We start from the raw sequence: 120,173 nt of genomic DNA on the forward strand, positions 1-120,173 counted from the left end.
ACATAATAAAAATACAAGATCAAAATTTTAAGCATATTCAACCATTCTTTGATCCTGACTTCTGATGCCATATTGGGTCTGTGTTTTCAGTAGGGTCATGACCACTTTTGCTGCCACATGTTATTATATAGTTGCCAGAAAGTCAAGTGCAGAAGAGGGATTAGCTCCAGAATTCCAAAGGTCCTTAAGCCATCTAGGTCCATTTGAAGCACTTCATCATGTGCCCTCAGATTTTTGAATGACACCACCTGGTTGCACATCTCAGTGGTCTCAAAGCCTCTGAGCAAAAAAAAATCTAGAAGACTCATGGTTCTCAAGGATATCTGGCTATTAGTTAGTTGATAAAGAAAGTTAATACTCCCTTTTGCTAAGTGAATTATATTTTCTCTCCTCAAATATCCACCTGTGATAGAGGTTTAACCAGTGGTTCAGGTAGAGTATCCGTGGCTGATCCCAGCATCACATTTTCATCCACATTTCTTATATGATTTCCTTGTGTTCTTATTACCTTCCTATTTGCTAGGCACAGGATAATAGAAAAATGGAGATAATAAAGGATACAAAAACATTCATTCTGTCATGGATGGATATTTGATTTTGGTAATGAACAACCAAGGCTCTAATATAATTGGCAGACTTACTTGCCTGTGCGTGGGCACTTAAACAGAGAGGGTATTTTGACAGCCCAGCATTGATTAAATTGGTCTTTAATTGAAGTAACCAAGTCTTAGCAATGCTGTAAATACTACATTAATTTCAAAACAGTGTTAATTGCAAAACATTTATTAATGAAAATAATTCAACATTATTTTCATAATTGCTGATTAAGAAATTGTTTTGGTCTTAAACTGTAATTACATAGCAATTATATTTTGTTTCGTTATAAATATACTACAAGTATGCTACAGTTACCACTGTGTGCTACATGAGACACAGTCTTTCCCTCCGCAGTGGTGGCTGCTTAATTAAAATATTAATGTTGTCCTCATATTCACAATACTTCCCATACTTTATACGTCGACATGCAATGTAGTGCATAGTGTGTCAGACACACTTCAGTTAATTTCTAGAAAAATAAAATAACATGCAAGCAAAGTAACTACCACAGTGGTGTTTTTCTCTCTGCCCAGGCAATGTCAGATTAGTGATGGAGCTGGCATCACACGGCGCTTATGGAAGAATATAGGGTTACAGAGAATGGATAGTCCTTGTCCTGTTCTAACTTGGCGCAAGGTTCCCAGGGGCAGCCAGGCTAAAGAAGAGGCACTTACTGGAATGGCAGGATCAAGTCCAGAAAAGAAGAATGAAGTCCAATGGTCAGGTAGGCTATGCTGGATCACAACCAGCAAGGGAAGGGAAGGTCTGTAAGGACCCAGGAGAGGTCACTGTGGCAAGGGCTAACTGGAAGTCACCGAAAGAGAGCTGTTGACTCAGCAGCATGCTGAACTCTTCTGAAGACTAGTTGGTTAGCCGGCTGTTAACTTCATCCACTCTGAGCTGCAATCTGTTTCTTAAAGGGCCATTGCTTGATTTGGTAGCCTCTAGATCCTATGCCATGGGAGCAATGAGAACTTCATCAAGGGTGTGCCCTCTGAATCTGAAAAAAAAAAATCAGGCAAAACAATGCCCTTTGACTTGAATGGTCCTGGACCAGGGGGTGATTCCTGCCTAGGCAATTCCTTCTTCCCTTCCCTGAATCTTCCTCTGAGCCAGAAGGGCACTGAGGCCAGACAGCATTGTGATTGTCTTCAGTTATGTGATTGTGCCTTGGATACACGCCAAAACTCCACATGGTTCAAATGCAGGCAATGAGTTCCATGAAAACGGAAGTGCCCTGAGCTCTTCATACAAGAGGACATGCACAACACCAGTGTGCCTGCAAAGCATTCCAGAAACTAAAGAGACAAAGAGAGTCCAGTGTGCATATTGGAGTCCCAGCATATATCTCCTAGCTATCAGACTGGTTTAGGTCTGACCTGAAGTCTATATATGTGTTGAGGAAGGGGATTATTTTGATGTTTGCTCAGGGGTCTGTGATTTTTCTCAGCACACCAAAACATAATGGTATATTTCAAGGGAGAAAGTGTACTTCGTGGAGAAGCAAAGAGAAAACAACATGTCATGTAACTTGTCTACCCATCACCTCAAAATGGGAATCCAGTGTTTGATTTTGTTATTAAATGAAGTGCAAAAGCATGGCTAGGGGTGCAGGAGTGACATGTTTGCTCTGAAATCAAATCTAGAGGGTGTATTCTAGTCCCAATTTTGCCCAATGTTTACTTGATTTCTTACATTCCAGATTCAGGGATGGAATCTTCATGGGCTTTTAACATAGGATTGTGTCTATGAGATTATAAAAGCTAGACTGTATAAACCAGGTACAGCTTTAATTAAAGAGAGGCTAACCATCCTCTCTCACCCCCAGAAAGCATCTTCATAATGAATAGATGAAATGCCCCACTGATAACTTCTACTATGGATTCATTCCTCCATTCCCTTTTTTCTTTATCCCTTCAATTTCCAATCTACAACTGAAACTTCTACAATGTTTTATTGAACTGGATATCAGAAGACATCAATTTGCGACAGCCTCATAAAAAATAAAATAAAACTGTGATACAGAAGAGAAACCGCTGTATCAGACACACTTCAGTTCCCTTCTACCCCTACCTCAGTGCTCCCGTCAGAAATATCATCAGCCACTGAGGCTGGAAAACAAAATCTCAACTCAAATGCTATTAATACAATAGTCTGAAACTTTCAATACATCCTATGCCTGTTCTAAAATTAAATATTCATTGGTAGCAAGCTTATGTAAAAGGGTGCCAGAGTTCAAAACAGGAATGCGTATAGGAGATAAAGAGGCAGACGGAAGGGGAAAGAAAGCAGTAGAAACGAAGACTGTGGCCAGACTGTTCTGACTCTGATTGCCGTGGATGTTACCAATTTGAACGCATGTTAGGGATACATAGCTGAGCAAAATCCGTGTAAATTGGGGATCACAAGTCATATGCTTTAATTAAAAAAAAAATACAGGGAGCTTTTATGGTCATGAAATGGGATTTCTAGTTCTTTCTTTCAACCTTCTTATCACACATGTATTACGTGCATTTTGTCAGGCATTGCCAGAGAGGTGCAGGATGATCAGCTTGCATAGCAACTGAATTATGCCCATAATTAGGCCTAGAGTCAGTAGCTTGATGTTGGGCAGTAAATTGTATATGTCTCCTTTTTTTGGTTCTTCACTTAATAGACCTTTGGCGATAGCTTATTGTAGCTTATTGTAACAGACAATGGATCAACATTGAAGTGTTTATCTTGTGATAATTACACTGCTTTTTAAAAAATAAAATAAAATGAGAGTATATTATCAAACGGATTTGCAGCAGGTACTACAGTGGAAGCTCTGGATTGGATACTGGTTTCTGCAACTTGAAGCCATTTGCTTCAGCTCCAAAAAAAGAAAAAGCCTTTAAAATGCCACCCAAAGAAATAGATGAAACCTTGCCCTTACCAGAGTATTGCAATGGCCCCAGTTGGCCCTTTAGGAGCCAGGAGTGGGGAGAGCAAGGGCACTGCTATTGGCAATGACCCCATTACCTCAGTTAGAACAGACACCAGAGCATGTGTTGTCCCCTTTCATCAGCACTTGGCCTGCAATGCAGCACTTCAAAGGGTTGGACCATATGACAAATCTAATCTAATCTGGGTTGTGCTTTAGTCTTATGATTTGCAGATGTTCAGATCCTCTCCACATTCATTTTCAAGAGAAGAACTGTTCTCCTTCATATATACAGTATTGCTTATGGTTCATGCTGGGTGCCAACCTTATCACCTGATTGGCTTTGTGTCTGAGATACCTTTTGGATAGACCATTAGGTCGAAGAGAAAGAATAAAACAGCCAATTAAACATTCGTGCTCTTAAATGTATCCCGTGTAACTTAATAATACCCACTTTTTCTCCCCTTCCCCACCCTTTTACATGCTGCATTTTAAGAACTCTGTCCAAGAATATCACTAGATGGGGGGAAATGCGTGCACACACACACACACGCCACATCATCTCAAAATTATTAAAATCTCTGTGGGAATTCATGATTAATTTTAAGGCCTGACAGATTAAAATACATTATTATGTACACTCTAGTGCATCCTTTCAGATATTTTCAGAATCTGATTTTGCTCTCTTGATACACACCAATGATTCTACATGTATCTAGTAGATTGCAAGGAATAGATTAGCATTAAAGAGGCAGTATTGTGTTGTTAGGTTGTTATGTGTAACTTGTGCTTATACATTAAGAAAAATGTACCTGGCATTCCCTTGGACATGACCAGACCCCATAAAAAAGAAAGCATTATTAATAGTTGGTTGTAATGCATTTGTGGCAGCGCATCTGAAATTCTGACCTTTAGCATGTTAACTGGCTCTTTTTATCTGGTTCTCTGGCTGACTAAGTCACAACAGTAGCCTGATTAAATGTAGGGAACCAAAGGTTTGTTATCTATACTTCTTAAACAGAATCCTAACTTTTCTTTCCCCATATGACCTAGAAGACATTTGCAAAGGAAATATGAAGCTGTAAAATGAAAATAGCAATGATCAGTGTTTCATATGGGATAATTTAATTATCTATTTGATAATCTGTTTGATAATGTGATGTGTTTTCATATGGGGCAATTTAATTATCTGTGAGTAGAACAGGGACCTCTGCTCTCTAGTTTAACCTGGGTTGGTACAAATCCTTTTTGCCAGGATGTAAGTAATTGCACACAACCCACCTAAGCAAGAGAGTGGAGATTTCAGGTCACTAAATAGTTTGACCTTGGACTAATCACATACCAATAACCTGTGAAAGGTGTTTCTTTTAAAATAAAATAAAATCCTGTATTAAAAAATTGATATCCCACTTTGGTTTCCCAAAGCAAATCCATACTATCTAGCAATAAATAAACACTCATAAAAACATACTGTTACATGCCACCCCAATCTCTACAAATGGTGCAAGATTTTGGGGGTTGAAGGTGCACTTCCCATGATCTGTGGTCTTTTGGGACAATGAGGCATAGTGAAGATGGTAGTGTCTTTATGTTATATGCTTTTATTTACTCATATATACAACCTGCACCTAGATGGACAGATTGCAGAGCATTCACAGCCTATGAGGTTCTGGCTCCCCCCAGCATTGGATTCAAAGGACAGCAAAAACCCATTCTCTATGTCTCTCAGCCTGTCATCCCCAGCTCACCCCCACCTTCTCATGATCATGATCATGGAGTGAGACAGTATCATATTGAGTGCTGGAACAAAGTCATCCCAATAAGAATGGCAACTATCCTGAATTTCCAAACGTCATATTAATATATACACATGGGTTTCATGATTCGAAACAGAGCAGCATACCTTGCCGTGGTCATTGGTGGTGAGTACTTCTTTGCCTAGTACAACAGCATGTATGTTGTTTGTACTGTAATGTGAGAAGTTTAGCATCTGTTTTTGAATGTTATGGGTCACAAGAATTTGCAGGTGCAACAAGAATGGATGGTGACTTGCACAAGCTGCTCAGTTGTTTGACAGCAGGGCCTGGCATGGTGGGGTCATGGTAGAGCAGTTCTAGGGTAAAGTATGACAAAAACCTTTACAAATAATAATATTCCACCCTCCTAGTCTGCCAGACTTTTATCTGGTCAGATTCCTATGTATTTGAGGGAAGACAATACCTGCATTTAAGTGTGGTTCTACTAAATACTGTGAGATTTCATGGCTCAATAGTAGAACACATTGTTGTTGGACTCCAGCTCCCATCAGCTTCAGCCAGTATGGCCAAGACTCAGGGATAATGGGCACTGTGGTCCAGCAACATCTGGAGACTGTCTGTGGATGAGGGTGGAGATTCTGTTCCTTCGGGCTGCGCCACTTTTTCCCCTATACCATTCTAATTCCCACCCTCTCCCTCACACACACTGCGGCGACGCCTCCTCCCTCCCTTCTCCTGGCTTCTCCCCGCCCTGCCTAGAGGAGGAAGGGGGCTGGGCTGAGCTGGCTGAGTGCCATTTTAAGCAGCCCCTCTTTGGAGCCAGCCCTTTTGTGCCACTCATCTTCTCTCCACCGCCACCGTCCTGGTTCTCCTGTGGGCCAGAGAGCAGTGGCGGTGGTGGTGGCAACAGCCCCAGGGAAGGTAAGCACAGCAACTGGGGCTGGGGGTGGGGGGTAGGGAGGAGGACTACTTGCCCCCCTTGCCTCTTCTTCCAGCTTCCCCCCTCCCAGTGCCAATTCTCCGACCTGCCACAAGGTCTGAGGGACAGTGGACCAGCCAGCGGCCAAAAATTTTTACCGACCCTGGGATTGTGTTATTCAAAGCAGTCCCATCAGGAGGTGCTGGACTATAAGTGATGGGAATACATGAAAGGTCTTTGCGACTAAGGGTGTGTTCACATTACCAGCTTAAAATGAATTGGGGGTTATCCACCCCACCCCCCGCATTTCAATCACATTTACAGGTCATTGTACACATTAGTAAGGTTGGATATGTTTTCTGTTTGGCCGCTGTCTGTCCACACCAGTGAGCAAAGAGGGGAATGAATGTCTTCATGTGGTTTGTTTTCAAATTGGATCAGATCTGGTTTGGGGAAAATGCATCAAAATGCAGTATTTCTCAAGAAACTACAGGATAGAAATGGATTGTGGCTAAGGTTGTGTGTACATGGCTTCACTAACCACCAGTGGAAGCATACTGGATGCAGAGTAAATGCATCCTGAGACAACTGAGCTGCAATAGGTTGCGGTCATTTTCATTTGGCAGGTGATGGCTACAGTCAAAGAGAAGTAATAGAAATAGATTCTAATGTTCTGCCACTCAGGTGGCCACTCAGCAAGTTTGCGCATTCTGAGTACCACATCACTCACCACAGCACTGAAAATTGGCACACTCATCAGAAGCCATAGTGAAAGAGACCAAAGCAGCACCATTAGTTCTAGTCATGGGGATGAATGAAACAAGAATATTATTATACATATGAGTTCAAGCCAAACATTGGGAACTACACTCCTCAGAACTTGCTAGGTATGATTACATTAATCTCTATCATTCCACTCCCTAAATGGAAACAGCAAAGCAGTTATCCCCACTGAAAAATAGCAGAACATATTTTCCAGTAAGAAGTTAATAAAACATGTCTATGGTACATTGTAGAAGGCTTCCAATGAATAGGCCTCACTCTTGAGCCAGACTCCGGTGGAAACAAGTGCCAAAAGACAATGAGGCAGATGAGCATTATATGTGTATTAGTGCTGAAATGAAAAATTGCACCAATTCAGAATCTGACAAGTTTCATGCATTCACAATTGACAAATTTGGATTTGAACATACAAATGGATATGGAACCAGGGTTTCAGGCACAAAATGGGAGTGCGGCCAAACATATGTTTCACCAAATAAAAACTTGTCAGGGGGCCTGGCTTTGTGGCAAAAGACAAACTTCACATTTGCAAAAGCTGCAAATGGATTTTTGTGACCTTTTGCAGCATGCAGTGAATTTATTTTAGAATTTATATCCCACTTCTCCACATATTATTTAACCCAGCTGTTCAGAGCATTTGTGAATTTTAGTGTGAATGTATTGTCATTCATATTAATGGCATTACAGATGTTTGCCTCTTAGAAAGGACAGTGTGTGGGAAAAAGTTCACTCAAGTGTCATAAGGCAAGACCCAGCCCTGGATTCATGTTTCTGCTATGACCAAATATAAAACACCACAAAACAATATTTGCAACAACCAATATATGCAGTGCTGCACAGTGATACTTGAGAAAATGAAACTGGTGTCACGACCTCTATCTGGGCAGCAACTTAGAGTCATGAGATGAGGAGAGCACAGCCAGAACAGAAGGAATAGCCAGGGAGACCATGTAAAAGCAAGGCCCTGACACAAGCCATGAAACCCAGCCAAGAGTATGTACACCAAGAGACTCCTGAGCAGGAACCCCCAGAAACCACAATCTCTGAGCCTGAGGTCCCCACCTGGCAATGGGTAGACAATGAGCTCGGAGGAAATTCATGAGAGGCAATGAGTGCTAGGTCCCAGGCCAGGAGACTGCTCTAAGCTCTCCAGGAAAGAAACAGGGCCTGAGAGCGGGTAGTCTGAGAAGAGTAAATGGCCTCATTTAGGTCTTTCCCCAGGAAAACCTGAATTGCTGTTCGCTTCAATTCACGGAAAGCAGTAGGAGAAGAGGAAGTGTGTATAAGCCCTCAGTTGGAAATGTTGCTCTCCTGGAGTTCTCCAGGGTCCTGTAACTCCAGCTTTACCTGCTTGCTTGCTAGACTGCTTTATTTTAAGACACTCTGGTATCTGCCCCCTGGGTTATTGCTTTTGGTCAGGACAGAACAACTGACCATAAGTGCCCCACACATTTTGTTTGGGATCTGCCGTAGTAGAAGAAGCTGGCTTGACTGTTGACATCACAGGTTCTACAGAAGTACCTGGTCAATATTTCAGCATTGAAATATTGGTTGATATGGCCAAATGTGAAGTATTAGCTTTCTAGGAATCATAGGCAATTAAGCATACTCCAAAGGTTTCAGAGGAGTAGTGTTAGTCTGTTGCGGTATTCTGGCCATAGTGTTCTGGACAACTGCAGTTTCCAAACTGCCTTCAAAGGCACTCCTATGTAAAGGGCACCCAACCTAGAAGTGACCAAACCATAGATAACTGTGGCTAGATTATTTCTGTACAGGAGAGGTTGCAAAAACAGTGTGCCAGTCTCAACCAACAAAAGGTCCTTTATGCTGCTGAGCCTACTTGAGCCTAAGGTGATAAAGACCAATCTAACAGCCTTCCCATATTGTACATCTGATCTTTTAGATGAGTACAACCCCAGCATCTTCGGGTAGGGCCAGGGAGAGAGACCTGGTTGACATCCTGGAGAATTACTGCCTTTTAGCTGGACAGACCAATGGTCTGACTCAGTATAAGGCTGTCTCATATGTTTTTAGTTTGGCAATAAGCTTTAGAACATTCTTGCCTGTTACCATTACCTCAGCTCTGCAAACTCCATTCCTGAAAATGTCGAGGCATGAGTGTCTGCCCAGAGTATCTCTGTTTGGTTTCTTGACCTCTCTGGTTGTTCCATGACCAGCTGTTCTTCCTTCCCTGTTCCCATCTTCTCTGCACCTTTATGGGCCTTGCTTTCACTCAGGAAGGCCCAGTCTTTGACATGGCATCCTAATGTTTCTTCTCCAGCTGTTTTTATGTTAACCAACAAGTAACTTTTCTTCAGAAAGATCATCAGCTCATTTGCCTGCCTTGGTGCAGCCTGATCAACAGCAAGAACGAAGAGTCCTTCATGAGGGAAATATAATTAAGTCCCAACCTTATATATCACCAGGATATTGCTGGAACATGAAATTGATTTCTCCGAAAGTCAAAGCAGAGTTAGCATGTTGTTCTGACAGAAGAGCAACTGGAACATGTTTACTTCATGACTCCCTCAGATGGTGTTGGAATACTAGCTCTTACCACACAAGGAAAACCCCATCTTCTTTACTGTTCAACCTACATCTTCCCCATCCCACCCCCCGCCACATACACTTTTCTAAGGTGATAAACTCAAGGGCAAGAGAGAACAAGCAATAAGGTGATCTTGTCATGCAGCTCAAGATTTTTAAAGCACATTAACTGTAATTTTTAGTTAGTCATAATTTAGTGAACCATTAAAAGTGACCCAGTTCACTGAACTGAACTGAACTGAACAGATGGAATTCCACCCTCAGTCTGCTTGACTGGTTTTTTGAACAATGCAAACTCTTCTTTCAAAATCCCCTCCTAAGAGCTTCATGCAACATTTGGTGGATGCTCTGGTCTCTCTCTCTCTCCTCTTTGGCTCTGCAGTATTATGTAACAAAGAAGACGGCAGATATTATTCACACCCTAAGACGCTGCTTGCTTTTTCATTTCCTTCTTTTTCTTTCTTTTTTTTTAAAAACTAGCTCATTTTCTCATGCTATGACTTTACAGTTATAAATTAAATAATTAATTAAACAGAAAATGGGCTGCCAGATTCCAGCCCTTTACAAACTACAGCTCTTTTACTATGTTAATGAGACTTCCTTATGCCCATGCATATAAATGTACTCCAAGGAAGATTTGTCATCCTCCTCACCCTCACACAAGACCCGCCCCCCCTCCCCTCAGACTGGGCAAAAGGGCTGAATTTCTAACCTAGGGCTGTGTGGCTGTCTTCTCAGTTCCTGTCCATCATTATGCCAGTGCCTCTTTCCAACAAATGATGTCGCAACTTCCAGATATTTCATTAGAGTGTGAATGTGTGCCAGTGCGATAAACAAAGGGATAAATATTAATCTCCTGCAAAAAGATGCATGCTGCTATTTTCAAGTCGTCTAAAGTATACCAGGGTCTCTTGATAAGGCACACTGTGTAAGTAGCTAACAAAAATATTGACTTCACTGGTTTGGCTCTTTTTCATACATTTTTCATACAGTTGATACAAGTTACAGTCCAAGCAAAGTACATGGCAGTGACTGACAGAACCAAAGTGTTTTGCAGTCAAATTTAAAAATAAAAATCTTAGAATATGTGGAGATCATGGGACATGAGTCTGGAAAGACTAGTTGTGGGACTTTTAAGACATCTACTTTTGTAGTTTTCTACTCTTTTTCCTGTAAAAGTTAACATTCCTGTCAGGTATCCAAAACTGCTATTGCTGTCTATATACATGTTTTATGTGCTAATGGCAATGTGAATTGTTAATAATAAAAGTAAATGGTGTTTTCATTTCAGGGTCAAAAGCATCTCTGGTAGACTCAGAGTGTTCTTGTTCACCAGAATGCCAATTATGGGTTTCCAGTGTGTCTTCAGGGGAAGATGTGAACATACGGTGGCATGAAAAAGTAAGGCATTATTTGTGCATGTGTGTAACTACACTTTATGACACACATTTAATTAATTAATTAATTACAAAATAGTTCAGCCATTTCAAGAACATCTCCCCTCCCCAAGTTATATGAAAAACATAAATTCAATTTAGTGGAAATGTTTTTGAAATATACCAAAAATTTATACGTTTGTGATAGTGTATTATGAAGTATATTCCTTACTGTTTGCATGACAGCAACTGAGAGGAAAAGAAGGTGTGTGAGGGCCACATTATATATGATTTCTATTTCATGAGAGTTCTTGAGAAAACATACTGCTTTCCATAAGTCTCAACAAATCAACAATTACTGTACTGTATATGCTGTTCCACTAGTAGTTAGGATTAGGTAGCAACAGCCATACTATCTACCATTGAAGGAAATGAAATATGGGAGAGAGTCTCTTCTCTGAAAAAGCAGGGTAGCCAGTATCCCTTCAGTTCCCATCACTCTCAGCTGCAGAATACAGACAGACATTTTTAGGTGTGTCTATACAACCAGCAAGCATAGTTCCCAGACTGAGGCAGGAGAAACAGGCAAAGTGGCACCAATACCACTACACACATCAAGTAGATGATAGTATCAAGAAATCTCTGGTGTTTGTACTAATCTTCTATGCAGAACCCATAATGTGGCTAAGCACTGGAATATACTGAAAGGGTAACTTATAGAAAAGCCCCCTGTGGGGGCTAGTGGCTGATGCAAATAAAGATTCTTCTGATCTGATTCCACTGAACTCAGTGGCACTTATTTTTTTAGTATGCACATTTAGGATTGTGCTGTTAAGCTATATTTTTAACTGTGCTTGGATAAGTCAAGTCTCGGGCTTTACAAGTAACAAGTAACCCCTGTCAAGAACTATACTTTAGTTGTACTTTAACATACAGTAATTGATACACTATCAAAAAGCGCCAAGGAGCTTGATATTAGGATTGGAAACACAATATTCTGTCAAAACAATTGTGATGATTTGCAAACTGCCAGTCAATTTGCACAATTATCACCTTCATTCCAGTAAAATGGAAAAAGGTCTACAGAAGTGGGTTCCAGTTATTGTTTTTTTGGATTCCTAGGGGTCCACACAACCCACCCAAGGAGTCCACGGCACCATTCACAAAATAAAAACTATCATAGAGATATCAAAAGTTTCAAAAGTAGGAGGTCCATGGCTTGGCTTTTTGAAGAATATGGGGTCCAGTGGCGTAGCGTGGGGGTGCAGGGGGGGCCGGCTGCACCGGGCGCAACATCTGGGGGTTAGGGTTAGGGGCGCAAATCCACAGGTTAGGGGGCGCAAATTACTTGCCTTGCCCCGGGTGCTGACAACCCACGCTACGCAACTGATGGGGTCTGCAGTACTTGGCTAATTGGGAACCACTGGTCTTCAGCAAAGTGGGTCTACTGTTGAGTATCAGGCTGCCAGGTTCCTTTCTTAGCACAGCAGTTAAATCCCTCTCTCATTTAATAAAATATTGGCTCAGTAGACCCAGAGAATTCCCTAAGAACTTCCTACAAATTATAAAGCACCATCCTACTTTGCATATAGCATGTGATTTCCCTAGCATCTCACCATTCAAAACAAAACAAGAGACACTCCTTCATCCCAGAAGGAAGCAGCTGTATTCCAGTCAGAAAGCTGTTCCACATGTTACATAACAGCATACCCAATTTGCTACCACAAGTACACTCAGTGGGGAGTCACAGCCAATCATGGCTGTTTGATTGGTGTACCTGCATGATACATGTGTTTACTCCATTCACACTTTCTGTTTTGTAGAAACGCTTCACATGTCACTTTTAAAATCTCCACCTGAGACTTAGGTGAACAATTAAAATGTAATGTGATGTGTGTCCCTAAGCAGATTTGGTGCAGTTGGCCTCCCATTCAAGTGAATCTTAAAACTCCCCAAGATATTGTCTCTGGAGTGACCCCAACACACCATGCTTAGGGACTAGCAGAATCCTCAGCCCACTCTATCAGTTCCATCATCAGATTGTGCCCTGCTAATGCACAGACAACCCATTCTTTGCCTCTCCAATTCAGTTTCATTAGGATAAATTTAACAGAATAAAAATAGGCAAAAACCAAACAATAATATTAGGATTTGGAGAAGTCACATAAAACCAACCCAGTAAGGCTTTTAATAAGCACAACAATTATATAGCACTAATTAATACTGGAAGAGACTACACCCTATTAATATTATTATTGTTATTTTATTTATTAGGTCTGCTTTAAAAGAGATGAATATAAATCTTTGCAATATAAAATTCCTTGTTTTACTAAGAGGAGTTTTAATCAGATGAATGGACTTGTATGTACTAGTTAACTTTGCTGGAGTTTAGTCGTTGTATTTAAAGCAGATTTTATCCTAGAGTGATATTAATTTGATAGGATCCCTGATCTGTAAACCATTGGTTATCTTGGTCTCTCCTGATAAGAAAAAAAAGTGCTGAGGATTTCCAGTTGGTGAGCACATTTGGGCAGAATCTTTCACACGTCACAAATTGCAGATGGGAGGCAGTGATCTCGAACATGCAGTCACATTGCGTGACCATCTGACACCTTCCATTTAGAAAAATAATACTTTCCTCACAGCATACGCTCCCTGCTGCAACCAGCACCAAAAATTATGCCTGGGAGAGCTGTTCTTCCTCCACTAAGGTCTTAAATATTTCTTAGACTGCTTTTAAAAGATTCATAGTGCAGCAGCACCTAGATCACATCTTCCCACCCTACTGAAAACCCTGAAATTCTCTGCAAGACACCATTAAGCACAAAAGGAGTGAAAGGGGGTGCGGGAGGAACCTGAAACTGCACACTTACACTACAGGGGCAAACAGAGCAAATTTTATTTATTAATCAGTATTTTATTTCTTAAATGCAAAACTCAGATGAACAACTGGATAGTACCTTGCTTTTTTAGGAAGGTCCACTTAAGGAATGCTTCCACATGTGAATTTTCACATGTGGCTATAACCAGTGGATAGGGAATAACATATAATCTTTTCTTTTGCTGCCACATGTGATTAATACACATGTACCTATTTTGCCCTTTGAAAATATAGTAAGTGGCCTTGCATTTTTATGTTGTGCACAGAAAGCAAAAAGGGGACATGTGATAGGACGTATGTGGGGTTCATACCATTTCTTATATGGAAGTTAGATCCATGTATGTTCAAAGTAGCACATGTGCTAAGACCTGTGGTTTTTTGAATCGCCTATAACAGTCCTGCATTAACTCACATCATCAATACATGTATGACAAAAAATGATTGAAGGGTGGTTTTTAAAAAGCAGGTAATATAAATCATAATGCACAATAAACAGAAGCATTAAAACAAAACAGAAACAATAAAATAATTCACATAAGGCACATAATTAACAACAAAATGACATTTGTATACAGAACTACAAAATACTGTACCCATTATCTTTTCTCTTTAGTAGCTTGAAGAAGCTTAGTTAATTTAGTTTAGTTTAAAGTGATTTACAAAAAATAATAAAAAATGCAAAATTACATAGTAAAATACCCATAAAACAATACAAAAGTGTTCTTGCAAAATCACCTAAAACAAGAATGTCTGCCTCCAACCAACACAAAATTAGCAAATTATTGTCTTTTGTTCATAAGATTGTTTATTCTGAAATTCATGGTATATTCAGGATAAAGGGCAGGGGGTGCACTTTGCCAAGAGCTGTCTTCAAAGCTGGGGTAGATGTTTTTGCAGCTGTCTGCAGAGCCAGTGTGCCCAACAGTCAAGCCAGCCAACCACTTAATTTCAACAGAGTGTCTTCCTTAAAGTGTCACAAAGGCATTTCAGAACAGGCTGTGGGCTCTTGTGGAAATAGCAGGTGCAGTATTCTGAGCCTGAATGTTTATGTTCTGGAGAAAGCATAACAGACAGTTTTTGTGACACATATAAAGGTGGGTACAAAGTGCACTACTTAGTCTCACTAACTAAGCTGTCTAAGATAAACTGTTGCTTTGCCTGCAAACCTTGGGGCTAATTCAAATGGCCAAAGGCCGGTGACAGATTATTTCCCCCCCAGATATTTAAGCAGGTAAAAGCTGCTTGTTGTGTGTATTTCTATCCCACTTTTGTTACTGGTGAACAGATTTTGCTAGTTTGTGCTGTGCTGGAAAACATGGAAAGCCTGTTAGAACCAGAGGAAATGCCCCTGGCCAGTCTCTCGCAACTACTATGGCAGCCTCTCCCAACCTGATGCCCTTCAGATGTTTTGCACTGCAACTTCCATCAGCCCCAGCCACCATGGGCAATGGCCAGGAATTATTGGAGCCACAGTCCAACAATATCTGGACAGCAGTTTGTGGGAGATTTTCCTATGCAGTAGTATCTTTGACATCAGCCAGCCCCTGAGTCATCTGCAGCTCCTTCAGCCCTTTCTTTCTGGAAAGAAGAGTCTAGAACATGACTCTATCATCAACTCCTAAGGACTAGAAGACTCAAGGGTAGGGAAGCCCATACCCCGAAGACATATGTGGCCCTCCGGGCCTTTCTTGTAAGCCCTTGGCAATTTCCCCAGGCCATGTTTCCTCTCCCTAGACTACCCCTTCCACCAGCCCTGGCTTGGTGGAGAATAGAGGAGAGAGGTGGGGTGTGCAGAAACCTCTGGTTTTATATGGCTGGAGTGAACCCTACTGTACAAAAGTGAGGGCTTAGCCACACTTAAATTTCCTTTGCTCATTCCAGGCATGTTCTGCTTGCATGTCTGAACACTCTTTTTTTATTTGCCCTGGAGCTTTCCCCATGAAAACCTGCTCTTTTGCACTCAATAGGAACAAATGTCAACCTGTGGAAAACTCAGATTTTCTGCTAAAAACCCAAGGAGCCGGTTTTTGGAGGGAAAACTCTGGGGCAGGAAGGAAGCACGCACAGACCTAAAGCTTTGAAGCACAAGCCTGTGCCTGGAAACAGCGGGACAAAAGGTAAGTGTGGATAAGCCCTAAGAGCCCGCATATTTTTGCTTCTGGCCACACCTGTCATCACTTGCAGTCACTTTGCAGTCATTGAGGAAATGTGGGCAGCATTGCAAGCTGACTTGGTCCAATATCCTGTCTGTCCCGTGCACTTAATATACAGAGCAATTCCTCTACTGCAAAGTCCACAAACATATTAGCAATGTACATGCTGCAGTCTTTGTTTTCTACTTGCCTTCCAGTTTTAAAAAAGGAATCTAATCTTGAAACCTTTACTCGCCCTTTAGTTTCATGTGCCTATTATCCCCGCCTACTTGTATCTAATTTTCTGGTTTTTCCTGGAGCGTTGTGAAAGTCATTATGACATGTAATCAGTGATTGAGTTGCTCTTCTTCAGGAAACCAAGTGTTGCTGAGCATTACAATCTACATTATTATTTTTGTTATTATAACTGGGATAGATGTATCTGAAGTCTATATTCCCAAGAATTATGCTGTTGGTCATTTTTCAGCTTGGCTAAAATGTTATTACTGCAACAAAAGACCAAAATTGCATGTGCATTTAACCCACAAAATCATGTTGTGTTCTGTCTGATTGCTGGGGTGGGGTGGCTATCACTATGGGCTTGCCTTGAAGCAATCCTGATCACAAAGCAATCCTGATCGACAAAGAAACTCTCTTCACTGAGGATGAGTTGTGGATGTTTCCTCAATGGGATTTATGGTTAGGAATTAGCCAGACTCTCTCAAGTGTTTGGAATGGGAGAGCCATTAGACCTTGAGAAAACTCATATTTTCTGCAGTCAAAGAGGGATTGTAGTTCGGGGACAAGGCAGATTAAGGGCGAAAGAACTGAGTTTTGAGTCACTAACTGGAGGCAACTTGGGGTGTAGGTCTTTTGCTCTCTGAAGATCTCGTGCAGGACTGCTGAACTACTGCTTTTGCTGATTCCTTCATTTTTGTGCTACTTGTAAACAATTCAAATATTACAAAAACACGTAACAACCTCAGTGATCTCCCCTTCCAAAGGACATCAGACTCAAGTAGTGCTGTACTAGAACGTCTTATTCCTCAGGAAAGTGGGGAACATGTGACAGTACCTTGTCCTTATGTATGCATGATGCTCTGCTCCACACCTTGCATACATAAATTTACATTCATAGAATTTAGTGTGTTAAATGTGCACATCAAGTCTACTCGACCTGCACATAATTATTTATTCTGTGTCTTACCATCTGAATAACTTTCTAAACTGAAGAACCTTTTGTACATCAGGGTATGTCTCCACTGCATAATTCCCTACTCATATTGTTGATTTCAGCATGTATTTGTGAGAACAGAAACTTTTCCTTGTGAGAAAACCCTGTTCTGATAATTTCACTATTGCACAGTATGGTTGCTTAACTTGTTGGCAACTGGATTGCATTTGCAAGAAAAAATCCTAACCAGTGGAAGTTAGGCTCACCCAGCTATGAGCATCACATAACTTCTAGGATTAATATATTATTATATCTGTAGGCAGAGGCTTTGCTGCTATTATACAGTAAAGGGAAAAGTAAAGGGATCCCTGACCATTAGGTCCAGTCATGACCAACTCTGGAGTTGCGGCGCTCATTTCACTTTATTGGCCAAGGGAGCCAGTGTACAGCTTCCGGGTCATGTGGCCAGCATGACTAAGCCGCTTCTGGCGAACCAGAGCAGCACACGGAAACGCTGTTTATTTTCCTGCCGGAGCGGTACCTATTTATCTACTTGCACTTTGATGTGCTTTCGAACTGCTAGGTTGGCAGGAGCAGGGACAGAGCAACAGGAGCTCAACACATTGCGGGGATTCAAACCGCCAACCTTCTGATCGGCAAGCCCTAGTCTCTGTGGTTTAACCTACAGTGGTGAGGGGCAATTTCATCTTTCTGCGGTCTTGGACAGTTTTGAATGCAGTAACTCAGTGGCTACTGCAGTTTCTAAATGTGTTTTCTTGAAATGCCATGTGTAAAATGGGCATTAAGTTCAGAGCTATAGTGAAGTTCAGATAGAACAGATTCCCATTTTACATATGCTGACCCACGCTCATGGGATGCTTTCCAATGAAACCAATCACACATGTAATGAATGTGTGGAGGTAGAAGCAAGAACCAAGAAGGTACCCACTCCACCATGTCCTCCTGTGCCTGCCGGCTACACCCCTGCAGTTCCGCATTCAGCATTGGTGAGAAAGGTACCTTACACACTGACAGCTGTACACACCTAGGACTTTGCCCAGTTAGAACCTCATATCGGATAGTGGAGACTCCCACTGAGAGCAAATATGAGAGACAATCCATACAGAACTTGAAGGGATGATATGAGAAATAAATTGGGCGATGTTGAAATAGAAGGGCATTTCCATTTGGAAGAAAATATGGCTCATAATTCAAGAAGGAAATACATTGCCCATGGAAAGCTTTTAAGGTGTGACATTTGTTGTGTTTTAGTATATTCTGTTGGAAGCAGCCAAGAGTGGTTGGGGCAACCCAGTCAGATGGGCAGACTATAAAAACACGTTGTTGTTGTTGTTGTTGTTAATTTGCTTTTGAATGAGTCTGAGGATGAAAATGGGATGTAACAGAATGTTATATATTTGTGTAATGTTTTCCTGCGACTTTGACAGAAAGTCTTTAGAAGGGAAATTGAATCCCTACCCCACTCTGTGTACTTGTACACCTCTGATGGTTTGAATCCAGCCAGTAGTTACTAATAGCAACACTCACTACCTCTATATTTAAGCGACAAGGAAGCAATTTTATTTAATTTCCTGCCATAAAACCTTTGCAAGTGTTATAAAACCAATATAGTATTTAAAGATGACACAACAATGGGATAGGGGCAGTAATAATGCTGTTGATTCACTGCCTACTCTCTTCAAAACGCAGCCATGTGAAGAATCTCGGGGGGGGGGGGAGAGAATTTGGACTTAGGATGTGGTGAGCTGCCTTCCTTACCACACAACCAGAGGTCCACACAGCAAGGAAAACATGCAGATACATTTGAACAGTCTGCTGGGAGAACAAAGCAATTGGCAACACATGGTCTGGCTTTCTGTCAGGTTGTCTTGGCCATGGTGATGACTGAAGAACAGATCTTTTGGGTGGGCAAAGCCAATAGGCAGGAGCAGCCAATAAATTAGAGCACTAAGATGACATACATGACATTGTTGTCTTCAGTGAGTCAAAGAAGGCATGTGTTATTTGTAAGCAGCTGCATGCAATATTATTCATCATCATTGTCTATTTGTATGCTGCCTTTCCACCATTAAACCATGCCCAAGGCTGTTTACAACATGAAATTTTTTACATAATTACAAAAATAGAACAAAAGTACAGTAGTCATAAGCAATAAACAAAAAAAAAATAAGTATCCAATAAAATTAAACAGTCCCCACATAAGTCATAGTAAGTTCTAACAATAAAGATACAGTACAAGAAATACTAATAACAGTGAAAATTAAGCATCTCCAAAATTAAATATTTTCTCCAACAAAGAACAAACCCTGAACAGTATTCTACCCCAAGAGTCTCTAGGCATCCTGAACAGAATACACAGCAAAGGTGGTCTCTGGCCTCTTCAGCAGCCTCAGCTTTTGTAGCTGGAGTCAGTCAGTCAGGACCCTTCACTGCCAGGCCAGGTGGAAAGAGACTAACAAGGTAGAGAGCAGGTCTTGCAAGACTCACAGCAATAATCAAAAGGTATGAGGGCACTGCATGGGGTTTGACTAGATGACCCTTGGGATCCCTTCCAAGTCTACAATTCTATGATTATATTATTACAATGTTGTCTCAATGTCAGTGAAGGGAGAGGAACAGGAGAAATGCTCAAAAAGTTTGCAGAAGCCCTTGGCGCCAAGAAGAAAGGGTAGCACATCAGTGATAGATCTCTGTCCTTATTTTGTATGCCTCATGATGCCCTAGGCATGGTCTGGCACTGCTGAAATTGCACTGGCTTGCTATACCATGTGACACACCATCAAAAGTACTCCACATATTTAACCAGTTAATGGTTCACTAAGTAGTGTGACTTTCAAGGGCAGAACCAGGAATTTGTGATTTGTTAAGCATCTCTCCACTGACACCTCCCTACATAAAAAGTGACAGGTGACAACTGGCTTTCTTGCTGGTTAGTTTACAGGTGTATGTTCATTGGTGGGTAGGCAGTGTCCAGATGTTCTCTTACTGACAGATATTTTCCATGGTAAGAATGCACTTCATGTTTTTAAATGCCCTTGATACTGGGTGAAAAGCAAGTCCTAATTCCCGAAGCCTTGGGATCTGTAAATTGTTCTGTTTTAGTCACCAATTGTTCTTGTCATTGCCCTTTCAGAGAAGACCTTTGTATGTCATCATGTTGCAATGTAAGGTAAGGCAAAGCAGTTGCCCTAGATTCTGGTCTCTTGAGTGCTGTGGCTTAACTTTCATCTGCTAATGTGCTTTCACTCTCACTGTTTCTGCCCTTTTAACTTTTCCCTTCTTCAGTAAATATAGAGGGATGTGCTCGCAGAAAGCCTCTTAGAATAGCATTTTCTGCAGCAAAATGTATTCTTTTCTTACTTTTTCTTTTTGTGCATCATTATCTTCCCAGTCTCCAGTCTGTTAAGCATGTAGACAACATTATTTTCAAAGGTAGAAAAATACAAGTAAAAACAAACAAACAAAGTTGGTAGGGGCATCTTAAAGAATTATCTACTCACTGCAATGCAAGCTTTGCAAGCAAGGGTCTGCTTTATCAAGTGGACAATGAAGGTGCTTGTATGTGTGCATATACTGTATAAGGTGAAGACCAGTGCTGTGTTCCACTTATGGCATGGCTCTTCATCCGGCAAAGAGGTCTGAAGGGCAGGTGATCTGTGCTGATTCCCCCTGCAGCACCCAGTAGTGGCCAATATGGTGGGGTGCCACTGCTCACCTGATCTCCAGTCGGTCATATTTCTACTGAAAATGCACCTGAGAGCCAATCCAATGTTCCTGCCAGTGCATTTCCACTGCACCAACCTCCTTACCATCTCTTCCCTGCCCCTCTACCTCCCGGTAAGCTGCAGGGCAATATGACATACTAGAGGTTAGGTAAGCAGTGGCATCTTATCACACCATCTCCTACTAGCAGCATCCACACAACATTCTACATTGTTTTGTAGGGTCCTCCTACATCCTGGAAGAGATTTTTCTACCACAAGCCAGAAGGAAGAATCAGCACAGGGCACTGCTGAAATTTGAAAGCCCAAAAGACACCACTCCCAGGCACATGGTCATTCAACCACTAATAAAAAGCTAACTGATGTTCACTTAAGTGTTTTCATGCCTTTCCCTACTATCTTAATATCGTGGGGTGGGTCCAGGAAGGGGTTGAAGTAAGGACACACCTGCAATGGTTGCCTATACAAGACAAACAGAAGAAGCAAAAAAGATTGTGTGCTAGGCTTGGAGATTGCAAACAAAGGATTATCAAAGTCAAGAGGACTACCAGAATTAAAATATAGGGCAGCATATATCACATTTCAATCACAGCTTTTTTAAAAAACTAATTGTGGCAAAACAGTTTAGTCCATTGTTCTGAGTGCTGCACCTTTCGTACAAAAAAAATCAAAATGATTCAAGAACACTGGTAGTCTAATTTAGGTGGTCACAGCACAGTGAAACATTAAAAGGAATACAGTTCACTGGACTGAATCGGACTGAAAGAGTGGAATTCAACCCTCCATATGCTTGAGCAGTCTGCATCATGCCAAACTTTCTATTACCATTCCTCTCAAATGCCTGTGTCTCAGAGTTGAAGGGAAACTACAGACCCATTACTGAGCTCCCAACAGCATGATCATACAATGCAAGAAGCACTTTAATGAGTGGGGAAAAAAGAGTGAAATGTCTTTTTTGCAAAGTTTTTGCTAATGCTGTTTGGGATCATTGAGGCTTGTGCAGTAAATATTAATCTTGCTAGAAGCCGATACCATTTGTGACCCTAGCAAAGAAGAAACTGTTAAAGAGCAAGTGTATAGTCTGCATTAATGATTATTAGAATAATGAACTTTTAGGGACAACATTTCATTTGGGCCTGTAACTGGTTCATACTTGTACCCACTTCATTCTCTTTCTTTGACCTTTTGTAAGAGCAACAGCTTTTTGTGGACTGCATAAGCTGTGAACTCATTTGCAAAATGTTATATGCATCTAACAGCTAGTTATATAAAGCTAGGGTTTTTTTAAAACCCAGTGCTATTTTTCTAGAAAAATAGCCACAAACACCTCCCTTGCTCTCTTATAATGGCAATGGCACCCACCTGAGAGATGCCGGAACTGTGTTCCAGCTCAAAAAAAGCCCTGTTTATATCCATTAGAGGCTCTGATGCCATATCAACTTTAGCTACAACGGCAAAAACAGGGCAGTCTTTCAGACAGAGGCTTGCTAGTGATAAGGAAAACCACAGCCATAGAAGACAAAGTTGGTGTCTCTGGATGAACATTCTGGTGGTGTCATTAAAAATACTTTATTCTTAAGAATTGTCATCATGACTAGAAATGGAGAAAAGTTGGGAGAAGTTAAACAAGCAAATTCTGTTGAGGGACAGGGAGCTGTTTTTCCATTATTCCTAATGAGAAAACTAATGCTCAGTTTTTGCAACATATCCCTTCATGTAGCTTCTGAGGTCGAACATGTTCTACTAAATTCCCTTATCCCTCCTCTGCTATCATTTTTAAAACATCCACTGGAGGAATCAGGATTGAGACAATGGTTGTTTTAACCCTTTCTGCCTGTGTGATGGTCCCAACAAAAATCCATGCAAATATTTATCTTCCCATAGAGGGAAGCTGCTTTTTACTCTTTTCAGAAGCTGTAATACATCTGATAGTAATAGTCAGGCAGGTGGAAGGTGACAGAGGTGTATAACATATGCATGTACTTTTAAGAGAATAGGGTGGTATTCAACTAAGTTTCACAGTAGACCGATTGAAAGGAATGAATACGGCTAAGTTAAGTCCATTAATTTCAATGGGTCAGCTTTGTGTTGAATCGTAGAGTTGGTCATCTAGTCCAACCCCCTGCAATGTAGGAATCTTTTTGCCCAACATGAGGTTGAAACCCATGACCCTGGAAGTAAGAGTTTCATGCTCTACTGACTATGCTTTCCCAGCAGATCAGGAGTTAGCTGAATACCGACCCATTGTATTGAAACTCTGTCAAGAAAGGTCAAAGATGGGGTAGTGGTTCCGTAGAAATCAGATCAAAAGAAAAGGATCTCTCTTTTATGCCAGGGATCCCGTGACTCAGAAACAGAATAGCTAAGCTTACCAGCAGCATGCTTGTTGAACTGAGACAAATGGGATGAGCAGGTCAGTCTGACGAGCTAATCAGTACTCTTCTGATTATGCTTCTAGGACATATGCCACATACTGAAAAAAGTTCATGGATGAGTGCCAACACAGAGAGACCAAGGATGTCCTGTCCTTTCCAGACTATTGAACAGAATCTTTAAAAGTACAAGTCACTGCTCCAGTCTTATTTCTGTTTTCCCCTACGCACAGAGTTTTGGAGACAATCACCCAATGCATCTCACTTCTGAGAAGCATATGAGAAAGAGCAGCTACTCATTGTTGATTTACCACTGGGCTTCAACCTTGTTTCATCCCCTAGTGATATAATGCTGGCTGCAAATGGGTAGCATATTTTTTTATTCTTTGCTCTTATACTTTGTTCCTACTTCAGCCAGGTGCTCTTGTGGGAAACTGGTTTTCTAGATCCATTTCAATGGGGGTTTAGGCCTGGTTTGGGCACAAAATTTGCTTTGGTTGCCCTGTATGATGACCTCTGTTGGGAAAGAGACAGACAAATTGTATCCCTATTAATTCTCCTCAAACTCTCAGTGGTTTTCAATACCATCAGCCATGGTATCATTTTGGAGCAGTTGTCTGAGTTCGAGATTAGTGGCACCACTTTGCAATGCTTCCAATCCTACTTGGATGGTTGTTTCCAGAGGATGATGCTTGGGGAGTGATCTTTGTCCCATGTAGAGTGTTTCTAGTTGCCAAGCCATGGTCTAGGCATTACATTGCAGCTGAGCCAGTCAGAAGCTTTACTCAGCTACCCAGCAAGTCCACATCCAATCTGGTATGGTACCTGGTGTAGAAAAAAGCTGTAGATGGAGGAGATGTGGCAGAAATCACCAGTCCTCCAACATGAATGGAGGAGCAAGTTGGGATCCAAACCAATACAGTGGGACCTTGGTTTACAAACTTAATTCGTTTCGAAAGTCTGTTCTTAAACCAAAGCGTTCTGAAACCAAGGAGTTGCTTTCCCATAGCAGCGGAGGACTCAATTTACAAATGGAACACACTCAACAGGAAGAGAAACATGTTCTGCTTCCAAGGCAAACCAAAAAACCTATTTCTGGGTTTGCAGCGTTCTTAATCCAAGTTGTTCATAAACTAAGCTGTTCTTAAACCAAGGTACCACTGTACATGAAGTGGTATGTTTCAGTTCATCCATCATCACTGGCTGTGCTAGTCCTCTATAGGAATCAAATGAACGATCTTGAAGATAATGGAGTTTAGGCACCAAGGGAAGACTTCATCTCTGATCACATGCCTAGCTGAAGAGAGAAAGACTTCTTTGGAAACCAAACAGAGAAATATAATATCTATCACCCCCTTCCAGCATAATATCAGGAATATACAAATTAATATTACTTATATCACTGCATAGGTATGACTGATTTTCACACAATATGTTTAGGACTCACCTGTTTGTGGCAAGTAGCAATGATGTGATTTCTTTAGGGCTGCCATATGTCCGGACATTACAGGGATTTCAAATTTGGAATGCACGTCCGGGAGGAATTTTCAAAAGGTGACGCTCAACCAGAAAGCTCAACAATCTAAGATTTCTTAGATTAGCATGAAAGAGCCTCCCAAAGAACCTCAAGACAAGGAAGCTTTTGTAAGCTGCAGATGAGCTGATTCTTTTTGTTTCTTTCAAAGAATCAATGTGTTGCAAATGACCTCTGTTGATAGGTGTTGGCTGCTGGGCTAGTAAAAATATTGATGGGAGGTAGCTGTGGGTGTATTTTGCAAGGCTGTTTTACAAGCCATTTTCCAGCAGTATGTGTGCTTTTTATGGATCTTTAACTGTGATGTCACTAGCCATGATAAGACACAGAATTCTGTTTTCTAAGGGTTACATATGAATATCAGAAGCTTATTAACCCTGCTGAGATGCAAACTTAAGGTTAACCCTCCAGTCATGCACAGCATTGATAAGGTCCAATGTCTGCATTTCAGTTAATAATTTTTTGTGCAAATCTTCAGTAACTTTGGTGGGACTTCCTTTTTGTTAAAAAGTTAATGGTTACAACTCTCCTTCCTACATAAAAGCATCAGCCACTTGCACAATACTTTCAAGGAATGAGTATAATAATAATAATAATTCCTTATTTATACCCCACCCATCCGGCTGGGTTTCCCCTGTACCTTCACTAAGAAGAGGAATGGGATAGGAAAACATGATGGTAATATTGCTTCCACCACCACATTTACCAGATACTGTTGTTACATTTATTATACAGGTAGCGACCATTTTGGGTGCATTCAATATGTGCATGACTGCACACACATGCATCATGCCAAACCTGAAAGTGACCTGAAAACGTCACTAAAAGGGGTGGAACATGGTGGGGGCAGAAGAGAGTATTTGCAGGCTTTCTCAACAGTGTTTCAAATATATGTGATTTCACTTAAACGCACAGTGCTTTGGAACATAACCCCACATAATTTGGGAATTGCCTGTATACCAGATCTACTCCCTGGTCCAACAACAAAGATCTCTGTGTGGAAACATGCTTCCACAGGCTCCACCACTGTGGATATGTACATGCATGTCCGGTTGATAATTCTCCAGCATCGGGATGCTTATCGAGTCTCCATTTACCTGGTTATATGTGGCAGTATTACTTTTTGTAACATTTTATGCAGATGGCATATTCATCTGTGGCTCACTAGTTGTTCTCTGAGGCCAGCTGCTTGAGCTGGTTCAAAGTTTTGACATTAGTAGTTGTAACTAGAGGTAACTGCTACATTTCCTCAAAAAGGAGTGTACCGTTAAGCCAAGAATGGGACAACTATGGCCCTAGAGATATTGTTGGACTCCATCCCCTATCAGCTGCAGCCAGCATGGCCAACAGTGAAGAGTGGTGGGAGCTCTACATGACATCTGGAGGGCCATTTGTACCCCATCCTGGCTTTAAGCAATGGTTAGTGTTCAATTATTAGAACAGAGGTGTGGAACATGTGTCGATCCAGATGTTGCTACATTACATCTCCCATCGTTCCTGACTTTTGGCCAAACTGGCTAGGGCTGCTGGAGCCCAACAAGATCTGGGGATCCACACATTTCCCACCCCTACATTGCAGCTAAGGAACATGCACAAAGAAGAGCTGTATCGGAGAGCACATACAGTAACAGTTACATTGGTGAATGCATTGGAAACATGGATGCACGTGGGCACAGTGGTTTTCTAAGTTTTCTCATCCTTAGTGCATCAGCAGAAACCAGGTCTTCAAAAAGGCATTGGGGGATTTAGTTTTGGGTCCAAGATGCAAGATTTCAGCAAAAGGGATTCTCCCAGCCAGAACATGGGGGGAATGCTTATTTCTGCTTTCTGCCGTACCCTTCTGTTTGGAGCTTGCTTTCGAGAGACAGTTGTTTCATGAGAACCAGGAAGAAGCTTGGAATTGGTGTCATGCTGGCTGTCATGAGGCAAAGAATTGCATGCATGCTGTTTATTATTACCTCTGCTCTAGGACTTATGAATCTTGGAAAACAAAGCAGTTATGCTTATAAATTATCTTCAGGCTCTGCTTCATTTACTTCTCTTCCACTAGGAAATTGACCTATAAAACAGAGCCATGCATCCTGACCTGAGAAAGATGGGACCTGGTGAGCATATTCAAACTCAGCCTCCCAAGCATGCTGAAGGATGTCCGATAATCTCACAGGCCTTTCCTGCTGAATTGGCAACCTCTCTCCTGTTGGTTACCTTCAGAGGCCATCTAAGAGAGGGAAAAGAGGAGTGCTTCTTGGAAGTGACTAACTCTGTTATGTGAGTGGACTCCCTCTTTTCAGAACATGCATTGTAAATGAATGGCTGCAGAAAATGCGCTTGGAGCATCAAAACATTTGATAATCATTACTCAGCAGCTTGCCTAAAGTCTAGCTCCTGCACCTGGCTCCTCCCTTTCTGCCCTTGGATAGTGAGAAGACTTGTGGCAAAGCGCATACTGCTAGGCAAGCCCACCTCCCTAACAATTCATAGCACTCAGAGATGCCAATAAATGTGAGCAGGGAGAACTCTATTTACCTAATCATAAATTGGACTTTGGGAGGAATATGCTATCCCAGAGTAACGCCAGGTGTCAGACAGGGTAGAAGTCAGTGCTTTTTTTCTAGAAAAATAGGTGCTTGTACTCACCATGGAGTTGTTACAGTAAGTGTCATACTTTTTAACAACAACAAAAAAGAGAGTTGCCGGTACTGTGTGCCCTTGAGTACCCCCAAAAAAGAAAAGAAACGCACTGGTAGAAGCATATGGGATGGAGGGATAGATAGACAGAGACTTGATATGGTAGCACAAACTATAATAAGTGTGCGTTTTGTGCTGTGAATCCCACATTTTGTGCCATGGCCAATTTTAGCTGTCGACACAGCAAACCGAGGTTACAAGTTAACACCCCCAAATCCAACATTGTCTGATCCCCTCCAAACCGATGCCGAAGTTTTGTGCTCATATGGTGCCATTCTGTTCCAGGAACCCCACATTTTGTGGTGCCCCCCCCAAATAAGTAGTTGATACTCAAACCCTCCCAAACCTCCCAAGCATTGTTTGATTCACTCCAAAACAGAGCCAAATTTTTGGAGTACTGTAGTTTTGTACCGTTTTGTGCCATGAGCCCTGCATTTTGTTCCACCATCCAAATTGAGTAATTGATACAGCAAACTGGGGTTAGAAATGAACACCCCCAAAAACCAACATTGTCTGATCCCACAGCACAAAAGAAAAGTTTGGCATCTGTTTGGAGGTGATCCAAAATTTCGGGAGTTAGACGTTAATGAAGCTTAGTAGGACCAGTAAGTCACATCAAATTGCCAGGGGAAAGCCCTCTACACCAAAGAAACTTCATTTTCACTCTCTACTCTGATCTCTCTGATAGACCCATTTGCAGGAATCAGCAGTAAACAATGGTCCCTCTCATATGAGCATCCATTCTCATTTGTTTGCACAGTTTGTGAGGAGTTAAATGGCATTGGCTATATACTGAGCATTCTTTTCTCTTTTTTTGTGGGAAGGTTAGATAACATTACATCAGATAAGTGCATTTTCCCATCACTTTTCTTGTAGCAAAAAGTGGGGCAGGGACAGAGTTGGTGTGCAAAAGTGCCAAATCAACTTCTGCTGCACAGCCGAAATTTGCCAGTAAGTGACTGAATCTCAACCAAAAATAGAGACAATCTGGAAGTGCTCTAAGTCAAATTCCACTGAAAATGCGCAGGATTAATTTGACCTAATGTGATTAGGGCTGGAATAGTAATAAACATTTGATCAACATGGCATTTCACTTTTTTTTTCCTTTGCAAAAAAGAAAGATCCACACTGCTGGAAATTCTGAGCTGCATCCTTTCCAGTCTCTTTCTCATTGTCATGCTTTGTGTAACTAGCTTAGCTGATTTGACACCCACTGCACAAAAGGTTGTCCCTTCTGTTCTATCTATCTTGGATGGTATCAAGAAGAGAGTGAAAAAGCAGCACAGCTGGTAAGACAGTGATCCCAAAAATATACAAAGGCGTACCAGAGGGAATAGTCATCAACATAAAGTGAACAAGCACCCAGACTATTGATTACATGCTGCTCACAGAACACTGGGCATTTCTGCCAACTTCTTTCCACTCGTACACTGCGCTACAGACAGCATGTTGTACTTTGCATCATCAGTTTTGATGAATAATGCACTGATAAACACTGCAGCCAATATTCTGTTTGAGCTGAGAAGCCAGATGTCATCTGGACCTCCAATAGTTTTAACCCTGGGCCAGAGACAGACAGTGAAATAAACACTAGACTGCTCTGCAGAATGGGTAATTCCTAAATGCAAGATTATGTACAATATTATTGTGGACTAGAAAGCATATGGGAAATTAAGATCCATTGTAACTTGTTTCCCTATAAATGAGTAAAGAGAGGCAGATAGGCTGCTGGAACATAAATCTACCTAAATAGATGGCTAAGTCTGATCCTCATTACTATCCCTCCCCCGCCCCATCGAATTTTGACAGGGTAAGAATGCATTTTAAATATTTTAATTTTATGAGAATTAATATGTGGGATAAGAAAGGAGGCCTCGCTTAAGCCTAAACGATGGGATTCAAACTCTAAAGAATGGAAGTGTAAGACACCTCAGTGTAAACCAGCATCTCTATCCCTTCAGATGTTTTGGACTGCAACTGTCATCAGCCTCAGCAAGCATGACCAGTAGTCAAGGATGATGGGAATTGTATTCCAAAACATTTGGACACCATCAGGTTGGGGAAAGCTAAGATATAATACTGATGGACCATCTCCTCTAGCCTTCTGCAATTCCCTCTGTACTTGATGTACCTCTCCGACTTGAATTTCAAAGCATAGGGAAATATCTCTGAATTTAGGGAGGAGAAAGTATGGAGCAGCAGTAGTTGAAGGAGAATGCCACTTGGCTAAGGGGAAATTAAAAGAGGCACAAAGGGATCACAATCCACATTCAGAACATATGGGTCCTAGGCTGGAAAGTGGTAAATAATAGGGGTGGGGGCCATCTGTAGCAGGATAAAAGCAACAACATAATCTTGGTACTCCTTCGTAGTGCTTATCAGGAAAAAAGACCCCTGCCAGATAGAAAAGAAGCTTAAATTGTTTAAATCATAAGCAAACAAAAAGACTCCAGTACGCTCAGTCAAGGGACTTTGGTACTCTCAGTCAAGAGATTCCATGACAAATTAGAATTCCAAACATTGTTCTAGGAAGGTTTCTTAAATTTAAAAGGCCCAGTGACCCTACTGAAGTCTACAGTACTTGGGTCTAATAAATCAAAGAAATTGCTCAGAAATGGTTAACCTGCATGAAAATATGACCCCCTGAATGCTGCAAAGAGCAGTGAGCTCCCTTATGGTTTGCTCAGCCAGTATAGTATGTGAAATTTAAAAGAGAACATGTTAGCTGAAAATTATGACATTTCAAAAGTGAAATGTGTAGAAAAGCTATCTTCCTCTTGAAGGACAATTCCACTTTGCATTTTAATGATGGACCAAATTAACTGATGAGTCCACTCAGTACTAAAGATGCCCAAACTTCACACACTAGTCCCTGATTGTATGATTGCATTCACTTTAGGGAATGATGCTGCCCTGAACCTGGCCATATCATAGAAAGTGCAACACTATAGTTCCTCTGACCCAGGTTTACAAAATGTAGTTACCATCAATGGAAGTAAAAGAAGTACTAAGGTCCTGGGAATCACACACAAACTGTTTTCCAGATATGTCCAGTTTGCATACTTTTATCCCTTTGTCTATACAAAGGTGTACTCCCTACTGAAATCAATGAGACAGCCTTAGCAGATGAAGGAATTCTACATGTGTGTTGGAACCTAGGCTGCACAGGATATTATAGGATCCGTGCTCTTGTTTGCTTGCCAAAAAAGGGGGAAAGAAGAAAAGGCACCAGTGCAAAGTCAAAGAGAGAGGAAACTGCAAACTTTCACCAAGAGTAATGAATTGTCCCAACACCTTTCAAGTCATATAACCTTTTCTGGGGTAACATGTTTTAACAGTGTCCAAGGAAGTCTTATAAACTGTGTCATGGTCGTTCATTTATTTCTTTGGCCAAATTTTGGAAGTAAGCAAATGTGACATCCCTCTTTCCAGATGGGAAAGCGAGTCACAATGTAATTAGGTATGCCCCACATCATGGCTGTTTCATCCATACAATCAGAGGAACACGTTTGCTCCTTGTTATTATCAGAGGAGGGATGGGCTTCTGGAGGAACTGATGAATTAAGACTTGTGGCCTTTAAGCCCTAATTGCTCTCCTAAATTCAGAGAGAAAGAGAACAGACAAGTGGAATGGGAGCTCAAGCAAAACATCCAAGGTCATTCAGGTAATCTGTCACGAAGCAAGGAAGCTTAGCATGCAAAAGTCAGAATCAGACTTATCCTCTGCTGCATTTGAGGGGAGCTCCTCCTCATTAAACCCTCCTTTCCCAATGTCCTATTGGTCCTGGCTGCCATGCTTTGCTTAGCTGAGCAGTATCTTCAAATGTGCTTCCACTGTGAAACTAACAGTGGGGAAACAAGCAGCAAGTAACTCAAGGTTCATAACATTGCTCCTGCATTTGATTAACCGAAAAACCAATAAAAGCAGAGCACGGGAGCAGAGCACCCTTTAAAATGGCGTAAAACAATTAGGGAGAAAATGGCATAGGCCAGGGAATGCCGAAGACAAAATGGTAGGTGAAAAAACCCCACCAACTTATATAAATAAGGAATAAGCTGTGAAGAGATACAGGAGCAGTGACTATAGTGGAATTTCAATTACCCTGACACTGATGGGTATAGCAGCAATAGAGTCATTAGAAACTGGATGCATGTTCCTAAATGTAATACAGGGCTATTTCTTCTGTTTGAAGAGCAATCAACAGGACCAGGGGCTATTCTGGACTTAGTCCAAGGAAATGAAAGTAGGTGAAATGAATAGCATGACGCTAATAAACCCTTAGGGCTATGTTATCATAATATCACCAGATTGGAAACACTTCTGAGAATATTTGTGTGAGAGTGGTTATCAAAGTACAACACTGCAAGTGGAATGAGTTGGGGGAAAGTTGATTGGAATCAACTGTTTGTGGACCATAATGGGGGGAGGGAATGTTTGCATTAGTTAAAAAAATGGAGAGCCTGACACTTCTATTTTCTTTTGCTTTAATCAAAGCTGAAATGATCAGAAAGAGAAACCAGTGCCGTCCCAGAAAGACGTGATAAAGGTATCAAAACATTTTCCTTATTCAAAAGGACAAATGCCCTCGAGACACACAAACAGAGAGAGATTTGGCAGGCTTAAAAATGAATAAGGGAACATTATGAGAATACCAGCAGAGAACAATATGCACTGAATATTCCAATCAAAACTGATGCCAAGTTCTAAGGTATATGTGTGCAGTGTAAAAGGCAGGGAGAGGCAGAAAGGAAGCAAATTGTGAAAAAGACATAAACAGTACAAAGAAAATGATTCTCTTCACAAATTAATGGGGCAGCTATCAAGCCTTTAATCATACCAATAGTCCCAATGAATTCACTGGGCTAGAGCAATGAATACTCATCTCACCAAAAGGCTGAGGTACTTTAAGAAACAGAAAAGGAAAAAAAGGAGGGGAGGGTCACAGATTGATGCACAATGCCATGGAGGGGGGAAAGTTTCCATGCTGCTCCAATGATTTTGGTTTAATGATCAGACTTCTTAAACTTTAAGTTGTTCAGGAAAAGGGAAAGAGAAAAGTTGCTTCTCCACATCAGACAAAGGGATGGCTGCCAAGACAGGGCATCTTGTGGTGGACAGAAAGGCTATGATGTAGACAGCGGGACTTTGCTGCTGTTTCAGGAAGGAGTCATATGCCTTGGCTGATATTTGCTGCCAACTTCAACACACTCACTAACCAAAAGGCTGGGGGAGGGGTGAAGGAAAGCTAAGCATGCTTGACTAACCAGTAGATCATAACCGCCCCCCTCAGCAATGTGCTATCTAGCTGGAAGGCTTGCAATGCTCTGCTGAGTATTAGGAAGAAAATTGTGTCCTGTTGTATGTTTGTGTTTCCTCAGCTTCTTCACTGAGCAGCTTATGGCTTCAGCAGTGAAATCTGGGTCCAGACTTTCCCAATAGTTCACAAAATGTTTGACATCCCACTAAAAACTATTAGTTACATGTGCTGGCCTCATAATTCAGAATCAACTTCTAAATATCCCCAGGAGCTAAATCAATAATTTGCTTGAGAAAGAAGGGCTGATTCTGGCTTAACATAGTATACTTTTCTCTCAGGGCCTGATTCTCCAAAGGTTACATGGGCATTGAATTCTGATATAATGTTTCCATGTATATGGACTTGACGTTTATCCTGTGAACAGAAACCAATGTGGTATCAGGAGAGGTAAGACTTCATTTTCACATTTTGATTCAGATACGAAAAGGCCTCTATTTATTTTTTTGAGACCAGACCTTACTGTGGTTTTTTTTGTTTTAGTTTTTAAACATTGTTCAGTTTCCAAAAATGTGTATAGCAAAAGAATTCCTATAGACTTCCACACAAACTTCAAGAAACATTCCATGCACCTACAGTGTAAATGATATGGATTCTACTGCATTGACTGAGGCTGATTCATCATGATTACGGATAGAGGCCCATGCATTTCCAATGTGGCCTTCTGCTTTCACTTTTTTTGCTTTTTAAACTGCAATCCCCTCAGCTGACACGACCTATAGCCAGGTATGGTCAGAGATGTAGTCCAATATCCAGAGGGCTATGTGTTTGCTACCCTGGACTACTTACTAAAGGGTCAAATCACATTGGTGCAGGAGATGTGTGATTACAGATGTTACAAGAAATAATAAAAATAATGCTTGAATATGGAGTTAGGACTAGAAATAAATTCTGCTTCTTAACCTCTGGGGCCAACTTGGCCATTTTAGTCTATCATGCTAACCTCTATCTTTCTATATGGCCATCAGTGTCTGTGGGATAGCAGCAAAGGGAATACTATGCATAAGGAATGGGTGCAGGCATGGAAGAAAGCTGCATCAGAATTTCACAGCCTTCTGGCAAGGTTCATGCTGTTTTGCAGAAGCAATCAAGCAAAGCAAGCTAACAAAAACTAGTCAGTTGCTGGGGGAGATCTGTGTGGTGATAACCGCAGCTTCAGGGTGGATATGACATTGTATTGCCAACCGCAGTGAGTGAGCTGAACATTTAGACTAGAAACTTTTTGTTTGTTTATTGCATTTATTCATTGCTTTTCTACAAAAAAAAGTCCTTCAGTGACTTACAAATATATGAAATACCAAAGAGCTTGTGAATCTTTTAAAATCAAATACATAATAAAACAAATATTTTTAAAGGTGTTCATCCAAATAAAAGGGACAAATCCTACCCCACCCTACTCAAAGATGAACAGAACAAACAAACCATAATGCATACTGCACTGTGATCTGAGTTAAAGCCTGGGCAAACAGGAATGTTTTAGGGTATGTTCATGTTACCACATAGTCTGCATCTAATGCACGCCCACTGACCATTTTTGAAGCTATATTCACCTGAGTGTGTTAACCACAGTGCATATTTTCTCAAAGGAGATTCAGTCCAACTAGAAAACTTAAACTGCATTCACTTTGTACTTAAGAATAGTCTCAAAAAACCTTTGAGACAGCCATCGTGCATGTGCAGATGAGTGTGCCTGCACAGGTGTCAACTTCATGAGTAGGAGTTTGATTGTTTGCTTGTTTGTTTGCTTGTTTGTTTTTATTAACTTTTCAATTTTACATCTCAAAATAGACAGCTTACATAATACCATACATTCAATGGCTTCCCTCCTTCCCTTTCCATGGATCATTTAATTTATCTACCATTACTGCATATTGTACTATAACCATTTTATTCAGTTCTTCTAACTTACATCACTCAAGTGTTTATTATACTGTTGAATTTACCTTAATGCTGCCAGCATTTTCAACTGTGCACAATTATTTTCTATATACTCAGCAAAAGTTTTCCACTCTTCTTTAAATACATGTTCTTCTTGCTCTCTTATTCTATACGTTAGACCAGCTAGTTCCGCATATTCTATCATCTTAAATTGCCAGTCCTCCTTACCTGGGACCTCCCTCACTTTCCATTTTTGGGCTACCAAAACTCAGGACATCGTTATTGCATACATAAATAAGTTTTTCTGGCACCTGGGAACTTCTGTCTGAACTATTCCTAACAAAAATGCCTCTGGTCTTTTTGGGAAAGTTGGTTTTTTTAAAAAAAATTATCTCATGATAAATCATTTCCCAATATTCTTTAAGCTTTTTACAGATTAAAAAGTTCAATTCATTTATTTACATTTTCAACACAAATCTGATTCTACTTTATACATCTTAGCCAGTCTACTCGGGCTAAAATATCATCTATGAATTATTTTCATGTAGCATGTGTGTAGTATGCAGTAAATTTCAAGTCATTCTTCCAAAGTTTCTCCCAAAGGTAAACCTATGTTATGTTTTATGTCCTTTGCCCAGTGTGTCATTGAAGCTTTAGCCAGCTCATCCTTTGTTTCCCATTCCAATAATAATTTATACATTTTAGACAGTAAAACTGTGAGCTTTGGTCTGAAACCCCATTTTTCTTATCTAATTTAAACGTATCATGTAACTGGTGATACTGTAACCAATTCCTAACTTCCATTGGTTTCAGTCTGGGTTCACTCCCTGAAAGGTCCAGCAAGTCTCTATAGGTCGCCCACTGTCGATCCATATTAATTCTCTTAATTGTGGTTGCTTCAGTAGAGGATAGCCATAGAGGTGTTTTACTTTCCAGCAAATGTTTGTATTTCTTCCAGACTCTATACAAATTTCTCCTAATAATGTGGTTCATAAAACTCATAAATTTTATCTTTCCCATACCAAAGACATGCATCCCAACCAAATTTTATGTTGTGGCCTTCCAGATCTAAAATGTGTGCATTTTCCAATACAATCCATTCCTTTAGCCAGCACAGACAAGCTGCCTCATAGTACAATTGCAGGTCTGGCAGGACAAAGCCTCCTCTTTCTTTTGTATCTATCCAAATGTTATGTTTAATTCCAGACTTTTTCCCCTGCCAGACAAATTTAGAGATATCTTGTTTCCATTCTTTGAGGCAACTTAAATTATTAACCATTGGGATTGATTGGAATAAAAGCAACATCTTAGGAAGCACATTCATTTTAATGGCTGAAATTCTACCTAGTAGAGAAAGCTTCATCCTTCCCCATATTGCCAGCTTTTTAAAAATATCTTTCCACAGTTGAATATAATTACCTTGAAATAAACTGAGATTTCTCACTGTCAGCCAAATCACCAAGTATTTAACTTTCTTACCTATTTTTAAGCCATTCACCATTTCTAAAGCCTTTTTCAACTGCTCATGTTTTTAACCAACATTTTGGTATTTTCTGTGTTTATTTTAAAACCTGCCACTTCTCCAAAGTTTTTATTTTTTTCTGGTTCCTTGGGGAGACTTACAATAGGTTGTTCCAAAGTTAACACCACATCATTCGCAAATGCTTTCATTCGACTTAATGCTATCTGCAGTTCCTACGTTGATATGGGTGCATTTAAAGTTCTCAAGTTTTCTTTAGATGCTTTAGGTATGTTGCAGTCTTTAAATAAGATTCCATTTTCTCAAGATCTTCCTTCTCACACTGATAAAATGCTGTATAAAATTTTACCAATGCTTTCCTTATCTCTTTCGGGCTTGTCAAATGTTTCTCCTCATCAAAAATATTATTTATTATCTTATTTTTCCTTTCTTTTTTCATGAGTAGAAGTTTGGTGGGGAAGCATTCTGCAATGGCAGTGAGACCAAAAAGGTCATGTGTGTTGAGTGAAGACATCCCCACTCCTTCTCTGATGTGAACTACACTGTGAGAATGCAACTTGAAATGCAACCTTGCTCCATTTGAAGCCTCTAATGTGAACATTGCCTGGCACCGAAAAACTAACAACATTAGTGCCATGCTTGTTTCGCTGGGGTGAAAATTCCAAAAACTGGGAACCACCACTGAAAAAGCTTGTTCCCTCATTGCCACCCTCCACACCTTCCTTGGAAGAGGCACACTGGGAAGGGCCCATTAGATTATTGAAGGGTCTTATGAAAAGGTTCATAAGGAGAGAGGCTGTTGTTGCCATATTGGGTCCTGAGGCCTACAATAGCTCAAAACCAGCACCTTGAATTTAGCCTGGAAATGAGTTGGTAGCCATTTGGACCAGAATCATTGTTATGTGGTACCAGTCAGCAATCAGGCCACTGAATTCTATACTAGGTGCAGTTTCCAAACCACCTTGAAAGGCAGCCCTACATGTGCTGCACTGTAGTAATCTAACCTAGACGTGACTTGAGCATGAACGATAGAAGCTAGGTTATCCCCATCCAAATTGGATTGCAGCTGGACCATTCCATGCCACAGAGACCACTTGTGCTTCCAGTGTCTGTAGTGGAGCCAGACCAGAACCCCATCTAGAACAGGTCCATGAAGCCATGTCACCATTTCCTAAAGAAGCCTGAAGGCTGGTTACAGGTTTTCATTCCTTCCAACTGCTAAGGCAAGTTGCTAATCCTTTGAGATGCTGCATAGACAATTTATCTGGCCTCTTGGAGCTTAGACACTCCTTAGCTGGCCTTACTGCAAAAGGACTCGAGGAGTTAGCTTTCACTGTGTCCACAGAATCATGAAACCCTGTGGAAATTGCAGCCTTGTGATAACGATCCAAATTTCCATGAAGCTGAACTCAAAAACAGCTTTGAAAATGTGTGTTCTTGGTTGGAGGAGTTGGAGGGCGGAGGGAAGAAGCAAGATCATGCATACCTGTACAGTATTATGCACTTACTATGCACTGTGTGGGAGAAGAGAATTTAAAGGCACGAGCTCAAATGTAGCAGCATTGCCTCGGCCACATTTGGGTTTCAAAACTGCAGAGGCAGAACATCTGCTCTCAGCTACACCCTTTGCTTGAGCTTGTGTGTGTGTTACTGGAAATCTCTAGAAAACTAGATTGTGCATTAGTATAAAAAAAAAACCTGGGCACCTACAATCCTCTTGTCCATCCTTCAATGTTCTGTTTTATGATATTGGAACAACAGCTATAAAAATAACTCAAATAAGGTATTTTTTGTTTTGTTTTGTTGCAAACTAAGAGCTGCAGCACAACCTGTATCAGATTGAAGGATTTGCTGCTGGCTTTATGACTTCAGAGTAAACTACGTATTTGTTCTAAGTAGCAAGCTCCGAGGAGAGGTTTAAAAGACTTTGCATTGTTCATAGAATCTCTCAAGCATACTGAGGGTGGAATTCCATCTGTTCAATCCAGTTCAGTTCAGTGAACTGGTTCAGTTTCAGTGGTTCATTGGGCTGTGACACTTTGCAGAAATTAGGCTAAATTAGAAAAAAAGGCTTTACATTATCTTTTAAGAGGCTGCATGGCAAGATAACTCAAAAGTGTCATTGCCTCAGTTCCCCCACCCACCTGCCTGTATGGTAAAGACAATTTAACATGTACCATTAAGGACATGTTAGACATGCCCATTTGTCCGCTGCCTTAAACCTCGATCCTTAAACATGTTTTGTGAAACAACGTCCCATTGAAATGAATAGGATACGCTTCAATGTAATATGCTTAAAAGTGAGGTGTTAAGTTTGATATTTCTCTCGCACACAAGCACACAACGCATGCAGCTCTCAACCTGCACACCCCTGACTCGCTTCTCCACACAGTATGAGAGATTTAGCAGCAAAACAACCCTTTTGGCAACTTGAATAGGAAGTACGCTGTCTAGCTGATTGACTAGAATTCCACTTTGTTTGACTGAATGCCTTTTTTAATCAAGCAAGTCAGAGTAATCCAAATTATTTGCCTAACACAGCACTTAAAAAAAAAAGAACCAAAAGCCAAATGTGAGAAGTACATATTTTCTAATTAAAAACATTATATTGTAACAATTCAGTCCTAGACATATTTGCATGAATGTAGGTCCTATTAACAATGAGGATTGTTATACGCATGGGAATTAGTAAAATACAATAATTTTAGCCCTTTATTGTTTAAACCAGAGTCCCACAAGAGTTTTACAGTTGGTGGTGTACACCTGTATTGGGGAGATTTAATAGATTATGCACACCTTTACTGTGAGAGCTGTTCCATGGTTCTCATAATTTTCTGGCTCACATGAGCAGGATTTAAAATGCAGAAATGAGAACTGTAACAGTAAAGCATCAGCAGCTATCACTGGGCCGTGTTTTATTTATGAAATCAACTATTTTGTCCACCTGTTTTGGCCCATGGGCATACTGGGATTTCTGAATGAGTGCTTGGGCACCACCACATCTGTTCACTTCTCCCCCTCCTTCATTGGATGATGCTTCCTACTCCTTGAGACAGAAAGAGAAAAAGCATACCCACAGAGACCACTTTTCCAATGGGGCTGGGTGAAAGCCGTTTACAGTACAATTAATCTGAGATTTGGAAAGGGCAAATAATTTAAAGAGGAAGTGGGAAAGAGTGTCACTTCTCCAACTTCCTCCTTCAGCAAGAGAAAAGGCAAACGCGCTTATCACCTCAAGACCAAGGGCACAATGGTGTAGGCTCATAAGCTTTGTGGACACCAGGGAAAGCCATCAACTGCAGCACTTTGCCTATAGGTGCTGTTTAGCAACCCCTGAATTAGACAGTACAGTTTCAAGCAGGAAATGAACATCTGACTCCAAGTGGCCATTGCATGGAAGGAAGGAGAGCAGCAGCGTACATTCCTGTTCTGCAGGTCCAGGTTTTTCTTGGTTGGGGGTGGCGGACAAGTGGTTGACACCCCAGCACAGTCCTTATCATCGCCTTTGGCTGAATTGCTTTTCCACTCTGAACTTTCAATATAAAGTTTCACCAAAGAGATACCTAGGGTTAGAGCAGCACCCTGCATTCACAGAACTTTATGGCCAGTGGTTCTTTTCAGCTGGTAAACAAAGTTCAAGCTGTGTGTGATACTAGAATTAATATCTCTGTGGGCAGGACTGGGCAGACTATTGTTTTATAGAAAGCTCTTCACATTTTGATTGGAGGCCAGAAATAATTACAGCTGTAAGAACAGAGGAAGACCTATGAGTATTAGTATTTGAACCAAATGCTTTGTTCCTTTTTAAGGAGAAACAAGAATTATATCCCTGCATTTTAGCATCTCTTGGTGCATCCTTCTCCATTCATCCAGGGTGATTTTATGTCTTTTTATTTTTCTCAGCCTGCACTTGCTGCTAAATCCTTTCAGATGATAGTTGTCCTTGTGTTTCAAGGCAAGTGGCCACAGGACTTGTCCTTTGTTTCAGCTGTTCCTGATTTTCTTCCTGCTGCTTCTTTCTTCCCTATTTTTCAGTAGTTTGTCATCTCAACTTTTCCTCAACTTTTTCATACCCACTTGAAATGTTATGTGTCCTCCATTATTTTCCACCGAAGCCTCTTAATGCCTAAGTGAATGTTTCAAATTAATTCCCAGTCTAGAACATTATGACTACAGATTAAATCTATTAGCAGAGATCTCTGTCTCTCCTTGGATTTTGTTGTCTTCAAACGCAGTAGAATGCTAACCATACTCCTATTCCACTCTTCTCAAACATGGTACCCTACAAATGCTGTTGGACAAAATACATGGGATAGAACAGAATAACTCTTTGTATTTTGCACATCTCCATTTATTTATTTATTTTTGGTACAGTTATTGGCTCAAAAAAATAGACAAAATACATTTAGAAAATGCACACATTAAGAGGAAATATTTTAAAAATATTATCATTTGACAAAAGTTGAGACAGCTCAGTTGGTAGAACATGAAACTCTTAACCTTGGGGTCATGGGTTCAAACCTCATGTTGGGCAAAAGATTCCTGCATTGCAGGGGATTGGACTAGATACCTTTCATGATCCCTTCCAGTGCTTCAATTCTATGATTCTGTGAAGTGTATACTTAAATATGAATGTTCCACAAATTAATGTGGCAATAATTGTATACATGTCTGTAGGTGAAGAAGCTGTTGTGAACTGGAAGTTTGTCCTTCCCCTGCCCACTTCTTTTTTGCCATCATATGCTATAGGTTTATAGTTACTAAGACATTATTTATAGCTCCTAGTTACTATGTCCTAAGTTTGTCGTTGTGGTAGCAGGGCAGGTTTTGGAATTTAGGGTGGGCTAGCTAAACAGAAAAGACAACAACCAACCATCACCCCTCAATACTGGTAGCTTTTGGGCAAATAGCCTTGGACATTATGCTGCCTAAGGCAAATGATAGCATAGGACTTCTCCCATTCCCTGTAGAAAAGACAAGCTGACTAACAGTTGTGTCTTACTTTAACACTGTAAATGGGTGGGTCATTGTGCTCAGCTTCATCTGAGGGCAGCAGGCTAGTCTGAGGCAAGGTATGTGGCACACAGTACTCTGGCCTCCAACACTACCCCATTGGTCCCCATCCTTCAGCCTCTTCTGTGGACACCTTGCTCTGCCTTAGTGGTAGGACTGTCCCTGTCTTCAGTGTTTCTCCAATCAATGATAAATCAAGTTTACTGCTGGGAAGCTCATCGGAGCTGTCTCTTGCCCCATTTTTCTGCATATTGCTGCCACACTGGGGATTCTCAAAGCTGAAGCTGAATGAACAAAACCTCTAGACAGGAAGGTGGGTTTTCACTTTCCACTGGCTGCAATAACTGCAGACTCTCCTATTCTTCCCACAACTTCAAATCTTTTAACAAGTATCGTTTTAAAAACACAAATTGTTGTCAAGAGCTGTGAATAAATATTGAGGCAGAGCAAGACATCATCTCATGTTCTGGGTTATTCCAGAGATGGTGAGTTTTGATCCAAGATTACACACCAGTTTTAGGAATTGTTCCAAAAGTATATCCCCCAAGCCCTGATTAGTTTGGGATGTTGGGATAATGTCCTGTGGGACCAGAATTGATTATAATTGTTTGTAACAGCTGCCAATAACTGCAATTCTACATGACGGTTACAAAAGTAATCTCTCTCATGGGAAGATGGTTTACAAAATGAAAATAATTTACAGAAAGAGAAAGGATTATTGCCATAATAAAACTGATCACTAAATTATGACAGAGTTACCACAAACTCCTTCTTACGCAAATAATAACAGCGTGTGGGAAGGTATGCAAAAATAAACATTCCCTCCAGTAAAGGATTATGGGAACTCCATAAATTATAAGTCAAACGATTTGTTATATTTTTTTTCTCAATACAGTACACTATCCAGTGAAAGACATTATACAAAGTTGGATCACTGGTTTATCTTGCTCTATATGATCTGCACTGACTGGCAGCTGCACTCCAGAATTTCACTCCAGAACTTGAGACCTCCGGCGTGAAAAACTTGCACTGTACTATTAACTACAGCAACGTCCCTTGGAGCCAAAGAATTTGGATTTAAGTGAATTTAATACTGCTGTGCCATCAAGCTTTCTTTGCAAAGACCGTTAGCAAACTGTGTGTGTGTGTGCAGCACAGCATATCTCTCTCTTTATCTAAGATACTCCTGGCATGTCTTGAAGTACAGCCTCAACATAGCTATCCCGATCGATGCCACACACTACCACCTTCAGACCACATGACTCCTCTCATCCACACCAGGAGGTTTCTAAATAGGCACATTGGCTAGAAGCCAAAGTTCCATGAAACTTACTCCATGAGCCGAAATGCTTTAGACTTATTTTCGTCAAGTAGCAGCAGCCCACCACTTTTGAAATGCAGAGATGTTTCAAAAGCAGTTTGTGATCTAGAACAGGGACCAGCAGCTCAAAGGACAAAATAAATAAATAAATCCCAATCTACCACAAGCCCTTTGCATGAGCCTAAGCAACTAATTAGATCCTGAACACAGACAACTGAATTCCATTGTGCTTTTGGACAGAGTGACTGTCAATCAGTGGCGTAGCGTGGGTTGTCAGCACCCGGGGCAAGGCAAGTAATTTGCACCCCCTAACCCGTGGATTTGCACCCCCTAACCCGTGGATTTGTGCCCCCTAACCCTAACCCCCAGATGTTGCGCCCGGTGCGGCTGCCCCCCCTGCACCCCCCACGCTACGCCACTGCCCTCAGTGGTTGTATATTCCACACATTCTGTGGATCTTTGTGTGAGAGGGGAGTATTGTATCTGGCACAAAGTTTGATATCGTAACAAAAAAAAGTATCACATGTTTTCATTTTTCATGCCAAGTAACAGAACTTTGGAGAGGGGGTTAAAGAAGCATGCATATCTACATAAGATACATAAACTTTTAGAGTGGTATTCAACTAAGTCTTACTCAGAGCGATGCGAGTGAGATGATTGTCAATACAGGGGTAACTTGAAAAATATTTTACCTGCCCATTGATGTTGGAGCAGGGGCTTCTTTTAACAGATCTGGGGGTGGTGTAAAGTTCTGCCATTGACAGGGGTGTAGCTGTGAATTGAAGGAGCATCCCTGCATACATCATCAATGGGTTCCACCCCTGCACCACCCACATTCTGCCCACTTCACTGTTTCAGCCATTCCACCAGTGTCTGTTTTGTGGTGGCAGCACATATTGTATTGCACCAGGATAGTAAGACTTCCACTAAATCCTAAGGCTCCTCAGCCAGCAGATCTGAATATAGGATTGCACCCTACGAGACTGCTAATGACTCTAGTCAAACAGAGGCAGTCTCAAAAATCTTCACAGTGAGAAAGCCATCATTCACTCATATTCCACAGCTTATAAGGGGAAAAGAAAGGTTTGCATTTTAAGGTTTGCATTGCTCTTTTTAGCTAAATGGCAGTGCACCTGGAAAAAAGGCATGCTAACCAGATATCTTTGAGTGTGACAAGATAATTCATTTAATTTATTTTGCATAAAAATGAATAAGGATCTGATTACAGTAATAAGCCTAAGATATGATTAATAGCTAAAGTGTGCTGCTGCCATTTTATTTCCTATCTCCTGCTCCGACTCCTCTTTAACACTCAGGTAACTGTCAAAAACGGACCTAGCTATTATGGATGACAAGGGGTAAATGCCTTCATGTTGTCCTCCAAAGGTTAAAGTTTACCAGCCTCAGTTGGAAGCCACAATCTCCAATAACCATTAATCCACTAAACTCCAGTAGGAGTGAACATATTTATTGCTGCAGTCACTAAAGGGTGAAATAAAGATTAGTTTTTAGTTAGGAACGCAAAGCTTTTTAGATCAATACAGGCCTACTGCTGGAATCAATCTAAACTTTGGAGATTTTTAGGTAAAGATTTACAGGGCTCTCTTTTGCACAGTTAATATTCCAAAACTCGGGGGTGGGGTGGGGGTGGGGGGAGTTGTCTGTGCTACATTACATAGTAATCAAATTGAGTAAACACTAGTCACTTCATAAACTGACCTCGGCTGTGCACATAGCAAATGAGTGTACAGTGATAAAAACACCCATAATGTGGATTGTAAATTTGCCAATAAACAGGTAAAGCCAAAATGCGTACATAGGCTAACATGATAAAATGTTAGAAGTTACATTTGTCTATTTGAAAACATAAATAATCAATAGACATTAATAATGAAATTGTTGTTGCATTTCTTTATTACTGTGCATATTAAGCGTCTCAATTATTTCTACTTAGTTTGATAGATAAATGTATACACTCATTTTATGCAAGCCTTTGAAGAGGTTATAGAATTGCTTTTCAAAACAGAAGCTACTCTTTAGACGAAAGAGCAAGTGGACTGGAAATACACAGCTTGTTATACCCCTCTGCTGTTCATGTTTGATGCATGTATACAATTTATTATGCAATTTCGTCAGATTTGACAAAGTAATTGCCTGGCAAGCCACACAAAAGGTCTGAAGGTGGAGTAGAAAACGACTTAATAGATCAGTGTCTATAAATGATATTAATAGGCATTATATATGTGTGGCAGACACCTAAATTGTTTTCTGCATTGTCACATGATTATATTATGACATTCCATGTATTAAATTCATTTTCATCAACATGGCCAAGACAAAAGTATTCTGGTATAGTAAACTGTAACTTCTCAAAATCACGAGTCATTCCTAAAACCTAATATTTAATACATCTCACAAGATCATGTGTGTTTTAATGCACTTGAGAGAGAAAGAACAACAAATTTTAACTGGATAGTAGGCAGTATCTTTCACTCTCTTTATCATATCCTTACATTACAGATAGCAACCTACACTTTACAACTTATATAAAACAGTATATGGTAACTATTTCTTCTAAATCAGTGTTTCCCAACTAGTGGGCCATGACCTGCAGAGGGTTGTGAAATCTTTGCAGGTAAGTCTTGAGCTTTAAAAGCAAACTCAAAATAATTGTTGTTTGTAATCCTTAACTGGTAGAATGAACGCCTTGTACATTTTTGTTTTTTGTTTGTTTTTGGTAAGTTATAATGCTCTGTTGGCCCTTGTAACTGAATGTCAGAAAGGCTTGAGTCTTGCATTTTAGCACTTGGGAACTAATTCCTGTTGGCTGGTGGCAGATAAGACATAAGGTCCAAAATTCAGGTGACCATAAATTGATGGGTCACCATAAATTTGGACTTGTTAGTAATGATAATGATGATAGTATTAGTGGTGGTAATAATAATAATATCTATATCACAGACCCTCTTGATATTGCTGGACCCCAGGTCCCATCAGCCTGATTCAGCATGGGCAATGGTCAGGGATGATGCAGAGTTCAGCAACATTTTGCTACAGGTATCCCATCCTTATGCTAAATGGCAATGATTAAACGTAACATACCTCTTATATCACATTAACACAACCAATGGAAAGAGAAGCACTCTTATCTTTCTATCTATGGTCCCAGAGTATGTTCTGAAGTCATATTTTAATGTATGTGTTATTTATTTGTGGCTGTAAATCACTCCAAGTTACATTTGTAAGTAAAAAAGACTAGTAAGTAGTGGTGGTGGTAGTAACAATAATAGAGTGCAATAGCAACAATGCTGAAGCTAAGTAAGCCTATGTCTAGTCAGTTCCTGGAACCCCTGTGTATGTCTCCTTAATGTTTCATGATGGAAGAACATAAGATATAAGATTTAAATAAATTAAAATGAAATAAATGCATATTTTCATTGTGCATTTATTATGCAACAGCAGAAATCCAACATTTTTTATTATTTCAGATATATTTTGCACATTCATATACCTAAATAACAGCCATTTTAAAAAGAAAGACAGGAAGGAAGGAAGGAAGTAGGGAAGGAAGGAAGGAAGGAAGGAAGGAAGGAAGGAAGGAAGGAAGGAAGGAAGGAAGGAAGGAAGGAATTTCACAGCAGATGGATCTTGTTTTCTACACCCTGTCCTTTTGTTATATTATCAGCATAAGGTTCATCAATGGGTCAAATTTACTGGTGGTGAATTAATCCACCTCCCACAAAGATTGCTCATATCCTTTATATTCCATTACAAAATGCATACAAACCACCCATTTCTGCTTACATCTGTCTTGCATGGTTAATATGTGTGGACTTTGTCCCAGTGTCAGTTCTCAGTTCTTTAACATGCTTAATTTAATGTTGAATTTTAGCAACAAGATGGTATTAGAGACTGAAAGATGTGATGTGCTTAAGAAAACTACCAAATTAATAATAGCATGCCTTAATGCTGACTTTTCTTAATCATAGCAGTTAGCAATCCTGAAGATTGACATTCTTCATTACTCTTTTAGAAGGACGTAATCAAGATGAAGATATTAACCATGATCCCCTCACCTCCATTATAAGCCGTGTAAACATTATGGTGGAAATGTTTTTATTATACTTATTTTAGACCAAGGAACTTATTGCCACAGGGTATCACCAAGCCATGAAACTTTAAAACAGGTCTGCAGAAATTGAGGCCCAGCAATCCAACCACAGTCTAACAACCATGGTCTTTTAGACACTTGACATACCCTGTTTTTGCAGTACCACAAAAGCAGCAAAAACAGGCTTTTGGAGCCCCCGGTAAGCTACGATAGCTGACTCTTGGTCTGTGTTTCACTTGATGAATTAAAATTTGTTTTAAATTAATTTACCCGCTCCATAAATGACAGTGATACTTGTTGCCTTGACGGTAGTTGAGCAATGTGGCCCTGCCTTCACCACCTCACTGTTACAGGCCTTACCTCAAGTGGGAGGGCATTCCATGGGAATTTGGTGTGGTGGTTTGCAACATTTCAGTCTGACATCTTCATTCAAAATTGCATCTGATGGTGTCCAAATGTGGGTGAAAACTGTCTCCACCTTGAGAACAATGATGCCAGATTGGGTGACAATATCTCTAGAAGCATTTGAAAGCACAGAGAATGGACAGACAGACAAACCATTTTCCAAAATATATAGTGGATAAGTAAGTGGTTCCTCAGTTTGGAATGGCAAGTGGACATCAACTATTAGTACAAATTACAGTAGTGGTTTGTTTTGAAGTTGTCTTTGTAATGTGAAGTACAGCTATTGAAGCCACCAATTCATCACATCCAAGCTCACAGCTGCCATAGGACGGTAATTATTTTCAGTCTCTTCTGACCTAAGTCCGATTTCAACTGATGATTGGAACATGAAAGGTTCCATAAACCATTATCAACTGCCTAAGGCGTTTAGTTCCCCCACAGTTTCTTTATGTAATTTAGCTTTTTAAAGAATCCCATGAAAGTCGAGTGCTTCAGCATAAAAAAAGAAGATAACTTCCTCTCTGCTTGTGTGATTTCCTTCAATGGTAAGAACTAGGGGGAAAACCCTCCATAAAGCAAACATTTTATTTTCCTTGGCAATTTGGGGTGGGGGAAAAACTCCAAGAGGGGTCAAATCAAGATAGTGCAAAGGAATAAACCATACATAAGTGCAGATACGTTTTGAATTTTTTAAAACACCCTACCCCCATGTAGAGCTATTGGAATCTTGTGATATGTGTGATTAAGATTGGATAAATGAAGAAGGGATCAATTTTGAACTCCCTGAACCTGTTTTTTACAAAAAAATTAATGACACAATGCAAGACAATTTCATCATGAACCTGCTGCATCATGCATGGCTTGGCCCTGAGTAAGTAGTATCTAGCTCAGAATGCTGTTGCCGTCTTTTATTCGAAACAAAGAAATTAATAGATTTCAGGTGTTTGTAAATGGCGGAACTTGTGGAAGGAATATGTGTGCACAATTTCAAGGGATTTCCAAGCATTGCCACTGAGGTAGAGGACATTGTGCTGATGGCCAGGCAAGTGGGTGGTGATGGCTTTGTTGATCTCATCCAGAAAGAAGTGGAAGAGTTAATTGAGGGCCACTGACTGTGAATACAGCTTTCCAAGGCTTCAAACAGGAGCCTTTCCCAGCAATACCTGGATAAACATAGATATAGCATATGTAATCTTCTGAATGTAAAGTATACACTCTACTCTACTCTTGGTCAACAGCTCTCATAAATATGATACTGCCTGTAGTAAAACAGAAGGGAATAATTCCTTTAATTTCTACTGAACCCATTTGATATCTGGTTATTTGCACTGGTGGTCAGGAAAATGCTAGGATCTAGAAGTCAAAAGGAAAAATTTGTCTTAACTCATACAAACTATTTGATGGACAGTTCTGAGAACCCTATTTGTATTTCGGTATTATGTTTATATATAACACATTTACACATTCCCCATGCTGAATGCTACTTGTTATACTTTGTCTTCCACCTAAAATGTAAAAGCAGCAGAGATTAAAACTGCTGATAGTGCTCAGTTGAATAGACCAAACACAGGAGCAAATTTCTGCACCCTGAACAAATTGTGCTAAAATTAATCTACTGCTATCTTTCTATTTGAAGACAAATTTGGGGTGATCCAATAGAGGTGTCCTCTAATGTACAAGATTGTGTTCCAATTCCACTTTGCCCCTGCAGCCCTCTGTTCCACTTTATTGCTGTTATGGTTGGTCTCCCAGCCCTCTGAGCCAGGATTTTCTAGGACACATGGGCTGCAGTGGGAAGAAAGAAATGGAGAAAACCAACCATTCTCCTGTTAGGAGGTTTTAGGCAAAGTTTGGGGTTACAGAAACTTGTGAACCAATTTTTCTGCCTGGTACTCATATGTAAAATAGACATCTTTATGCAACCTGTTTGGCATGATATTAGATTTATGATGTTTCACTAGAATCATGTTATTATTTATTAAATGTGTACCTCACCATATAGACCTGCCATAACTCCCAGATTGCTAAACATGTAAGATAGAGAGCTCACGAACCTGTAGCTCTGTTTTGCACAAAGTATCTCATGGTTTGGTTTGGTTTTTTAAAAAGTGGAAGGGTGAAATTCATTGTTGATGTTCCACTTATGAAATTGCTATATTGGGGTGGGGGGCTACTCTACAGCTGAAAGCAAACAGACAAGTAGTAAGTGTGGAGAACCTATACATATGAGTGAGGGGCTCTATCGGTTCTGAAACCCTACTTGATAGTATGTTTCCGAGCACAATTCAAAGGGTTGGTGCTGATATTTAAAGCCCTGAACAGCCTCGGCCAGTATACCTGAAGGAGCATCTCCACCCCCATCATCCAACCCAGACACTGAGGTCCAGTGCCGAGGACCTTCTGGTGGTTCCCTCACTGTGAGAAGCGAAGTTGCAGGGAACCAGGCAGAGGGCCTTCTCGGTTGTGGCGCCTGCCCTGTGGAACGCCCTTCCATCAGATGTCAAAGAAATAAACAACTATATGACATTTAGAAGACATCTGAAAGCAGCCCTGTTTAGGGAAGTTTTTAATGACTGATGTTTTAATGTATTTTTAACCTTCTGTTGGAAGCCGCCCAGAGTGGCTGGGGAAATCCAGCCAGATGGGCAGGGTAGAAATAATCAATTATTATTATATTATTATTTATATCAAGTCCATAAATAAAACTCCATGGGATTTTAATGAACCCACACTGGTTGCTTCATATAATACTGCCCCCAAAAGGAACAATGGTGACCAAAGTGTGGAGGGTAAACTTTGCACTTCAGACCACCTTGTGTTTACTTTTGGAATGACACTGAACACACATCATTCGTAGGCATATGGACATAAAACCTAACTTTGGGGATCAATCTGGATAGCAAACAAAACAACTATTTTCCATTAATGAATAGGGAACTCTCATTTCTCAGCACCAAGAATGCAATGAAAAATTGCTACGAATGACAGAACTTCCAGAAAGACCTCTTCACAACTTAAGGCAGTATAGGATTATGTGACACATAATTTGTTATTTAATTATTTAATGTAATATAATGTAAAATGGCCTTCAGGGGTTATTTACAGCTATAAAAGAAAGTAATACAGTAAAGTTCAACAGCAATGGAATGACAGAAAAACTGCTATTCCCAAGGGCCTTAGTAACATTCCACAGCTGTTGCTATTGATGTGTATGTGTGTGTAAACGAGCATTCTGTGCTCCTGTTTTGGCACATCTTTAGCACACACCAAACATTCAGTAACACAAAACTGATTGTTTTGCATGGGGTTATCTCCATCTTTCTGCTAGCTGCGCTCTTCTATAAAGGTCTCTGGTGTATCAGTGTGGGGTCACTAGGTGGTTTGTGGGGACAGGGTGCACTGAATACTCCCCCGTCCAATGCAGACTATGCCCTTAGCCTGTCAATGCAATATGCCAAGACACGGAATGCTACATTAAAAAAATGTACTCTTGTATAAATTACATTGCAAAAAGTGTAAATTAATCTGCATCATTTGGCACCTTCATTTTCTTTATGATATCAGTTGCTTCACTGTGATGTGGGTCTCCCCATTTCCTGTAAAATTTGATTTCCAGCTGGTTTTCTTCCATCAGCACATGTTTTTGCATTCTTTTGTAAACTAAGAAGGAAGAAAATAAGGGCTAGTGTTCCAGATAAACCCCCTGGCATGCATTTTAATTACAAGAGCCTTATTAGTTGGGAATCTTAAGATTTTATCCCAGCTCCAACTTTCTGTGAAGTGCTTCTCTTCAAGTCTCCTTTAATGGGATTTTTATTCAAGGTCACATATTCCTTTTTGGGCATTTGGAGATTTGACAACAGAAGAACAGAGCTATAAAAGTGAGGATGTAATATATCACAGGATCAAGTGTGGACAATTTGTCCACTACTCCAGTGCCTGTTGGTGGGAGGAATACACCAAAATTTCTTCAAAGACCTATGACTCAATTCAATAAAGCATCCACAAAACCTGCACCAAGCCACCACCACCTCCTACCTCGCCCTAGGAAATGAGTGGTGCAAGTTCATAAGTAGCTCTAGATCAGGCAAAAAGTTGAAAGGCTCTGCTTGCTAAAGAGTAGTTGGTTTCCTGCGGTTTGGGTCAGGCTTTTGCACTGCAAAGTCTCTAAACTGGAAGGCGAATCTGGCAATATGCTAATCTGACAATAAAAAGTGACTTCTGAACCTTTTCTCTGCTGAGGAGCTGACAGTGAAGCACAGAGACAGTTGTCTAACCAGACAAAATGACAGAGAAAATATGCTTCCAAACAAGAGCATAAATTGTAGGTGGTGCAGTTGAATCAAAGAAAAAGCAACAGCTATAGTACTAATATTATGCACTAGCCTCACTTTACCTCTGCTTCTTCATCTCTCTCCTTCACATATGCATGAATGGAGGGTGTACCCTGTCAAACTAATAACAGAGGGTTGGGGGGGTGACAATATCTCTTGTACTGAGACCAGACATTTCCATCACATGGGGCAGCTAGGGAGGGGAGGGGAGACAGAAAACAAATATAGTGCAGTATGAATCCAACACCATTCTGTGCAGACACAAAAGTTTGCATATTGCACTGGGCGCTTGAAGATCATAAATCTATGCATGAGAAAGATGTAGTGGAAATTTTTTGGGGGGGATTAGAGTTTATTTTTGTCATCTCTGTGAGACAGCTACTCATTCATCCAGATCACAGCTAAGAAAAAAAGCTGGTCACAGAAATTAGCAGTTTCAGCTCAGCAGCAAAGTCGCCAGCCTGTGAAGGCAGAGAGAAATTGACTAATTAGCAATGCGCACTAAAACTTGACGGTTCTTTATAGAGAGAGAGAGACGAGAGAGAGGAGAGAGAGAGAGAGGCAGAGGAGGGGGTCGCTTTCTCCCCTTCTTTCTTCCAAAGATGTTTGAAATCGCAGTCATTTACGCTCGACAATTTTTACAATAGCCTTGAGCCATAATTTTGCGAGTCTCTCCAGCATCCATCCCCCTGTATGGTCTCTCTCCACCGGCCATGCACGACCGTTTCTCTCCCCAACCGTGGATTTCCTATTACTCTCGTTACGACTCACTGAGCCCCAGGCCCAAGGATAATGATGTGTTGTTTCTTGGTAGCATAATTTGTCACACGTACATTTTTTCTTCTTCTTCTCTTGCAGAAAGCTCTGCGCGCGCTCTCTCTCTCTCTTTCTCTCTCTCCCCTTCTCCCTCTCGTACATTTTCTTGCTGTTGCTAATTCATGGTGATCAAATGATGTACGACAAAATAAATTGTAAAGAGTGACTGCTTGGAGTTGGGCACCAGAAGGTTTTTTTGTTTTGTTTTTTTTGTTTTTGTTTTTGGAAGGAGCGATCAAACCTTTAAAAAGGAAGGACAATTGATTTTTTTTTTTAGGGGGGGAGCTTAAGTGAACCTTTACTTTGGCAGCTGGTTGTGGAGCAGGTAAGTTTCTGGCCTTCGGTCTATCCGTCTTGAGTATTTTCTCTCTCTCGTGGCTTGTTTATTGTCGTGAAAGCGGGGCGTGTGTGTGTGTGTGTGTGTGTGTGTGGTTTCCGTGGGCTTAGAAGTATGTGGCGATCGGGGGGGGGTGCACTTGTGTTACACGCACGTCTTTGGAGAATAAACTCCGATTGCAAGAAATGGTCAAAGGAGGAAGAAAGAAGGGGAGGGCGGATGAGAGGTGTGTGTGAAGGGGGGGGAGAGGAATGACCGGGTCCACTTAAAGGGAGAGGCTCTTGGAGATTTCTGAAACCCCGACTGTTGGGAGGCAAGGGAAGTGACCGGGGAAGGGGACCTCCCTGCCACCTGGCCACAGGCGAAGACTGCAAGCGCTGCCCACCAGAAGGGGAAGCTACAATGGAAGTAGCAGCCCTCGCCGGGATCCCGCAGAGAAGCCGTGGCGGCGGCGGCGGCGCTGGCTGTTGCCGCGGAGGGCTCGGCTCTGCCGGAGGCGGGCGACGGCCAGCGCGGGTCTCTTTCCCCTCAGCGCGAGCAGGTGCAACTCCCAGGTTAAGGCTCGGTGTATTGATTCCCCTCAGCCGCCGCCGCCTCAGAGTCCAGGCGACTTTGGCTTGGGGAGCTCCGGCTCCTGGCGGCGCAGGGGCACTTTTCCGCGCCCGCCCGCCCGCCTCTTCCTTCTCCTTCCCTCATGCCCCCCAATCTCTCTCTTTCCCCCCTTCACATCCACCCACCTCCCCACTCGAACTTCCCAGAGTTGCCGGAGTTAAAGCGGCGCCGCCTTCCGCCCACAGGAAAAGCAACCCGCGCAGAATCAACGCCAGATTCTGGCGGGGGACTCGGCTCGGCCTGCCTCTCTCCCCGCTTTGCCCAATGCAGTGCAGCACGCGCAGCGAGAGGCGGCCGGAGTTGGGTGCACACCGCTGCCCCCTCTCCTCTCCTCCTCTCCCACAGACGAGGACGTTCCTTCCTCTCCCCCCCCCCCCCGCCCTCGCGGTGCTGCTTCAAGGCGAAGCGTCTGGCGGTTCTGCAGACGCCGTCCCTCGCAAAGGCGGGAAAGGCGCAGTTTGGGGAAGGGGAGGGGCATCCGACAGGGGCATCTTCAGGCAGGCTGTCTGAAATAGCGGCCTGGCCGCCCTCGACTTTGGCAAGGGCTGCGTGGTTTTTCCACCCGCCCTCTCTTTCGTCTCGATAGTTTCTCTGAGAGTTTTGCCGTACAAGCCCAAACTCTACCCCACCTTCCTTTCCCGCCTCCTGCGAAGGGAGCAGCAGCAGTGTGGCGCGCAAGTGGCGCGCGCGCCTCCTCCGCTCCTCCCGGGTTGAAAGAAAGTAGTTGCCCACGAGCCGTGTCCCACCCCCACCCCCACCCCCCGCCATTTCGGGAGGGAAGCAGCAGCAGCAGCGCTTGCTGGAGATGAAAGCCCAAGCCCCATGGCGGGGGGAGAGCAGCACACCGAGAGTTTTCAGCAGCCCCAAGCCCGCCGTGGCGGCGGCGGGGGCGGCTGAGCAGGACGCGTCTCGCTGCTTGCGATAAGGATGGACACGCCAGGCCTGTGAAAGCTCCGCGTTTGTTCTTGTGTGCCCCCTCCACCCCCAGCCTCTCAACCACTCGTTTCCTCACCCCACCCCACCCCGCCTTGCCCCCTCTTTGCCCAGGTCGGAGGAGGCTTTCCAGTCAGGTGCGCTGAGGTTGCCCGCCATGTCCAGGTCCGGGGACCGAACGTCTACCTTCGACCCCAGCCATAGCGACAACCTGCTCCACGGCCTCAACCTGCTGTGGAGGAAGCAGCTCTTCTGCGACGTGACCCTGACGGCGCAAGGCCAGCAGTTCCATTGCCACAAGGCCGTGCTGGCCTCGTGCTCGCAGTACTTCCGATCGCTCTTCTCCAGCACCGCCGGAGGAGGAGGAGGCGGAGGCGGAGGAGGCGGCGGCGGCGGGGGGAGCGGGCACCACCACCACCACCCGCTGGGCGTCGGACCAGGTGCTCAGGACGGCCTACCCTCCAAAGAGCAGCAGCAGCAGCAGCAGGAAGAGTCCGGCACGCCCTCCTCGTCCCCGGAGGACAAGCTGCTGGCCAGCCCGCGGGCCATCAACAACCTGGTGCTGCAGGGCTGCTCGTCGATCGGGCTGCGCCTGGTGCTCGAGTACCTGTACACGGCCAACGTGACCCTGTCCCTGGACACGGTGGAGGAGGTGCTGTCGGTCAGCAAGATCCTGCACATCCCGCAGGTCACCAAGCTGTGCGTGCAGTTCCTCAACGACCAGATCTCGGTGCAGAACTACAAGCAGGTGTGCAAGATCGCCGCCTTGCACGGCCTCGAGGAGACCAAGAAGCTGGCCAACAAGTACCTGGTGGAGGACGTGCTGCTGCTCAACTTCGAGGAGATGCGCGCCCTGCTGGACTCGCTGCCTCCCCCCGTGGAGTCGGAGCTGGCGCTCTTCCAGATGTCCGTGCTGTGGCTGGAGCACGACCGAGAGACCCGCATGCAGTACGCGCCGGACCTCATGAAGCGCCTGCGCTTCGCCCTCATCCCGGCCCCGGAGCTCGTCGAGCGGGTCCAGTCGGTGGATTTCATGCGGACCGACCCCGTCTGCCAGAAGCTGCTTCTGGACGCCATGAACTACCACCTGATGCCCTTCAGGCAGCACTGCAGGCAGAGCCTGGCCAGCAGGTAAGTAAGAGAAGGCGAAGCGGGCGGGCGGGGGGGGGGGTCCCATTCAGACAAAGCTTCATACTTAGCATCGGATTAGCTGCGTGGGTAAATGGAACTTGAGGTTCAAAAGTTGACTTCAGCACTACAGAGCTGTGAGCAAAACAGGGACAGCGCCTGGCTGAGGCGGTGGGTTGAACACACCCTCCCATAGGCACTGGATGAAAATAGAGAGGAAATATATATGGGGGGGGGGACACACTATAGCAACAGCCACAGGAATATCATGGCTCAAAAAGGAGCCATGGCTTAGATATTTGGGGCCCTTTAAAGATGCTGCAGCTGTTTTGGATAGTCACTTCCTACTGCATCAATAACACGTGCAGAAAGTTTGCAGACAACTGAAGCTGGACCCTTATGTGGAAGGAAGTCACATGGGGACTTATTACTCAGTAGACCTGTATAGGATTGTGCTGTGGATTTCTGCTTGTGCTCTTGTGGGTGAGCTTGTGATAAAGGATACAGGTCAGTTCCTTGTGTAATGCACTTGGATGAAAGTTCGGGTTGCAGGGAAAGTTCGAGCCCTGTCAAAATGCATGAGGAATTGCACCCACACTTTTCTGGAAGATGCTTTGTTGATACAGCCCATGGTGAGGTGTTTTGAAGAAAGCAAAGTACTTTTTAAATTTATTTAAATTTGTTTGATTTAGGGGAGGGCAAAAGGAGAATACAGTTTTGAAAAAGGAAAGGAAAACTTCAGTAACAGGTTGTGATGTTCTCCTTAAGTGTTAAGCTGCCCAGTCACTGAACTACAGTACTTGTTAGAGGTGCAGTGCACAGCAAGCAAGACTGGTGTCAAGGGAAAGTGGAATGTGCTGGATAATTTAGGAGATGTCTCTTAAAATACAATATGGGGAGAAAATTGGATGGGCAAACAGCCATGGCTTAGTAGCATCAGTTTTAAATCCCATTATGATCTCCTTGGGCCCTTTCTACAGGGATGGTATCTTGCCAGCTCCTCATCTTTCTACTGTGGAAGTTACCATAATTCTTTCTGATATAATGCTCTGTTCCCCTGATACTACAATGCAATGTACAAGTTATATTTAACAGCAAAAAGTACAACTTAAAATGTGTTAATCATTAACATGCTTCACATTATTCCCAGTTTAATGTTTCACCTGTTTTATAAAACAATCCAAATACAGTGCAGATGTCTGGGTTTACATCTAGCTCTTAAAGTACTTTCTATGCTCACTTATAATACTGCCGTTGATAAAATGCAGGTATTGCCCATGAAAAGTTATGATGTCATACTGTTTGTGACATCATATATATTTTCCTGTTAAATGAGTGAATGAAAATCCACGATAAAAATCTTTTAAATTGCTACTATGGGGAATGAAAGAGATGGGAAGTGTTTAATATTATATTTTTGTGTGTAGCTATGCCTCTTTTTTGTTGTATGTATTAATATCAAACTGTCTGAAAGTCTAGACATGTCACAAAACTTTTATTTTGTCTTTTTTAATATATGGTTAACAGTGAATTGTTATTAAAGTGGCATGATCGGGAAGAGCGTTGTGAGATCCATAGTGTTTTGCATATTATGGTGTTTTATTTACCTGTGCAGAACTTAACAAAAACTCCATGTTTAACTTAAACATTTAACAGAGCTTTAACAATGTCTCTAGAGAGGCATTGTAAAATATCTAGCTACACTGTAGTGTATCTTAGTGCCAAGTATTAGGAAAAATTGTAACAGGAGCACTAAGAAATATAAAAGCACATTTGAGGCCTTAACAGTAACATGTCTGGCAACTGTCTCTAGGATAATATTTTGGCTTTCAAAATACAGACTACATTACCTACTTCAGCCTCAATTCTGCACACCACCTGGGACATGATGGGGTTTGTGTTGTGGTGGATTGCTGAGATACCAGGCTGTTTGGTTCAGTGCAGATACCTTCCAGCTTCACTGGTCCATATCATTTGAAGGATATGTAGTGGTGTTCTGACCACTGAATGTTTACAGGTGTCAGGGATGCTGATACTTCTGCAGCTGGAAGCTATCTTTTTCCTTTAAGCAAAAAATGCACAGAACGGACATAGTCTGACCTTATTCTGTAGTCATTAAAGCTGCAATCCTACACCTGCTTACCTGGGAGTAAACCCCACTGAACTAAATGGGGCTTCCTACTGAGTAGATATGTATGGGCTTGCAGTGTTATGGAACTATGGATTGAATCCATCTATGCTATATTCAAAGTAGACCCAAAGTAGGCCTAAGTTAGTCAAGCCCATTAATTTCAATGGGTCAACACTGAATAGGACTAACATTGGATACAACCCAGTATTTTTCACTTTTGTACTCAAATGTGGATACTGATTTAACTTGTTTGTTGCACATATAACATTGTACGGACATATTGAGAGTATGAAAACAAATTAACCTCTGTAGTCATATTAAAACTTTACTCTAGATATTATCATTGATATCCATTAATTATCTACTCTTCTATCTTGATAGTTTAACTTTCTTTAATATTCCATAATTATTCCACGATACTGTCTAGCATATACACAAAAAGATAAATAAATCAAAGAAGTTCATAAGCAAAGCAAATTTTATATGCACCCGATTAAGGTTTTTTAACTGTCCCATATGACTTAATTAAAACTGAAGAAATTAAATATAAAATTTTAAACTAAACAAATGATGATCCTTGAAAGCTTAACATTAAATGAAAGACATTATTTAAAAGGCATGGGAACATTATTTGGAATTATTTGGGGGAAAGCATATTTAAAACTTATTGAATAAAGTAATCTGATAGATAGAAATGAATATAGAGAATGATTTCCAGACATGATTATTGGTTTCCAGGGAGCAATAATGGCATAGGTAAATTAGAACTACATGAAATGTTTTATGAGATGTTGATAAGGGATACTTATGAATATGGTTCTTTTTAAAAGAGACTAGCTTCTTTCTGAGAGGTAAATAGTTAAGTGGCATAGACATCTGCTTAGTACTCTATAATGAAGAAACATAGAATTAACACACCTGCTCTTAAAGACTGATTAACATCCTGCTGCAGACTCCCATTTACTTTAATGGGGGCTGTATCAGGCCTTTAGCATAATTTGATAACTGTCTTCCTGATTTGCTTAAAATTACACTTTTGTTCCTAATGCACTACTTAAAACTATTGCATGCAGATGCTTTGGGATTTGCCCTATTTGCAAACTTTAAACTCCTAAAGAGAAAGGGTAAAAAGCCAAAAGCCTGAATTATGATTCTCAAATTGCTCTCTGGAAGTAGTAATTTTATGTATCTTTTGTATTGCAGTCCTAAAATAAGATAATACTGTTATCACTGCTGCAAAACAAGTGCACATATTTGAAACTATAATACCTTTGATGATGGTCTGTCTCAAAATGAAATCCTTCAATGGATGCAAGACCATAGCCAACATTTATTACATTTCAAATGCATTATATAGATCATACCAATATGCTAGTTCTAGAGAATCAGTAGTAAAGTAAGATATACTTTTCACCCATAAAATGTAAATGTTTGTTCTAAAAACTATGGAAAATGTATTTTTCCATAAGTAAGAAATCATAAAATTTCAGAGTTTAGTGGAACTTAATCCTAAGAATTGTATAAAGAACTACAGCTTTATACCCTGTAAAGTGCTGAATATAACATGCATGATTTGCCCCCCTCCCGTCTCTGCTTTACACACAAGGGGAGGAGATTTAAAGTTTCCATTTGCAGTTTGTAACAAGCAGCAGTTTCCTGTTTTGTCTGAATATGAGAAACTGTGGTTCATTCAAACCACAATTTGTTAACAAACCAAGGTAGCAGACTATGCTTTGTTTCAATATCCTGATTTGTTAGCTAATTATGATTTCTACAAACAAGAGTCTCTTGTGTTCAGATGAAATAGGAAATCGCTGTTAGTTACAAACTGTGAATCAAAGCTAAATCTTGTTACCCACAAAGGAGTAAGAGATAAAGTACAGTCATGAGGATCATGCATGTATTGACAAACCATGATTTTGTTACTTCTGAATTGGACTTCTGCATTAACTCTCAGTTGCTGAATGAAGAGGCAAATGCTAAGATGCATATATGGAGATTGTAATGTTTATATGGCTTGCTCGAGGTAATAATAAAGCATCAACTTCAGCTTTCCCCCTTATTTGACTAGCAACCAGTCATCAGTGTCCTGGTGGCAGAAACTCTTCCTTGCATTACAGCTTATGGTTTTCTTGGTGACTGGTTCTAAAGATGATAATTTCCTTTGCATTTTCAATTACATTTTAGAGCTCTGAATTGAAAGAATTGGAATAAAAGATGGAGAGTTTACTTTGTTCCCACACTTTCCCCATAAACTGAAAAAAATGAAATAGCTCTCTCCAGGCAAGTGGTATCACCTTTTCCTCTCAGCAAATAGGAGAAGTTGGATGTTTGAAAGGGCTCTTTAGGTTTTTCTACTAATCTTGGTTCACTAGGAAGTCTTAGTAAGAAAGGACCATGATACCTCTTCCTTCCACCTGTTTTTGCAGCTCACTACCATTTGCCTGGGTGCATGAGCTTTTTTTTAATGTTTCATATATTGATAGTTACAGTGACTGTGCAATGGAAATCAGGCTGGATACTTCAAGACAATGGTTTACACGTTTACCCAGAACTCTGTAATTCTTTGCCTCTTTCACCACTGAGCAGAACTTAGTTGTCTAAAAGTGTCCATCACACAATGGACTTCACTAGAGTGCTTTTTAATATTTTTTTTAAAGCTAGATATTGATACTTGTCAAGTTAGACTTACTGCAAAGTCTGTTGCATGAAGGCGTATAATTGTCAATGACCGATAAAGCAATTTTTATCATTTTTATCATTCTGAAGTTCAATCGGGTTTTGCCACTCTGTTTTCCAAGGGGCAGACTTTGTTTATCTGTGTGTAGTTATGGGATATAAGTATGGTTGAAATCCTAGTTGCAGTCTGTGTATGCTCACTGCTCTTTGTAGGCATCATAATCAAATATTAACTAAAGAAGGGGAGCGCCTGGCACTTGCTTAAGATGAGGGGCTTTGGAGACCCATTCTCCTGTTTGGTTTGGGTGCAAGTGTGAGGAGAGAGGGAATTGGGTTTGAAGCTGCATGTTCTTGCAAGCCAGTTGTATTTCCCCCACAACACATGCAGAAAGGGTCCTCTTCTCAGTTTAAAGATTCCCGTTGGAAGGAAATTGGTCTTGGAGGCAATAGCTGATAAGATATACCATGCAAGCCTACTGGTGGAGGTTTGGGCCTGAATGCTGCTCCCATGCTGGCAACATTCAGTGGCAGTAAGCAGGCAACATGCATGTCCAGACCAGGGGCTCTGCTAGAGTTGGGTTCATGGGGCTTGAGCTCCAAATCTTTTTCTAAGTACCCACCTGTGTGGGTAACGAATTTGGGGGAAATGGAATTGTGAAGGGTCGATTTGGGTAGGATATTAATTTGGAAGAATAAATGTGTTTAGAGAGATAATTTGAGGGTAATTTGAATGGGAATTTAACTGATTTGGATAAAGATATGCTGGGAAATGAATTGGGAGTAAAAGAATTGAAGGGGCACTGATTTTAGGTGCTCTGGGTAGGGTGCAAATTAATTGAATAATTTACACAGGGCAATTTGGATGGGAAATAGGCTGAGTTGCCTTCTCTGACATTTAAATTCTGAATTTGCATCTATACATATTAGCATATGGTGTTCTTATGCAAATTTGTGTCAAGGGGTCCATGCCCTCCAAACCTTTAAGTACCTAAATATTCCCCTGGTACAGACCTCAGCCCTATTGGGTTTGGAGACTGTTGAGCTTGCTTTAAAAAGAAAAAGAAAAGGCAAGTTTCTCACAGTTCAGTTGGTAGATCATTTAAGTAGAGTATGACTTTCTTAATTTTAGGGTTATTGGTTCGAGGCCCATGTTGGGCAAAATATTCTTGCATTTCAGGCAATTGGACTAGATGATCCTTGTGGTCCCTTCCAACTCTCCAATTCTATGATTCTACAATTCCTATATATATTTAGAGGTTTCTTTAACCTCTAAGGACCCACTTGAATGCTCCCACTTCCCCATTTTGCCACCCTGCTCATCCCTATGCAGAATACTTATGCTTGTTGCCTTCCATCTCACAAGGCAAAACTCTGAAATAGAGGCCTGCTGTTCAACTGAAGAGGGGGGATAAAACAAACAAGCCAAAAAGAACACACTAAGCACATTCAGATCCTTCAGCTTACCTTAGTTTGCTGCCAGTATCCCTTGTTATTGAACTATAACACTCTGTATCAAATGAATGGCCTTCTGCCAAACGTATTAATTTGAAGCTGCTTTTCTGTGTAGAGAAAGAACCATGTGAGACAACATCTGCCTTCTGAGGTCAAGTATTACTAATATTTCATAATAAGTCAAGTAGTAAGGTGATTATTGTGGGACCGAAAGTGGGAGATGAGACCGGCAAGCTATCACAAGCATTTTGACACAGTTCTTGTATATATGAAATACCTCACTATGATCATCCACTGAACCCACCTGGATTATCTGCTTCTCCTATTTTGTACTCTTTGTGTGAGCTGTGCAGTGTTTAGAGATGTCTCTCTACCTAGTAGACCAAAAAACATGGAGATAAATTTTATCTATGAATCATATATGTATCTTGTATTTTTTCCTGAGGAGCTCAGAGCTACAACCCAGTTCCCAGATTTTGTTTTTCCTCTGTTCCATTACTGCTAATCCCAATTCCTGACACTGGGTTTCATATATTCAGCTTTCTTGTTCTTGAGCAGACTCTTGTATTCCAGTCTAAGTTTGATCAAATTTTCCATGGATTCCTCTGATGGATTCTTATGTGAATCCCTAATTGCCTTAGCCGCTTTGCATTGACCATCAAACCAGCCCAGGTGTGCTGATTGTGTTGATTATTAATTGTATAAGTTATCAAATTGGGCCTGAGTTCTGTGGAAAATTTGCTGGAAAACATCAATGATATTTGGAAATTTGCTCATAAAAAGTTGGTGCAAACTGGTCAGATGATCACTATATATTGGCATCTGTCTGTCTCAAGAGACAATGGAATGTGCCTCCAGTGATGAAGTCAAACTGCTGTGTTAGCAGCACCTCTCCTGGGTGCAAGCCTGCTCAGTATGTATAGAGGTCCTGGGCTGCCCAGACAACAACCCCTCCCTCGGCCTCACTAATGTGGTCCAAAGGAAAGCAGACCCATACGTTTGGCACCAGCTTGGCTGCAAGAGCTGCTGGAAGGAGGTGTACAAGGTGCCATCCAACTGTCTTGGACTTAATAAATTAAATATTGTCCTCTGGCCACCATATATCCACATCGCCTAGAATAGATAAATTCAGATTCAAAATAACAGCCCCAACCCTGAAGCTTTCCCCCAAACAACCAGTGCCCTTTGGCAATAGTAACTGGAGGTCATCAGGAGAAACGGCAGTCACAGTGGCATAATAAATCCCTAACTTCAAAATAGCACCACAGATTATGGTTGGCACAATCCATGCAGAGTAATCAAATATCAAAAGTAATCAAATATGCAAAAACATAGCGGAAACGCCCCATAGAAATGCTGTCAGCTGCTCAATAAATAATAATAATCTCTGTCACTGGTTCTTAAAACTAGGAGTCATTTTAAAGAACAAAAAAGTTTTTCTTGGCATTGGATTTGCAGCTAAGTTATTTGTTACCCTGGAACATTTTCAGGAAGATGGCTCCAAATATTTCTAGTAGCATATATCTCTTGCTGTGTCATTGGAAGGGAGATAACTGATTTAGCTCAAATAAACCCTGCCAAGATTAACAGAAGCTGACTGATCAGGGGGAGGCTGGAGGGGGAGGCTGGAGAAAGTAATGGCTGAGACAGCAGACTTCTTTTTTTTCTTTTTCCTTTTTCTTTTTTCTTTTTTCTTTTTTTTTTTTTTTTTTGAAGCCTCAGAGGGAAATGGATAACCAGCCATAACAAAGGAACAAACATTACTTTTAGAATTCCTATGAGACTTTGATAAACTTAAAATGGGATTTGGGATGCAATATATGCAGTGTTTCAATAGAGCAAATTAAGGAGATAAATCAGGACTGCATAATTTCTGATCACGTACCAGCTTGCTCCCTTCACAGATAGGGAGGAGAGAAGCATTCATGTTCTTTAAAGCACAGCTCTCCATGATGTCAGACCTCAGACACTACGATCAAAGACAGTGTTTTCTCCAGGACACTGTGATGTGAATTTTCTGTACAAACCTGAAGTAATGGTGAGACAGTACAATCAGCAAGAATCTGACTAATAGGGAAAGTGAAAACTTGTATATCCAGTTCACGAGAGGGTTTTTAAAAACAAAACAAAACAAAAACCCTATTAAACTGCCTAAAAGGAAAATGTACAGCAGACAACTTGCCAATAAATTTTTGAATTGTTCATCACTGTAAATAGTGTTAGTATAATACATCCTACCTGTCCGACTCATATGTAGGTACAAGAGCATAGCCTCAGGGCACGTAGTTCGGTCACCTTGCTAAAGCTAAAGCATTTCCAGGTCTGGGTTTGGTCAGCTCCTGGATGGGAGGCTGTCTGGAAACCCCCATTTATGCCACCTGGAATTCCATGTTGGAAGAAAGGCAGGATAAATAAATATAGAAATGAAATGAATAGTAAATAACACGTTGAGGGGCCAGAAAACTTCTGTGAGTTGGCATTTGTTACCAGCATCACCCAATCTCTGATTTCACTCCCTCCTGGAACTCAGAGTTCATCACTAACTGCCAGGAACCAGAGGAGACAGCCCCTACCACACCAACATATCAGTAATAATATGGTAGCAAAAATCCATAGTAAAAATCCTTACTGTGGATTTTAGTCATAGGGCACTTTAGGAACCAATCCTAGCTAAATAGCTATAACAAATAAAAATAGTGTATTGCAATACAATGAATAAATGCAGCCTGTTATATGTCTGTGAAGTTGGGCACACTCTTCCAAGTCTAGCTAGCAGTATATAGAGTTGGGGAGTGGGCCCAGCTCTGCCATCGCATCTGTGTCAGCCCCTCACACTGCTGCTGCCCATTCCCTGGGAGGGCACATCTGTTGTGAGGAGCCAGCTCTGTGTGTCTAGGCTCTCTCCATGACATGGTTCCCTGATTGCACAAGGTTCCACATCATGACAAGCAGAGTTCGAAACTCCCATTGTTCTCAGCACATTTTGCGACAGGGAAATTCATTAGCGTGAGCAGTTTCTGAACTCTGGGCATGGTACTGTACCTAAGATTTCAGAATAAAACTGCAGGATGGAAGGAAAGGAGGACATTTTTCTGCCTCCCCACTTCCAGCTGCTTTCTGAAGACTGGAGAAGAGACCCCGTTAGGAGTATTGGGGGGTGGGCAGAGGAAGAACTAGACCATGTGAAAAACGAACATAATATTTTAGCTGCAGTTCATTCACTTTTAGTTTTGAATTCTTGTTATGAAAAAGTGTGCCTAGACATTCCGTTCTTGCGCCCATAACCTAGGTTTAAGGTGCTGTTTAGCTCCTAGCTTTCATATCTCAGTTTCTAACACTAATGAACAAGGGATGGATAACTCTTTGGAAGCCTGCCTCTCCTCTACAGTTATGCCCCTCAGTGTGTGTGCCTGTGATAGAGCAGCCACAGCCTCACACTAGCTTCATGTAATTGTAATGACATGAGTTTGAATGTCCAACCAGTGCTGGAGTTTTGTATACTCCTCTGTGCCTAGAGCTGCAATTTCCAAATAGAGGATTACCAAAGCTTTCTGAGTAGGTCACCATGCTGCCTGGGGTAAACCCTGAATGAAATGTGATACACTGAGCCTGTGGAGGCCAAGAAAATGAAACTGGCTCCAGTATTTGTGTGAGAGATTCATTTGAAAGGGTTCAAGAAATGAAATTCACCTACCTACTTGTGCAGTCCCACAGGAAAGAAAGAAAGAAAGAAAGAAAGAAAGAAAGAAAGAAAGAAAGAAAGAAAGAAAGAAAGAAAGAAAGAAAGAAAGAAGCATCTATTAATGTTTGTCTAAACAAAATATTTAATGATAAATCAAGATTACATGCTACAAATTTTCTGTTGGCGACTTTCTGGTGACTCAGAAAGACAGTGAAGAAAAGACATGGTTGATGGTTCTTTTCCCCAAAAACATTTTTTTAAAGGTAATGGCAATCATAAGGGTGCAACCTCCAGGTCTGCAAGAACAAGTTTCCAGATCATATTTCTAAGAGAACCTTGCTAAGGAAATCATTTCTATGGATGATTTGATGGCGGCTGTGGGTGGGGTAGGACCGGGGTGTGCACTGTCAATGGACAAAGGGCTAAGCAAGGTTTTATTGTTTCTGTGTTCTGTGTTCAGAATTGCAGCCTCCTGAGGCTGCTTTTGCTTTAAAACAAGCACAAATGTTGGTGCATTGTTTGTATCAGTAATCTGAAACAGGGATACAGCAACGTGAAAGGAAAATACTTTAAAATGTTGCAAAAGCACTTAGGATCCAGTTAAGTGACTTAACAAGGATAGCATAATTAAACCAATAGGTGAAATCAGTTGTGTTGGCCTGGCTATTTCATGTTCATAAAAGAAAAGAAAGGTGAATGAAAAATGTAGCGTGGCTACCAAGGAAGTGGCTGCACAAAGTGAAAGAAGAAATAATTTTAAGACACAAGTATCAACTTTTGAAAAAGAAACAAGTGAGGAAAGGACACTGTAGTTACATATATAAAAGAAAAATCAAGAAGAATTGGGAACAAGATACACATTATTCCTATTTGTTTCCTTTCCCATTTTTGTAAGATTTCCACTTTAGCATTGAATACTGCCTTTAATTTGTCTGCTGTTAGAATCCTCACATAAACCTCCAACTGGGGCAAAAAACTTGAAGAAAAACCAAAATAATAGGACTTCTTTTATAAGCAGAACTCCAGCTCTGTACTTTGTGACCTGCACATCAGCTGTCTTCTTTCTCTTGCAGATTGCCCCTTCTCTCTGTTTTGTTTCATTAATCCAATCCCTTCTTTACAAGTTCTTCACATAACAGGTGAACATAGAAGCCAAGCCCCCACAAACAAACAAAAAATACAGTTGGGCAGGTATTAAAATTGACTGGAACAAATATTTATGTTATGCTGATGAATTTTTTCCATCTCCAGAATTTGGAAATATTTAATTCAAGAGCCCCCATGTCTCTGGAGCATTTCACATATTACATAGAGGCAAACCCAGTTTTGCTTATGAATGTGCATTGAATAGGGAGCTGTAGATAATGATGGATCCCAGACACTTGTACCTATATTATGTTCATATTTGTAAACATGTTTGTGACATTCATATTTTATAACTTTAGGGGTACACTTGAAAAGTCTTAGGTGTAGATAGACCTAAAATATAATAGCTTGATTCATATTTCACTAACTCAAACACTGGTTTAGTGTAAAAGTGTGGGCTAATGGAGAGGATCTGGAGCCACTTATTTTGCTTCTGTGTGGAGTTATGAGAAGGTTTGGCTTAGCAAGTCATCTGAATCCAGGCTCATGGTTAAGTTAGAGTTGCCATATTTCAAAAAGTAAAATTCCTGATACCCGTCGCAATGTTGTTGAGCTTTTTGGGGGGAACAAACCCAAATGGTTGAGTTTTTGGAGCTGTTTCTGCTGCTTTTTCTTTCCATCGCATTGACATACATCCAGGTTTTCCTTGACAATTTGCTGATTTGGCAAAATTCCCCCCTGACGCCATTTTTACACTCAAAAACCAGGACATGTTGAGAATTTTCCTGACGTATGGCAAGCCTAGGTTAAGCACTGTCCAGACTAAACACGAGCTCCAACCAAGGTTTGTTATTGGCTGCAGCTTGTGGTTAGTCTCAAGAGAGCTTAATTACAAGCATGGTTTAGACATTTCTAGGAGTCCACATATTCACACAGTCTTGCTAAACAATGTTTTGGCTTAGTCTGACTTATTAATAAGATGTGAAGTGGGCCTAAATTTTGAAATCATCAGAGGTTTCAGCATGGATGCTATATCACTCCTATGCTGTTTAGAACTGCTGAGGTATATATGACTAGTTTGCACATAATACTAATCCATGGTTAATAGCTTATCAGGGTCAAGCAGCATGGTAGTTCATACTATCTGATTGCTTTGACTTCACCCCTACCCTGCTGTGAGTGGGAGCAGCAAGTCATGAAGCCTTGTCTTGTAATTATGTCCAAACTGGAATGTAGTTTGTTCCACCTTACCAAGCCATGGATCCATGTTGGCTAGTGACCATAGTTTGTTAGGAAGAAGCTATTGGTACAAGGGGAAAAAACTAGGTATAAAAGGAGAATTCTTGGATGCCAAGATTCACTTTGGGGACAAGTAGTGAGAAAATCCCAGCAGATGTTTAAAATCACAAAATACAGTATGCAGCAAAGTACAGCATGGAAATATAGGCTGTTAGACCTTTAAAATATGCCCTTCCAAGTTCCTTCCAAAGTTTCCCTTTCAAAGGTTGGATTCATGTGATTTTCCATACAGCATTCAGAAAAAAAGTTTGTTTGTTTTTCTTTTGCAGCTTGGGCTGTTTTACTATGTAATCAGCTTAAGTCTACTGAATTCAGCGGGTCTACTCTGAATGTGACTTAGTTGGATATCATCCTCAAGTTATAATTTCTATAGCACTTTTGGTGTCCAACTATCTTCTATTTCTTTTTTGTTGTAGGGGAGGTATCAGCAATTTCCTTCTCTGTTATGATGCCCCACAAACTGCAGAAAACCTTCCATAAATAGTTGATAGGATTTAACTGTGGATTGCTTTTAATAATGCTGCATTTTTACTGATTTCTGTTACTCATTTTTCATTTTTTTAAATCTCAGGATATTGTTTTTTTTGGGGGGTGCAAAACATGTACAGAAGTAGGCTTCTGCATGCATCTTTAAAGGGATTCTATGCTGGATGTGCGATTCCTCAGTCCAGCAGTATCTGTGCATGTGTAGAATCCTCAAATAAGCTGAAAATCACACCAAATCAGTTTTTTGGCAGTGGAAACTGAGGTCTGTCTCAACAACCCACCTTCTCTTTTCCCCACTGAACAGGTGACTGGCACAACTTGCAGTTTGGTTTGTTGGTTTGTTTGTTTGTTTGTTTGTTTGTTTGTTTGTTTTTGAGAGGGCTACACATGCACAGCTCTGGTTGTACATGTTCACATTGTACAATTTGGGCCCAAGTATACATTACCTGTTACCACTATTTGGTAATTCATATCAGAGTGTCGCCTGCACCTCAGACAAGACAACTTTTACTATTTTTTGTTTCTTCATAGTGCTATGAGGCTTGAAGATGGTTTTTTAGATGAATGTGAAATGCAAAAACTAATAAAAAATTGAAATAAGCTTCTTTATTGGCCAAACTTGCAATGGTTTTCAGAATTTTAAAGTACAAGTGAAGTTGATTGTGATAGAAATAGAACATGCTACACAAGGCGGTTGGAATAAACAATTTACTCTCTCATTAAGGATGACCATGCTTAGGTGACTTATGGCTTAACGTTGCTCAGTCTCTTGTTATGTGTTCAGCCATCCTTAACTCAAATTAAAACATGGTTTATTCTACTCCCCCTTTGGAGAGATTGGGTAGAATGAAGCGTTATTGAAATTTTCATCTATCAGGCATGAATCGGAAGGTAGTCCATGCTGACAGTGACTGTGGAACTGATTCTGATCTCATGGGTCAAAGGGATCTCAAATTTAAATTTACTAACTTTGTTACTGCCTGCTAGCTATTCTGTGTCTGATTTCTTTTAAAGCAGGTAATAACTATCTTTTACTATAAGAGGCAGTCTTGGCATGATGGCTAAATATAAATTGGCAAATAAACTAACACCAAGCCCTATTTCTAGATTCATGTGCACATGCACTTAAGCAGCAAGCTCCTTCATATTCAATGCTACTCCTTTTGTAAATGAAATGTTTCCCTTCCTTGAATAATGTACTATCCAGAGGCCCACCTGCGGCACAAATGTCACAAATAGTGATTGTTTGATGTATAATGGTTTTTGCTACATACTGTCATGTTATATTAATAAAATTTTGAAAATGAGGGAGGGGGACAAAAACAAGTAGTGATCGTTCCAAGCATTATCGGAGCACAGTTTAGAACAGATACGTGATACTGTTCAATGCGAAGCAAGCATTACAACCCTAAAAGTTCTGTAACTTGGGTAAAATTCTGAGCCAGAAAGTAAGTTAAGCTTTTCTCCCACTCTTTCTTCCCACTCACCCACACCTCCAAGTCTCCTCCCATTCCCTTTCCTTTGTTGTTGCTTTGCTGAGGCACCAAGAGCATGGGAAGCGAGCCCTTTCTTCCCTGCTCTCCTCACTGATGCCTGGCATGCAGCTATGCCTGTGTACTAGAGACAAGAAGTGCTGCAAAATGTCATTTCCCATGTCAGTAGTGCTGGAAAACCACATTCCTGTGTGTCTGGCACTGAGCCTTAAGTAACATGCAAAGTATTAGAGAAGGGAAGAAAGAGCTCCCACCTTTCCCCTGCCATCGCTGCTGTCACTAGAGCAACATAAAAGGCAAATGTGAGGGATGAAGCTGGTGTGTAAATGCAGAGCCATCTTTCCCATAGGGCTTAGTGGTGTGTCGCGCCACGGTGCCGGCCTCTCAGGGATGCCTCAGCAAGTGGAGGAGCTGTGTGGCTTTGCCAGCAGCCTCCCCTTTCTCTGCACACCCGCCAGCTGTGCCCCGCCAGCCATAAGGCTGGTGGGCATGCAGCTTCCCTCCCAAGCCTCCTCGGTAGGAGAGCGATCCTCACAGAGGCTTGGGAGCGAAGTTGTGCCCCTCCCAAGCCTCTGTGGGAGGAGAGCGCAGCTTCACTCCCAAGCCTCCTCAGGAGGAGAGTGATCCCTGCAGAGGCTTAGGATGGAAACTGAGCCCCACCAACCATATGGCTGACAGGCGCACAGCTTCCTTCCCAAGCCTCTGTGGGGATTGCTCTCCCACAGCGGCATGGGGGAGAATTGCCCCCCCAATGGCTGGCAGTGCGCAGCTACAGCCACCCCAACACTATCCGTGATAATTTGGGGGTGCTGGGCAGATATTTGCACCCCGGTGCCACATCTGCTAAAGACAGCCCTGTGTAAATGGATCACATCCTGCCATGCTCCAGCATCATCATCAGGGTGCAGCCAAGTCCAAAACAAACTCAGAACTGGGTTGGAAAGAACCAAGCTATTTTCTGAGTTTGAGAGAAACTTGGGGTGTTTTTTAAGAGCCCAATTCTGACCAAGAGGAGTTTGCCCACCGCTAGTCACAAGTAGCACAGGCAGCCTGAACAAGAACTGGAGGTCCTGTGGGCTTAGCTTTGGCATAACATCTGGCCTATGACTTCCACATTGTGTGGCCATCTGCTTCTGATTTGCTAGGTTAGAGATAAAACCCAAGCACAGGAGGTGATCTGTATATGTTCTGTAATGTGCACATTAGAATAGCACTGAATTGTGGTGTTATAATAAAGAGTTGTATAATCTTATGGAGGAGGGTGCAAGTAAGTGCATTTAGGATTACAGCCTTAGTTTGTTGTAATTGTAAACTTTGTGGTCTAATCCTATACACCAAGTGTGTAGTACCTTTGGGCCTCCAGAAGTTGTTGAACTACAATTCCCACCAGCAAGCATGGCCAATTTCAGCAAGATTTGGAGTGCAACAGGTTCCTTACATCTGCTGTACACACACATCTGAATAGGATTGCACCTTCAATATCTTAATTAAGATAATAAGGCTATACAGACAGAATTCCAAACTCACTTGAGTTCATTTTCTACGAATGTTTCCATTAGAGCACCATGCTAATATAATTAGTTGGTCAAACATATGCAGGCTTTAGTAGTAGTAGTAGTAGTAGTAGTAGTTGTTGCTGTTGTTGTAAGAATGCAGTGTGTGGACATTAGTGATAAAGCTCCCTTTACTGAAGTACTTTTTTATTAACAGAGTATCTCAGCATCAGAAGTGTTGCCCTCTTTTTTAATGTACCTAAAATGGTTCAGTAATAATTCAAACCGGTTAATGGAAACAAGTCCTGTTTTGCTTTCCAGAACCATTGATTAATGCAATAAAGATTGCAGGGTAACCAAGTAGGTCAGCAACCCTGCAGTGAGACGTTGCATCAGGCACATAACATACGTCCATAGCATGTGCATATAGTTAAAATTTCACATCACAGTAGAATGAATTGCCTTACCATGGTTCCCTATTTAGAATTTTATCACTTTTCCAGGCTTCTGTAACTGATAGATGTTCAATTATATGTAAAGTGACTATTAAAGCATCAGTACTCATCTAGGGGTCTAGGTCTCCTCTCCCCTTTTCTCTTGAAATTGTGTTAAAGCCATTAGTGTTACAAAGAAACGTGCATTCATCAGGTATAGCGATGGAGGCCAGGGTGCATATTACAGCTTTTACTGCATATGAGACGTTGCAGTCCTGTTCTTAAGAACTGCCAGGCAGATTGGGAATCACGGTCACGGTTAATAGCAGCGAATTGCCAGCTCTTGATGGGTGGGTAGTCACTCTTTTCAGTGGCTGCCCCCTGGGGGAGAAGGTAGAAAAACAGAGGGAGGGAATTAGAGTGACTTTGCACACTTGAGCAGGTTCATGCCGCTGGATCAGTGGCAAGCATTGGCAGGGCTCCACTCTGGGGAGGCTCACAACAACATCACAGTCTCATTTTACCAATTGGTGTTGCTATAGCCAGTGGTGCTCAGAGGGAGAGCAGAGAAAGGAGGGGCTGTGGAGGGGGAGGAGGCAATGTAGGGCTAAATTAAAGAAAACAAAAAAAAAAGGGTTTTGTAAGTAAGTAGAGTTCAGCCTGTACCTGTTAGCACAGTGCTACTAATTGTGCCAGAAGTGTTGGAATCTAAGTTTCAGTGTGTGATTAAAGAATTGGTTCAGAATCTCTCTGCATAGCCTTAATTTTTTTTCAAGGTTCTTTGGGTGCAGAATGGCTTTATAATAATGATTTTGACTAATACGATTTTTGACATGCAACTTTAATGTTTAACCTTAGTACAACTCCAGAGCATTTCATGTGTATTCAACTGTAAAGAGTGATGATTTAAAGGGATAATATGAGAAAAAGGTCATTCTAGAATAAACCTTTAACAAATTGCATAAAGGAAACTTATTATCCCACAAGTAGAGGGCTATGCAGCTTTTCTTATTTTTTTTTTCTGCTTGATTCAAAAAGTTGTTGAGACATGATAGGGAAAGGAAACAAAAAAAAAGTGAATAGAAAACTACAAGCAGTGAACATTCCTATGATGGTTATGAATTTGTTGCTACTAAAAATATTCTCCAATAATGTGGTTATTCATCTTCTCTCTCTTTTGGGTGAAGAATTCGCTCCAACAAGAAAATGCTTTTGTTGGTTGGTGGACTGCCCCCTGGACCTGACCGGTTACCCAGCAATTTGGTTCAGTATTATGATGATGAAAAGAAGACATGGAAAATACTGACAAGTAAGCAGTTTACTTTACGTTGAATTACCTTGATGAATTTTAAAACATGGTTAATCAAATTAGACACTTTATTGATTTGCTTCCCTACAGAGATTTATTTATATATTACACAGGTTTCACAATGGAAGAGTAAATTGAGATTGTAGGAGATAGTACCTGTACAACAGAACAAGCCTAAATTAATTCTGTCTTAAAATCATTTTAGTATGCTTATAGTGAAAACTGGCAAGGCTTTCTTAAATAAACCTGCCTCCTCCTCTAGGTACCTTTGCCTTTTATTACAATGTATATTATATGCTGTGGACACAATCCAGCCAGTTAAGACCAAGTGCCACTAATTTAAGTAGGAAAGTTCAAAACATGCCTAGATCACTCACACGGAAACTGATGCGACTTGGAAATTCCTAGCTTTCTAATTGGATTGTGTCCTATTTATATTAGACTTTAGAGCTCATGGCATATTGCATTGTACTGCATACCCTTTTACACCACTCATGTCATAGAGAATTTCCCCTTCCCTCCCATTGCGGTCTTCCACAGCTCTTACTGACACAGCCAGGTATCAGTGGTACGGGTCAGCTTCGGTAAACTGTACTGGCAGGTTTTCTATCCAGATCTGTCACCTTCTTTCTCAACGGCAACTATGTTTTACAGCAAGCATTTTGTCTTAAGCTTTGGAACTTATTGTTATAGTGGTTACAATTTCCAATCTAACGTGGTCATGGAATCAAATAATAGTGTTTTTTCCTGGTGCAGTAGGCTGTGTACTTACTGGTCCCCTTGTGGGCAGACTAGCTGCACTGGTCAATAAAACTACATTTTTAACTGTCAGAATTGCCTAAAGCTGTTCAGATAAAATTATAAACGAGCAATTCTGATCCATAAATCAAAGCCATACTTTAAAGGCCGGACAACTTGTGAAACTTAGATTTTATAACAGAAATGCTGTTTCCCAGGCAGCCTGATCCTATGAGGCCACTTTACCTGCAGTGGAGCAAGCACAAGTTTGGCATGTATGGGGGGAGAGAGATATATATACTACGCAGGGAACAGCACTGGTACAATAGCTCCAGCTACTGCCAGTGCTCAAAGGTCCTAATTGTGCCCATGACACCTTAGTGACCCATCTCATGTTCCTTAGTATCTTAGAAAATTATATCACTTTTCTCAGGACTCAAGTGTAGTTTCAAACTGCAACACTGGACACAGCTGTATATGTGTGTATACATATATTACTACTGGCTTCCATTTTTTTGTTTCCCCTTGGGATGACCAGATTCAAAGATTTCTCATAGTACTGAAGAGGGCATTTTTGGCAGATGCAGGTTCTCATAGAGTGAAAATGTGCATTTAGCAAAATATATTGTTCTACACCACTATTATCCTCATTTGTATGTGTTTATACTTTCCTTCCTTCCTTCCCTCCGTAGTTGTTTAAAAAAAGAGATTTAAACAACAACCAAATAAGGTGTCATAGCTTTCAGGTTTACAGGAATTGCTGTGTTTCACTTACACAAGATGTACCACCAATTGAATTTCATCTGTAAAAAGAAAGTATATCAGAGTATACATAGTATGTTTACATTGGAAGATCTTTCTTTTTAAAAAAGAAAAATTAATTATACACAGTAAAATATTAGTCTGAAAAAAGACTCAGTTTGCTTCTGAGATTGCGCTTCTGAGATTGATTGTACAGTAGAGTTGTTCTCAGGCAGGAGCAAATGAAAGAGAACTCACTGTGGAATATGTACATCAGGAATCTCACTTGCAGTGCAGCACCAGATGAAATATTTATCAAATGCATACTTACTGCTTTTAAAGACTTGACTGTCACTTTTAATTCACTGGTCTCATACAATGTAGGAAAAGTATTTGGTGCTTTCATACTGGAGTCTCCCAAAACCACTCAACTGTTGTTTCCCCTCTATAGATGCTATATGAAGAATTATAACTGACTAGGCAGGTGTGTTGGTGGCTAGCACTGGGTATGCACAATCAAAGGAAAATAAAGCACCAAACCAGAATATTGATCTAATATCTTTAGCAAAACTTACGGCTTTGGTCACCTCTGACACTAGTAGCCTCTGGTGTTGGTTGCAGGACTCTTCACCAAGGTGGCTCTGAGTGGCAAATAAGAAAGACTAAACATAGCCTGGAAGTTGCTGTTAAGAGCATTTTGGAAGTGGGGAGATAAGGTTGCCACAGAATCAATCAATGTTCTGTAAGCTTTCTGCAGCTTGTATATTGGATGGAAGTTGAGACGGCTTCACTTAGACACAGCCAGAGAAAACTTTGATAATCAGTTTTTAAAACCCTTTCTCCCCACCCCCAGATATGCGCTAAAGGACTTCTTAAATCACACTGTAATAATCCAGCTCAGTAACATTAGGTAGAAGAAAAATATAAAAAGCAGCTGAAGAAAAACATACAATAAAATATTTAAACTAATTCACTTTTAATTAATGTACTTACTCTAAAAGATGATGTTTTCTCATGACACCAAAGGGAAGAACACACAGGTGATGTGATTTTCACCACACGAATAGGTTGCTAACATGCTTTCTGAGGCCATTGTTTTAGAACCCATTATAAAGTTACTTTTGTAACTGTATCCTAGGAAACGGTGCTAATGGATACAGAACATGCCACTACAGAGGCTACAGTTTGTGGAGCACCTCTGAAATCATTCTGTCTGTAGGGATGTTTTGAGGTCTCCAGGATCCAGGCCTCCTGGAAGTTATCTATAGTGTCTCTATCAGATCATTATCGGTGTCATTGTGGCAAGCAAGTGAACACATAAATTCTGGGGCATCAAGAAGCAGCTCGCTGGGTGGAGCAGAGCCACTACACTATGTAGCTTCCTAGCAGACGGGTCATGGTTGCCTACTGTGACAGAGAGGGCAAAGGGGCAGAGTGGTCTGCATAGTGCAAATGCACCATTGAAGCCAGATACCATGCCAACCTCACCACCACTGACTCGCCCCTTCCCTCCTGGTAAGCAACAGTAGCCCACTTGCCAGGAAGCAACTGTAGCGCCTTTGGCCCACCCAGCGAATTGCTTCCAGAGGGATCCCTTTGCATCTGGGATCCCTTCTGCGGCACTTGTGGGCACTGTAGTCTCCTAAACACCCCCAGTGGTGCCCACCATGCCTGCTCCACCACTCCTGATTTTTATTTATATTTCCACAGAATGTATCCAGCCTCAAGTGAGCCCAAAGGCATTCTTCCTAGGAAGGGAAAGAAAGAGGCTGGGGCTACTGGAAGCCCTTTTGTCCTTGGGGCATGTAGGTGTTTGGCCTGTGTGAACATTCCCAGCTTTTCTTCAGTGCTATGGGTATTGGTGCCTGTGAGAGTTTCCTAGATTTCCATATCTTCTTTATGCTGCTTCATCTTGGCATCTGTAGAACTGGACAGTAGTGACAGAGAAGCCATAAGCACAATTGGATGAATGCTTTGATGTTCTCATAGGTCTAAGGAAAATGTTATATTGGAACTATGGATCTTGGAGACACGATCAAATAAAGAATCAGATGTGAGATTTTGGATGAGTGGGGAGGTGCATCCTTCATATATCTTTTTTCCCATTTCTAAGAGGAAAAGCAATATCTGGCTGCATCAGTTGATTTATTTCGTAGAATAGTTAAACAAATCATAAATGCTGGTCTCCATAAGAAATGGCCTAGCCAGAACTATGAGGACAGCTGCAGGCTTAGTGTGTATGTTGTGCATGGTAGCTCTGCAAGGAAAAGTTATTGCTTTGCCTGGTTTGATTTTTTAATATATGCTAACCAAGGTTATTGTTATCGTCTATACTTACTGTTGGCTACACAACATCCCTCAAGTATTTCTATTAATAGAAATAATTGCACTTTTCTTAGAACAGCAGTACTCAGTGTGGTCGTCCACAGACTGGTGCTGGTCCATGAGCCATAGGATGCAGTCCCCTGCAGCTCCACCACAGCCCAGGTTGGCTAGGATACTTCAGGAACTAAATATGGTACCTTGACTTAGAACATTGGGGGGTGGGGTATGCAGTTCCACCATATCAGCTAGCTTGAGAAGCACTGTCTTAGAAGTACGGAGCACATATAGAAACATAAGAAGCCAGGTGATTAGTCAATTTAGCTCTGTACTGTCTTCTGCAACACACAGTGGTTCTCCAGGGTTTCAGACAGCAATCTTACACCTACCTGTAGAGGCCAGTGACTGAACTTAGGACCTTCTGCAATCAAACCTACTGAGATACGGTCCCTCCCAATCTTAGTCATGGAACCAGAGGAAGAAGCATGGGGTTGCTTACAGCTTTAAATGACATATTGGAAGGGGAGAAAGATTCACAGGAATTGAGATTTTTGTGTGCAATACAACATCACATGCACATGCATGGTACTTTCAAATGATAGTATTTTTCATAGGATATCTGGAAACAAAGGAAAAGGAGACTGAACGGTGCAAACAAATATATCTTATTTTGAACAAGTGTTTTTATCTCATTTGTGTTCTGCAAGTTAAGTGAAAATGCTAAATGCAGAAAAAAGCTTCTTTGCTGACTCACCCATTGTTCTCAAACACAGGGCCTGCACAAAACATGCATTTAAAATAAATGAGTATTATCTGCGACATATAGCAAAATTGGGTGGTTCAGAGTAGCAGCAAAAGCTTTGCATTGTTGACTGTGACTTTATCACTATAAATACTCTCATTATACTTTAAATTGAGTTTGGAATCTGCTTAACACTGGAGTTTTTACACATCAGTCAAATGAAAAGCAGAGACTTCTGTTTATATTGTAGTCGGATTATGTAATATTTATGACAATGTTTTTGTTCAGTCCTTTTAAAAAAATATTAGGCTGAATTTTAATGAACAGTATTGCTTCACTTGTTAGAAATAAACCTGCAAGAGATAAAGAATATATAGATTTCGTATATTTCTGGTTGTGGAGTTCTTCCAAAAAATTCCTTAACACTAAGGCAATGATGTATTACTTTTACTTGCATTATATGTTTTTAATCAGAGCGAGACTTCACCCTAGACAAAGCGATGCTTTCTGCATGGTCTCACTTGTTTTTGCTAAAATCTTTTGACATGATTAATTTTACTTTAATGCTTTTGTCTTGTTGTACTGGTTAAGAAGATGAGGATGAACCAGGGCTAAAACACATGCTGTTCTATCCTGATATCGTTGAGTTTTAAAAAAAAAAATCTTAGTGGGCTTAAAAAAATGAATCCAATTGGAATTAGATTTCTTGCTAGTATGCAATTTATTGCATACTATTGAAAAGAAGATGTCATTACTGGTTGTTAGTTTTATTACTGGTGTTTCTTTAATAATATCACCTGTATAATATAATTAGTGGCTACAAAGGAGATTGAATTTTACACCAAGACTCTAGCCACATTTGCCAAGGAATGAACTAAGCCAATATTCTCATTCATCAAGCTCCCAGTCACCCAGGTTTTCCCTCATACTGCCATCATCCCACAGGCAAAAGGATATTGCCACATCCTTGCTGGTGCAATGTCATGCTTCCCTAATGCAAGATTGGGGAGCAATCTAATTCTGTGCAGTGGGGGGAAATGGACTCTTGCTAGTTTTATCCCAAGCAGCGTAGATTCTTTTGAAGTGCATGTTGAGATTGCATGGAGACACCTGAATAGAGTTTAGAAGGTGTTGTTTATCAAATCAGTTAATCTTTTGTTAATTTATTGGGAGGAAGATAGCCACCGAATGCTTGAAGCAGGGTTTTGAGCTCTAAGGCCAACTCTAAGGCAAGTTTCTGCTCTATAACCAACCCTTAGCACTTGTTTTCATCCTCTCTTCCATTTTTCTTCTTAAATCCTTTTAGTGCTTCATTTTGTTGTTTTAATTTATTGTTTTATCTCATTGTTTTATTGTTCTAACTCCCCTAAACTGTGAGGCTGCATGAAGCTGGGCTGGACTGAACACTTTGCTAGGCGGTGCCAAACGCAAGGTCGAGCCAAAGCTTACAAGATACTATTATTAAATTAAGGAAGAGAAACATCTTGATTAAAGATTTACAGGCAATCCCCCATTTACACGGGTTTGAGACATGTGCATTGCCATCAATCTGGAAGTGGCACTTAAAGGGGCAAAAATGCCCTCCCAAAAAAAAAAGAGCGAACGTGGCATGAAAACAGCATCTAACAATCCCACAAGCTTTTGCAACTGCAATCCCAGGACTGCTGCTGATTTTTTAAAAGGGTTTTTCAAGAGTTTCCAGAAGTTTATAGGGTTCAGTGGTGGTCCCAATATACATGATTTCACATAAATGTGTGATGCCTCACAATGTAACCCCCTGCATGCATGAGGAGTAGCCTATACATTTCTTGCCCATCCCCCAGAGGGATAGTTTGCATTATAGCATATATGGAAACATCATGTAAATTTATACATTTAAAATTACACATTATAAAATAGGCAAGGATTACATGAATTATATAAACCCAACACCGCTCCCTCATTTCCTTTCAGTCATCTAGATGAGACAAGGGTTTAAAATACGCATTTATTTTTTAAATAATAAATGCATAAATGCATTATACAGTGGTACCTCGGGTTACATACACTTCAGGTTACATACACTTCAGATCACAGACTCCACTAACCCAGAAATATTACCTCGGATTAAGAACTTTGCTTCAGGATAAGAACAGAAATCGTGCTCCGGTGGCACAGCAGCAGCAGGAGGCCCCATTAGCTAAAGTAGTGCTTCAGGTTAAGAACGGTTTCAGGTTAAGAACGGACCTCCGGAACAAATTAAGTACTTAACCCGAGGTACCACTGTAATGCTACCTCTTTAAAGAGAGTATTTAAATTGGGGTTGCTGGTTTGCCGCTCCTTGCCGCTTTTCTGTCATGCGGGTGCGTTTTTCAGCTCCTGAATACTTTGCCATTTCTGTTCCTGAACATGAGACAGAGCCAATGAATCCTTTAGGCATTTGCTCAAAATTAGTGTTAAAAAGGCACAGCAAATTGCTTTGATTAGTCATAGAATAATAGGGACAAAGGAGGAAATTGGGGTGAATAATCTCTTGATATGTCCCCATTATACTGTTTGAAGATTGACAGTTTTCATTTATCATAGTTGTGCACAAACTATACACATTTTGACACCCAAATTTAATTTGATGAACAATTCTCAGTGGCCCCAATAAATTCTCTGCATCTCACTTTATTCACTCAGCAGTTGCAAGCACCAGGGCTTCTGATTCAGTGCTGTGTTAAGGTTGGTCTCAGCCCTGCATTGTAAAGCTTGAGCAAGCACTGGCACATTACTAAAGCAGCAGCCTCAACACTGTGTGCTAGACAGCTTTAATGAAGGCTTTGGATATCTGAAGAACTAATGACTCCCCTAGAACATGCAATTGTTGTACTTAGAAATGCAGTATTTACATCAGTCTGTCTTTGTGTAACTGTTGTTTTTAAAAGCTTATCCACCATGTCTGCCTCAGAAAGTATCAAAAACAGCTCACATCATAATAAAAATGTGCAGACAATGGCAAAACAAATAGGAACTTAGACAGCTGCTTGTTACCAGGGCCATTGGTTTCCTTTAATATTTGTACAACACTTTTCCAGCAACAAAGTTTAGCTCAAAGCAGTTCATAACAATAACAAACCATTAACAAATGAAAGCAACAAAATAATATCAAAAAAGACACAATAGCATATCGTGGCCAGCAATAATAATACTAAACCTAGTATGGTTTCAAATTGGATGGGAGACCGCGTGTTGAGATTCTTGCATTGCAGGGGGTTGGACTAGAGGACCCTCGGGGTCCCTTCAACCTCTGCAGTTCTATGATTCCATGGCTCATTGTGCAGAAACACACAATTCAGTAAAAAAATGATGAGGTCTAATACAAGCCCTTTCTAATTGAAAAATAACAAAAATGCCTATTGAGCACCAGCCCAGAGCCAGTTGACATAATCCCCCCGTAAAGAGGCAGCTTCTTTTGAAGTTTCAGGCATTGACCTAAATGGGCATAATGTCCATCTAGCTCAGTATTGTCCACACTGGCTGACAGCAGCTCTCCAGGGTTTCAGACAGTGGATATTCCCAGCCTTACCTAGACATGTCAGACATCAAACCTATGAGCTTATGGGCGGGAAATATGTGCCCTACTGCTGAGCTATGGCCTCTCCCTGGAATAAAATATCGATAAAATAAATAAAAGTACAAAAAAGAGACAGAAGCATAGAGCCTGATTAGCCCCCATTCTTTCTCACCATCCTTTATTGAGGACGCCAAGTCTGCCTTGCGTTCCTTTTAACCTGGTCCAGCAAACCAGAAAGCCAAAAGATAAATATAGCTAAAATTAGATGAAGGGATCAAATTATAATAAAAGTGCAAATGTAAGATTAATTAGGAAATCAAGCCAATTTTCAAAAACTCATGGGCTTACATTTCACATAAAAATGGCAGGGGATGTTTCTGAAAGAAAAGAGGGCACCAAGAGCGTGTGTGTTATGGTAGAGTTTAGTTATACAATGCCTGTGGCAAGCATGATGTATGGCTGCATTCCTATTAATGATGCATGGCTGCATATCTAAGAATGAGAGAGAAAAGTTCTAAGGAAGAATGGAAATCCAGCAGATTGTCACTACATCAGTGGCATTTGTGATTGAAATTTTATGTTTCCCATTTGAAATATCTTTCAATAACAATCAGAGCTTTCCCTAAATGTGTTTCGTTAGATGATAATATTATTGGATGCTGTTTTTATACCTCTGTTATTTAGCTGAACATGTTTTAATATCTTGGATTGGGGTTTCATCATGTTCTGATTTTCTTTCACGAACAAAACTTCCAAGATATAAGCGCTCTGTTATTTTTTTGTGACCATTTCCTCTCATTGCTTTTTTCAGGAAAGGAAGAGGCAAACTGTCTTTCCTTGTTTGGAAAACTCTGTTCATTTGCAGTACACGCAACAAAACAATTACTAGAGTAATGGAATGCCTATGCTGCTAGGTCAAATTGCAGGCTAGTGTGCTTATTTATGAGCAAATTCATTGGCAGGGACTGAATGGGGAAGTGGAACCAGGTGTCCTTCTTGGAGAGCATTGCAAGATGGTAGCAGAGAGTTGGGAGACACATGGTTGCTAGATAGGTAAGACATGATGTCAGCAGCACTGTTCTACTCCCAGTTACTCCCTGGATATATCAAAGAGCAGATGAAGATACTCCAAACACAAACTAATGCAGTTTTTGTTATGGGCTGTTTCACTTGTTCAATATATTCTGTGTACCCTGTTATAGTGCCCTGTGTACCCTGTTAGGGACACAGGTGGCGCTGTGGGTAAAAGCCTCAGTGCCTAGGACTTGCCGATCGAAAGGTCGGCAGTTCGAATCCCTGCGGCGGGGTGCGCTCCCGCTGCTTGGTCCCAGCGCCTGCCAACCTAGCAGTTCGAAAGCACCTCCGGGTGCAAGTAGATAAATAGGGACCGCTTACCAGCAGGAAGGTAAACGGCGTTTCCGTGTGCGGCTCTGGCTCGCCAGATGCAGCTTTTGTCAGCATCGCCCTTGAGCCAGTGTACCAACTGGACTCATGCACTACAGCCCCGACTGGGCTAGGCGAGCTGGGTAGCACTGCCAGAGTCCTCCTTTGACACAGGAACAGGTGACAGTGCTGCGGACTCACAGCTTAGAGCTGAGAGCACCGGATTTACTTTCTCTGTAATGCAGTCGTTGCGCAGCAGCGTTTTGCAGAGTCTTGCAGAGTATAAACCACTCGGAGAGCAGCTCTGTAAAATATCTTCCTTCTTTATTCTATTACTACAGCTATCATACAAACTATATACAGAGCTAAATATTCTGAGTGCCTGCAGCAGCAATCTTATCTCTAAATAATATCTCTTGCACTCTCTCTCCGGCTCACTGACTGACTCTCTCTCACACATTGAGATTCACTCACATGACCAATTAAGTAGAGAGCAATACATTGCTCCTCCTCTCTGTAGAGTCAGCAAAGACCTCAGGAGATGGTCAGGAGATTCTTGGGTATGGGAGGGGTGAAATCTCCTCATCCTCCCCCATTTCATCCGACCATTCAAGAATCTTTAACATAACTGCAATTTGCAGGTATCTCTCTCCCCCCTTATCTAAGACACTTTATCACATCATTAAACAGTTACTATAACCTCTCTGTGTCTATTAGGAAAAGAGTTAAAGCATAAATCTCAACCTGTAGTTCACACAAAATACACATTGTGAACACACAAATGAATAAGCAGCTTCTGGAAAAAATCTTCATACACATTTCTTCCTCAAATACAAATTGACATTGCTAATTAGGCAGATTTGAACAAACCATTTTCAGTACTTAAACACATGCTTTCCTTCAAATATCAGGTAAGGAAATAAATGCAGCGTTTTGTGTCACTACTCTCAGCACACTTCATGCTAGGTTTAAAAACCCCACCAGAGTTGCATGTGACCGCAGCCTTTGCAAACTCTTCAGAAAACCTTTTCGGTGGTACCCCCTTGGTTGTTCTCTCAGATCTGCGCAAAACTCTCTGATCCTCTTGTTCTGGTGCTTCCTCTTCTTTGGGAGAATGGGGAGCTAAAGTATATGAAGCTGCTAAGTCTGCATCAGCGTCAGACTCACCTGAGGCTTTTGGGCTCTGATAATCTGTGCCATCATTTGGATCTACATTGGCATCAGAATCATCAATCACATCAGAACTTGCCTCCCTTTTAACTTTCTTTGCCCCTCTTGCACCATCATCACAAATGGGATGGCACTGAAAAACGCCAACTCTGTCCCATTGTGGATTGTAGTCAATACTCCTGGTCAGCCTTATGGTTTTCGTGTCTGTGATCAGGACACGATAAGACCCTTTCTCATATCCCAGGAAAACACCATGTTCTCCACGCTTACTCAGTTTGTCACCCTGCGAGGTGTGCACCCAAACCTCCGAACCAAAAATTTTAAAGTGCTTCACACACGGCTTCCTTCTGTGAAGCATCTCATATGGGGTGCAATTTATACTAGACTGGTACCTCCTGTTATACACGTGACAGAAAAACGAAAGAGCTTCGGCCCAAAAAGGATTGGGCAGCCCCGAATCATGTAACAGTGTTCTAATTCCTTGTTGCAGGGTCTGGTTCAATCTCTCACACAAACCATTCTGCCAGGGCGACCTGGGCGTGGCGGTCCTATGCTCAATGCCCTGTTCAGAAAGAAAAGCCTCAAACTCTTCTGAACAAAACTCTCCACCCCTGTCAGTGAAAAAACAATGTACATTCTCATTATGTACATTCCTGAGCCATTTACAAAACTGACGAAACTTAGTAAAGGCTTCAGACTTTTTCTGCAGCATATAGACCCATGCATATTTAGAGTACGAGTCTATCAAAACCATGAAAAACCTTGAATTGCCTCTAGAGAGCGCTAGAGGCCCCACTAAGTCTGCATGAATGACTTCATATGGTTTCTTGGCCTCTCTCCCAGACTCTGTACCTTTGGGAGCTTGCCTTGCCTTACTTTGAGCACAAGAAACACATTTCATGTGGTAGGGACATTCTTTCAGCTTCATACCCTGAACCATATCAGGCATTTTTGCCACAGCCTGGAAATTCAAATGACCATAAAGACGGTGGTAATAATGAATACATTGGTCATGCAACTTCTCATTCTTAGCAACAGACAAATTGCAACACTCTTTCTCAGTTGCTTCTGCAGTACCTGTACCTGAAACAAAAGGCAATTGATACAGACCATTTACACATTTTGCATATAGAATGAGCTTGCCATCTCGACGAATTTCACAGCGAGATTTAGCAAACACCACCTTAAAACCCTGATGATCAAGCTGGGAAACGCTCAATAAATTGTCCTGAATTTCAGGCGCATACAGGACATTCCTAATTGTTGTATTCAGGCTCTTTAAGAACACAGTTCCCTTAGCCTCACTTGTGAGAACTGTCCCATCTGCTTGATGAATTACTTTCTCTTGCTTCTCAAGCTGAACAAAGAGATCCTTATCTTTGGCTACGTGGTTGGTACAGCCAGAGTCAATCACGAAGAAACTCCGCCCACGTTGACTGCAGCAGCGAGAGAGCAAAACCTTTGAAGTAGCAGGTGCTTGGGGATTTCGTCCTCCTCCCCCTCTGCCTCTGAAGTTTCCCTTTTTCTTTGAAGATTTCTTGCAGCACTGGAAACTCAAATGGCCTTGTGCTCCACATGAAAAGCACCGCTTCAACTTTAGTGCTTTAACAGCAGCAGTTTCACTTTCACTTTCCCCTGCTGAAGACTCAGGCACACTTTCAGGCACATTTTTAGCAGCAGAACAATCCCGGCTTTCTTTAACAGCCTGTCTGCGATCCCACTCATTCAAGAGCACGCTAGACACATAATCCTCTGTTAGCCGGTCAGAAGGCAGTGTAGAAATCTGGGCAGCTACTCCATCATAAGACTCATCTAGGCTATTTATCATCAGCATTGCAAACACAGCCTCTGAAATAGCCAGGTCTCGCTCAACAAGGTCCTGTCTGAGACGCTTTAACTGGGATAGATGGCTAGGCAAATCACCACCTTTCTGCAACTGTAACCTGCACAGCTTCTTGAAGAAAATCACGCTGGAACCAGCATTTTGTCTCAGATGCATATCTCTCAACTTATGCCAAACAGCTTGTGCAGTCTCTTGACCCTCTAAGTTCACCAGCAAGTGGTCTGAAACACTCAAAACAATTGTCCCTCGGGCTTTCATATCTGCAGCATGCCACTCAGCCCAATCATGATCATCTTTATCTGGAGGGTCATCTTCTATGGTGTGAAATAGCCTTTCCCTCTGTAAAAGCGCTTTCATCTTAACTTGCCAAACTGCATAGTTTTCAGGCGTGAGGAGGGGAAAGGACAGAGCCATCTGGCCAGAATGTGCACAGGCCATGTCTGCTATTACTTAGAGCAAGACACTTCCCTCGTGCAAACACAGATAAAGCCTTGGACTTCTTCAGCCACTCTCTCCCCCACTCAGAGCACAATTAACAGGCAAACAGGGATGCTATCTTCTTTCCTTTTTGCAGTCAGCAACATACCTCAAGCAGCAGCAACAGCAACAGCGGCAGCTTGAGAACTCTGCTCCAACACAGCTCTGCTTCTAGGCACCACAAATCAGTCCAGCATGCAGCCTCCGTTCCGCCATCCAGCGATCAGCAACAGACACCTCTGGCGACTGGGACGACTGGGATGACTGGAACAACGACTGGTCAGACGTCTGGGCCCATAACCGATGTCAGCATCGCCCTTGAGCCAGTGTACCAACTGGACTCATGCACTACAGCCCCGACTGGGCTAGGCGAGCTGGGTAGCACTGCCAGAGTCCTCCTTTGACACAGGAACAGGTGACAGTGCTGCGGACTCACAGCTTAGAGCTGAGAGCACCGGATTTACTTTCTCTGTAATGCAGTCGTTGCGCAGCAGCATTTTGCAGAGTCTTGCAGAGTATAAACCACTCGGAGAGCAGCTCTGTAAAATATCTTCCTTCTTTATTCTATTACTACAGCTATCATACAAACTATATACAGAGCTAAATATTCTGAGCTAAATTTGTCACGCTGGCCACGTGACCCGGAAGTGTCTCCGGACAGCGCTGGCCCCTGGCCTCTTGAGTGAGATGGGCACACAACCCCAGAGTCTGTCAAGACTGGCCCGTACGGGCAGGGGTACCTTTACCTTTACCTTTATTTAGCACTTACGTCATAATGCTCAGCCTTTGGTCATCTTGTAGCTTCATTTCTTTATGATTTTCCCAGTTTCCTGTGTTCCTTAAGAGAATCTCTGCATGATTTCTAGCACATGGAAATAAAAGTCACCTTTACACCTCAAAAACTCTAAAATTCAAGATATTCTTAAAAAAATGCTCTTCGTGAAATCAGGAAACTGCACATTTTCTGTGGATAGATTCAACATTTTAGTATTCCAGGTGTGGAATACCAAGGTAGAATAGGGTGGTACAGAATAGAATGATACAGTGGTACCTCGGGTTACATAAGGTTCAGGTTACAGACTCCGCTAACCCAGAAATAGTACCTCGGGTTAAGAACTTTGCTTCAGGATGAGAACAGAAATTGTGCTCCGGCGGCGCGGCGGCAGCAGGAGGCCCCATTAGCTAAAATGGTGCTTCAGGTTAAAAACAGTTTCAGGTTAAGAACATACCTCCGGAATGAATTAAGTACTTAACCTGAAGTACCACTGTACAGAGATTTAACACGTCTTGGTAATTACAGTTGTTTCTTCCTTATAATACCATATCTGAAATCTCTGTAGGGACTCCTCTACATAAAGGGAATCCTGATTGTCTGAGGATTTCTCTTTATATGAAGAAGTCCTATACATGTTCACCCTACATGCATTGGGGCTGTTCTCACTGAAGCTGAGCATACACCACCAGAATCCTGGCTTACTGGCATGATCTCACTCAACTCTTATGTGTTCAGTGAACATGTGTTGGGAATAATGTAGAATAAAGCTTCATACAGACCAAACGAATGAAACACTTATCTGCTGCTGTCTAGTTTTACCTTTAAAGATTGTGGCCAGGATCATGGTGGAGAAAAGACCAAGAGTGAGTCAAAGCCAGTGAAGAAATCTAGTACAGTATAATGTAAGAAAATGAGTCAGTGATTCAGTGCTGGGAAGGCAAGTTAAACTGCTGAAAGGATTGATGCAAGCAAGACAGGGTCAAAACTAGGTGATATCCTAGCTGCAAATGGGCTGATAAAGCTACGCATATAGAGGGGTATATCCGGAGGAGTAGTTAGTAGTAGTATAACAACTATATTTTGCTGTTTCCTGTTGAGGAATTTCCAGCATAATGTAAATACCATAGCAGCCACCTGGGATTGCTATCTTTTTCTGGCAGGGCTCTTGAGTCTTTAATAGCTGCATGACAGGGAAAAATTGTACCAGAGAAACATTTCAGAGCATGGAAGTGCAATGAAGCGGAAATTGTCACCTGTTGAATTTCTGCTTGTCATACTGCTGTTAAAGGAAGGAATTCCTGCCATAAATAAACTTGGGAACCATATTCTTTTGAGTAGCAAACTGCACAGGATGCAGGATTGGAAATACATTATGTATGGGGTAGCATTTTTGTAAGTCATCACTATCTCACTTTTTAAAAAATCCAGAAGGATAGCATGCCAATCTCTTGCAGTAAAAACAATCAATGTGTCTTGTGGCACCTTAAATTTATGTTGTTAAATGCATTATAACATACATTTTCGAGGAACCAAACCCAAGTTGTTAGATGTGTGAAGTGAATTCTTAATAGGCAGGTATATACAGTACAGTGGTACCTTGGGTTACATACGCTTCAGGTTACACACTCCGCTAACCCAGAAACAGTTCTTCGGTTAAGAGCTTTGCTTCAGGATAAGAATAGAAATCGTGTTCCAGCGGGAGGCCCCATTAGCTAAAGTGGTGCTTCAGGTTAAGTATCTGGAGCAACAAAGAAAATTACCAAAGAAGGACCAATGAACTTAAAGTACATTGCTGTACTGAAGACATCCTCCACATTTACCGGTAATTGATTGCTGCAACACATCCATGTAATCTGGGGAAACTCTAATCCATGAAAGTGAGGAGTCAATCAACAAAGTAATACATATTCAGTTTTTGGTAGATTTCCATTCAGCATCTGGTAATCAGAGAGTGATCACTGGAAGGACAGATCCTGAAGCTGAGGCTCCAATACTTTGGTCACCTAATGAGAAGAGAAGACTCCCTGGTAAAGACCCTGATGTTGGGAAAGATTGAGGACACAAGGAGAAGGGGATGACAGAGGACGAGATGGCTGGACAGTGTTCTCGAAGCTACAAATGTGTGTTTGACCAAGCTGCAGGAGGCAATGGAAGACAGGAGTGCCTGGCGTGTTCTGGTCCATGCGGTCATGAGGAGTCGGACATGACTAAATGACTAAACAACAACAACCAGAGACAGATACCCAGTGTTAGCAAATTCTGAATGCTTTGCCAGACCAAAGACCAAGTCTATTGATTTAGCATTCCACCAGCCTCCAAATCTACACAGGCTATTAGAGCTGTACTTAAGCTACCATTCAGCAATCCTGTATCACATCCTGTTGAATCCAAATACTGTATCACCTGCTTTTATCTCATGAACAGTTGCTTTCAAAAGCACTATGGTGGCAGAAGCTCCTACAGTGTGGAGAACCTATATTGTTGTGCGGTAAACTAAACATGTTTTAACAATTTAAACACTTATTGGGTTGTAAATGGCTAACTGTCAGGAAGTATTGTCTCTAACTGCTGGCTAGAAGCAGAGAGAATATACAAAGTTATACAAGGTCTGTTAGTCAATTGACATTTAAACTGTCACAGCTGCTTCCTATTGCTGGCTGTGTTTCACCTTTTATGCTAACAGCAATGGCATTCAGAACTGATTGGTTTATGATTGGTCAGTTAGTGGATATTGCATTCAAATCTCTTTGTCCTTATTTATAGGCAAATGGGCTTTGTAATTCCATCAGAAACAAATTGATTGGCTTGAGGATCATGACCAAAGAAAGTATAAGACTAGGTTTAGCTCTGTTTGGACAAGTTTTGGTAGGCTGAAGAGGATTGTCAAGGATCTAAAAAGTGGCCCTGAAGACAGAAGGAAGCATAGAGAGAGCAAGAAGCAGAGTATGGCAACTGATGAAGAATATATACCTACCTGGAAGCACAAATCATTTGACATGAGAGCTAAGAAGGTCTGAAACAGGGAGTGGGAGGCTCCAGCAGCTGCCCTGGGGAGAGCTGAGGCCAGAATGACAATGGAGGGAAGATTGGCTCCTCAAAGAGATTTTAAATAACTGCATAGGCTTGTTGGCATAAAGTATTCAAGAGATGCTTGAAAGTCAAAAAGTGAGGAAAACTCTGCTGGAAGAGTGTCTCACAGTAACACTAAATGCCTGACTTCTGGTTGAGGCTAGTTGAGTCTCTGTAGCATGGAGCACAACTATGAGAAAACAGCTTTCAAACTTTACAGGAAAAAAATGTGGCCAACCCATGGTGGAACTACAGAGACACAGCCACAAAGCAGCCATGAAACAATAAACAGAAGCAATTATTTTACCAGGACTGAAGTATGGAGTAGGAAACTGTATTTTGGACTGCCAATGGAATCATGGACTGCTCCTCATTCGGTTTGGATTTGGGGAACTGAGACAAGAAAACACAAGGCACATTTTGTGCCAAATCTGTCACAATCAGTGAGAGTTGTAGGAACTCAGCACTTGTCAGGATTAGCACCAAATGCATTTGTTTTCTGTACACAACATTTGATTTATTTCCTTTGAACTGGATACACAAACAGAAGTTAACTACTGGAGAGAAAACTAGCTATGCTATTCATGTTACATTTCACTTCTTTGTTTGTGGTTGGCTGCAAATTCTGATTAATATAATAATTCAAAGCATCTTGAGGTGGGGCACAGAAGGGCAGGCAGCTATGAACACCATCTAGTGACTCCATCTAGAATTGTAAAGGATGAGTATGTGACTGGTTTTTAAAAAGAGACAGATACTGCTGTCATCATTGCTAACCTGACAGACTGAAGTTGCAATCTTATACCCACATACCTGGTAGTAAGTCCCATTGAACACAGGAAACCTTACTTACAAGTATTTATTTCTTTATATCAATTTGTCACTTTTTCACAAAATTGTCTAAAGGAGACTTACAAAGTAAAAAACAACAACATTAAAAATTTATAGAAGATAGGTATTGGATTGGTTGATACAGTTTTTAAATAACCCTGTACAGTATGCTTGTCTCCATTAGAACTTAACACCTATGTGTAACATTACTGTTGAATTGCTCCAAGTGATTTCTGTCTCTGTGACTGTATCTCTGGCAGAGTAGACCTCACAAGCATTTTAAAAATCAAGTAGATTTTCAGTTCATCCAGTAACACAAAAGTATTCATTGTCCACTTATCTTCATTTGGTGCTCTTCCATCTGAAGCACTTCTCTCCAACCCAGATATTTGTGACCAGAAATCTACTGTATTTTGGGTAGTTAGTAATTCATTACAAATAATGAATACGTTTGCATTCAAAGTGAACGTCTCCCAGACAGCTGTTATGCTGAAATTTATTGGCAAGTGCTAATTTTTGAATAATTATGAGCAGATTTGAGGAAGGGGTTATAGAATTATTTTAAAACAGTGGAAGGCTTTTTTAGTGCCTGCACAGCCCCTCCTGGTGATACATTGCTGACTTAGATCTGCCTCAAACTTTATGTGTGGTTTCGGTTTGCTGAGGTATGTATGATGTGAAGGAAAGATGGGCACCCATAAACATTTGAGAAACTGGAGTCCTGGCTTGTGCCCACTGTTTGTTTAGAAATATATACCTGCCATTCAGACCTATGGAACCTGTTGTGTTTTCAAGATGTTTTCTGGGACCTGTGTGTTTTCTGGTTGGTGGAAACACGCTAGTTAAGACCAATGACACAATCTTACAAGACACAGCACCAGACGAAGAAAAGGAATTCAAATATTGTGCAAGCATAGTAAAGTGTGGGGACAGATGTGGTGAAGGGCAGAACTGGAAGTGAATGGGTGTGCACAGTGAGAGAGAAGATATCACTCATTCTCTGTCAGGAAAGGGGGAAGTCTCTCTTTGCTTTTGCCTTGCCTGAGTTTGGCAAAATAAATCCTTTCCCAAACTGGTTGCTGATGATGCACAACCAAATACTTGTACAAGTTCAATCCAAACAATCTACATACTAGAATGCAGAAACACAGATACTGAAGGAAACGAACTCCCCCCCCCCGCGCCCCACTGAGAATAGGGTTCTGCTCCACAAATTAAGTGGACCAGATTTCTTTTGAAATTTTAAAGAAGTGATCTGTACTACAACTCTGCTTTCTCATCATCTTGGGACCTTAATATCTGGGGGAGAAGGTAGGCCAGAAGAGAAGCTGTTGGTTTGTCCATGTCCTCTCTGATATGTCTATATAGGTGCAGTTTATTTCTAGGACCTTGGGTCTTGCACATGTTTTTCAGATGTCAATTTTTTCCTCTTATTTATTGGTGTTTTCTCCTTTCATTTAACTCCACTAGTTTGTTTAATAAAGCTGAGAGTTCTTGCAGAGAGCTTTATAAACACATGTTATTAGATTTTTAAACCTCTTTTGAAAGTGCCTCTATCCTACTTCCTCCTAGTAAAGTGACCTTTTTAAATGGAGGGAAGTGGGTTTAGATGACAGTCATGATAAATGCGGTCATGTTCACTCAATAAAATAAGGCCCAGTGCATTTGAGGATAAATCAGTGAAATGTACAACCCCACCTGTCTGTCTCCATCATTCATTTCCACTGTCACTTTCACAGTGGCTGATGGATCACAGTTGCTGTAAAATTAGACAGCCTTTAATCTCATTTCATCCTGATTAGCTTCTCTTTACCCTTTCCCTCTAACTCACTGACTGACACGCTAAAAACTCACACTGGGCTGTGTTTGAGCGTGGCGTACAAACTTCTTTTCCAATACCTTTTTTGGAGGGGAAGAGAGGTACTCACCTGAGATGAAATGAAATGTAAAGATGAGGGAATCTGAGACTCATATTAAAATAAATCAGCAAAGCAGAGGACAGTGTGCAATTAATAAGAGCAGCTGTCTGCATCAGTGGACTACACATTGGCCCATGCTTTGCATTATTTACACCCATGAATTCTTAGTGAATGTAATAAATTGGTCTAAAAGGCATCCTGGGGCAGGGGGGATGAGGGGCAATGTAAAAAGTGTGGTTGCTTCCTTCAGAATGCAGAAATGTGTCATATCTTACAGAAAGTTACTGTAGGTGTGCCCAAGGGCTCACATGTGCCTAGTGGAACCTTTAAATTTTGGGGGACGGTGGCAGCTTCTGTCTGAAAAATACATACTCCCAACAGAGCCAGTAATGTAGTTCTCTGAATTGTAACATGCTCTTTTATAAGTCACATTTTGGAACCGGAGTGTTGTTGTTGTTTTAACCTGAGTGACATTTTAGAACTTTTATTTCTGCTTATTCCATTGCAACTTTCATTTGTGTCATTGGAGTGATCATAATACCAGTAATTTTACAAGTCAGATATTCTACCCTTTTTACACATGGCATCAAACTGAGTACTATTGGCCATATTTGTTGCCACTTAGCTCTGAAAATCATGTTTAAAGAAGTTTTGCAGCCTTAGTACATTACATGCTAAGAAGCATGCCCAATGGCAAGGAAATCATTTCTACATGATTCAGATGCATTCTGCATGGGGTGCGCATGCAACCTGCCTTAATCCATCCAGGAAGTGCTTATTTGAAGAGCAGTATAAATAAAATAACATAAGAACATGGGCGGGGGTGATCCCATGAATATTTCACATGGAACTGGCAACCTGTGGGGAAGCAAACAATTATTCATGTCACCACCCTGCCCAACTTCTACAATTTGGCATCGCTGTACTATGAAGTGGTTCCCCCATGCTTCTGGGTATGCAATTGAAAGGTGCTGCAATGTAAAAGGAAAGGAGCCTCAGATCTGCTCCTAGTATCTTTGGAGTAAATATGAAGGGTCTCCAGATCTATTTTGAGTGAGTATTTTGTCATGAGTTAAAAAAGAGGCAGAACTTGCTTTTCATGATTTCATGTGATCTGAAGGATTCCACAACTTGTGAGGCGGAAAACAAGCACAGATCACCACCTGTGTATTGTGGCCTTGTTTCTAGTGGACTGCTCACAAGTTGCTCAGGCCTCCTCTTAAGGGAGAGGGTTTTAGTGATGCATGGAATGATGGCATTACATTTAACTTGCAGAAGAAAGCTTACCTGTGGGTTCAAATCTCAGACTTGCCCCTGAGTTATAAATTAACATACTGAGTGTTGTGAACTAATACAAATATAAATCTACACATGACATTAAGCCATTCTACCTATTAATACATTTTCCAAAGCTATAGTTCTTAAGCTTCATCTTCCAAAATATCTCATTGACTTACATTGAACAACTGTGTAAGTAATTTGAAAATTAACAGTGTCTATGTCTGGCTGCTTAATGGCTGTATAAGATCTACCAGCAATAAGTAACATTAATTAATGCATTTTCACTAGCCTAGCTGCCTAACAATTGCTTTTGCTTAGGCAGCTGTACAACCACAGACTATGAAAATGATGTTTGACCTTTACTGGAAGCTAAATTTGCACCTTGCTTATTCACCATTGCATAGGCAAAATAAATAAAATAAAATAAAAATCAGTAAGAAGCTTAAACGAGACTACTTGATCTTTAAGAAAATGTGTCTTCAACAAGAAAGCTGCACATATTTCTTATTGTTATTTGCATATGCTATACGGCTTTGAGTGCATTGAGAAAAATAAAAGATAATAAAACAAATGAAATGAGAGATATATCACCCAAAATAATCCAAGTGTGAGATAGGCTGCCTCTTTTTTTGGCACTGGCAAAAGAGCACAAAGTAAAAGCTGGCCCTGAGTCATATTGATTTCCCACTGCACTGGTTTCCTAAGTGCTCTGTTGATCCGTTTCAAGCAATAAGTTCCCTGCCTGTACATGCACATCACCTCCCCATTTGTCCTCACCTAGATTTAAGGTGCCCATATGATGAGCTGAACAAGGACATTATTTTTCCTACTGGTGACACCGGGCCAGAACTACTGCATGTAGTATGATAGCTAAACCTGTGTAAGTATGCATTTCAACATACGATTTTTGATAGTGTTGCATTCCACAGAGCAATACATATTATGGCATTAAAATTGCATATTTTTGTTTTACAGCTCTAGCCTTGGGAATGGGAGGGGAATGAAACAGGAAAAAAAGATTTCCTGCGTGCCTCTCCCCTCCCATCCCCTCAAAATAATCCCATCCCCCCCCCAAAAAAAGGATGTTGCAACTATGGTAAAACAGTTTTGATCTTTCAACAAAGGGCTCCCTGATTAGATGGATGGAAAATGTCTGATTGTGCTGCTAATGACATTGTACAGGAAATTAAGCGTATACATTTGGAGAGGGCATTAAATCAGCAGGACCTTAATTTAAAAACTTAAAACTGTATGGAAATGCAGCTTGCTCATTGCTGTGTAAGAGAAAGCTGCTGAATACTTTGACTCTTCTTATGGAAATGTTGCCAACAGAACTAAGCTTGTGGAGGGTGTTTTCTTTGTTTTTTGCAGTGCTGCTTTTATTTAATCCTCTTGCTATTTACATGGTACTTGCAGAACACAGTTGACAATTGCAGGTTTAGCCATGGCGCTTTCATTTTTAAAAAAGTTGCAAACCTGCTACAAAGTATATTATTGGCCCCTTCAACTACAGCATACCTGGGGTCTTGAAGACTACTCAGCCCACAGGTTGTGCAATAGCTGACGACACAACTGTGTCAGGCTTGTGAAGTCACATTCGGCGCCCCCTCAGGAACTGCAAGCCTGGAGGAGCTGTTATGACAGCTTCTGTGTATCATAAATCACACTAGCAGCTGTTAAAACAGACCCTGGGCTGTGTAGTCTTAAGATCCCATGTATACCTGTGTTTGCTGGGATTCAGCTTACAAGTGTTGATGCTGAAGAGATCAGCACATCATAGCCCAGTTCGGGATAGTGCGCCTGGAGCACCAAAACATGACAGCAAGCAGATACAAGGGAAAGAAATTGGTGGTGATTTACTCTGGCTATTTTTCCAGTTTCTCCAAAAGGGATATCATAAAGATGGGATACCAGCAACTTTTAGTTTACTTGACATATGTACTAAAACTGAAGCATACTTATATTATGTCTGCATTTATGGTTTGGAGCTTTCCTGAAGTAAATGTCTCAAAGCAGCCATTGTATGAAATGGAGCTTGATAAAGAATACCTGTTTTGTTCACAGTTATGCCGTATAATAGTGCCCACCATTGTGTTGTGGAAGTAGAAAATTTCTTGTTCGTATTGGGAGGAGAAGACCAGTGGAATCCTAATGGTATGTACATAATAACTAATGGAACTATAAGAATATGTGAATAGTACAGAAGTACAAAATATCCATTTGCAGATGTACCTCAAGTTATTTGTCTTCGGTCATATGACTGCAGCCATAGATCTTATATACCCACAGTCAGCTGCCCTTCCGGTGAGATGCTGTTTAAAGGGATTTGTGAATTGCAGTTTCATATCTCTTTTTATGTATGCAAACACAATAATATTCTGTATCTGCAAAAAAAGTGCAGTATGCGAATCAACCCATTAGGCTGTGACCCTAAATTCACTTGCAGCAATAGAACCTCTGGATGATGTGGACTGCCAAACAGCTCATAATGACACATTCGGACATTATGTTAAACCATAATTGAACATTATGAGAGTGAGCCACAAACCTGGACTAATATATTCATACCTCCTCTGGCGGGTCCCCACGGAGTTCAGAAAGTGGTTAAGGCTAACAGTGGTTTGTTTTCAATAAGCCAGCTTAATAATCCATGATTTGAAGTTGGCTTGTTTCAAACAAACTATTGTTAGCATTAGCCACAGTTCATTGGTTGATGCTAACAATAGTAGTTATAGAATATTAGTAATAGTAATAGAATATTCTGTATCTGCAGCTTGTTCTTGTTATGTTAAACTATGGTTTTAGTGTGATAAATAATAAAAAATAAAACTGGTCAAAGCAGTTTTGTTTTGGCAAAGTTCCATTAAAACTCTAAGGCCACAGTTCTAGAGAGCTATGTCATGCAGAAGAAATACACAGCCTCATGTACACAGTCAGGTATTTTTAAGGTCTTGCTGAAGCCATTTGTATACTATACTTAAGGCCAATTTTATGTTTAGAGGCCACTTCAAGCTGAAAAGTGAAAATTTTGAAACACAGAAATGAAGGCCCTATGCTTCAAAAGCTAACTATGTTCTTTCTCAAGCTAACACGGTAAATGGGCTTGGGAACTGAGTGTTACCCAAAAACCCAAAAAAGCTTGAGGATGCTGTCAACAGCATTCTGTGACATATCAAGCCCTTCACCTGCAGCAGAGAAACTCCACATATAGGTGGGAGAATATTCCACAGGAGCAATGAATGCTTTCATGTGAGGAAATAGGAACTCTGGGTACACGTTCTAGTTCCTCTCCATGGGCAGCCAAAGTGCTGATTTGAGGCTTTGGTACCTTTGTCATTCAAGCTACCACATCTTCTTTATATGTGTAGAGAGTGTTTTCCAGACTAAGGCATTTCATGGCAGCTGTTAGGAGTTTTAACCAGCATTTCATGCTTTTATATTATTTTATTTAGATTTTTTCTACCCTGCTCTTGAGCTGAAAAAAATCCTGGTTTACAGATCAATACAAACAAATCAGACCCTGCCCTCAGCCTTGCAGTCTAAAAGACATGACACAAAAGGAAAATAGATTAGGAGGGAGGAAGAAAAAGCACACTGAAGTAGCGGTTCTTAGTTACAAGCTCTTCTGAGGACCAGCTGGTAGGGAGACAGTTCAAAGAGAATAAGAGCCAAATGTGCTGGTCTCAGCTGTGCTGATGAAATGGTCCTGCATCCCTTTTCTTCCATCCTGTACCACAGCCTGATGGAAGGAGGACCCTGGCTTCTCAACACTCTGTGTATTTCTTACTACAGTAAAGCAATGTTTTACAGACAGTGTTTTTCTTCCAGTTCCAGGCCAGTCCCTTCCAGGTAAAATGTTATGTATGCAGTATCAAAAAACTCCTGATTGTTCCACTACACATTTATTTCTAATCTTGTGCAAGGGATTCACATAGAGATTATCTAGTAGTATGTGTTCCTTATTTGATTACTTCATAAATTTTCTGCAGAGAGAAATTAAACAATTTAACAGACTTCTGAACAAAGCAAAAGAGAACAGTATGTCTTGCAAAATTTAAAATATTGTCAAGACATTGTTGAAGAGCTTGCACATGAGGACAGAGTTGCAGTTGTAGCAGTCTGTGTAACAGAGATAATTATGACTGGCAAACTATAAAACAGCTTGCAGGTACACATTTTCACTTCAAAATGCCAGAAGATCCAGCTGAAATTACATATACTGCATATATTTTATTGTGAAAGACCCATTTCAGCATCTGCACTAAACCAAATTATATCGAAGCGTTACATCTGTTCCTTTCCTTGAAAACTGAGATAAACTAGTCCATTCCATGAGCCTGTATCCAGTAGGTTTTTTACAAAAAATATTTAAATCAATGTTTTGGAAGAATAGCTTTTCTACTTTATTCCTGAAATGCTACTGCACAAAAGGTTGCAAATAATTACTTCTAGAACTGTAACCTATAGAACTAATTTGAAGACTTCTGTTGCAACTCCCCAAGCCTTCTCCCACATTAAAATACCCTTGACTCCCCTCCAAAAAAAATTAGATGGCACTCTTAGCAGAACCAGTGGCATGGATGGGGTATCTCCCCAGCCTTAGAATTCACACTTGAGTTCCCTCTGATTTTTCATGATGGCTAGAGTAGAGCTACCGGTATGTGGAGCACTGACCTGCAAAGGGAAGCATTGTACAGGAACACCTAACTGCTGGGCTACTTTGCCCCACTTCTTTTCCTTCTATCTTCTCATTTTAATAGTGGCAAGGTAGTTTAATAGCGGCAAGGTAGTTTACCTAACAGGGAAGCATATTAGTGGGGTGGGAGTCTGTTTGGCCCTGCCTCCCCAAACAGAGGGCATCACCAGAGTGAGATCACTGGTCCATCTAGCACAGCCAAGCTCCCTATTATTCAAAGGAACCCTGCTTGATTTCCCTATTAAATGTGGTGCTGCTTATTCACCGTTCATTTCAAAAGCCCATGTAGTTCACCATTCAGTGCTAAATTGGAAGGGGAAGAGGAATGTGAGAAACAATTTCCAGCATGGGATTAAGAGGAGGAAGGAAGGTTCAGAGATCAGAGCAGGTGTAACCAAGGAAAGATACAAGTAAGTACCAGTAAGTGTTGAAAGAAGGGACTGGGGAAGGCATAGATGGAAGGTGAAGAAGGAAAGAGGGAGAAGTATAATTGTGGGCAGTTGGAAGGGGGGTTTTGTACATGAAGGGAATTGAGGGGCATTGTTCCAGAAAAACGTTGAATATAAATTACTGATGAACAGAATCTCTGGGATAACTTCCACTCCTAGAATTGTTGTGTAATTAGACGTTCATATATGAGAGCTGCTTAACATTACTAAAATATTATCTTAAGTACTCAAATACGATAACAAGACCAGAATGCATAATTTGCTCTCCTTACAGATTTTATGGTTTCCTTAGCATAGAATGATGAGATTTGGGGCACATTATATGTGTAGTCTGAAATTGTCTGGTAACTAAGTTCTCACTTGTTTGGACTCGTCAGCTTTGCATGTTCGGTCCCGTAAATAGCATCTACCTATGCTGGATGGAGAATACACTGTTTTCACCCTCACAGGTGTGGAATTTTCATTTCACTATGAACCATTTTCTTAGATCAAACCTTGAAGGCCTGCTGGGTAAGAATGTCTGTTAGAAATTAAAAAAACACAAAAGAGACAAAACTGTATTTTATTGATTAATGCAAATTCAGTGTATAAAGGAAAGAGGTTGTAAGCATTTGGGGTTCCTTTACACTAAAATTATTTACCTGGTGCACTACCCACTACACATTTATTTCCTTGTGAGATACATGATTGGGTTGTCATGTAGCTGTGATTCAATTTTTTTAGTCACACATACAAGAAACAAGAGGGCTTTTTGAGATACTTGTGTGCTGAAGGCTCAGGTGTTAAACAGAAATTGCCATGCACTCCCTTGCTCCAGTCTTCTTGCTTTGATGTCAATCTGTATGTAAAATATACTGCAATCTTAATATCTTGAAGGCATGCAGTGCCAGAGGTTAGTAGTCAGGATAATGTAGACTTCCACAATTAGCCTTTGCTTTGTTTTGCTTTATTTGTGACTTAGGAACAGTAGAAATACATTATTTTTAGATGGCACATATAAATCCTTCTAAAAGGCAATATTATAAATGGCAGTATGTATTTTCCTCTTTGTCCTATAAGGGAAAATCTCAAGATTATAACATCAAATCCCTAATGTAAGGATGCCTGAGCACTTAGTAAAGATGTGTTCACCTCCCTATCAGCAATCAACATCACCCTCTTCCCACTGCAAACTGGGGAGACAAGAAAGAATGTCATATATACCCATGGTTCTACAGATTGCTACAAAATATTCATGAAATGCAATGCCACTAGAAGCCCATCTCCCTCAGAACAATAATTTCCTATTGTCATAAGATTTATGACACTTAAAAAAAAATGCTAGTGGGTTTCTGTCTTAAAGAGAGACTTGTAGAGAACCTTATGAGACAGAGCTAAAATACTTTGTTTTTTACTACTTCCATAGATACCTATTAAGAACTGTAGTTAGAGGCTGTTGATTTTGTGTGTTTACGTGCTTTGCTCTAGAGAGAAGACCTCCATAAAGATTGACAAGTGCAAGGAATATACTATTGCAGTGATTTGTAATGACAGAAAACAGAGTTAAATGTGAAACTAATTTCTTTACAGGAAAGCACAGTACAAACTTTGTTAGCCGGTATGATCCTAGATTTAACAGCTGGATACAACTTCCACCCATGCAAGAGAGGTAAATGCTTGCTATATATTTGGGGTTGGGGAAAGGGTGGCTGTTTTACCTAAGAGAGGAAGATGGTTAGGGTTTAACTTAGGGTGAAAAAAGTGAATGGTGAAAGTGTTGAAATTGATTTGCACTAGCAAATAAAATATAATAGTGCTAGATTATCTTTCTGCTGACAAGAAGGTACTTTAAAGTAAAAGCTGAACTGCTACATCCTTTTCATAGAATCGTAGAATTGTAGAAACAGTGTTTCTTTCAAGTCTCCGAAATATTTCACAATTACTATTTTCTATTATATTTTTGCTTTGCTTTCGTTGAATTTCAGTGTGCATTGGCAGAGCAACCACTCCTTGCCTTTTTGGTCACTTAGGCTGGTAATGGCAGCACCTGCTGGGTCCCTCTGCCTGCCCACTCCACATAATCAGGTGGTAGAAGAAGCTGGTAGAAGAAGCTGGCAGATGAGAGGTACCAAAGGTGGTACCTGTCTCCCTTTGTCCTGAACCTTCTCCACCCACCATAAGCATTCTTTGCTCCCCAGCCATTTTACTTATTAAAGTAATGTATTAACCTATTGTCTTGTTTAATACAATGTCAAGGTGACTGTGAAAAGTTCAGACCTCAGGTAAGCATGGAGGTGTTCAGTAATCACACTAAAAAGAAGCCAAATATAAAATAAGGAACAGTGAAGGACCAGAAATCAAGTACCTAAATGTATAAAATGCCTTGCAAAACTGCAAAGGAGAATGAGGAAGAGCACCAGCAGACAGCAATGGAAAGTGTATTCTAAAATTTGGGCCTGGAAGAGTAAAAGTTCCACTTCTAAAAAGGGCCTTAAACCAGATTAAAGTGGGTACCGGTATGTATAATCCACTTCTACACCATGTTGTTCAACCTCTTCCATAGAGAGAGACTTGATTAGGGACTCCCTAGATTTTAGGTTGGGGAACGGTTATAAATATGTAGTTATTATGCAAGCCATTATCCAACTCCTAATACAACACAGATGCATAGTATATAAAGCTTTTGGGGATACACTTTAGCTAGGACATCCATAAAAATTGAAGATGTTCAGCTCGTTATCCAGTTGAACAAATCTACTTGTCACAGCCTCACTGCCTCTAACTTAAGGCAGATTTAGTGTCTGTAGAGCTTGTACCATGAGGGGTTTTTTTTATAAAAAATGGACAGCTTTAGATTTTTCTTATAAGCCTGTCTGATATTTAAAATATCATTTGAAGTATTTAGAAGTCCAAATTCTGTTTCAAAATGGTGTTCTAATTATCAAAACCCTTCTTTGCCGGGCTCTTAAAGTGAGATAATTAACCTTCACCCTCTTAGCTGAGCCTACATAATTCACAGTGATCAATTATTTCAGTGTTGTACGAGCCTCTGAGGATAAGACAGTATTGCTGAAAATGTGATTAGACATTTTAAAATATGTGAATTGTTTACTGACTAGTCCCTTGTGACTTCTTTGGAGACTTCCAATTTATTAAGTCAAGTGCCTTTCAAGACAGTTTTTAGTCATTCATATTCTTTAATAAAGAGCTTTTATGCTCTCCTTTTTATGACAAAATGTGTGCAATTAGGATGTTTTGTTTTCTCCTCCTGTGAAGCAATAGTTTGTTTGTTTATAGTATTGATAGACTGCTGTATAACAAAGTTCTCAGGATGAGTGACAACAACAAAGCTATTAAGAATTTATTTAACAATATATGTATTATTTTATTTAGAATATTTATATGCTGGCTTAAGAAGTCAAAACTCCCTCAAGATTGCTTCTATAAAAACAGTAATTGTAAAGATAATGCAGTATAATCGCAAATAAAAAATGAATAAACTAAAACAAATATAACCAAGACCCACTGCAGCTTAAAGCACAGCAAATAAAAACTCCTTCGAGAAAAATTCAGTAACACTAGAACATGATAGGGAATAAAATTCTGTGACCCTGTCTGGAGAGCCCATCCACATGAATCATTCTCTGGAGGGAGAGAACACGGATTCACTTCTTCCCCAATAAGTATTCAGCCAACCATCTGTTGGGCATTGCAGAGTCTGTACCTCTGCACAGCACTGCACTGGGTACTGAATACTAATCAAAAAGGGCCTCTGCAATTAAGATTCAGTATTTGTTAGTTAAGAAAACTGGGACATGATCCATTTATGTCCTACTGATTTCATAGGGAGGGTTAAGTATGCATTTAACTTCCTCCAATTGAAATTAATGCAAATTAAATATTTTATTTTTTGCTGGATTGTTTCCATTTTTTAAAATAAAAATGTTATAGTATTGCACTTCAAGTGCAATTGCACCCTCTTTGTGACGTAAGTTGGCCTTTGCCCTGAAATCCTAGCTATTGACATAGTTGGTACAATGCTGATGAGGCTGAAAATCTGTGACTTAGATGTACCCCACTTTAGCACATGAGCAAGTTTCCATACAAGGCCAGCCCAGCAGTAACAGATGGTCAGCTCCACTCACCTGGGGGGCCATTTTGCTGAGAAGTTGATGGAGGGCGGCGACCTGCCTCCCCACCATGGACTTTCAGAAAGTCCAATGGCCACAGCTATACCACCTCCAAAGAAATGGTTCTGAAAATGAAAGCAGGAAAAGAAGCATGGTGGAAGCGAAGAAACATCAGAGAAAATTGCTGTCTAAAGCAGCATGGAACAGTTTGAAAGGCTATATTTTCTTTTATGAGTTCTCTGCAGTCCCACACATGGGGATGCGCCTACACAGATAAGATTTCCCATGCCCTGGAAGATTTGTTTCTCTTCTGTATTCCAAGAGACCTTCAAGGAAGGTAATAAATTTCAGTTATTAAATAGTTTTCAGTTGTTAAAAACAGCACAATATAACATCCAGAATTTCAAAAGATCAAGAAGCACATAGAAACACAGAGTAGCATAAAAGAGCCACAATATGGCCCTGGCCAAACGGTGGCTTGTAAATTGGAATGAATGGGGAAAAAATTCCTGCAAAGTATTTGGCAAAATCATCCTGAAAGGCTCTGTTGCAATAGCTCTTTGACCACCTAGAAAAGCTATGTTGGGTGATTATGAGCAGATACAGTGGTGACACAAAAGCCATCTTCGCCATTATCACTGTCTCACAGATTAAGTTATAAAATGGGTCCTGGCCTCTGTTTTATTCAATCCATTGTAAGTCTTCTGTTATGACTCCTACTGTTTCATCACCACCAGTTCCATGGACTGCCATAGAGCTAGCATACCTCTACATAAGAACAGGCTGCTGGATTGCATGTTACATGGGGTTTTTTTGTGGGTGGGTGGGTGTAAACAGTGAGGTCAGAAGGAAATGTAATGCAGATAATGACATATTTAACAGTGACCAATCACAAAACTGTTGGTTTGATAAAATGGGGTAGACAGAGTCAGCTTCTTGGTCTTTAATAGGGTGTCCATACCTCTTGTATGGCCTACTGTTGCTGCTGAGTTGCTGTCCTATTTAGGGGGTTGTCTGAGAGCACCTGGAGGTCTGCCACCCAAGGCTTATGTGTGGGAAGTGTCTGTCCTAGATGAACTGTAGATCATTGATGATAGGCTCAAGTGGCTTTGGCTTGGCTGTTGTGACATCAAGTGGTAGTTTGTCATTTTCTCTTCTAGATCTGTTGTGTAGAAGATTGGTACCTAAGAACAATTTGGCTTTGTTGATCTGATTTTTCACTTTGGGTGTTTGATATGAATTATTTTAGCTGTGAGGCTCTGTCCAATCCTATGAATCTAAATGGATGTTGTTGTATCATAGAGCTCAGCTGTAAACAATGAACTCTTTAGTGTGCTCTGGGTGGAAGCTGGAAACATGTAAGTATGAGTAACAGTCAGTAGGTTTCCTATATAAGGATGTGCTTATATGTCCATTAATAGTTGCACATTCGTGTCCAGAAAGTGAACCTTTTGCACAGTGTCTTCTAGACTCAGGCTGATGGTGAGGTGATGTCCTAGTGGAACTGCACAAGTGATCCCTTACCATAAGTCCAGATAATAAACCATGTCATTGAAATCTCAAATGGACTCTCATATTCCCTGGCTGACTTTGACAGCTATACCTGCAAAAACTACCGTGGCAAAGTCCTAAAGATGATATTTGAGGCAAAAGCATCCTCATGGACTCCTCCAGCTGTGATTTTCTCCAGCTGTTTCTCCAGGAGCAGCTTCCTTATCCCCCTATTTAATCTGGTGAAGCAGTATAATTCCATTAGATTGAATGTGGGGTTTAGACTTGTTTCCCTGTCACAGGTGTATGTTCAGCAACACATCCTGGCTTCTGTCCCTACAGAAGGAGATTGTCTAGAAGGTCATGATCTAAGTTTTGGTTGTGTTCTCTCTCACGGTCAGAGAAGTGAACTAAGTGGGAAGGAGCTGTCTCTGCCCTCTCATCATGTAAAACTTGCTACTGCACTTAACTGGCAGGATCCTGTGCTCCTAATCTTCCAGAGATGGGGTAGCCAATGTGGTGCCCTTCAGATATTGTGGACAACAACTCCTACCACCCCTGTCCATGGGCTATGTTGGCTGGATCTGATGGAAGTTGCAGTCCACAACATCTGGAGGGTAGCTCTCTTTGGCTGTCTTTTTTCCAGAGCTTTCTAGAAAGTCTCACCAGTAGTCTATGCAGGTGCATTCTCCTATATTCCTGCATACCCACTTTTCAATGTTCACGCTAAAGCAAAGAAAGACTAATTTGTCAAATTACATAACATATATTTTTAGATTAAAATCACCAGCTGATTTTAGGGTCTCTCTAAAAGGGTTCATGGCATTGGTATGATCAGCAATAACTCTGATAGCTTTTCAATCTAAGACTGATAATCAAACTTCAAGATTCAGGGCATAAATTCATTGCCTTTGGGGATCAGGAAAGAATTTCTTTTACTTTTCCCATGTAACTGCATTGTAAAATTTAGCTAAGTTCATTGCAGAGACTTTTCACAAGCCACTGCAGGACCTGTAGCTGGGCTAATATCCTGATCCACAAGAGTAATTTGATGTAATTTCTTTCACTAGAGATGGCAATATATTTCTCAGGACTAGATGTATATGAGGGGATGATTTCTTTTCTAAACTGAATTTTTAGTGCAATATTTTATCATGGAGGACTTTTTATAGCAATTAAATTTTACATTAATTAACTAGAGCTCTATGGCTCAAGTGTAATTTATTTAGTGGAAAAGAAGGATAAGGGAAACTTAAAATCTTTACTATTGGGAGTTTGCCCATAAAATACACATTTAATCTGAAGAATGAAGCAGGCTGACTGTTACATTTCTGCTCCTAACAGTGACACTATGTGGATGAAGTCAAGAATGCACATAGAGGATACATTTATGAGAAAACTTGTTTCTAAAGATAGCTGAGATGGAAAACAACCATTTATTGTCTTAGTCACACAGACATAACCTCCATCAGATGAAGTTTTAAATAATCTCACTCAATCTGGATAGTTAAAACATATATTTTTTATATTAAAAAAAATAAGCATATGTCTCACATACATATTTCTCACAGGATAATAAAGTGTTTTATTCATAACATTTTAAATTCCCTTGGTATTAAGTAAAGCTTTCATACTGAAGGAGCAAATAAATGATTGACGCTGATGTGTGCAAAGCATTGCATACACACATAACATGAAGAGAACGTGTGCATTTCTGAGAGAGAGCCTGAGTCACTGAGAATCCAAGAGCATTTTAACAGTACTCTTTATTTTTCAAGGAAGTGGTTCCTTGCATGTTCACATGCAAATCTTAAAGCTGCTACGCAGATGTAACCCCTGGAACCTGCAATAAAATGTTGAGATGTATCTTCCTTCCTAATAGGCGTGCTTCTGTTCAGGGTTCTAGCTAACTAGTCTCTCCAGTTAGGACATTCCACTCCTCCCCTATTCTGATATGCTCAATCCTCATTGAGCTGGAGGGTGCTTTTTTGTGTGAGGATTGCTTGTCTCAAGTTGTCTTTTTTAAAGACTTCTTGTGCTTCTGCAAACTTTCAGGGCTTTCCCACAACATGCTGAGATTCCTCTTGTGTTTCTCAGTGGCCTCACGTTGGCCGTGATCCTGATAGCACTCATCGCCTTAATTTCCTGTTAAAAAGGAAAGATATACTACATTTGCTAGAAAACATATTTGGACTAAAAATGGACTTTGTTGCAAAGCTCAAAGGTACTTTCATAGTTGTGTGGGAAATGAAGTGTCTCCTATTATGTTTTTAGAAATAGATCGTTCAGGAGTACTGTACTAAAAATGACTTGAAAGCACAGCATGGTAAGAAAGTCTCCATCAATACTGATTCCTTGCCCTGGAACTAAGGAGATGTTCAAAACTTTGTTGAGAGTTAGCCGGATAAACCTTTGCTGGATGGCAAGAATGTAATACAAGGAAAGTTGTTCTATTTGCAGTAGTGCAGAAAAAAGAAAAAAAAATGATAATTGAAGAAAAAAATCTGATGATGTGGTTCTCTTAGTAAATTGGGAACAATGACCCATGAAGGACTATAAAGAAAGTGAATGTCAAGATAATTTATTATTGTTACATTATCTATCCTTCCCCTCCCCCCCTTTTTTTTACTTTATCTTACTGAGTTGCTGTTATCCTTCCATGGAACCAAATATCCTAAACATTAATGAGTTCTTGCTTAAATCTTCACTGCCAATAAAATTGCTTTTAAGTTAAACTTCTGCTTCACCAAGTCATTGTGTGGTAATTGACAATACTACATAAATTGTTCTTCTGAAAGACTACACACCGAATGCTTAGAGGGAATTGTTTCACAGTCCAGTCACAAACCCCAGTTCACCAATAGGCCACTGGACACACTGAGGTCAACATGAGCAGGAGCGCTCGAGTTCTCTTCAGCATCTTGTGTATGGAGCATTTGCAGTAAAAAGAACGAATCAGACATTTCCTGCAAATGTCTTTGTGTGTGCGTGTGCTGGAACCCCCCGTATAGGTGTGACCTGACCTGAACCAATGCAACAAGTATTCCAAGCAGCTGCTTGAGGCAGAACAGTTCTAGAAGAAGTCCTAATCATTTAGTACATCTAGCAAGGGGAGCAATATAGTGGGCGAACATTGGGGTGCACTCCAGAATCCTGCAGAAGGGTGTCTCTAATCAGGCATACTAGGAGAAGTGTGCCACATGAGCCCTTGTGATATCACAGAGGATGCTGATTGACAATAGCCTTCAATGAAGCACCACCTAGACTTTTTTAAGTGTCCATTTTCCAAAGCTGAACTGCCAGGACTAACAAATGCTGTTGCCCAAGCAACTCAACATATTCCCAACATACCCGCAGAACACGCTACATCCTCTTTCTGTCTACTTTCTGCACACACCATCCTTGCTTGCATTTTTCTGAAATCAATTACCCCCAATTCTTAACTTTCCTTTGTAGAAAAGTTGCTCCAGCTCCCTGGTCATTTTGGTTGCCTTTTTGGTACATTTTCCAGCTCCACGCTATCTTTTTTGTATTCCATGTGTAGCTGTTCCATAAAGCCATTATGATGTTGACATTTTGATTTTTCCTAATGATTCCTTTTTTTTTGTAAATAAGAAATTGCAATGGATAATCCAGAAATCATTACAAGTGGATAGTTTTGGAAATTTTGGGTGATACTTTGGGGTGGGGAGGTGGGGAGTGGTCTGAGTTGGGAATGCACTGTAACCTTTTTTGGAAAAGTCACCCATATTCTCAGGGATAAATGAGTGGGGGGATTCATGTTAGAGTAGCAGATGATAAGTTCTGTAAGACAGAATGATGGAATTAATTCTAGTCACTAGAAACTAACTGCTCTATTTGTTTTTTCTCTAGGAGAGCCAGTTTTTATGCCTGTCGGCTTGACAAAAACTTGTATGTGATAGGTGGGAGAAATGAGACTGGCTACTTGTCAAGTGTGGAATGCTATAATTTAGAGACAAATGAATGGCGTTATGTATCTTCCCTACCACAGCCCTTGGCGGCACATGCAGGAGCTGTACATAATGGCAAAATCTATATTTCTGGCAAGTTGTTTTCTAAACTCCCCTTCATCGCAAAACAAAATCCAGTTATTCTTTTAAGGTGGTGTGCTTCCTTTAACTAATGAAGGTATATTTGATTTGTAGGAGGTGTCCACAATGGTGAATACGTTCCCTGGCTGTACTGCTATGACCCTGTAATGGATGTCTGGGCTAGAAAACAAGATATGAACACAAAGAGAGCAATCCATGCATTGGCTGTAATGAATGATCGACTGTATGCAATCGGAGGAAATCATTTGAAAGGTCACATTTTTAATAGCAAAACAATGTAATATTCTGTCTTTTGATAAATATTTTTTTTTGCTAGGTTAGTTAACTAAGTTTAAAACCCTGCCACACAATTTAGCATGATGCTTGAGCCAGCATCTTTGAATATATATATATATATATATATATATATATATATATATATATATGCAGGTTTTGGTGTCCTCGGGTGTCTTCCCGTGTAAAAGTTGGGGTGTCTAGGCGACGTTTCGACGAGGTCTCACTCGTCATCTTCAGGCTGGTGCTTTCGGCTTCTTGTTACTGGAACAGAGCAGGATCTCAGTAACAAGAATTCCAGGATTCCAGTAACAAGAAGCCGAAAGCACCAGCCTGAAGATGACGAGTGAGACCTCGTCGAAACGTCGCCTAGACACCCCAACTTTTACACGGGAAGACACCCGAGGACACCAAAACCTGCATTCCTGTACCCGTGAAAATCTACGAAAGCATATATATATATATATATATATATATATATATATATATATATATCACTACATTAAATAAATGAGTAATGAATGCTTTAGATAATATAAAAATGGGAACTTCCATTACTCAGAAGCATGGATGATTTGTCATCACCGTAAATTCACTGTAACAAACAGATTATTTCTGACCCAAATTGCCAACAGTATTTCCCTCTGTAAATCGTTTCCCAAGCTGGAGAAGAAGCTGTGCTAAGGCTCTGCAAAGAAACAAGTCCTTAATTTTAGGGGTAATATTTAACAACATTTAAAATCCCCCACTCATCTCAAAAATTGTCTACAAAATTTATTTCTAAAAATCATTATTTGCATTCATCTTACTAGGGGCTACACCCCTGCTTTCTCCACTTGCCAACACCCCTGACCCTCCCCCCATTAACCCTCTACAGCTTCCCTTTCCCACTCTATGTAACTATTAAGCTTACTATTCATCTTCCAATCCCATTTCTGAAGCCTCTGTCCTGTTCTGCAACCCTGCCTTGCACCTTTTTTCACCTTCACCCCTAGGTCTATTCCTCCTCCTCCTCCTCCTCCTTTCTTGTAACCTTGCACAAATGACTACCAGGGTAATCTCCTGCACCTTCCTCCTCCCACAACTTATTACTGTTAAGCACCTTTTTCACCTTCGCCCCCTTTTCTTGTCCCCCCTCTTCTTCTCAGTTCTCCCTTCCACACAGATAATCCCCATTTCCATGCCTTAAAGGTAAAGGGACCCCTGACCATTAGGTCCAGTCGTGGATGACTCTGGGGTTGCGGCGCTCATCTCATTTTTTTGGCCGAGGAAGCTAGCGTACAGCTTCCGGGTCATGTGGCCAGCATGATGAAGCCGCTTCTGGCAAACCAGAGCAGCGCACAGAAACACCATTTCCTTTCCCAATGGAGCAGTATCTATTTATTTACTTGCACTTCATGCTTTTGAACTGCTAGGTTGGCAGGAGCAGGGACCGAGCAATCCTCTCTTAAATTCTGCATCTCCCTTTGTTCACCATTATCACCTTTCATCCCCATTCCTACCACTTTATTTCTCCTTTTTCAACTCTCCCTTGCATACAGGACACACACACACACACATTTCTATTCCTCCTGCTCTCTCCTTTTCAGCAGCCCTCTTTGTGCTAACATGCTATGATGGTGTATGTTACTGTATCTTTAAGATAACAGAATCTTAAGAACATGACTATCAAGTGAGCTTGTTCAATTAGAGAAGGTTAAGTTCAGTTGATGGATGTTGTACATATGGGTGTTTGGGGTTTTTTGGTTAATAAATTATCTCTTCTAAATTGCTACTTTGAATCTGGAACAAAGAGAGGTGAAATACATTGTGTGAAGGTTGTTTAGGATATTTGATGGCTCCGCATCCTTTATCTCTCCCACATGGAAGGAGAAGCTTGCGTACAATGAGAAGAGAGAAACAGTGAAAGAGAAAATATGCATGTTTTAAACAAGGAAGAAGTTTGAGTAAAGCAAGGTTGGAGAGACCCTGATAAGAAAATTTCAGTTTAAAACAATAGCAGAGGTTTGAGTAAAGAAGGGATGGAAAACACTGAGGGTTTTTTGTTTTATTTTTAAAAAAAGCTTTAACAAGGAGAAATGGAGCTAGGTATAACACAGAAGCTAACACAATAGAGCCTTTCCCACCTCCCTTCTCACTTTACTTAAATCTTGTTTTAAACTGCTACTTTCCCCTCTCAATATCACCCTCTGATTGCTCTTCTCAAATTTCTGCCATTGTTTAAAATGGTCCCTTCACCCTCTCATTATTTCTCCATTCTCGCTTTACTCATATGTCTGCTATTGTCTAAAATACACACCTTTCTTCCCTTTCATTGTTTCTCCCTTATCTCTGTACTCTAATTTCTCCTTCCATTCCTCAGCTGCCTCGAGTGAGAGATATAAAGGACAGGGAGCACTCAAATATTCCATAGTACCTTCACATTTCAGTCCTGGTATTTCACTCCTGGTATCATAGAGTAGAAAAAACACTCTAATCTCATATATCAGTAACTCCCCATGAATGTTCTTTGGCAACTAATGGCAGCCAATATGTGTTTATTATTAAGGATAAAAGCAAATGTTAGCTCAGTGCTGAAGGTTGTGATAAAGATGACAAAAGGAAAATATTTCACTTTCTTACTTTAAGAGGTTTTCTCCTGTTCTTTACAAATTAGTCTTTAATGATGAACTTACTAAGGTGGGCGAAGTTTTTTACGTCATTGATCAAGTACCATATGCTCATTCTCTTAAAATAAGTGGTTTCACATTATTTGATAATTGTGTTGTACAGGTTTTTCGCATCTTGATGTCATGCTCGTGGAATGCTATGACCCAAAAGGTGATCAATGGAATATTTTGCAAACTCCTATTTTAGAGGGTCGCAGTGGTCCTGGCTGTGCAGTTCTTGATGACAGCATTTACCTTGTAGGAGGCTACAGCTGGAGTATGGTATGTATCCCTTGTCTGTACATGGATCTCTCGGTTATCATTTGAGAACATGCTGCAACCATTCTGTGGGAATGATACATATCTAAATAAATTGCTGTCAGAATCTTTGATGTATGGAAAATATCTGGCTGATTTATAACCTGCTTTGCAAAATCAGTAGTCATTATTTCTTTTTAAGCTATTAACATCAATCAATCAATCAATCAATCAATCTCCCTTACTGGCTTAAAAAAGTGCATCGTATACATGGATCAGAACACAACACAGTTAATGAAACATAGTAGGAGATACTTTAGGATAAAACTGTCCAGATATCATGAGGTACAAAGATAGCTCTTTGGACCTATGGTGACGTAATTTCATAGTGTCACTCAAAAATCGTGCCACATTCTCCACAATGCCATTACTACAATTTTTCAGCAGATAAGGCACTATGGAAGAGTCAGTGCGATAAATCCCCTCCTTCAATACTTATCATATTTATTTTGCATAAAATGGGCAGTAAAATAAAACATGTGCGATGGATTCGACATATTTTGTGCCACAAGGGCAGTATATTTCAGAGTATGGGATTTTTGAGAATCTACTGCAGATGGTAAGATGCTAAATCTTGCGAGGGAATATGGAGTGTCTTGGCCAAAGAGGGTAGTATTCCCAACCCCAATGGGGAACAGGTTTTGTTGGCTGCACTGCAAAGGGTTTGAAATTCAATCTCTAGAATTCTTCACTTGATTGTCTGGAATGCTTCCAGTTGTGGGAGCATAAGTAGTGACTCAAGTTTTAGGTCACGGGTTCTGATTTTGCTCTCAATGCAAGCTAGCCATTTGGAGTGGCAGGATTCTGCCAGCATGTGGAAAGTGAAAGAAGCCGGATCAGACATGAAATGTAGGCAGAGCCAGAATTTTATAGTGATGAGCCACGCTTTGGTTTCCAGCAGCCTTTGTCCAGTTTCCAGACACATGGCTGCAAAGCTATTTATGTGAGAATGAAATTCTGAATTGAAAGGTGAGATTCTAACCATGCCAAGTTGTATGTGCAGAATAAGCAAACAATCTATGCTGCAGTTATTTATTGCCTTGGTGAATTTGTCCTTTATTCCAGATATGAACTTCATAATCAAGCAGTTTTACTGCTTTGAGAGGAAATTGACTAAGTATATCCTTAAAAGCATGGGGAGAAGAGATGTTATGGGGGAATCTGACTACTCTTGGGCACTGTTATCCAGGCTGGTGACAGAGATTGGTTTTTATCAAGTACCTGCCAAGCCCCTGGCACTCTGTCATGATGCATTGCAACTCCTGAGGAGCAGCAGCAGCAGCAGCTATTGCCTCCTGCATTCTCTCTCTGAGTCTCTCACAAAGAGAAAGCAGGGTTGCTGACTAGATTATCTGTTATCACTTCCAGCATCCTGCCGAACCCCCCAATTGACTGTCAGGAGCTCAAGTTCCCACTACCTTGCACTTGGCTCACCCAAAGCCCTACTTTCAAGATGCCTCTACTATAGTTTTTTTGACGTTAATCAAGGCAGTGTGTGTGCATCTTAGTTGTAAAGGTGAATACATTGCAAGTTGCAGAGCAACCAAGGACCACTTGTTTTCTAGCTGAAGCTGTTCAAATTTTGCTTGGATGTCATTTATCTGCTACCTCAACAACACTATGTTGTGTTACAGGGAGCCTACAAATCTTCTACCATTTGCTACAGTCCTGAGAACGGAACCTGGACGGAGCTGGAAGGAGATGTAGCTGAGCCCCTGGCAGGTCCTGCTTGCTCCACTGTCATACTACCTGCGTGTGTGCCGTACAATAAATAACATACAGGAAGTACTGAAATGAACACTGTTAAATGATGGGTGACTTAAATATTTTAAGGGACAGAATTCCTGGTACTACATACAACAAGACCCTATCCCCAATACCTGCATTTATGATTTTAAAAAAGGACTAAGTATAGTTCCCACCTCAGACAGACCGGTATCTTGTCAAACAAGTAGCTTGAAAGCATGGAATACTGCACATGTTAACAGATGACCATTTCAGAGTGATCCTCACTTTTCTCTGCTATAAACCCTCATATCAATTCTAAATTTAAAGAGAAGAATTCTAAACATCCAAACACTGCCTGAACGAACAAAATTACTGTTGTGCATTGTATTTTACCTGCATGGGATCTGTGTTGAAGTCATGGTGATGTTGCTCACAATTAATTCAAAACTGAGATGCCCAAATGCATTGAACTGCAGAATTGCTTCCCCATTTTAGCCTTAATGTGTGGCTGCTGACGTGTTCTGCAAGTAACACAACTTAAGAAGACAGATCATAAGAGAGAAGGCTTCTGTTTTGAAAAGATTGGCCCCTCATATACTCTGCTCTCAAATCCCCATGCCTAAGTGTAGGGGGGAAGTGGAAGTTTTTCAGATGTATCACAATTCAGGTTTTAGGACTGGTGCCAATTCTATGGATTGGTAGTGTAAATCCAGAGTAATTCATAGAACCTCATTTTATTATTCTGTATATTATTTTGTATTATTCTGATTTAAACATTCTGGCCTATACAAGTAATTCTTGTTTTTTTTTTAGATTTAAGTTATTCCTTAAATTAATTCATAAATTTCAGATACAAATTAACAAATATTTGAGTCATTTTGACTAATAGATTTGTTATTCCCCCCTATTTAACACCAAAGAACAAATTCTTTCTTAAAATGTGGATTATGTGCTATCACATATCATTGGCAAGTAGCTGTAATTCCTTAATCTGATCTACACTGAAATATTTATAAACTAACTTTGTACCTGTGGTGAAAAGAAATATGGGCATAGAACTACCATAACAGGTATAAAGTTTAGTTAAGCTCAACTCAATTCCAATAGGCAGTGCAACTGAGGCAATTTTGAGCCCAGAATGGGAGGGGTGTTGAGGATAAACATGCATTTGTGACCTTACAAGGAGAAATGTAGGTGGGAGAGGTTTGGAGCAGAGAAGCAGTGTGTGCAGGAACAGTTAATATGCCTCCCAATCTATAAATTACACTCTCTAGAAGCTGCTGATTCTTTTAAAATAAAAAGGGCCATCAGGGTTTAATGTTTAACATCAAGTTAGGCCCTATATGTTTTCTTCTACTTTAATGCAGTGGTACCTTGGTACTCTAACTGCTCCATTCTCAAACATTTTGGCTCCTGAACGCCAACAAACTGGAAGTAAGTGCTCTGGTTTTCGAACGTTCCTCGGAACACGAACGTCCAACACGGCTTCCGCTGTGCAAAAACCTAGCTGTTGGCCAATCAGAAGCTGTGCCTCAGAACTCAAACGTTTTGGAAGTTGAATGGTCTTCCAGAACGGATTCCATTTGAGTTCCAAGGTACCACTATATTTGTCATATTCGTGTAGCGTGCTAGACACAGCTAATTCACACTAGTGCTGTGCAAGGTTTTTGTAGAATGGGACACATTGTCCCTACCTATCTCCATCCAAGTCCCATTGGGCGTCTTGCACAGGAATAAAGCGTACGGGCATAGGAATATGATTTGATTCCTACCACCAATGGATGGAAATAAATTTTCAATTTTTTTGCCCTTCTTAGGACTCTTATGCCAGATCCTACAAGCTGCACCACCCCTTCAGCAGCCAGTTCACACACTAACCTATAGTCTGTATGAAAAATAAAATTGTCTATTCAGAAATACAAGACAATATAGAATCAAATCAATTTTACAAAAAAAAACCTTTATGTTCAAATCTCAGACGCGTAAGGGAACAACAAAGAGGCACAGGGTACAAGTAGGCAGAAGTCATACATCATAGTTGACCAAAAGCAAAGGTAGGAAACTCAAACTATAAGACTTAGGCTACTAAAGAAAGTAGTAAAACTGATAACAATAAATACTGGATTTCTTAATACTACTGCCACTGTTGTTTTGCTAATGCTAATTCCATTGTTGTCACTTGCAGAAAACTAGCAGAGATTCAGTCTCTTCAAATGTTGCAAATGAATTGTTTAGGGAACTGTATCTGAAAGAAAGAAAGGAAACATAGTGAAGTCCCTGTTACAGAGTTCCTGAAACTGGAGTGTTTGTCCTGGAAACTCAACCCATTTTTCTTACGTAGTGCAATCTCTGTTAGTTTTGTATTTATTTGTGTTGTTCCGATAAAAAAAAAATTACTTGTAAAATAATACGTCGTGCAATCATAACTTGGGGGGGAGGGTTTTTAGAAATCTATATGTATATATAAATATATGGAAAGGAAACCTGTTACCACTCCAAATGAGAGAACATTTTATGGCGTTTAAAAATACCAGGACTTGCCACTATGTTGTCCCATGCCACTGCTAAAATGCCACTTTAATGGGAAAGATGGGGGATTTCTTGTCCGTTTAAAAGTTCTTTTTTTAAAAAAAGACAAAGATAATTAAAGCATTTATGAGGAATATATGTAAATCTTTCTAATTTTTGGGAAGGCATGACCAAGGAAACCATACAAGTAACCAATAATGTAAATTTTGTACAGTACTAGAATGTGTAAATGAAGCTTGCTTGTAGGGCGAGGGGACTTTAAATAAAAACTTATGTACTAATGCATCTGTCTGACAAATCTCTGCTGCTGATGAGTTTAAATAATCTAACATTTAATGTTTTGAGATCCTTTTGTCATGTAGGTGTGTGAACATTTGAGTTAGGTGACTGTGAATAGATGGAAGACCAAATCTTTTGAGGGATTGAATGTCATTTTTTAAACACCTTCTTCTAAAAGGCCAACTCCAAAGTCTATCCTTGCAACTGAGACCTCGTCTCAGACAGAGAGAAGGCAGCAGAATGTGCAAGTAGCTGTGTGTTTATATTTTTAAAATAAATATCGTAAACTTAAGAGAGGCTGGTGGTGTGTGCATGTGTGTTGGAAGAAACAGAACAGGACATTTCATTGTCTTCTTGCTTTGTTGTAAGTTTTTAAAATTTATGGCACCCAAAGAAGGCTTACTAGCACTGGAGGTCAGAATGGTTAGTGGGAGGGGAAGATGCACTAATGAATTCTAGAGTGCTTGTAATGCCATAAAAGATTCAGTTAATCTGCAGCATAGATGTTGATCAGTGGAACTGAACTTGGCTCCCTGGACCTTGTCAGATTTATTCCGTGCATGTCAGTGTTCCACACCAATTACAGATTTTAGAAGAGGCTCTCATGCAAAACTCTGTGCCCTAATATATAAGCCAACTCAAATGTAACTAAAATTAAAATCTGACTGTGGCAAATCTCTATGATCCTGATATATGAAAATCCAAATAAATTATTTGTTCACAGAAATGAAAAATAACTTCAGCAGGAAATTTCAAAAAATTACTTATGCAGGATTAATCCAGTTCAATGAATGCATCTTGCGTTGATTAATAAAGCAGCCATGAATTGCAAAGTAAAACTACAGAAGCTGTGCAAGGACATTATCTTTTGTATCCCTTACTGAAGCAAAAGAAGAGCATATACCTCAAAGAGAGACGTGTCCACTCAGTGTATTATTTTAATTGTAAGGTACTGAATATAACACATTTTTATTGCATTATTATCACATTGGCTTAGCCTCTGACCAGCTGTGGATATATATTTTTTCATTCATTTTACTTCTCTGGAAAACAAAAGTTCCTATTTTACAAGTCAACATGGTGACTTAACCATGGCTCGGCTGCGTTTATTTTCCCTTCTTCTTCTTGTTCAGAAGCAATGCTGTTCCTCTTTTCCACCTCCCCTCACATTTATACACTTTCTGTGTAGTTTTTGGATAAATGGCTTTGTGCATCCCATGATTCCAGACTGTTTTGCTTCCTAGTTCACTGCCCAAATAAATGCTGTAAACGTAATGAAATAATTTGAAATGTGAGCAGTTGGGAATAGATATTTTCCCTCTCCCACTAGATAAGGTAGTGTCATTAGATAAGTGGGAGAGGTATATTTGCTGCTCTTTTTCCATTAAGAAGGGAGATGGGTTGAAGGGAGGGGGTGAGTGTGTTGATCCCTGCCCCGTTTCACTGACAAATAGTGCCTGGAAGTCACTGAAGAAGTCACCTTGCACTATATGATTGCAGAGACTGTATACTTTTGAAGCGCATTCTTTCCCTCAAAGAATTCTGGGCATTGCAGTCTACTCCTCACAGACTTCCAATTCCCAGCAACCCTCTAGAAACTACAGTGTCCAGAATTCTTTGAGGGAAAGAATGTGCTTCAAATGTGCTTTGAAGGTACTGTGTGTATGCAACCACACTTTTGTGTGGCTGGAATGTAGCCTTCTGTGCAAAGGTGAGTCGCATCTATTGCTCAGACCACTTTTGCATCTGAGCACATCCGCCACTGGCAAGGGGCCCCCAGGTTTCCCCAAAGGGACTGAAGCTGAAAAAGGTCCCCCATCCTGGCCATAGGTCTAGCTACACTGTGAAATCACAGCAGCAGCAGAACTGCTGGCGTAAATTCTAAAATAGCTGCTCAAAGCTTGCAAGTGCTCCCAATATTTGAAGTGAACATTGTAGGTACAAGATGGGGAAAGTGGACAGATTGCAAAACCCATTTCTAGCTCTTGGCCAGATATAATACTAATACCAACAGGATTAGAGTTTTGCTCTTGTATTATGCAGAAGTGTATGCTATAATTGACAGGGGGTGAAGGGCATTTCCAAACAGCATTTAAAAGCCACACAGACTATTTTAACTCTCAGACCAAATTAGCTGTGACACTTGTCAGATGGTTAGCTCTGGTGTGAAAATGTTTGGAGCTGATTTTTTTAAAAGCAGCTGATACTGGGGTGGGCTCAAATCTCTTTCACCACCCCCCTGCCCTGGCTGAAGTCATGGTCAAAATTTGCCTGCCTCTATTTGCAATGAAAGAAAAGCTGTCATTGGCACCAGCTGCAAATAGCAGGTGTGGAAGGGGCAAGCCTTAGAAAAGATTTGTGCACAGTCCGCAGCTACCCTCTGTATATATGCAACTTTTGATAACACTAACTTTGTCAAAGAGAAACAGCATCCCAACAAGCTGATATAGGTGAGGATCACTGGATTGGGGCTACTGAGCTTCTTCTGATCCAAAACAGGATTTGATGTTGATACTTCATTACCAAAAGAATAATATATTTGCTCTCCCACAAAAATGATGACTGCTCAAATCTTCAACTGGCATAAGTTTCGCTTAATGTAATTTACCCCCCTACATATGTAATAGGTTGTCTGAAGTATTACAATTATGAACTAGATTAATGATTAAATTCATGCCATTCCATATTAATGTGACACTTCTGAACTACACAGTACGTGTGTTACAGCATTTGGCTTTTAAAATTCACAAATGTAATATTCACTGCTGGGATCAGATCATAGAATTCTATATGCTTATGTGTCATTGCTTCACTTGAATACCAGTTTTTCCCTTTTGTTATGTGAGTTTTGTGTATACATCATTTTCTAATTCCCTGTAGTAATATTTCTGTGTAATATTTAATTACAGAACATGCAGTTCTATACCAGGTGAAAGTACTTATATTTTTATGCATAGTTTGGACACAATCTTTTTCACATATAAAATAATTTGCAAGGTTCCTGTTCTTGTTCATTTGTACACAGAACTTAAAGCTACATGACCCATCTTTTTCACACAAACAGAATAAAGGAAGAAAAGATTTGCATACAAGCAAGATGATCTTAAAGGAATATGCATTATTCTCAGCTCCATTGGTTGTGTACACTCCTAGTGGGGCTGGTGGTGAGAAAACACGGGCATTTCCAGATTCAGAAAGGAGCAGCTGCCTGCCTGGAAAATTCTGACTCAACCCCAAATTCTTGATTCTGGTTTCTGAAGTACCAAACAACAACAGCAACAACCATCTCCTGAAATACTCTTGAGAAGCACAGGAAACCAGATACCATAGTGATTCTGCACCTGAATTGTCTATGCCTAAATCTCTTCTTGCCTAAAAAGTTTAAGATGCAATCTTAGAATCCATCAATGAGACTTTCTGCATCCTGGTAGACCTAATTGAATTGTGTCTGCATATATTAATTAGATCATCTCCCACCTCCAGATCTTGGAAATTGTAATTGAGTGCTTATCTTCACTTATCCTAGTAATGAGGTGTTTACCATGATCTATCCCCACTCTAAAAAAAAAAAAAATTGTAGCATGTTTGTCCATAAACCACCCAACCCTTTGAATAGTGTATGAACAACACCCTTACCATTGTTCTCATCCCACCCCCCTCCGGTTGGTTCTTACTGATAGTCCAGATTGCTACTGCATTGTTTGGTGAAGGGTTTCATCCTTATAGCTGTGATTCTCTCTGCCAACATACAGAGGGGGGTGGGGTTGAGAAAGGAAAGAGTATGATGACTTCAAGGAGACAGTGAGTGACTCAGTGCAAAAAGGGTAAATTTTGTCTGCATATTCCTAACAGCGGGGACATTCTGCACATCTCCAGAGTGCACTAAGTGATGCAGTAAACCAATAAATTAGAAGAATGTAAATTCTTTAGTAGGAATTGCACACAGGGGAAAATGCTTCCTCATCCTCATATTTGTTTTCATGGAAATAATGTACACTCTTTCTAAAAATCAAACTGGTACAAAGCTGAGTAAGACATCAAAACCAGTTATAGATATTACACTGAACTGCAAAATTTGCAGTAGTATCCTTATCTGTTATGATAAAATGTAAGAGT

The 120,173-nt window shown here is 40.7% G+C and overlaps 1 protein-coding gene and 1 long non-coding RNA gene across 3 annotated transcripts in view; one reads left to right on the forward strand and one right to left on the reverse strand.

Moving 5' to 3' along the window:
• Positions 1–1,720, reverse strand: part of LOC309373956 — a 30,403-nt gene extending 28,683 nt beyond the window's left edge. The window contains exon 1 of the long non-coding RNA XR_014170306.1: positions 1,272–1,720. This is a non-coding gene — a long non-coding RNA (uncharacterized lncRNA). The remainder of the gene's footprint in view (positions 1–1,271) is intronic.
• A 49,870-nt stretch (positions 1,721–51,590) lies between these two features.
• On the forward strand, positions 51,591–116,063 carry KLHL14 (kelch like family member 14). 2 transcript variants are annotated; one of them, XM_081918548.1, is made up of 9 exons: positions 51,591–52,406; positions 54,078–55,094; positions 72,514–72,635; positions 95,529–95,618; positions 100,179–100,257; positions 108,083–108,273; positions 108,376–108,534; positions 111,328–111,485; positions 113,156–116,063. In XM_081918548.1, exons 2-9 carry the CDS (start codon positions 54,121–54,123, stop codon positions 113,294–113,296), a joined length of 1,914 nt encoding a protein of 637 aa, XP_081774674.1. In that variant the 5' UTR covers positions 51,591–52,406; positions 54,078–54,120; the 3' UTR covers positions 113,297–116,063. The 2 variants fall into 2 exon arrangements, with proteins under 2 accessions (XP_081774674.1, XP_081774673.1); XM_081918547.1 differs by lacking the exon at positions 51,591–52,406 and having other exon boundaries at positions 53,483–55,094.
• The last annotated feature ends 4,110 nt before the right edge of the window (positions 116,064–120,173 follow it).

The sequence above is a fragment of the Podarcis melisellensis genome, assembly GCF_964234715.1.
Source record: "Podarcis melisellensis genome assembly, chromosome: 7".
NCBI lineage: Eukaryota > Metazoa > Chordata > Lepidosauria > Squamata > Lacertidae > Podarcis > Podarcis melisellensis.

Bases quoted from the DNA above. Each gene is read 5' to 3' on its own strand.
- KLHL14 (XM_081918548.1), top strand. From the start codon at position 54,121: ATGTCCAGGTCCGGGGACCGAACGTCTACCTTCGACCCCAGCCATAGC. The intron at 55,095-72,513 runs GTAAGTAAGAGA...TTTTGGGTGAAG, and splicing joins AGGCAGAGCCTGGCCAGCAG to AATTCGCTCCAACAAGAAAA. The intron at 95,619-100,178 runs GTATGTACATAA...ATTTCTTTACAG, and splicing joins AGACCAGTGGAATCCTAATG to GAAAGCACAGTACAAACTTT.